The 144,179-nt window shown below is 43.5% G+C and overlaps 1 protein-coding gene and 1 long non-coding RNA gene across 5 annotated transcripts; one reads left to right on the top strand and one right to left on the bottom strand.

The window, feature by feature from the left end:
* The first annotated feature begins 1,712 nt into the window (after positions 1 to 1,712).
* Positions 1,713 to 83,897, top strand: TGFB2 (transforming growth factor beta 2). 3 transcript variants are annotated; one of them, XR_006213946.1, is made up of 8 exons: positions 1,713 to 2,060; positions 51,506 to 51,669; positions 74,320 to 74,452; positions 74,576 to 74,686; positions 76,190 to 76,367; positions 77,570 to 77,723; positions 81,081 to 81,329; positions 81,772 to 83,897. XR_006213946.1 is itself a non-coding variant. In XM_042976218.1 (7 exons), exons 1-7 carry the CDS (start codon positions 1,715 to 1,717, stop codon positions 81,237 to 81,239), a joined length of 1,245 nt encoding a protein of 414 aa, XP_042832152.1. In that variant the 5' UTR covers positions 1,713 to 1,714; the 3' UTR covers positions 81,240 to 83,897. The 3 variants fall into 3 exon arrangements, 2 of the variants coding, with proteins under 2 accessions (XP_042832152.1, XP_042832153.1); XM_042976218.1 differs by having other exon boundaries at positions 81,081 to 83,897; XM_042976219.1 differs by lacking the exon at positions 81,772 to 83,897 and having other exon boundaries at positions 76,305 to 76,367; positions 81,081 to 81,195.
* LOC122235858 lies at positions 29,228 to 40,144 on the bottom strand. 2 transcript variants are annotated; one of them, XR_006213948.1, is made up of 3 exons: positions 39,661 to 40,144; positions 38,629 to 38,904; positions 29,228 to 29,302 (listed from the first exon to the last, which is right to left on the bottom strand). It is a non-coding gene; the product is annotated as an uncharacterized LOC122235858 (long non-coding RNA). The 2 variants fall into 2 exon arrangements; XR_006213947.1 differs by lacking the exon at positions 29,228 to 29,302 and adding an exon at positions 31,363 to 31,820.
* Positions 83,898 to 144,179: the final 60,282 nt, after the last annotated feature.

Here is a 144,179-nt window from a genome sequence, read left to right on the forward strand (position 1 = left end):
GGAGGCTGTGAGTGAGCCATGCTGAGTAAAAACGGGAGGCTTGATAGCTTGTCCTTCAACAGACGCGTCCAAAATGACTATATAAAGTAAATACCATAAATCACTGTTGTCAGGGCGCACACTCCACCTCCTCCCTCCCTTCCCCACAGCCGTCCTCATTTCCACACCCCCTCAACGGTTCAGGGAGAGCTCGTGGTCTAAGTAAACGAGAGGACTTCTGACTGTAATCCTAGCACGTCACTTTGTTGAAGGCAAACACGTGGTTCAGGGAGAACTTATAAATCTCTCCTCCCAGGCAAGATCGTGATGTTATCTGCTGGCAGCAGAAGGTCCGCTCCGAGGGGAGCTCCAGAAGCTCCCGACGAGAAAGAGAGAGAGAGAGAGAGAGAGAGAGAGAGAGAGAGAGAGAGAGAGAGAGGCAGGCAGACAGGAGAGAGAAGCAGAGACCGAGAGAGAGGCAGAGAAAGGAACAGAAGAGCAGGAGCGCAAGTGACGGAGACACGGGGACAGGGATGGGGAACATAGTATAACGGTCTAGGGAGCCATTCGGGAACAAAGTGAGGAGCTGCCCGGCTGCAGAAAGGAAAAGGACAGGGTCTCTTTCAGGGTGCCAAGTGCCCACCTACCCGCAGCGAGAAAGTCCGAGTGGGAGAGAACCCAGGAGAGGGTGGGGAAGGGTGAGAGTCCAAGGGACCCCTCTCGCAGCCCCCTTAAGGAATAACGCTCCCTAGTCAGCGCGTCCCCGGGGCTGCAGGCGACGGCGGCAGCTGGTCGTCGGTGGCCGGGTTGGCGTCCGGAGCGAGCGGAGGAGGAGAAGCAGGAGAAGGAGGGCGCTGGAGGCTGGACGCGTCTGCGAGCGGCGGCACGACGTGGAGTAGCCGGGCGGGTCGGCGCGCGCCGGCCGGGGTGTCGGCCACCGCGCGCAGCTCCGGGAGCAGGATCGTCGCCGCCTCCGCCGCCGCCGCGGCCCGCGCAGGACCCGACCGAGTCCCGAGCGCCGTGCGGAGCGCACCCGCCTCCCCGCGGCGCGCCGGGCTCGCCCCCAGCGCGCGCACACGCGCGCGCGCACACACACTCGCTCACACACTCACACACTCACACACGTGTGCGCTCTCCGCTCCGGAGCCGCGGCTGCTCCTGCTCTCAGCGCCGCAGTGGAAGGCAGGGCCGAACCGCTCCTTCTTTAAATACCTAAATTACCGCCCGGCCAGCCTCGGCGGCCCCCCGCACAGCGCTCCCGGCGCCCCTCCCGCCAGCTCGCCAGCTGCCAGCCCCGGGACCTTTTCATCTCTTCCCTTTTGGCCGGAGGAGCCGAGTTCAGATCCGCCACTCCGCACCCGAAACTGACACACTGAACTCCGTTTCCTCCTCTTAAATTTATTCCTGCCTAATAGCCACTCGTCTCTTCCCCCCCCCTCCCCAACTCGTCGCTCCAAGAAAACTTTTTCTTACTCCCCAAAGTTAGGGTTCTCCCTGCCCACCGTGTGTTAATGTTTCCACTTTTGGAACGACCTGCATCTTCTTTTTAAAGGAATTCAAGCGAGATACCTTTTTCCATTGGACGTTGACTCTCGATTGTTTGCAAAAGTTTCGCATTAAAAAAAAAAATCTACCTGATCTGTACTTGAGAGTTGTCGGTTTCTTTTTTTTTTTTCCTTAGTTTTTTTTTTACCTTTTTTTTTTTTTAACTTTTTCCACCTTTAAAAAAAAAAAAATGCACTACTGTGTGCTGAGCGCTTTTCTGCTCCTGCATCTGGTCACGGCCGCGCTCAGCCTGTCTACCTGCAGCACGCTCGATATGGACCAGTTCATGCGCAAGAGGATCGAGGCGATCCGCGGGCAGATCCTGAGCAAGCTGAAGCTCACCAGCCCCCCAGAAGACTATCCCGAGCCCGAGGAAGTCCCCCCGGAGGTGATTTCCATCTACAACAGCACCCGGGACTTGCTCCAGGAGAAGGCGAGCCGGAGGGCGGCCGCCTGCGAGCGCGAGAGGAGCGACGAGGAGTACTACGCCAAGGAGGTTTACAAAATAGACATGCCGCCCTTCTTCCCCTCGGAAAGTAAGTACTGTTTTTCGCTTCCATTCCCCGAGGCTTAGCGCTGCCCGAGGCTCTCGGGGCCGCCACGACTCCAGGGATCGCCCTTCCCGCTCCGGGTCCCCGTCTGCGCTCCCCCCCCCCCCCACTCCCCGTCCTCCGTCCCACCCACCTCCTCGCCAGTCGGGTGCCTGAGAACGTTAGGCTTGCAGTCGGCGACTTTCGACTTAATTTTCTCCATTTCTCCCTTCCCCCAACGCCTCGGTCCCGTACGAGGCGCGATTCTGTCCTTCTGGCCCCCGAAAGTCTCTTCTCGGCCACCAGCCAGGAGTCAGCCCCCCTCCTCTGTCAAACGAGAGGCGCTCCCTAGGGCAGGGTCAAGCTGCGACGTCCCGGTGGGCTCGTTTTCTCGGCTTGGCGCGGAGCCCGCCGGGCCGGCGCACCAAGGGTTAAAAAAAAAAAAAGTGGCTCAGAGCTAGCCTCTCCGGAAGGCGCCCCTTTCCGGGCCGACCTATCAGCGGGTTCCCCAAGCCTTCCCTATTGTCTCTAACGCCCCGAAAAATGTCAGCATCGTCGACACAAAACCCGGTTTGGAGACCCCTCGAACACTAACTCGACACCCTCGACTCTCGCATCTGTTGCCACAGCTGGGTGTTTACACTCCCCGCAGAGCGAGCCCTCGTCACCACGTCCCCTTTTGAGTTCACCTGGAGTGGTAGGAAGGACAACGTCGCTACTGACGGGGCTTAAAAGCGTTTTACTTGGCGTTATTTTCCAGAACCCACTCAGACCTGTCTTAAGATCGCTGCTGGAGCAGATCGGTTTCCTCACGGGGTTTACCGTTTATCTTTCCTACTCCTAGAGCCTCGGCTCCCGGCCCTTGCATAGGCTTCCTTGCAGTAACTTTGGTGCATTCCTAAATCTCACGTAGAGTAGAAGACAGCCGATTTTTTTCTTTTTTTAAACTGGCTTCTCGGAGGGCAGCTGGCATATAGTAGCAGAGGGAGTAGTAAAGTGATTTATCGTGCAGTTCCTTTGGGGGGGGGGCGAGGAGAGGACAGTTAGCTGAGAATGGTATCCAAGTTCTTAAAGAAAAAAAAAAAAGAAAGAAAAAAAAAAAAGCATCATCCTCCAGTGATACCTGAGAGGGTTAAATACCAGGAAGAAGAAGAAGAAAAAAAGCTTCTACATTTGCTATTCCAAATCCCCAGTCATAAACTTTTCATTGGTTGCCCATTTCTCTCCTCCCCTTTCCATGCCCTATATACTTGCTGGCCGCCTTCACAAAGTCTCTGTGTCTTGCCTAAAGAGATAATATGGCCATCTTAGTACTTTTGTCCTAGAGGCTCTAATTGCAGGGTGGTAGGTACTTCTCCTTCTTAATATTTTTTTTTTAGTCTGACCAGTCCCAGTCCTGCGACTTTTCCCATGGCTTGTACTTGCGGGTCTCAGAACGTCAGCCCGTGTATCTAACCCCAGTCTTCCTGGCCACCTTTCTTTGGCTGCACCTTCTCGACTTCTTGTTCAAGAGCAGAGCAGATGCGGGGGGATCCTGGCCAGCGGGATGGTTTTAGTATCGTCATGAGGGCCTTCCTCAACCGCGGTGATAAATGCAGACACCCCGGTTACTCCCCTCAGGAAGTAAAGCTTTCTACCTGGGGTGGAGCCAAGGAGATATTAGGAAAGAAAGTTGACTGTAATTGGCCCACAGTGCTTGAGACCAAACAGAAAGTCGAGGGAGTCCGTGTGCTTTCTCAAGCACGTGTATCCGTTCTACGGGTATTTGGGCTGGTAGGTAGGGAGGTTATATAGAATCTGCACCGTATTTACCTGCGAAAGTTCAAATGAATTGCCAGCACTTTTATAACAGACAGGAGGTCTGATCTCTGCTCCTCATTAAGACAGGTGTGGAGAGAGCAAGTTACCTAAGAGGGTGTTGATTCCTTGCTCTTTCTGGTGCATCTCGGTCCAAATTGCTGAGATGATCCAGCCCAGAATAATGATCATCAGCAAATTGGAAAAATCCTCAGACTGTTGGGATTTCAGAGGATGTCACTGAAGATCACCCTGCGGATTCTCTTCTCTATCCTACCTCCGGCCACCAAATAGATTAAAAGCTCTGATAAGTCCGGTATAAAAAATATATGCAGATCCTATCAGTTTTCATACAAAGAATGCAGCCTTCTATGGAAGTTTAGGAGCAGAAAACCATATTAAGAGCAGATTCGATACTACTGTGCAAGGGCTGTGGATAATTTTATAGAAAGTAGGTTAACTGATTTTCCAGCACTTTCTAGTTATACTGGAATATAGTGAAGCCTTCCAAAAAAAAGGGAGAAAAGAAGAAATCACTCCACCATATTTTTAAAGAGCAAATTGAAAGTACAGCATTGGCTTATATACCAGCTTTCCCTCTTTAGGACTTTCCACCCAGCTTTTAACTCGGGCGTCACTGAAGTAACCGTGGGGAGGAGTGTGCCTGTCATTTCTTGCAGTGAATCCGGCAAGGGTCATAAGCCCCAGAGATGAAGGCATGGGAAAGATCACTGGTTCACTTTTTACCACCAACTTATTAGCGTTCAGGGAGTGACTTCAGCTCAAATATTACAAATATGCTCTAATTATACTCAATGAGCTATATATCATTACAGATTGCTGATAGCCCTTTGTGGGACATTTTATACAGTTCAGACTAAATATTTTTAGCAATGTGGAGATTTAAAAGTAAAAATATAAGAGATATTGTATATGCCCTCAGGCATATTTTGTTTTAAATATTATCCTTGGCCCAGCATACTGTATAAATATAGTAAATATGAATAGAACTGGCCAGGTGCCAATCTCCTAGGATGAATTTTAGTCAAGAAGGTATTTATGGGATATAAATAATACTGTGTCAACATTTAAAGAAGGGGTCTGATTAGGTTTGAATTTATTCATATTGATCTTTTCACATGCTGTTGGTTTAAGGCTCAAAGTGGAGTTATGCTAAGGTTTACCGATAGTTTACCCAGTGGGAATTAGTGGCCGTCTAGTCCTTTTGACAATGCACTTGATGTTCAAAGCACATTGATTTGAAAGACACTGCGCACAGCTTTAGAAATTTGGAGAGGGATTCCGTCAACTAGGGTAAGAATCCAAATGATTGACAATTGGAATCGGTAGAGGCTTGGACAATCAAGAGAAGAAAGAGAAAGTTTCACTTTCTATCTTTCCTCTTACTTTTTTCATCATCACAGATCGGGCAGTGTTGGGATCCTAACAGGTGGTGATTCCGCCCTCCCCCTCCCTTCCCGGGAACCTGTGGCAATGTCTGGAAACAGTTTCGGTTGTCGTGACTTGGTAGGGAAGGGGTGCTCCTGGCATTGACTGGGTAGAGGCCGGGTTCTGTTGCTGACCCCCCTAAAATGTACAGGACAGATTCCCCCCCTCCATTCCCACCACCACGTACATCAGACACTCGTCCAGCCCCAAATGTCAACAATGTGCATGTTGAGAAACCCTAGTAAGCCTGGTATTGATTTTGGCTTATTCAGTTCTGCTAGGAGTGCCATTTTAAAAGTAATATCCTAACCATAAAATAACTGAGTGTCCAAAAGGACATTAACCTGAGAGCATTGAATAGAAAGATAATCGGAAAGTTAGCTTAATTAAGTGGGAGTATGTACTGGACCAGTTTGGTGTGATATGTACATTCTTCTTATGCTCTTCGAGCACCTAAATTGAAGACATCCAAACTCCCCATTCATTTAGCCTAAATAATGATGTTGCCCCACCCATCAGTGACTTCGGGCAGCAGCAATGTGATGTTAGAACAGAGCAAGAAGAAGTGAGGAGCTGTCTTGGATTTTCCTTGCAGGGAAAATCAGCAGTTCGTGTTAATGAAGAGTAGACTCTGCACCCTAGGCACCGGAAGAAAGTAAATAACTGTGTCGGTTTATTCTATCCTATTGAGTTAGATAAACTGAAAGCTACAGCCCGAGACATCACCATGAGGTTTCCTTTGTAATTGTGGCACATGAGAGTTAAGCATTCAATAGCAAACAACCTCCTTTTCTATTTCCCCTGTAATTTTCCAAGTGAAATCATGGAATGTAGAATGAATACCAATAGGACTATGGTTTTGGTGACTTCGACTTAAGATTCTATTCATGGACATGTCTTTCTGTATACAGATTGCTGGACTCTTGGCCAGCTGCCCAATGAAGGCAAATGTTAGCAATTGCTGGAACAGAGTAGTATTTTTGCTTTATATTCAGGGGTTTTATTTTTTAAGATTCTGTGTGTCCAGAGGTATGAGAAAGAAAGAGAGCAAGATCAAAGACAAGCGGATTTGACCCCTTGACTTCTACCATGATGGAGTTATTAACACACAATGGACCAGACTTTAATTTCTGCATTTTTAATTGTATCATTGCTTGTCCTAACTCTAGTGCCTGACTGTGGTTCCATTGAACTTAGGTCACATTCTTTCAGGATTTCCTCTCCTTTCCTCCTTTTGCTTTTCAAAGACTGGGAGAAAGATGCTGTTTATAACCGAAGGAGTTGGGCCGCTTTTGTTGCCAGGTGAGGTGCAAGCTTCTCCTGAGGCGTCCCCATCCCGTGGAGGCTGGGCTTTGCGAAGCTAGAGGGGCAGGTGGGGACCTCCTGACCTGGCCGAGGGACCTGGAGCCCTCTGTGTCTCCACAGCGACCCCTGGGGTCTACTCACGGAGCTGCACTTTCTAAATTCTGACTTTTCCCTGGCGAGAAGACGCTGATGTAACCTAGTCGAGCATCTTTCATATAAAGATATGAAAGAATGACAGATCATTTTTCCTAGAGGAAACTGAGACGCGAAAAAAAAAAAAAAAGGGCTAATGACTCACTGCTGATCCCACATCAAATCTGGGTTAGCACCGAGGAGGTCACTGACTGTTAGGCCTTCGCCCAGAGATTACAACACACTTCGGGCTGCATTTTTAGAAGGTTAGGGAGACGGAGTGGAGGAGCCGGGCCCTCGGCGGGCGTGCTGGCGACCACCGGGTGGCTCTCGGTCCGACCCCGCCCCCCGCCCCCGCCCCCGCCCCCGCCGCCGCTCCCACTCCCACTCCCCTCCCCGCTTTCTGCTGTAAGGTGAGCAGCCTCAGGGCAGAGAGGCTGCGAGAAGGAGTTCTGAAAACAGCCCTTTCAGCTGTCTTGATGTAGCATTTCCGGTCCTGACGGATCCTGGAGAGAGGATCTGGATTTGCCAGATGTGCTCGCTCTACGCAGGCAGCCTTTCTCCTGCAGGGTGTATTCCACTTTGCAGATTCGGAACAGCTTGATGAAATGTGCTTTTGGCCCAGATAAACAAATGTTTCCATTGTCATTTTGAAACCATATGGTGCGCTTTTGTTTTTTAATATTCTTTAAACGAAGATCGTTTTAAACCTAGGAATTCAGCGTTCTCCAGGTATTTTAAATTAAATAGCTCGCTAAAGATTCTTGGATGGGTTTGCCTAGACTCAAAGCCGGCCTCTTCACTTGTTTAGGAGCAATTCGCATCCTGCTGCAACCACCGCGGGGTGGGTAGTCATTTGTTTCTCTTCTAACCTCGGAAATCCGGAAGTGGGTGTTGAACTGCACTGCCCTGTGACCACCTTGCGCCCTGGGGCCGGCTTGGTGGCCTTGGCTCTGCATAAAACTGCCCTTTGACCTCTTCCCCACAGTCTCTGCATTACCTTCTTCTTCTTCAGCTATTCTGGAATATCTGCGCGCATGGCCGTTACCTTCACTTTGCCAGGCCCCGCTTTCTTCCCTTCTAAAGATGAAGAATATACCTGTGTCCTAGGGTTGTCAGGTGGAGGATGGCCTGCGGAAAGAAGCGCCTAGCTCTGCGTGCAGCACGTAGTAGGTCTTCTTTGCAGCAATTGGTCCACTGAATCTCAAACATCATTGATTTTCGGAAGCGCCATTATTTTGTGTGGCACCAAGAAAGCAATATCACTGACCATTAACTCTACCATGCGGCTAATTGTAAGACACATTAAAAAGAGGGATTTTAGAGATATTAAAGTGGGATTAAAGGCAGGGCTCAGGGAACTACTCCCGCCAGCCTGGAATACCACTGGTACCTTCACTTCATTCTTGTCTTTGTATAACTTCCACGCAATGGATCCACTTCTCTTGCTTACTTGGATCGGGCTTTAGGTGACCTTTGTTGCGTAAGAGACTGGGGAACAAAGGCGGGAAGGGCTGGTAATCCACCGGGTCTGGTGCTGTCTGTCTTCGTATAGGAAGCCCTTGAGAATTTAGGCTTCTTAGGTAAGATTTCAGATTTCTTAGATCAAATCCAAGACCTCTCAGGGTCTGGCCCCTCCTTGCTCAGCCCCACGTCTTGCTAAATCCCTGCATGCAAACTACACTCTGGCCACAGCAGCCTGTTTGCCTTTACCCAAATGGGCCATTTATTTTTGTGCCTCCGGGCCTTTGTCTGTGCTGTGTCTTCTGCTTGGAGATCCATCTTTTAACACCTTTCAACAGCCTTTGAGCTTTAGGCAGACGTCAAAGCCTTTGATTTGTGAATTAGTTCATCCTGTGCAGCCTCACAAGACGGATAACTCATCTCTACAGCAAGCGGCCTCTTCTCTTTTGCCGTCGGGAAAATCTAGCCAAATTCCAGCTGGCTTCTTCACCGGTTTGTAAATTGCCTCAGAACGGGAGCTGACTCTCGCAGAAACTAGTGCATTGTATTTGCTCAATACCTGCCTCGTAAACGAATGAGCATTTCCCTTTAGAGAGTAAGATCGACCTAGCAGACGAAGGATTTATGGTTCCCAAGCATCAGGACCAGGAGATGTAGAGATGAAATCGACTCCCCTTCGTTATCAGGGAGAATGTGCCCCATGGATCCTATCACTGTGGGAACGGCAACACTGGGCTTCTCGTACCCATACATTTCCTGTTTCCGGTTTTACAGATAATAAAGAGCATCACGGTGAGAATGATAATGATGGCAGTCAACCTTCGCTGGGCGCTGACGATGTGTCGAGCACAGTCTTAAATATTTTACATGCAAGTCCTCATTGGATCCTCACCAGTAACCCTATAAAGTCCGTACTAGCATTTTCCCTGGGACATACGAGGACCTGGACGTAACTATTTCTATCAGGGATGTGACTTATTAAAGTAAGGCTCTTAGTTACCACAGATAATTGGGACCCTAAAATAAGAGACCAGGAAATGGAGAGCCTGACTTTCCTGGCCCTCTCGCAAAACGATGTAGCACATCCACGGAAGAGTGGGATCTCTCCTCTCCTACCGTGAATTATGTTGTTAAGCTCTGAATTCTTTCCCTACAGAAGGCAATATACCTCTGAGGCCATGGTCCTTTTCCCGTGGTCCTCTTCCCTGCCTTTAACACGTTCAACTTTTATCTTTCTATTTGGTTGATGCAAAAATGCTGATTTATCAAGTCCCTGGTTTTGGCCTAGAGCCGCAGCCGTTTCTTCACCGTTTTGATAGGTCTGATGGAAGGAGGATTCATCCTGTCTCTTTCAGAGAATTAGTGTTTTGGGGAAGGCAGGTTGGTGTGGTAATGAGCACGGGGATAGCATCAAACACAAGGCCGACGGCAGTTGTTAGAACGTGGTCTTGTTTTAGTTAGCTAGTTAGCAGCTTCGCTGGTTCGGCGCCTGTTGTCCAAACTGCCTGAGGGACGTTTAACTTGCTTCCTGCTGAATTCCCATCTTGACTCTGCCATTCGTGGCTTTGTGGCCCCTTATTTAACCTGACCTCAGTTTCTTCTCTTCTAAAGATAAAGAAAGAGACACCGGGGTGACTCAGGCAGTTAAACGTCCGACCCTTGGCTCAGGTCATGATCTTGCAGTTTGTGGGTTCGAGCCCCGCATTCAGCTCTGTGCTGACAGCACGGAACCTGCTTGGGATTCTCTCTCTCTCTCTCTCTCTCTCTCTCCTCTGCCCCTCTCCCTCTTCTCTCTCTCTCTCAAAATAAATAAATAAACTTTAAAAAAAGTAAAGATGAAGACAATAACACCCGTTCCCTAGTGTCAGAAAGGACTGATTAAGACGCGGGTAAAAAAGTACCGAGTGCAGCTGTTTCTGGCACCTACTAGGCTTGCTTTGCATTGAATCTCGAGGGCATTTTGTGGCGCAAGTTCAGCACGTTAATTTCCTGCTTTGATTTTTTTTTTTTTTTTTTTTTTGACCTCTCAAGATGTTACCAACCGTTTCAAGGGGTATATACATGTTTAGGGAACACATGTCTCAAGTATTTTAACCGATCTCTCTGACTATGCATATGGCTCACATAGCATTCACCCCTTTATCTTTCTCGGCCAGAAAGTTTGAAATGCAGTGACGCAGGGAGCGGATGTGGTTCCTAAGAGGCTGATACTAAGAGGGTGCTTCAGTGTAAGGTGCTTCTGGGCCTGGTTCAGTCCTTCTTCACAGGTTTCCTGCCCCTGCCCCGCCCCCGCTCCCGCCAAGTGCGAGTCTGCTGAGATGGAATCCAGGCCGTTTGCGCTCAAGGCTGAGCCAGGTCAGGCAGCCAAAGTGAAGCTGTGGTGGACCTCATTTCACCTCCATAACCAAGCACTGGCTGCAACAGTTCCTTAGCTGTCAGGTGACTCATTTTTAAAAAGGCCTTAGCGACAAATGACATCAGGGAGTAGAAGTCTCCACGAGGAAGATGGATGGCAGGAAGGAGAGAGGGTGGCCCAGGGTCACCATAAAGGGTCTGAGGAGGAAATGAAAACTCGGGAGGTGATAGCCGAGAGGAGAGGCCTCACCGGGCCCTGGGCGGCTGTTCCCAGTGCAAGATGTTCTCCGTGCGAGGGAGCCTCCTGCTTTCCTGGGGCAGCCGAGTGAAGCCATTTCATTGGTGTGAGAAAAACATCGCCGTCCAGGCGGACTTGCGTTTACCGGATGTAGCCTCTGCTGGATTTCTCAACAGCCGAGAAAGCCATCATTTGTGGACCAGGACCATCCCTTCGTTCCCTCGCATGAGCCCTGGGATATGTTATCACCCGACAAGTTGGAAGCGTGGGGCTTCGATACCCCTTTAACCGCGGGGACTGAGCAATTGGAGGCAAACGGAAAATGCTTTCTGGAGGTTGTGAGGCTCAAACCTTCTGAAAATAGTTCAGATGCATTTCCGAGCTCCCCCCGCAGCTGTCTGCCCTTGCTGGCACGTTCCACGCGTTCCTCAGCGAGAGCACCGCTCTCGGTCAGGCCCTCCTTGCTGCCTGCATGCTGGGACCGGGGAAGCGGGCTCTTCCTGAAGCAGAGACACTGGCTTGCTGACAATGTCTATTTCAGCATGCGACAGCTTTTTTGGGAGATGTTGTTTGTTTCAGGAAATCCTACAGCATCTTTCCAGTCTCCTGCAAGAAAAAGAAAAATGTTTGCGACTTAGACCTTGGCTCTGCTCATTTGGCTTTCCCTATCTGACCCACACCACGCTGACAAATACCACATCTGTCTTGACGAGCTGGTTCACAAATAACTACTCATTCATAACTTTAGGCTGTTGTAAGGATCCTTATTTGTTACTTCATCTTGGGAATAGGAATGCAGAGTTTGGTTTTGAGAAAGACCACAAGTCCAGCGGCCTTTGCAAATCTAGATGGAAGCACTTTTTAGTGTCTTTTAAGCGCACTTAAAACATTTATGGTTTTCACAACGTCAATGGGAATTTTCGGGAAAATAGAATTTAATTTTTGAGTCTTGGACTCATTTCAGTATTGGTAATTCAGTGCTGTTTTTAGACCAGATCGATCAGAGATTATTCTCTCTAGACCAGATTCGGCAGTCACTGTTCCACTTGGGAGTTTGGTTCCTATTTGGTCATTTATTTTTCCATCCAGTGGCTTAATCTCATTTTCACTTCTGCTTTGACATCTTAATGACAATACCACGGAAGTTGTTGCTCCCTGCTTTATGATAAAGGCTTAGAAGTAAGTTGCTGGCTGAGAAAACACCCAAAAGAGTGGATGACATATTCACAGTCTGCTTTAGAAGGACCAAAAAAAAAAAAAAAAAAAAAATCACAGACTGAGGACTTTTTTTTTTTTTTTTTCCCCAGAAGTTAGGCGATTTGGTAAAAGAGCTGCCCCCTCAGAGGTCTCTTTGGGCTTTCTGAGGGGAAATGTTCCCACATCCAAGCTCATACCTTGGCATTTGGGGCTCTGGATGTTAGTGGGAAAGAAACAGAGATGGGAGTGAGCCAGAATTCCTAGCTTTAACTGGAAGTAGCTGGGCAAGAACCAGAGCTGAGTTTTGGCCGCCTCCTCAAGTTCGGAAGGATCCGTGCTCACCTGTAGATATGTCTTTTGGGGCACCTGAGTGTCTCGCTTGGTTGAGCATCCAGCTTTGGCTCGGGTCATGATCTCGCAGTTGGTGAGTTCGAGCCCCACATCAGGCTCACTGCTGTTGGCATAGAGCCCACTTTGGATCCTCTGTCCCCCTTTCTCTGTCTCTCCCCTGCTCACACACGTGCTCTCTCTCTCTCTCTTTCTCTCATAAATAAATAAATAGTCTGTTAAAAAGTCATGTTGATTTGAATAATAATTTAGTCATTCATTTGCACCCCCTCAGAGTATAAAGCCCTAGTTAAGTATGTTAATGAAAGTGAAGTATGTTAATGGAAGTTAATGGAAGTCACTGGTTAATGGAAGTTACTGGTCAGATGTATGAACTAAACCCTGAACCGCCACTGTTTTGCCTACTCCCTAAACTTGTGCTTTTCTCCCCCATAGAATAAGGTGACTGGTGCTAATTTGTCTTGGAGAGAGACATATTTTGGGAGAATTCCACTGTCACAAAATGTCACCATCAACAATGAAACTATGTGTGGAGAGTCATGTCTAATTTCATTAATTCTTTGGCACTAGTATCCAGATTCTAGAAAGAGGGTCTCGAGCCCAGCTGACCCCGAGTCATTACACATTTGGGATCAGCAGTCTGCCCTCTCTCAGTAACATTTGCTGGGAATTCGCGAAGTAGAGACTCATTGTAGTAAGTGTTGGGAAGAAATGATAGTACCCACGTACGAAACTGCTGCAGTCATGAGAAGGATGTTTGTGGGGCAGGTTTGGAGGGATTGAGGTGGGGACTAATTCCACACCAAGTTTACTGGAGCATTTGTAATGGCATTTAACTATGGTTAAGCTGTCTTGCAGCCAGAAATGCTTTCTCTTTCATAGACACTTTCACACTACAAAAAACCACTACTTACCCAGAAAAGTAGACTTTGTGAGAGGCTGATTTTTCCCTGATCCACCTGGTTGGATGGCCTCAAGGTCAAGTGAGATTTTGTAAAAGTCCTTTTTGAACTATAAGTCACAAAAACCTATACCAAAGTTTCTCAAATTTTACCATGCAAAAGAGTTCCCTATGTCAGTAGTAGTGCTTGTTATAAATGGGGTTTCTCAAACTTTTGTCTCCTACCGTCCATCCACATTGGGATTCAGTAGTTTTATTTATTTATTTAAAAAAAATTAAATGTTGATTTATTTTTCAGAGACAGAGAGAGACAGAGCGTGAGCAAGGGAGGGGCAGAGAGAGAGGGAGACACAGAATCTGAAGCAGGCTCCAGGCTCCGAGCTGTCAGTGCAGAGCCCGACACGGGGCTCCAACTCAGGAACTGTGAGATCATGACCTGAGCTGAAGTCAGATGCTTAACCGACTGAGGCACGCAGGTGCCCCGGGATTCAGTAGTTTTAACGTGGGCTACAGAAACCTGCCCTTTGACAAGAAAGCCAGGTGATTCTTAGGCAGGAGCTCCAGAAGACGCTCCAGAAACACTCTGTTTTTGTTTTGTTCCTTAGCTTTATTCCTTAGCTGTGTCATCACAGGCAAAATGAACCTTACAACTTATACAGTTAATATCATAATCTTTTAGGCATTTTGCAAATTACCCATGCAAAATTTTAATTCAGGACCATTTCTATCTTCCGACGTAACACGAGTGATAGTCCTCCACTATCAGTCAGTGGGTGCCCAAATACTTCTAAAAAGGACTGTTTCTCTAAAACTAATTCATGTCTCGGAATTTCATAGGTGTTCACACTTTATACAGCATTTCATACATATCCAAAGGCTCATTGATCTAAAAAAGCATATTCCTACCACAGTGCCACTTTAGTCATATGGATTGTTGAGACTGATTTTTTTAAAAACTAAGAATTGCTTTCTTTAACCTAAATAATCACTATTAGCATCACTTCTGTCTCCATCCGATTTCCGGTCTTTACTTCTGCACCATGGATCAGCACCAGAGCGCCCTGTCTTTTGGCCTTGCTTAAAAACAAACAAACAAAACAAAGCAAGAAAATAAGGAAAGAAAGGATTTAATACAGCAGCTTTATAACAGAGTAAAAGTAAACCAAAGGTGCATACTTGAAGACTACTTGCTGGAAATTGCAAAGGACGGTAGATACCTTGCCTTGGTCCCACCCAGACTTCCTCTGACCTGGGTGACCTGGGGCATTTCAGAGATCGGGATTCTGTTACTAGAACTGTCCCTCTTCCGGCACCACGACATCCACTGGCCTGAAGAAGGTGCTGTTTCCCAGGAAAAGGAGTTAAATCCCCCCAAGAAATGCACAGGGCCATCGTTGGAAGAAAAAGTGTTGCTAGCCAAGCGACTTCCTCTGCATATTCTGCCTTTCTCTGGTTATAGTCTTGGAGATTTTTATTTAAGATAACTTTCAGCATCTCTTGTTAGAGGTCAGATATGAACGAGGATTTTGTTTGACTTGCTAATCTTGTGACAAACAGTTTATACCCAGTGTAGCTTCCTGTCTTGGCTGACGGGTTATCCGAGGGAATTTTCTCCCTGTGAAGGCTGTGTCGAGGCTCTAAAAATAAACAACATGGTTGCTCATTGGGGAGAACACGTGTGAGCAGATGCCGGCTGGTAGCGGCATATGGTGGCAAGATGATAGGGGCATATTGCAGAAACCTGGGTGTTGGCCTTCGTCTTCCTTGCCATCCGGGCCATCCGGAGTCCCAGAGTCTCCACGAAACAGGGCTCTGACCGGAAGGTGTAACCCACAGTCATGTGAAAGCATGGCCTTGGGGTCTTGGTAGTGGGCGGAACGTTGGAGACGGTAAGTTACAGGGCATGGAAAAAACAAAGGCTTCCTTATCCATTTTCAAAGTGAGAGATAAAATAGGCACAAATCTGGCAAAAAAAAAAAAAAAGAGAGAGAGAGAGAGAGAGAGAGAAGCATCCGCCCACAAGGCTTTTGTCTTTGGTCAAAAGCAGTTTGCAAGTCAGGTCTGAAGAGTGGCAGTGATAACCGCTTTTGGAGGACGTACCCTCGGTGAACAGAAGGTACATGGGTTTTACATCTGGGTGGGGAGCTCGGGAAGAAGTAGGTTCACACCAGCTCTGGAAGCCGGTCGGGGATTCGTCTATCAGATGAGATAACTCATACTATTACGTCCCTCGATCATCTTCAATTTGCCGGTGTCATTGTGATCTTCTAAAACCCCTCAGGGGTAGCGTTACATATGCTTCATCTTACAGAAACAGAGGTTTGGGTAAATCCAGGGATTAATGTTCTGAGTTTCACAGGAAACCAGGGACAGGGTAAAGGTTTCAGTCTACATTTTGTTTTTTTTTAATGTTTATTTATTTTTGAGAGAGAGAGACAGAGACAGAGACAGAGCGGAAACTGGGGAGGAGCACACAGAGAGGGAGGCACAGAATTCAAAGCAGGCTCCAGGCTCTGAGCTGTCAGCACAGAGCCTGACGCGGGGCTTGAACCCACAAACTGCAAGATCACCACCTGACCTGAAGTCGGACGCTTAACCGACTGAGCCACCTAGGCGCCCCTCAGTCTACATGTTCTTATGCAAAAATCCATTTGTCACTCACTCCACCCCAGACAGAACACTCAAGAGTGTTTTCTCTTCGATTAGAGGTATTTTTCGGTGTATTTTCTTTTATAAAAATATGGTGGGCGATATACGAGGTATAGTTGCTGTTACTTTAGAGACAGAAAAGTTCAAAATTTCATGATGGGATCACTGTCATGGCAGATGCGTTCAATCCATCCCACGCAGCCCTAGATTTCTAAACTGTAGCTCAGCAGCCCCGAACCAAAATCCACTCGCATTTTTGACTTCATTCGAAGAGTTTCCACACGCGGGTTAGAAATGACGATGGGGGTTTTAAGAAAACCGAAATCTAGGCCAACCAAATGAAACATTCAGTTTCATTCACAATAGGTAGGCTGTCTTTTGTCAAAGGAGGTCAAGGCCCTTCCTGTTCATCTTTAATATAAGTCACGGTATTTATTTTACCATTTCCGTGTATAAATTGTACATTGTTATTTTGACGCTAGAGCTAAGTGTTAAAGGGAAAACGGAATTCAGGAGCATGGCTGGTGGTTAAGAGATCAACAGATCTGGGACCAGAATCCAGAATCCCTCGTAACTCCTTGGTCCCTGAGTAGCGGGGACCTTACGTATGTGGGGGAATAAGTATGTTCAGAGAGGCCCCTTGGACTTTGAATCTTTGTATAGCTCTGTGCGAGGCGTCTCCTCAGTAAAATAGCTAATGACTGTGCTTTTTAAAACTCCTAGCTGTCTGCCCAGTTGTTACAACACCCTCTGGCTCAGTGGGCAGCTTGTGTTCCAGACATTCCCAGGTGCTCTGTGGGTACCTTGGTGAGTATACTTGTCTGCTTTATACCTCATTTGATGTAGTGACATCGAGTCCATCTTTCGTGTGTGTCTCCTGTGGGGAACTTGTCAGAGGCAAGATAGAATTCTGAAGTGCAGCCTTGTTGCTGAATAGTCACAAAGGCGCCCCAAAGTGTCAGTCACAGTTTACCTGAGAAAAAGCTGTGAGCAGCTTTGCGGTAACTGATGACTTAATTGTTGTATGTGAAAGAACGGATTGTGGGTATATGACGTGTGTGTCCCGGGGGTGACATAGTGATCCGAAAGACGGATCTGCGACACCACCCCCCCGCCCCCGACCCATGGAGGATGCTTTCTGAGGGGTTGAACAGCATGGCCAAAACATCAAGTGTCATTTGTTTGTTCTCTTTTTTGCATCTATGTTCTTCTGCCCGGCATACAGTAGTTGCTCAATTAACGTTTCTTGTACTCGACTGAAGGGGAAGAAGGAGCTTTTCTTCTTCATAGGGAAGCCTAGGGGAAAGTTGCCATTATCTGTGACCTTCATGGTGTCATTTCTGGGTTGCCTGAGAGTGGATTGTCATGGGTCAGGCCTTTGGCCGACTGGACGTGGGAGCTGGCCACTCAACCCTGACCCTCAGCACAAGTGCACACCCCTCAGAGCCAGTACCACGTGCGAGGCCGAGGGGCACTGAAGCCAGCGGTCTCAGTGCTTTCTGATTTGAAATGGTAATCAATTCAGCCAGCCTTTATTGAGTGCCTACTGTATGCCGAGCAGGGAGACCACAGCAAAATAGGACTCAGATGATCCTGAGGTATTCAAGAACTCAGGGGTCTGAAGTTGCCCCTGATCCATGTTCAGGAAGAAATGAAATGAATTTGCAATCCTGGCATTGGTTCACTTGCATTTTTGAGACCCCAAGAAGGTTTGGATGATATCGGTGCTAAATGTGGGCAGAGGTCCCAGATAGGGACAAAAGGAATGTTTTTATTACCCTGGTAGATACCTGATTCACTGGTATATCCTCCCCTGCAACGTACCATGCCCAACCTTGCTTCTTAGGAATCAAGGAATGAAGGATTAAAGTAGTTTATTTCCAATGGGCTAGGCCGGGTTTCCTCAAAAAGAACTGATTCTACTGAGAGTATACATTTATTTTCATGAACTGAAGTGGCTAAGAACTGCCATGTGAAAAGAGTGCAAAGTTTAATCCATGCTTTTAGATTTCCCTTTTGTGAGACAGATTATATTTTGTTTTCAATCCATAATTTGTATTTCATTTCACTGTCCAAACAAAGAAGAGTTAATTATCTGGTGTTTGTCCCACTAGCTTTTTGGAAAAGGAAAGGGAGGATGGAATGAGAGGAGGAAAACATTTGTTGACTCCCTCCTGTGTCCCTGGCACTTAAGACGCATCATCCTGACCACTTCCCCGTGTCGGTGGGTTGGGCACGGCCTGGATGACGATCCCCACGTGTCAGGAGACCGTGGCTTGGACAGGGAAAGACCCTGTCCTCGGGCACAGCACAGGCAAAGCCAGAATCTGAATTCAGGTCTGGCCTCCACGCCCTCCATCAGGCCGCGGAGCTCCCACAGTTTCCTGCCTCCTTTTTGCGTCCCCTTTGAAATCTCGTCCCCTTCATTTTTATCACTTTCTCGGTGACTACTTTGGATTCGTTTCCTTGTCCGCTTTTCTTCCCCTAGTAAAGGAGTTGAGAGCCCCACTCTGCTTCCTTGTGTGGTTTTTCCTCTCAGACACTCCTCACTTGGGGTTATTTTCGGTCATTTAATTGCTACAAGCTTCCTTCTTTCTTTGGTGAAAAAAAAAAAAACAACAACACTGGAAACCCACCCTGCTCTTCAGCGAGTCTGGGAAGATCAGGAGTGTCTCCGAGGGTGTGGAAAGGAGAGATAGGGCACCAGCCCCATGTCGATTCCCGTACAGTGGGAGGCTCTGTCACCCCACCCCCGGCCTCCAGGCCTGTGGGAAGAGCCCGCGGACCCCTTTCAGACCTTCCATAGAAGACCGCTGAGCAGTGGGGCTCCGCATTTTTTTTTTTTTTTTTTTGTCTCTGTTCTTAGAAATAGTAATTGAGTAAAAATGTAAGTGAGTGGGTGCCAGGGGGCAAGTGTCCAGGGTCAGGGTGAATTTCTCCATGCTGAGTGTGATTCTGAGCGCTCGTTAAGTGGAGGCTGGCCTGTGCCAAGCGGCTCCACGGCCATCCCTGTCACCTTGTGTGAACCGCCTCTCCCTTCCAAGGAGATGTTGGGAGCGGCCGGAGGGAGCTGGGCCTGTGGCGTCTCTTGCTGTTCTCACTCTCTAACCTGGGTGTAGTTGATAACTCTGTGTTCTGACACCCGCGACTGGACTGGCGGTGCTGGTGCTTCATCAGCTGGAAATAAAATCCTCTGGGGGACGAAATGGTCCTTGCTTCTCACAGCCCATGTGGCTGCTGAATCATTTTCCTCTTTTTAAATTCATCACACCCCCCCCCCCCAAAAAAAAAATCTTGGTTGAGATCAGGTTAGCCTGCCTGAAGCTTTTCCTAGTGAGATAGAAGAAGCCAGGAGATCAGCAACTGGAACGGGCTCCCTGTGGATAAATGGATTGAAAATTGTGAAGGCAAATTCAGGTGGTTTGGGGTTTTGTTTTGGTTTTGGTTTTGGTTTTTTTGTGTTTGTTTTGAGAGTTTACTGAATGAGAGGCTGTTTAAGTAGCCCCGTGAAGGTTTAAAGATGGTGTTTCTCAAAGCGTGGCCTGCAGTTGTATCTCCCGAGGTGTCACAGAAAGCAGATTCCCTGGCCTGGTCTCGGACCAGATCCGTGGATCTCAAGATCCGTGGAGGGGGTGGGGGGAGTGGAGGCAGCTGGACACCTAAGCAGACACCGAGGGCTGTTCTGACCTCACTGGAGCTTGTGGATGCTCCAAATGTGCAGGACCGTGTACTCATAGCCCTTCAGCATGGAAGGATTCAGACCCAGTAGGGCTTGTGTTGGATCAGCTGGTTCTGCAAGTGTGGGACCCTTAATGCACGGCACAGCAGAATCTTGGCCCCGCGCCTTCCATTCTCCCACGTGCGTGCAGATACCGAGGTAGGGCTGTTGTCAATAGTGTCACACATTTTCCTTGCTCACTCTTCACCACAGAGGGAGCGGTGAGTGCGTACGGAAATAAATTAGACACACGGGGTAATGGGTGCCTAGTTTGGAAGTTATGCTTGGGGGTGAATTTTTCCGCTCAGGTGCCTTCAACCGGGCAACTGTGAGTGGAAGGAGAATTTGGAAAACGCGTGCATTATGTGTAAGTGACATATATAACGTATAAGTCAATGTATAGTGTTTAATTTCTTGACGTTCTGTTGGATCAAAGCACTGCCGACCTCTTCATGGCCTGAATTCTGTTCTCAGACATTCCATGGGGTAAGGATCTAGCCGACAATGGAATGTAAACTCTACTCACTCTCTCAGCCAAACTCAGCTTTGAGTAACGGCAGTTTCCTCTTTCCAAATGCTGTTTTTCTCAACGAGAGGTAGTAGAGCAGGTGCACATCTGACCAGCTATTGAAAAGAAAAGTTAAGGATAAATTGCTTGGTATCTATGCAGTCCTGTACCTCCTGTTATTCTGATGTGGTTTTGGAACCGTAAGTATTTTGAATCCGGCCACACATTATGGATATTCTGTAACTACTGTAGGGTTTGGGGCTATCAAACTATTTACAGAAATGTTCGGTTCTGCATGGACTATATCACCAACCATCCCACACGATTGAAGTATGAAAAGAATGAAATGAATGAAAAGTATGCAAAGAATGAACACAGATGGTATTAATACTATTTCCCCCCAAAGCTTTTAATGAAAAGATCTCTACATTCATTACAAATACAGGTACAGTTTTGAGAGAAATGAATGTCAAATGCATGCAGAGATTGTGGGAAGGCACAGGTAGAAACGGGACACTCTTATGATATTAGTTCATTCTACGGTATTTACCGAGTGTCTGCCGTGCGTCAGGCACCGATCTGGGCGCTAGTGACCCTGATAAGTGAATAAAACAGCAAAACACCTTTGTCCTTAGAGAGGTCCACCTTTTGGAGGAAGACAAATAATTCATTTTAAAAAACGAAATAAGAATGGCAGAATTTTGAGAACGTTAGAGCGGAAAACGTGGAGCAGGGTCGTGGCTGGAGAGGGGAGTTGGAATTTCAGAGAAGCTGGGCGTGGAAGCGTTTGTGGAGAGGGTGGCATTTAAGCAGAGGCTTGAAGGAGGTCAGAGAGGAGCCTGGAGCTGTGTGGGAAAGACCACTTCTGGTAAAGGGGACAGCCAGTGCTGCTCTGGTCGTGTTCCAGGATGATCAAAAGGGTCCTAGGAGAGGAGATGAGAGAGATGTTATTGGACAGACAGGTCCTTGTAAAGCCTGTGGCTTTTCCTCTGAGCAACAGAGGGAGGACGGTGGTTTTAGTCAAGGTTGTCCTGATGGCTGTGAAGTTGAAAATAGTCCCCAGGGTGACTGACGTAGGGGCGTGAGGTGCAGTGAGGAGGTCTTCGTAATGCATCGCGACGGCCGTTTGGCAGCTGCATTTCCACGTGAAACTTCACTATATCAAGCATTTCCAGTAGTGCTGAGTTCTTTATTTAGTAATCATCTGATAGGCAGGCTACCATGGGTTCTGTATATAGAACATGGTTTGTTTTTAGTGTTTTAAATTAATATTCCTGAGTTATCGTCAACTCACCTGCCCTTTCTTTTCTGGGAAGAAGCTATCTGTGTTTTCAGATAACCTCTTGGGTCTCCCATCTGTGCTGACAAGTGTGGAATGGCAGAACTAGAGTTCATACTCGCTGTAATGCCTCTTCACAGCCATCTTTGACTCCGCGGCCAGGGACACGGGGCACTAAACTCATCGGGGACGATGTACTGGCCTGAAAGAAGGACAAACTACCTTTCCTCGTGTCAACTAGAAAGTTGGGCTTAGAAGCGTATTTGGATGTGTCCAGATGTGCCTAGTGCCTTTGCCTAAACTTTGAAATGAGGTCATAAGCCAGGGAATTTTCAAAACTGTGTCTCTTATTCGTTGAAAAGCATTTCTGTTGGACCAGAGTTGGCTTTCTAACTTTTAAGTTTTGAACCGTAAGACTGGAATGTCGATCTTACTCCTTCATCCGTCCGTAAGAGAAGTAGCTATCCAGTCTACTGTGGGCCAAGTGTCGTGCTAGGTAGGCCAACAAATGGAGGAATGTGGTGTGGATCCCATCCCCAGGGAGGCTGTCACTGAGTGAGGAAGTCAGGCAGACCAAACCAACCAAGCAAGACCAAAAAGCCACCACCAGATGGTTGATTCTATCTAAGTAAGAGGCCCGATTCTAAATAAGAAGAATTACTTAACTTGTCCTGGAGAGGTGAAGGAGGTCTTCCTGGGGGAGGTGATACCTGCCGCTTGAGGGACAACCTTTGAAATGACCGTTTGGCAGTCCTCAAGCAGCAATGGGAAGCTGTGTATGCTCTCTGGAAGGAAGAGATTTCCCTTTTTGTATTATTTCCTTCCTCTCTGAGTTTGCATAACTACCATATTAATGAATCATGAAACAGCAGAGCCCTTGGTGTGGTCTTTGAAAAAACTGATACATTCCTTAAGGAGACCCACTTGGAAATACTGAGCCTAGGGGATAGGAGTTTTATATCAAGTATTTCTTATCCAAGGCTGATACATTCAGCAGACACAATTTGCCTGTTGCCTATAAAATCCATTAGATGGTGATGTGTTGTGGTCACGTGGGACTCTGTGGAATATGGCATTATTTTACAAGCTCAAGGTCACTATCTAGAGCTTTTGTCTTCCTCTCAATGGCATACCCCCAAAATTGACCTCTCGCTCATATTATAAGGACTTTTGGGTTGGCTGTGGCTTTGCTCCATGACATCCTCATTCCGGGACCCAGGTAAAGGAGCAGCCTCTAACTTGGGCATGCTGACCTCCTGGCTGGACCAGGGGATATGGCCGTTTTCCATGCCCAGGTCCCATTGGCCACAGCTGATTTCAACAGCACAGGAAGGGAGCACAAAGGTGGATGCCAGGGGGCAATGGGCCCAGGGGAGAGGGGCAGACATTTTGAACCACTGATACCATTCACCACAGTGTAGGTGGAGGAGTTGGGGAAGGAAGAAAGATTTCATTCATGTCAAAAACTTTCTGTATCGCGTGTGTGACGTGATTGGATTCACACTCTTGCTTTGTCTGTGGAATTATGGGGACTTTTACAATGGATATTTGCTGAATAATTAGTAGGTTGATTTTATAAGACAGACATAAATGTCATTCTCCATTTTTATCTGGTGTAAATGGCGCAGTTGGCAAGTACTGGGTTTTTGAAGGAAGCCCTGATGTGTTAGGTGAAACTTACGTATGTCTGGGAAAGCCTAAAACTCAAGCTTGCCTCCCCAACATGTAGTGTAGTGACATCCCGTAGCCTCAGGGTTTCAGACTGCCACCATGGTCCTGACGCGCCCAGCAGTATCTGATAGATGCTGTCCCCAGTAAGACCCAGGCTGCGTCCCAGGAGAGTAGGTCACAAGATGCGTGTGAGTTCCGTGCCCGTTTGACAATGGAAACGTCACGTGCCGTGTGGTTGCCTAGAATCCTGTCCAACCTGAACCTTGGTCTCCTGACAGCGACCTACTAGGTAGGTTGCTTAGACTCGTGCTCCCTCCTGCTGTGTCCAGTGAGCAAATGGAGAGTGACCCTGCGGGCATGGGGCATCTCCCGTGTGACTCTCAACACAGTGACAACCGCCTGTCCGTGCTGATGGCCCCTGAGCAAGCTCGGTGGCTTGGTCTGGCACGCTCATAATCATCTCCACGGCCTGTCCCTAGTGGCCGCAGATGATGGGCTTTTCCATCCTGCCCTTGAGGTCCGTGGTGGGAAAGAGCAGAAAAAAATGAAAGCATTGTTTTGCGCACGGCTGGACATCTGTGTCTCTGAATCGGCCCGCTGTGTGCCTGGGGCAGCTGCTGGGGCTGTTTTGCTGAATGTGAACTTTGTCCGCTGACTCGAGTCACAATTGGTCTTGGATCCTCTGAAATCGAAACGGTCAGACCACGTTTTTCTAATATTCAGTTGGATCGTACCTTTGCTCTGAAGTGGAGCTGACTCGCATGCTTTGGTGCCGGCAGCGGGGGTTGCGTCTCTGTTTTCCTGGTCAGTGTGGCTTGTTTTTCCAAGGCTGCTACTTACCTTGTCCGATGCCCACACTCAGGGGAGCGGGAGGGCGGCTCCCTCTGGAACTGTGGCCACGGATGCTTCAGGGCTTGTTGCCTTGAGTGTGAGTGTTAGGGAGAGGGCGGTCTTTTCGGAGAGGGATCAGGGGAGCACCAAGGACAGCTAACCTACAGGTTCGCTGGCCCCGTGGCAGGGACTTGGCCGTGGACTTCAGATAGCACCGTGCTCAGACCCTTCATTGGAAGCATCGACGCCTCGGTCGCCGTCTGAGGGCTGTAGTGTCGAGATTCTCTGCGTCGCTGCGCACTGAGTCACCTAGGGGGCATTTGATATGCTGGGGGCCACCTCCCGAAGTTCTGACTCAGTTGGTGGGGGCAGGGGAGGAACGGGCATCTTTTGTTTTCCAAAGAACCCCAGGTGATTCTAATGTTCAGCTAGAGTGGAGAACCTCTGTTTTGGGGGTTTCCATAGCTTTCGTTGAAACTATGATTTTCTGTCCTGCTAGAGTGAATTTCTGCATGAAGAAAAGGCATATGTTTGAGTAGGGGTATTGGTAGAGGGAGAGGGCAGTTTCTGTCTTTAGTAACGTTAATTAAGGTGAAAAATAATGCTAACGCTGGCCATCGGTTATCGAATAGCTACACTAGGTGCCGTGCTAAATATTAGCCTTATAAGGTAAACACAATTATCATTCTCCGTTTGATAGGTAAGGAAACCAAGGCTTAGAGGCATCATGGAATTTCCCCAGTCACCCAGCTAATAAGTGACAGAGCCAGAACTTGAACTTGGTCTCTCTGACTCCAAAGCTCATCCTATCAGTCGGGCCCCTGAGATGATAAACTTAAATATAAAATTTTGGATGAAAGGATGAGATGTCAGAAAAGGGGCATTCACTGAGAATAATATGTGTCTATATTATTAAGAAATTATTCTTTTTTGAAAAAAGAAAAAATGATATGCTTGGATGTCTTTGTTCTTTTCCCTTAAGTACAGTATTTCGCTCCTAAAAACCTAGGAAAGTTCAAGGCACGCGCCAGAACCTGAGGGCTTGAACACGGATGTGGGAATTAGGTGGTGACTTCCGAGTTTAGCGCGTCTGTGTTCCGTGTTCCCCATTTGGGGAATGGAAATGGTTTCTTGTAATGTGAACTCCCATGAAGTGTGGTGCCTCCTTGTAGTTCTTCTGCTGTCCAGATCGCGGAATCACTGGACTGTGGGATACAAAATCCGGGCGTTTCTCGTTTTGTTCCTTGGTTAGAACAACCTTTCTGTGGTTATCGTTGTTGTTTTTCTGCAGGCTGGTAAATCTGAGTCCTTACTTCAACTGCTGCGTTTATCCTTGAATGCCTGTTAAAAGTCCAGAATGGTACCAGGCCAAGCCCCTAGAGATTCTACCACCTGTTCCTGGCAGTCCTATCTATCCCCATACATATGAAAGAATGTTGTAGATTCGGGCACCTAGTAAATATTTGTTAAATGAGGGAGTGAATGAATTTTGCAAATACGGGCCATGATTGAAACAGTGCCTTCCATGTTGCTAAGGATTTCTTGGGGAGATGAGAAAGATCTTAGTTAACGGGTAAGCTTCCAGCTTCTGCCTGGGGCCTCATAGTCTGGTAGCCAACTCCTAATTGCCTACCTGGAAGACCTTTCTGTACGCAAAGCGTAGCAATATTAACGGGCTTGAAAACATCACCAGCCTCTGCTTATCTCTCTTAGCCTTGATGAAAGGAGGCTGACTTGTTCGTCAGCTGGCAGTAGTGTCTTTCATATTATAAGTTAGAGAAAGGGCAGAGTCCCCAGGGCACGGGAGGAGCTACCTCCCAGCCCGTGTGAAAGAGGAGAAGCCCCACTCTGATGCTGGCTTGCCATGCAGAGTCCCACGGGGACACCTGGATTGCACCCTGCTCCCTCTGCGAGTTCACAGTGCTGTCACTGGAGTTATAAAGGGACGGTTAGGCCTGTGTTCTTGGGTCTTTAGCCAGACAGCACAAGTATTTTTAGGGCCCTTCTTGTCTCAATCTGATTTCTGCTTGAAACTTTAACACATGCAGGCTGCACTGGAATGACTTTTAAACTACTCTCTGGGTAGCGTAGAAGGGGGTGGATTAGCACTACAGCCTTTAAGCAGCGCTTTTTTCTTTTTTCTTTTTCTTTCTTTTTTTTTTTTTTTTTTTTTTTTTTTTTTTTTTTTTTTTATTGCTAAATATCCAACCGGCTGAACGGAGGAAATTCAAGTCTAACCCTGGAGGGACCCCTGTTTAGTCATCTGTCTAGACAGACGGGTTCATATAATGGGCCTCTCTGTTTCTTTTGCTTTGTTATAACAGACGGTGGTCCCTTCCTTTAAACTTGTGAAGATGACAGCCTTTGGTTTTTTTGATCCTGACCTATGGTTGATAAAGCCAAGAAAGTGACTCACACATGAGCCAAAGATGACTCTTGAGTGTGGCACTTAGTCTATGATATAATAGAAAGAAAATACAGGCTTTGCATAAAAGAGACCTGGATAAAATCCTAACTGTGTAATATCGGGCAAGTCAGCTACCTTCTCTGAACCTCATCTTTCTCTTCTCTAAAATGAGAATGAATTTTTAAAAATCTGCTTCTTAATGGGACTTCAAAAAAAAGAATACATGAAAATAACTTGCACAGGGTAGGGGCTAAGTAAACCATCATCATTCATTCATCCATTCATTCATTTCAGGGTGATCAGTGACATCTTCACTTTCTAGCTTTTGTAGCCCGAGAACTATAGAGAAACCATAAATTCCAGCCCATGTTTTTTAATTTCCAATTTCCATACGTTGAGAAAACCAAGCATACATTTTTTAAAAAGTCTACGAAAAGAATTTTAAGAAGTGCCAGCAACTTTGATAAGAGGAAATAATATCAGAGATACTGTTTAAAAATTGATGGAAGTAAGTAAGGCAGAATGACATTCTTTGTCTTCTCCGGAGGGCTTGAAGCTCTCAGAACTTGCCTAAAAGGACTATGTGTGTTGTTAACTCTTTCTGCAACGAAGTGGGTACATCTGCCTCCCTTGTTGTGTCTCTAATCCCTGCCTGGCTTGTCCCTGAAAACACTGATGTGGAAAATTTTTGTTTTATTCAGTTTAATTCGGTAAATATTTACTGAGCAGATAGTGCCCCAAGGGCTTGGTACCTGAACCACACAGGTGGATAAAAAGTGGGTCCCTCCTGGAAGAGGCAGTGCGCACGGCCCAGAGGAATACGCTGGGGTCACATAATCTGGGTACAGTCGAGGTGGCACTGTTTCTAGTTCCATATGCTGGGTTGGGCTTGTTTCCTGTTTAAGCCTCAGTTTCTTATCTTCCACCAAAATGGGATAATCCTGGTGGGGTACGTGATGGATGGTACGCCTTTCCAAACAAGTCATGTTCCTTTTATTGCTGTAATTTTTAAATTGCTATTGTTCTATTACATCTGCCCTCAAGTAACTTGTAAGCCTGCTTGTGGGGACAGGTCTATACACTGACAACCCTCTACGAAGCAGAATCGTAGAAAATTGCTGAATGATATTTACAACAAAGGACAATGGTAGCACAAGGGCAAGGTGGTTGGTTAACGAAACCACCTTTTAAGAGAAGCCACCTGTACTTGTCCACAGAACAGTGTGTGTACCTCAGCAGCGAATAGCCACAGCCTTACAAGGAGAAGGGAACTAGAAAAAACTCAGCCTGTTCTTCAGCTGTTGAAGGACAGAAGCAAACGAGGTCTATGTCGATAACAAAGCTTTTCACATTTCATAGTACAGTCCGTGACATTCTCCTACATTGAAATTCCATTAGAACCCAGCGCCATACGTGGCTTCGGATATGGTATGTCTGACTCATGTCTCTTTCAATACAACTGCAATCAATAAAAAACCCCAGTAAAATGTGGTTAACCACAAGGACATCCCTCCCCACCAACCCCACCCCCAAATCAGCACTGTGATTCATTCAGTTCAGTGCTCCTCCCCCTAATATACTTTATATGGAGAGAGACTTAGGCTTCTTCAAGTACAAAGAACAGAAGTCCTGTTCTGTTGCTTGGTGCCTGAGCCTTGGTGGTATAGCTTTGCCCCTGCTGACCCCCGGGAAGCCCAGTCCTCTCCTCTACCTTGTCCAGCTGTGGCCAGAGAGAAAGTCTACCCCATGTCATGGGGTTGCGAGATAGATGCCTCCAAAGGATGCAGTCTGGGGTCCCAGAGGGTCTTGTTGGATACAAATTCCTTCCGTCTCTCTAACTACTATAACTGGCTTCTAACTGTTCCTCGGTAATGTGAGCGGGGGGCCCCCTGTTTGCCACCATCTCCTTAGTTCTAATTCATTGTCTATATGGTAGTGCTTGTCTCTTCTGTTTCTTACACAGAAGGGACCTGAATGAACCGCAAGAGCTGTGGATGTACTAGGAGGGGTGGAGGGAGCCAGGGGGACGCAGGGAGGGGACGAGAAGGGTAAGAGACAAACAGGTGTAGTAAAGGCACAAAGGTAGCCTTCGCCTGCTTGCTGTTTGGGCCCATGGCCATCACCGGCTCAAGCAGCACCTTCCAGGGCCAGTGAGCCAGAGGGATGTCTGCCAGCAGGCTCGAGCTGTCCTTGAAACATGACCTTCTGTCACCCATGGGGGAAGTAAAGCCTCACTCTTACCTTTAATTGCAAAAGCAAACCAAGAGAGTGTGCGACATTGTCTTTATCCTTAGGAAAATGTTGCCCCTTTCTTTGTTCCTACCTGCGCCTCAAAGCCACCTCTCGTGTGCTTTCTCAAGGTGGCCATCTGGGACGAGGTTTTATTTAAAAATTCTGAGGTTAGGGGCACCTGGGCGGCTCAGTTGTTTAAGTGTCTGACTCTTGGTTTTGGCTTAGGTCATGATCTCATGGTTTGTGAGTTCGAGCCCCCCCATTGGGCTCTGTGCTGACAGCGCAGAGCCTGCCTGAGATTCTGTGTCTCCCTCTCCCTCTCCCTCTCCCTCCCCCTCTACCCCCCTCCCCTCCCTCTCTGTCTGTGTCTCAAAAATAAATACATAAGAAACTGAAAAATAAGAAAAAAATGGTATTTTTTTTTTCTGTTCTTATGACTGAGAAAAGTTCAGTCCTGACATCTGAATTGGTGAAGTCCAACTTTAAGTCGCTGGCTGTGATATAATCTAATTTTACCATTTTCCTCTACTTGTTGTTAGTGGAGAAAGGAAGGCCTAGTAAAGTCTAATCGCATTTAGCTTCTTTTGCTTAAGGAACAAGTTACCCTTTGCTAGGATCTTTATATTCTGTCTTTTATTTACACTTGGTATTTGGTCAATAATAACAATAATGGCAACAACAATAACATTTACTGCGTATACTTATGTAGTGCTTCTTATACTCCAGGGACTTTTCTAAGCACTTCAGAGATATTGGTTCATTTGATCCTGGCAATAATTGATAGGTATTATTATTGTCTCTATTCAACATAGGAGGAAATCAAGGCACAGAGAGAGATTAAATAACTTGCCCAAGTTCAACAGCAGTTAAGTGGTAGAGACAGGACACATACCCCCCATAGCTGTCACCTCCATGAATTAGAAGCTCCTATCAGTCACCAATCATGTGACCCAAAAGCAGTGACTTTTTTTTTTTTGAATTTTATTATTATTATTATTTTTAATTAACGTTTATTTACTTTTGAGACAGAGAGAGACAGAGCATGAACGGGGGAGGGGCAGAGAGAGAGGGAGACACAGAATCGGAAGCAGGCTCCAGGCCCTGAGGTGTCAGCCCAGAGCCCAACGCGGGGCTTGAACTCACGGACCGCGAGATCGTGACCTGAGCTGAAGTCGGACGCTTAACCGACTGAGCCACCCAGGCGCCCCAAAAGCAGTGACTTTTGTTGCGATGCTTACAGATATAGACTCTGGAATGAAAGTTGCTTAGGTCTGTTGTTTCGGGGAAAGGCAGTCCACTCTGGAAGTAGAGTCCATTTGGACTAAAATAGATAAATCATGTGTCTATGTATATTGGAAGCCTATGTGGCACACATATGCACAGTGCTCCTTGCGTTCTAAACAGAAAAGAGCAATCCGCGTGCCAAGTTCTCTTCAGATGGCTTTAAAAAAAATAGAAAGAAACGTAGCCCTTTGATTAGCAAACAGTACAAATGTTTATAGACTTGGAGGATTTTTAATATCTTTATTTGAATTGCACAAAGCAGCCAAATGTAGTTTGGCCCTGGGCTGCAGCATATACGTGTCTGGGGCCAACAAGTAACAGCACTCGGCCCGGGATGCCAAGCATTCCAGACCTGTTACCTTGTAAGTGTAATATTTACCAGATTTTTGCTTCATCTGGTGATGAGGAGCAGAGCTGAGCCGAATTGGGGGCGGGGCAGGCCGCCTGGAAGGGAGCTGGGTGTTCAGGGGAATCTCTGAATGAGTAGGTAGCGGGGAAGGTGAACAGACATTTGCCAGGGACAGCCCTTTTGCTGACGAACTTGGAGTCCGGGAAAAAATGATAGAGGCCCAACCCGCGTGCTGGGGTGCTGACCGAGCGCCAGGCTCAGGTCCCAATCCTGTTGCACCCCCATGGCTCTGCGGGAGACGCTGTGTCATCTCCATTCCGCAGATGGGGAGCGTGCAGTCTTCAAGGCTGAAGTGGGTTGCCCGGGTTGTGTTCCAAGGTCTGTCCGTATTTTGACTTTAAGTGAAACTGGTTAAGAGCAAGGGGTGAGGGCGGCCGAGCCGGGTCAGACGAGCCCCCCCCGTTGACTCTCCCTTCCTCTGGCCTTCCCAGCCACCCTCCAACTGGGTGTTAGTCACATTTTACAAATGAGGAAACTGAGGCCTAACGGAGCGAAGAGATTTGTCCCAAGGCCGGCTTTTCGGTGGCAAGGCCAGGAGTGGACTCCGGGCCGGCCGAATCACAAAACTTCAGTCTCCTTGTGCTAAAGCGAGAGTCTCCATTAGCTGCCAGCACCAAGATTACGGACAAAAGCAAACCCCAAAGCTCTGGGCAAGCGCAGCGTTGTGTGCTGTTCCGAAAAGAGAAGGGGCTTGAGGCAGACAGCCCGTCCTGAACCCCGTATGTCGATAAACAGAGCTAGTAAATGAGATACTTTATTAGGGGTGTGTGTGTGTGTGTGTGTGTGTGTACACGTGTGCACCCGTGGGGAGTTGCAGGCTGGAGCGGACGAGCGTTATTCCCAAATCAGAGGGAGCAGCCGTTGCCAGAGAAATACACGTATAATGTCCCGTGTTTTAGTTTCGTTATCACTTCATCTGATGAGTAAATGGTGCCGAGAACAAGATCCCCAAGGTCAGCGAAAGGAGATGGGGAAAGCTGGCTCCAGTTCTTTCTGCCTTTACCAGATGGGCATTTCTGCCATTAGGACCCTCAACAGAGCTGTGATTTGGCAGGGGCGGGGCGGGGGAGGGGGGTGCGCGGCGGCTGGTGCAGCGGCAGGAAATTCAGCCATGGCCAGGGAAGCAGCCCCTCACTCCCACCCTCACCTCCGCCCCGTAGTGCTCGGGGCTGTCTTCCAATGAGGCTGGAAACATCCACAGAAGAGCCAAGAAGGCCCTGAGGCCCCGTGCGAGAGCCTTTATTCCACCACCGTGCCTGTTGCTTTGGGGGATTGTGCTTGGGTTGAATCTCACTCCGAAAGGAGTGGTTTTAGCCGAAGATGGAAAAATCATAAAAGTAAAGGGGAAATGAAGCTCCCTGGTAGTGTCGTCCGTGCAGAAACAGACCTCGAGACTTCAGCAGGCACTGGTTCTTGCCGATGCCGGACTGGTCCGGGGACGGGCTGTGAGCACCCGGCTTCACTTCCAACGCAAAGGAGGTAGTCAGGTTCATTCTCTGCGGAAATTTAGCTTTTCTTCTCCCCTGGCTTCTCAGTGCCACTGGGTCCTGTGGCACATCTGGACACAGGAAACTGAGTCCATCATTTGAAACCTAAAAGCAGGAGATAGTAGGGTGACCGGTCTGCAGTGACGCAGCCAGTGCTAAGAGAGTCGGGATCAGGCAAAGGAGGACCGGAGTTACCAACCCCGGCTCCCCAAACCGTGCGAGACCATCTTCAAACGGCTACCTCTAGTCTCTGGGGGAGCTCCCAGCTTCGCGGACATTCCTTTCCAAGCACTGGGGGCGTATGGAGGTATGGCGTGCTGTCAGTCTTTTCCGTCATCCTCTCGGTGTTTGGAAAGAAGTCTTTATGGGGGTGAGGAGGTTGTGATATGACACGAACCTACTGTAAATTGCTTTCAGAGTCTTCTTGGAAAGAACTGGGTTTTAAATTCAACATTAGATGACAAAGAAGGGTTTCAGGGAAGAGTAAAACAGCAAATGGAAAGGCAACTCTCCACCAGGAGGAAAGAAAACTTGTGAAAGAGTCTTAAACTTTTGGATTCTGCCCGTGGATATTCCAGGAAAGCTGCAGAACTGGATTTATGATGTAAACAGGGGTTTAATTGGAACACTGTGAGTGCAAAAGAACCTCACGTGTAGACAGAATCTGAAATCCCTGTTTTTTCCATGTTTAATCCTCCTGGGATTTGTAAGGGATTTTTAGGAGGTTTCAGAATGCAAGGCTGGAAAGCATGTGTCTTTTAAAAAAATGTATCATCCATTGTAAATATAAACCTACACTAACAAAAATACAATAACATTCTGAACTGTAATGACAGGAGTGTTAATTTGTCCTTCGGAGGTCCCTTTCTTTTTGATGGGAAAGCTGGTAACTTGCAGGAAGGAGATTCTCAGGCTCGCAATGGCTTCAGAGGCAACTAGAAAACCCTTGCAGAAACTGCTCATCCCTTTAACTATGATGTTTGGGAGTTTTTTTACTGACGAATTTCAACAAAAGTGCATGTCAGAGGGCTCACAAAATTTGGTGATATGTTTCATGAGTCAGGTTTCAAGGAGTTAGAAATTGCAACAGAATTAACCACAGGCTTCTGAAGAACTTTCTTTGAAGGGCATTTTTAAATAAAAAAAAATATTGCCTTTGGATTTCCCCACCTAAAAAGGTAGAGAGTCAACACGTACTGACAAAAAAGTACCACATTCTGGAGCATCCCGAGAATTGTGAAATGACCTAGAATGCCTCCCCTCCACCCTTTCCTTCATTATGGCATCGGGGAGTTTTTGTCACACATGACAATTTTGTGGTGGTGTGTCAGTTCCATAGGGATGAGATCTACAGAAAGTTTATTTAAATCATATAAAGTAATTTGCGGGGCTTTCCCCCCTTCCTCTTCCAGGACCTCTTAATTCATTAAAAAAAAAAAAAAGGAGAAAGTAAGAGACAAGGAATTAAATGTCATTGGGTACTTTTCTTAGTTTTAATGACTGCACCTGGTTATTCATTGGTTTATAGGATTAAAAAGTTATAATCCTTTTCATGTAGAGAATCAACATACCTATGTGTGTGAGAATAGAATTAGAAAAACTTGACATGGAAAAGCATTGCAGGTATGTGGGAGATTTGAAACACCGAGAAAAGCAAGAATGTTAAATACTCCATTATTATGAACAGGATTGTGTGTAATACGGGCTGGTGTTACCTTTTGAAGCGATGCAGTACAACTGGTCCGTTGTAAGACCCTTCTTCGACTGCGCCATTGACTACCTGTGTGACCAGTGATACAGCACTTAATCTGTCTAAGCCTTACCTCTTCATCTGCAAATGGGAATGAAAATAGGATATACCTCATAGATTCCTTGTGAGCCTTAAAGGAGAGAATCCAGGGAAGGCTCTTAGCTGCTGGTGTTATTATTGGCCCTTTCCATGTTGGGAGGCTGACTTTCCAGGCAGTGGATTTACCATATGTTTGCTTCACCTCACTTCTTACCTCCTTTTTTTTTTCTTAAAGGATTTATTTTATTTATTTTGAGAGAGAGAGAGAGAGAGAGAGAGAGAGAGAGAGAAGGAACATGTGCAAGCGGGGGAGGGGCAGAGAGAAAGAGAGAGAGAATCTCAGGCAGGCTGCATGTTATTAGCACCGAGCCTGATATGGGGCTCTATGCCACGAACCGTGAGATCATGAACTGAGCTGAAATCAAGAGTTGGACACTGAACCAGCTGAGCCACCCAGGCACCCCTTCACCTCCTTAAGTTCAGGGGCCATGGATAGTCCATTCCCATCCCTAAGGTGTGGCCAAAAAGGAACAGAAGGCAAAACTCAAATCTGTCTCGAATGGATGGTTAGATTGACCTGGGACTGGGAAGGGGGACCTGTAAGGCCACTCAGTGAAGCTGGGAGAGCAAACAATAGTTGGCTGCAGGTGTGTTGAGGCTTCCCCGGGTGCAGGCAGAGCCCCAGGCAAGTGTCATTCATGGGACTGGTGTCACAGGGATCGCACATAACCGTCCTGAGGGTGGCTTGAGTTCTCTGCCTTGAAATCTGCACGAACCCTTCCCATGTCTGAGGTGATGTGTTGAGTGGAAAGAACACCTGTCAGGGGTCAGGACCTGGGCTTGGTAGTCGCTTGTTAGTGCTGTCCGGTCTCAAGCTCTGGGCCTCAGTTTACTTATCTGCAGAGCGAGAGATCTATCTCCAAAGTTATTTCCAGGGGACTCGATAAGGTACTGAAAGCAAATGCTTGTTATCTTGGAATGACTTCCCGGTGTGTGGACGGCCTGAACTTCTTCAGTGACACCTGAAAATAAGTTTAAGCTCTGTCACCTTACGCTTATTTGTCGCTTTACATTGGACAAAACGCTTGCATAAACATCACCCTATTTGAACCTAACTGGAGCCCTGTGAACGAGTCACAAGTTCGCCAGGCACAGAGAGGCTATGGGGTCGTCCCCCAGGCAACACCGCTTCAGAGGCAAATGGGAATTCTTACTAAGAAATGGCATAAGCCACCCATCCCCTTCCCTGTACAGTCTGGGCGTTTTTAACCGAAGCGTTTTGATAAAACCGTATGTCAAGGCGAAGGTCAAAGTCTCCCCACTGAGCTACAGCAGACAGCGTTGGGTCCGGGGCTAGCAAATCACACACACAGCGGGTCCTCCGCTGGTGAGAAGGAGCTGTGACCCAGACCTCAGAGTGGCTCCTTCAAAATCCAAAGGAGGCTTTTTACGAGTTCAGTCTCTGAACTCTTGGGGTGTCTGACCCCTCCCTCTGTCCTCTTTAGGAAAACTGAACGTTCCAACTGCTCGTACCAGGCTGGTTTGATAAACTTCAGCATAGTGTGCAGATCCTCAGGGGGGTCGCCTTTGAAAGGCCATCTGGTTCTGCCATCTCTCCTTGACTCCTGTCGTAAGACTGCTCCCAAATTACCAGCTTCCTCTGTGGATAGCTTCGACCCATGGAAGGCTTGAATGAGCTTGGGTTGTTCTGGGACTTTCCACCGCCTGGTCCTTAAAGTACTACAGAACAGACCTTTATCGGAAGGAGACGTGGGGCCATGGATAGAGAGTGGACTTGGGAACAGAGAGACTTCGGTTTGCAATTTCTGGCCCCTTCTCTGTTCTGGCTGTCTTCACAAGTGGCTTGCCTGTAAACCCCAGTCCTTTCACTTATACCCTGGGAGCCGCAACGGGTGGGATGATCTAACACAGAGCAGACGCTGTCAACAGACGGTACTTACATGAGATGTCACTAGGTTTCAAAAGATTGTGTGCAAGAAAGTGTTTTGTAAGTGGTATGCGAACGTGGGTACTTTTAATAGCAGAATCACTAGAAATCTCCTTCTACCCCTGGTGTAGATGGGAGTAAGCCGGGGGGTCAGCAAATCTGGTGAAACCGAGTGTGGTTTTCTAAGACACGTCCTATTGAATCGGGCTCCCCTGTGCCCACGGGTCTCTGATTCTCGTCGTTGTAAACTGAACAGCAGAGGCAGACCCGAGGGCTGCACTGAGGGTGTGCGTTCGATTCCGGAAAGCAGAGAAAAGGATGGCTCCCGTCCCCAGGGTTTTGGGTACAGCTGCAGTTTTGACATATGGGACCTCTTCTTTCTTCCTGGTTGGAAGAGTCTCCTTGACACTAGTCTCCTGGAGTAGATACAGCTTTCCTGCTGCTACTCTGGACGGTCATTTACAATATGACCTTACGTTTTTTTGGCTACTTGTTATGTTCCTATTCATTATTTTATCTAACCCTTCACAGCAGTTCCTAGAGGCAAGAGTTGGCATTAGCTCATTAAAAACAGAAATGAGCCTGAGTCTTTGCCCTCACGCTGCTCACATCTTATGGGGTAAAAAATGTGAAGAGCTGGCTATGATATACGATACCACCAGTGCCGTTGGGGCACAAAGAGGGGAGAAATCGATTTCGCTCTGGAAGAGCTGGAACTTCTTCTGAGGAGAGGAGGCACCAAGGTTGGACCTTCCAGCATAGAATTTGCCAAATGCCAAGGGTTTCTGGGAGAAGAAGTAATGCAGCAGGGGTGTGGGTGTGGTGGTGGGTCGGCATCTGGCCGGTTGGGAAATCACAGGTGCACTTAGGGCAGAATATACTCTGGCAGGGGCGGGAGGGAGGACAGATGGCAGAGGGCCCGTGAAGCTGGGGTCACAGGGTCACAAAGCCAGTCGTGTCGTGAGGTTGTCTCTTTGAAGTTATTGGACGTTATTGTAGAGACGTCGGTGGTTGGAGATTAAGAGGGAGGAGAGGATGGGGAAGCATGGAGGCGAGCTTGCTTGGCCCCGTGGTGCCCGACCTTCTAGAAAAGGCATGCCAAGCTGTAGCCGAGTCCGTGCTTTCTAAAGCCCAGCAACCTCAGCGGAAGGCAGGGACTCTCCCAGCCTTAGACGGAAGCGTGGAGCCCAAGCCCAGCATCCTCTTAGGTGTGGAGGAACTGAGACCGGAAGGGTTTGCTGATGCGCCACAGTGAGGGCCGTGGACAAACTGTACCGCGGTCTCTTCAGTCTCATTTCTGCAAAGCCCCTCCCTCGTTGTGCACCTTACGCCCCTTCCCAGCCTAAATGGGCACCGCTGAGACCCATTCCCACTCGACCTTTTCACTTCCTACCCTGGACTTAGGAGAAAAGCTGGTCTGATTGAAGGCTGGGAAAATAACACTGACTCCATGCTGGCCGTCTTCCTCTCTCTCTAAAGTACTTTTAGGGTTCTGGGATCCTCCTCCAAGATATTCGAGGGTGCCAAACATGCCGTGAAGTTCACGTCTCTGTTGGTCTTACCCCATCCCCTTATCACCCACCTGCTCAGTGTTATTCTTCATAGAAATGAACGCAGCCAGGGGCTTCTCAGTCAGTTAAGCATCCGACTTCGCCTCAGGTCATGTTCTCACTGTTCAAGAGTTTAGAGTTTGAGCCCCACGTCGTCAGGCTCTGTGCTGACAGCATGGAGCCTGCTTGCGATTCTCTCTCTCTCTCTCTCTCTCTCTCTCTCTCTCTTCCTCTATCTCCCTCTCCCTCTCTCTCTCTCTGCCCCTCCTTCACTCACACTTTCTCTCTCTTCCAAAATAAATAAATATGCTTAAAAGAAAAAAAAGAAATGAATGCAGCCTGGAAGGTCCACCAAGAGCAGAGCCACACATCTATGTGTTCTGCAAGATTAGAATCCATAGTTAGAGGACGCAGTGCACCCACAGAGCAGTGGGTGTGAGATGAGACATAGGGTAGAGTTACAGCATTCTAGAGAAGCCATATTTGCCTTTTTGAGCCCTCCTAGCTTCCCTCCTACAACAACAGCATAATGTGTGGTCAGCTGGTTTCAAAAAAAAAAATTAGCAAAGGGATCAGTTGGAGTTTGTAAAGGTCCATCTGTGTTTGGGCTGCCCTGATTGCCTGTCCAAGCAGAATGGCCTCTGTGAGGCCATCTTAGGGGAAGGGAGCTCACAGCTGGTGCTCCACATCCAAAGGGAAATTCTAGAGTGCTGTACGGGCGCCTGGGTGGCTCAGCCGGCTCAGCGTCCAACTCTTGATTTCAGCTCAGGTCCTGATCTCACAGTTCACGGGATTGAGCCCCACATCAGGCTCTGCAGACAACATGGAGCCTGCTTGGGATTCTCTCTCCCTGTGTCTCTCTCTCTCTCTCTGCCCCTCCCCTGCTCTTTCTCAGAATTAATACACACACACACACACACACACACACACACACACATTTATTTATATAAACTCCCAGACTCTCTCTGAACTCTGAAAAATGATTTTGTCATTGAGGCTGATGGTCAAAAGGTGCCTCAAAGTCTTTGTGACGGCCACCACAGCAGCTGCCTGTGATCAGTCTCTCCCTCCCCACCATGGAAGAGAGCAGAGGGTTCTAAAGAGGTTGCACATCTCCTGCTGAAACTGGGGGACATGAGTCTCTTCCTGCTCCTCTCTGTCTCATTCCTCCTCAGAGTCCCAGTTAACAGAGGTCATGGTATATCACGGTCCCCAAGGTGGCTGCCTGAAATGAACATCAGTCCCTTTCTGCATCTTGGCCCCTTCTCTGCACTGGCACCCCCGGGCTGCTGTGCTTTTAGAGGAAGATGTTTCTGCTCTTGGCACTAAAAATAGCTATTCGGCAATAATAACGGAGACAAGACCCAGGGAAGTCTTTCAGATATGTTGTCTAGCCTTTTAAAATGGTCTCAAGTTACAGCTGAAACTAATATGATGTTATATGTCAATTGTATCTCCATTTAAAAAGCAGCTTAATGAAATCAGTGCAAAATGACAAGAAATAGGCATCTAAAAAGGCATAACCCACTCCCCCTAACATGGCAACAGTTATTCCACTGACTTTAAGGTACATTTGGATGTACGTTATGTAGCCCTCTCCTACCTTTGTATACCCAATCTCTTTACCTTCGTGTGCTATTTTATTCTGGTTAAGCACGTGAGTAGATACCACTCCGGTTCTCTGGGACTTCTGTTTGCTTTCATTTAAGAAGCACCAGCCTTGTTCAAAGAGCTCTTCTTTAAAGGGGACTTAGTAAATGCTTTTGAGGAAGTGGAGGAGAGCCGCTGACTTGGGACTGAGGAGAAGCATCTGTCCTGTGCCGTGAGAAAACAGAGTAGATAGAGAAAGCTTCAGAAACCACCTGAGTTTTGACCCTTTGTCAGAAAGACTTCTGATGTTTTCTGGAACAAAGAAAAATTAGAGAGCTGTCAGATTAGGCTTTCCTAAAGAGGAGAACCTCTTTTCTTCTTCTTCTTCTTCTTAAGAATTCTCTCTCTCTTCTCAAAATTGCAGCCCCTTCCATTTTTGCAGGGGGTATAAAAGAAAGTGGATGGGTTGGATTAACTCTTTGGATGTCCTGGATCTTGTTGTTCCATCAGTTCTAAGTCCCTAAGAGCAGGCTAAATTTCATATATTTTATAGCCTCTGTACACCCGAATCATGGGATTGACGCTAAACCATTGGGCTTGCTCTCAGACACTTACATAAAAATAACCATACTCAAACATTTTAAACTACTCAGCTGTGGCTCTAGTTCTGCCATGGAGATTTCCTGTTGTAAAGATGGTTTCTTCTCCTCCCGCAAAATGGTGGCCCCTCCTTGAACAGAAAGTTGCTTAGCACCCAAATGAACACGATTTCTTAAAACACGCCTAACACCCGCGGCTCCATTCCAGCACGCATGCACACCACACTTAATCTGGATTCCTATAATTCCTGTATGGTCCCATATCTTAATTGCCCATAGCTGTGTTGCCAGTACAAACAGGATGGGGAAAGAGTACACACCCTTACTGAATACATCTACCAACCCAAGGAAAGCACCATCCTTTGAAACTCTAATATTTTTTCGCAAGGTACTGAGTGGCCATCTTCTGAAATACTCAGAAGAATATCTGATAACTAAAAATTCCTTCAAAGCAATTCTTACTCCCTACCATTGTTACAGTTGAGATCCAGGGCTGGCATTCAGCACGAAGAACAATTCAGAACTTCCATGCAGCTTTGGAAACTAACCCTCAGAGTGCTGATTCATAGAAGATCGGCATTCTGCGGTGAGGTGGGTTCCAGAACCTTCCTCAGCTGTGTCCCATTGGCCACTTACTTGGTGATCTGCAGTTGGACACAGCTGGCCTGCTGATCCGCCTTGAGCAAACTGTGCCACTGCGCAGACGGAAACCTCTGTGGCACTAAGTGGGTGATTGTGTGGCATCAGGGGGCCCCTTCCCATGCACTTGGCTGTCCCCACAGAGATGAGTGGCACAGTGATGATGCCTGCCACAGTGGAGACACCTCAAAGGAAGAAGTTCTAGAACAGATTCACGTCTGTATTCACCCAAGCAAAGTTTAGGAACTTTGTTCATGATCTGTGAATGTAGGGGATTTGATGAAATATATGCCAAGTGGCTTTCTGATTTTAAGATTCTGTCCTCTGCAATATCATTTAACAAATGAATGCACAGGCTTGCCAAATCAGATTTCAAATCCATCTCAGCGTACCTGAAATGAGGAATCAAGTCAAATAAGTAGGGGTATTTGAAGAAAGGTGGAATGATTGTAAAATTCGCACACACACACAAAGCCTCAGGGTGTAAGAAATAAGACAATGGCGTCTGTAAAACAGTTTGTATGGAAAAGACCCAAGACTTGTAATTTATTATGCATTAAAAACACACAGAAAATATGAGTGCAAATGTTAAAAAAAAAAAAAGAGAGAGCAAGGATAACTTATTGTTGGGATGCATTAATAAAAATGTAACTCCCACAGTAAGGGAGGTGATAGGTCTCCTCTGTTCTGCCTTGGGGATTATGTTCAGATTGAAGGATAGGAGTTTAAGATTGGAACAAAGAGGAAACATCCACGAAAGTAAAAGGCTTTCGTGAAAAATAATGAAAGGAAGTGAGGATGTTTGCTTGGAAAAGGAAAGAAATACGGGCGGGGAGACTTCAGAACTGGCTTCAAAATTTCTGAGCACAGTCAAGCAGAAAGGAAGTAAATCATCTCGTGTAGCAGAACTGGATCCTTCGGGAAGGGCTGTGAGCACGCAGATCTCAGCCCAGCATAGGGGAGAGATTTGGGGCAACTGGAGCCACCAGAGATCGTAGGAGGCCATCTGCCTGAAGTTTGGGTTCTCTGTCACTGAGGAGTTCTGGAAGCTACGGTCTGGTCTCATCTTGGAGAGAACACTGCAGTAAGAGGTATTAGGTACCAGCAACACCGAGAGAGGCCCTGACAGGCGCCAGACTTGCACTTCATGTCTAAGTGCAGTGAAGAGTTGCAGAGAGATAGAATGTTGGCCGTATTTGTTTTCCTTCTCCCAAACTGGATAATCCAGACCATCCATTCCTCTTTATATTTACTCACTCCCAAGCCATGAATTTAATACGTTCGTAATAATAGCCCATGTTACTTGGTGAAGTTGGTAACTAGCTTGCAATCCTAGCAGGGTGTGCCTCGCGGCTTATTAGCTCAGCTTCAGGGCAGAGCAGTAACAGATCAGCACAGCGCCCCAAAGTAATTAGGCAATCGCCTGACAGAGAGGTTCAGCCACAAGCAAGAAGCTTACAGCAAACACAGACAGAAGCTCGCGGAACCAGACATGCTTTGGCCATGATATGCATCCCTGCCATACTTTTAGAAAGACCAGAGAAAGGTTTTCAGCCTAGGAAAGAGCCACTGCACCCATTAACCATGTTGAAAATCCACGCTAAGCATTATAGAGCTGCAGGGGAAAGTGCGGTAGTTTCTGGAAAGGATCCGGGATGTTGAAGTTTGGGGATAAGAATGCTCTCTTTGCAGGGATGGACAAGAATGCCTAAGACTGTGCATTTTAGTCCATATTTTGTCAACGTTTGGTGTAATCCTGGAAAGATTTTACTCCTCGGTTTCTCAGTCTGTAAAAAGAGATTAAAAGCGTGCCTCTGATCCATGAAGAGATTAAGGTTGACCTACCAAATTTCCAAGTTTAATTTGTTAGTGAAGTCAGCCCATACTGCCTTTTTTTTCCCCAGTTGCCCTTGTTGGGAGCAGTTGCTGAATTCTAGAATAGCTGTATGGATAACTACGTGGTGGGGTCACTGGCTTCTCTAAGCGCCATTAAGGAACCAAAATCATGACTATTTTGCCCCGTAGATATCTAGGGAGAATAAAAAGCACACATTGAAGAGAAGAAAGCAAGAGCAGAGAGAGAAAATGGAGCAAAGGAAGGAGAGGAGGTAAGAATGGAGAGAGAGAGAGGAGGAAGGAAGGAAGGAAGGAAGGAAGGAAGGAAGGAAGGAACCCAAACCAAGAGAGCTCTATATGCTTTAAAGAATGAAGCAGTGGCAGAGAAGAGCGCCACCAACGCCCGTTGCAACCATGAGGGCAGCCTGCCATTGTGAGGTCACTCGAAAAGGAGATGCTGCATTCACGGGATGCCTGCCCACAGAGGAGTGTCCAGGAGCCCTCGCCACACTCTGTCTGTGATACTTCTCTGTCACCCACTGGCCTCTCGGCAGCGCCGCTTGGCCCGCCCCTTTCCATAGGCATGGATTTTACCGCTAACGCCCAGCAGGCCCTACACGCGTCTCCGACGTAGCCCTGACCGTGACGGTTGAGAAGCGTGGAGGGATTGAAACGGAAGAGGCGGTTCCACGTAGGCGGGGTTTTAGGAGCCTGATGGAAGCTGGGGAGCCGACGCTAGAAACCCCGTGTCTGCCACAGTTCAAGAAAACCCACCACCGTGGGCCGGCACCACTGTGATCTTACCGCTTTTGCCCTGTGCGGGAAGGGGCCCGAACACTCGGGCTGACGGTGCGCACGGTCTCAAATAGCAGTGAGGCGGAGGCCAAGTCACGTAAGCCGATGCTGACACAATTAGCCTCGCAGATGCCAACAGCATGTCGAGTGAGACACTGTCCCCATCTTGGAGACGCTCCCCCCCCCCCCCCCCCCTTAAATGGCAGATGCTTTGGTGCTGTGTTACATTTAATAGGACGGATGGCCGGGAGAGAAAATCAGAAACCACCGCTGATGTGCTGTTTATTTCTCAGTCGTTTTGTGTTAAATTGCTGTGACTTGAATGTCAGCAGCGTTTGGGATGTGGTAGTGAAATAAAATCCATAGCCGGTGTGCCAAGACAAATCTCAGAAAACCCCAGAACGCAATTGTCTTGGTTTCTTGCTGGCTGTGTCTGTGCGCACGCAAATAGAAGCTAGTTTACTGCCCTCCAACCATTCAGTGGGTCGCTTGTCTTGCCGCGCTCCGGGGGATGTCTAGTGAACCCCAAACTGCTTCCCTCAGAGCTGGGGGGTGTCAGGAATGAGGGGCTGCTATGCTCATTAAGCATGTCGGGAGTCCGGGCCAGTTCCTGCAGACCTGCAGGAAAAGTGGTCATTTCTGGAGAGGGAGGTGAGGAGTTCGTTGTGTTCACTCGAGGAGCTTGGGGTAAGGGTAGTGGGGCTGCGGCCCCCAGGCACAGCTCTACGGGGTCCGTAAGATCCTGGACAATACCGGTATTAGCAAAGAGCGTCTCATAGGGAAACATTCACACCGAGCAGGCCCCCAGGATCTCCAAATCAGGGACATTCTTTTAAGGAGTATCAGTGAAAATATTTGATCTTGCATTGAACTTTCTTGACCTTTAAGGCGAGGTCGAGCTGATCTCTAGATGGACTTTCTGCTCCAATGCCCATGTGGGTATTTCTGCCCGGGGTAGTATTCATGCCTTCCCGGCAAGGGACTCCGATGCACAAAAGGCAGGCATCATAATGAAAAGCCAGTGATATTGACTGAATGGCCAGGCTCACCTTGACCTTAGCCAAGAGCTATTTCACTCCCCTTGTTTTTAATTTCTCTACCTGTGAAATGGGGATTAAAAACACCCTCTGAGGGGCACCTGGGTGGCTCAGTCGGCTGAGCATCCGACTCTTGATTTCGGCTCAGGTCATGATCTCACAGTTGTGAGACAGAGCCCCATGTCTGGCTCCATGCCGAGCGTGGAGCCTGCTTAAGATTCTCTCTCTCTGCGCCCCAGCCCCCCCCCCCCCCCGCCACTCTGTATGCATGTGCACACGCACCCTCCTTCTAAAAAAAATCAAAGTAAAAAAAAAAAAAACAAAGCACCCTCTGAGCAGAAATGAAGTATATAAAGCTATTATAAAATGGGAAGGGTCATGAAACAGAATTCTGAGGCTATCGTGAGACCAGGCCATTCTTCTTAGGGTGTGGATGGTGATGGACATATTTTATTCATCCCTGGCTAGTTCACGACACTGAGTAACGAGAAGGGAAGGCCGGCCAACTTTTAGTGGTTGGACCATAGTCTAGGGCAGATGCTCCCAGACCTGAATGTAAAACAGAACCATCTGAAATGATGGTGGGTCTGAGGGATAGAGCCAGACAGCGATAATAATAAATCCCCCGCCAACCCAGGTAATTCCGACTCAGGCGGTGAGTGACGATCATCTAATGCAGAATTTAGGGAAGGAAAACAATTTTTGGAGGTTTCATGCATGGAGAACATGAACACGAGAATGATGTGATGGCAGGGCAGCAGGTGACCTGGGTGGCCATCTAGTTCAACCTGCCACCGGACCCAAGACACCCCGCTGCATCTTTCAGCTTGCAACCAAATGGATTCTTCCAGTGAGGTGAGAGCTCCCAACCCAGAAGGACAGTGAATTTTTTAAAACCTCTTCTAAATTATTAGAAAACTTGTATGTTGAGCCAAACTATGACCTCCCTGCCCTTTTGGAGAGTAAGAACTTCCCATGTGCAAGCCCCTGAGATACTTGGAATCTTTCTGGTGTCTCTAAGTTGAATTTTCTTCAAGCTCAGTATTATCAGTTCCTTTTTAAGGGATTGGGCTCTCGCTCCTGTCTCTGAGAATCGTCTGAGGAGCTGAGAAAAGTCACTCCGAGTCCAATTAATTAAACAGTCTTTGGGGCCGGGTCCCAGGCATTCTTCTTTTCAAAGTTCTTTAGTTTGAAATGTGTAGTCAAGGTAGACAATTAGTGCAAACTATGGGGGGATTTTATTTTTCTATAATAAGAGCCTCAAAATCTCATGTTGCTGCAATTGTGTCTTTTCTCCATCCTACTCTTTTTTTCTGTCATGCCTGACCAAAAATATAGATGCTCCAAATAAATAACTTTTCTTCTTAAGAAAGTCTAGATGTTCCTTTTTCCTTTAAAAAAAATCATTCTAAATTATTTATTGAACTACTACATTCTATGTACTTTCCTAGATACTTCCGATACTTCATTGTACGAAACAAAGATCAGTCTATGGAGTTTATATTCTCCAGGAATATAAATGGACAATTTATGGAAATGAACAATTAAAAAAAAACCAATAGACTCATTGGGGCGCCTGGGTGACTCAGTCGTTTAAGCGACCTACTTCGGCTCAGGTCATGATCTTGTGGTTCATGAGTTCGAGCCCCCCCCCCCCCCCCCCGTCAGGTTCTGTGCTGACAGCTCAGAGCCTGGAGCCGGCTTGGGATTCTGTGTCTCCCTCTCTCTCTGCCCCTCCCCGGCTCATGTTCTGTCTGTCTCTCTCAGAAATAAATAAAACATTGAAAAAATAAATAATAAATAATAGACCAATTAATTAATATTTTTAATTTTAGAAGTATGTTGGGAGATGATCAGTGCTTTCAAAAAATTTTTAAAAATCTACCTTAGGTGCTCCTTTGTCTTTCTGTGTGGATCTCTTTTCCCCTGTCCTTCATTTCAGTGGTTCTTAGACTTTAGGGAACATAAGCATCGCCCAGGGAGATTGATGAATTGTGGGTGCCACTACCCCATGCCCACGCTTTGAAAACTGAGACTCCACACCTACTAACCATCAGGGGCCTGGACTGCTCTCTAGGCCTCTTGCAGCCTTTTCTCTGAGGGGGAGACTCGCTTGTATTTAAGGTTCAGGTAATTGGCGAAGGCCTGGGGCAAGAAGACAAAACTAGTTGGAAATAAAAACAGCTGGGTGAGTGAGGCATTGCCTCCCTAAAGGCTGAGCTCTGGACATTCTTGGGGGTATTTCTTTCAGGCCCCAAATCCACATTCTTTGTCAGAGCTCATCACATGCTGGTGATGTTCGAAAACCTTCCTCGGATTTTGTTTTTTGCTCACCTTTCTTTTTTTTTAATTTTTTAGTTTTTCTTTTTTAGTACTCCTATTATGAGCATCGTGGACTAGCTTGAGGCAGAGAAGTCTGATGAGAAGAAAGATTCTCCTGTCACCTTTCTGATGTCAGGGTTCAGTAAATCAGGTGGAATACGGAAGGCTGGTGGAGGAGAGTCCGAGGGAACTCTGGATGACTCCGGTAGAGTCCTTGACCGAATGCCAGTACACTCAGCGCCTTCTGCTTCTTCCCTTCTCTTCTCGGTGTTAGTCTCCCTGCGCTTATTCAGGGAAGGCCCAATGGCCGCTTGACAGCTTTGCTGCAGAATGGGAAAGGGGACAGGAAGGGACCTTTCTGAGGTGACATCAGTGCAGGACCAGTGCTCAAATGTTCCATCTACTTACTCTCGTAATCCTGACCACACGGTTCGATGCGTGTGATCTAGGCAATTACTTAAATCGTATCGATGAAGAAACAGATTCAGAAAAGCCAAATAACGTCCTTGTTGCCATATAGCCTGCTCTGGATGACTTGGGATTAGAATTCAGATGGCCTTAAAGGTCCCTCATTGCATTAAGATGCCATATCTCTATTTCACTGTGGTGGGGCTAGCTGTAAAATGTGTGGGACACTCTTCAAAATGAAAATGTGGGGCCTCTTGTTTAGAAAGCAGGGGAGAGACACTATTGAAGGTTCTAAAATGTAAAACTTTTCCCTTTGTTCCATGCTCTCTCTCTCTCCTCTCTCCTGACCCATTGTGGTGTTTTCATGTGCTCTTTCTTTCTTCTTCTTTTTTTTTTTTTAACTTTTTTAAGGGTTTATTTATTTTTGAGAGAGAGATAGAGCACAAGCAGGGGAGGGGCAGGGAGAGAGGGAGACACAAAATCCAAAACAGGCTCCAGGCTCTGAGCTGTCAGCACAGAGCCCAATGCAGGGCGCAAACCCACAAACCATGAGATCGTGACCCGAGCCAAAGTCCGATGCGTAACAGACCGAGCCACCCAGGTGCCCCTCATGTGCTCTTTTTTTTTTTAAATGTTTATTTACTTTTGAGAGAGAGAGAGACAGAGACAGAGCACGAGCAGGGGAGGGGCAGAGAGAGAGGGAGACACAGAATCCGAAGCAGGTTCTAGGCTCTGAGCTATCAGCACAGAGCCCAACGCAGGGCTCGAACTCACAAACCGCAAGATCATGACCTGAGCCGAAGTTGGACGCTTCACCGACTGAGCCATCCAGGCACCCCTCCATGTGCTTTTTGATGTCGTGCTTCCCTTGGTATGGGGATGCTCCCAGAGTGGGAGCAGGCTCACAGGCACTGGGGGCCCTGTCCACTACCCTGGTGCTGGGCAGCTGGGTTCCCCCTGCCTCCAGCTACCAGGCTGATGCCACACTGAACCCGGCATCTCCCTTCCCATGGGACCACCACTTCGACCCACAGGATTGCAAACTCTGTGACGTGCTTGGTACCCGGATCAAGAGTGGGCCAGAGTTGCCCTCTGAATGCTCTGCAACACTGCCAGCCTCGGGTGGGGGCAGCCTGGCAGCTGCCCTGAGATAGTTTGGTTATGTGTACATGACCCTGACTCTCCCAGGTGAGGCTGGGGGCACCAGAGGGTGAGTGGTAGGAGGCCAAAGACCAATCTTAGGGAAGCCTGCAGGTCATGGGAGGTGGGATAGCATATGGGCCGAAGTTTTATGTCCCCTGCCCCTGTTTCATTATCCATCAGACTTAACTTCTAAAACTGACATTCAAAGATGAAATTATTAAGGATTTCACGATGGTGAGCATAGAGCATTAAACTTCAGTGTCAGGCTTTTCTGAGCATGGGGCCTCTGTGTAACTGTACTGGTCCCATATCCATGAAGCCAGCCTTGGGCTGTGGAGAACCAAAGAATCACAAGTAAATGTTCCTGAACTTGAAGTGGTTACTTACGGAGAAGATAATATACAACGAGCTAATAATGAATCATTTGGAACAGATAACAAGTCAATGTACAATGCTTATAAAAAGCAGCTTGTGATGAAGTGCTAGAATTAGGCTTTCTGTGCACTGTTACTTTGTAAATTAATAGCTAGTTAGATTTCCTCATTTTTTTTTCCCCTCTGTCCATTCCCCAAAATTTGTTTCGGTAAGGATGTGTGGCCAGGGTTGAGGTGAGGGGAACACCACTCGCTTGATGTCATTCTGGAATCTCCCATGCGTAAGATTTTCCCTGAGAGGCAGGCACACAGGAGAGCCCGGGAGGAGGGGCGGAATCAGCCTGGTGGTCTGATCCAAAGGGTTGCAGGAAAATCGATTTGATTGAACCAAAAAAAAAAAAAAAAAGTGGGTCAGAAATTGAGAGGGAAGAGCCAAGCAGGATGTGAGTGTGGGTAAGTTGGCAAGGGTCAAGCCCAAGTACCTGACCACCTGGCGATGGAATAGGAACTGGGATTGGAATTACAGAGGACTTTGGGGAGAACTCCCATTCCAAAGGGGGAAATGAGTTCTTGGAGAATGCAGAGGAAAAAGCTCCATCCCTCCAAGGCTAAGTGGGTGGATCAGGGCTGCACAAGCCATTAAATACCTACCCTGTCGCTCTGCGCCCTGAGCCCGGGGAGCGAGCCTGCTGCCTCCCGGCTGGGCGTAGATGGGCCACTGTCTGTTCTCCCCACACCACGCATCCAAAAGCTTTTATGAGGTAAGGGTAGGTTCACAGACGAGGCCCGAGCAATTTGCTGTGCCTTTTTTTTTTTTTTTCAATTGTAGAAACATATGCCAAGTCATTCAAGTTCCTCCGTCGGGCAGGGGGCTGGTGACCCATAGCAGATGACAGCAGGGGACAGCTGCAGGCGGCCCTTGGAAGCGGTAGTCAGTTCTTTGGTCAACAATCTTTACCGAATGATCTCGTGCTCTCATGCGCCGGAGCAGGGGGTGTGGGGGAGGCTGCTGCTTCCTCCTGGCCTGGTCCCTTCACTGTGGTGACAAGAGCAAAGCAGAGTCTTTGGTGGGGGCTGCTGAGCCGTCATGTCACCTGGTGCATTGACTCCTTCTCCTTCTCAATCAAGCACCAAAAAAACAAAACAAAACAAAACAAAACAAAACAAAAAACACTCAGATTGGTATTACCAGGGAGTTGGAACACAAATAACTGGTTTTAATAGCCAGAGGAGAGGAAGGCTGTTTGCCAACGTATAGGGAGCAGAGAACAGCTGCACTTAACTAATCAAGCTACCCCTGTAAATATTTGCAAACGCCCCTTCAAAGCTCAAAAGCCTAGGACAGGATCATTGGACGATTTGCTTAGAAGAAGAAGAAACAAAATTGACCTCATGGTCCAAAGCAGCCATAAAAAGAAAGAGTGAGTTTGGGCAGAAGACCAGAAAGGGAAGAAAGTGGTTCAAAGTTTAATAAACACAAAAGAGAATAAAAATAAATCTCAAGAGCACTTATTTACAAACTTGATGGAAGGATAAGATTGGGGCGGGTGGGTGTGAAAGATGGGCGGTTGGGGAAGGAGAGCTGGCCTGTGGGGTTCCACTGAGTGGGGGCGGGGGGGGGAGAACACCCAGGACGTTTATTCTTCCTAATGACAGGAAATGCGCTGAATTAGTTTTGCTCTTTCAGGATGCTCTTTCAAAGCATGTTTGAAGCTTCTGCTGTCTAACGGGAAGGCAGAATGCAGCCACTAGGCCTGTGGAAGGTTCTGGCCAAACTAGAGGGTGTAGAAAGCCAGAGAGCCTGGCTCCAGCCTCGCCCCAGCTTCTCTGCCTGGGCATCTGGCCGGTTTTCAGCTGAGCTGGTCAGGCCAGTACCAGCTTGTCCAGTCACCTGGGGTGGGCATGCTCCAGAGGAGAGAAAGATCGATTTCTTCCCAGCAGCTACCTTTTCAAATTGCAGTGCTAGGGGGCTCCAAAATCCTGGCTGCCTGGACGAATGTTTGTCTGCCTGAAAACCATCCACCAGCTAACTCACGGTAGTGATGCAGCGGGCCATCACTGTGTCTGCATGAATACTTCCTTTTCTCTGACACCGGGATGCTTTAGATTTTTGGGGTTTTTATTTTGTTTGTTTGTTTGTTTCTGAGGCTCCTGGCTCACGAGCTACAAAGCTTCAATTCACATAGGCGTGTGTGAAGCAGTCATCGGGCAGAACGTGGCTTGGAGTCCACTGCCTCCCCATGAACAGCTTTCTGAGAGTCACAGGACGTGGGGAAGGGCACGGGGGAAAGCCCCCTTGAGGGAAAAAAGTGCTGGGCTCTTAAGATCAGCAAATGTCGGTGTGTTCCTAGCATTTTTTTTTTTCCCAGTGTAATCGTCAGGGCACGGATTTCCCAAGAAATCACGAAAGGTATTTATTTCTATTTTAAGATTGGCAAGACGGCTCATTTATTTAATAAGAAGTTAGTCTTGCCAGTAGCCAGATGCCTGAGTCTTTCAAGACTCCCATTGATGACCAACTATACAAACAGTGGGTAGTTGGTGAATTCCATGTGTGCAGGGCCCTGCCCTAGGTATGTGGAATAGGGAAGACCTGACAAATATGGTCTCTGCCCTCAAGATTCTTAAAATTTCCTGGGGGGAAGCAAAATAAACAAACATAACACAGAAGTAATAAAAGCACTTGTAAAAAGCCATAAACAACTGTGAATTATTATGTTGTAATGAAGCTACATAGTTGAGAAGTAGGGTAGAAAGTAATGGAGCTACAAGATTTGGACGGAGCATTCCGGAATAATGAGAGAACGTTTGCAGAAGGTTATAGAAGAGGATCGTAGAGACATTTGTAACACGTGGGCTGCCCAGTGTACGTGCTCAATAAATGGGTGCTGGGTGTGAAACACGTGGAGAGAATTAGGACCTCCGTTGGGTTTGTTGGTGCGGCCCAGTGGCGCATTCAAAGGCAACGGCAGATTACTCCAAAACAGTAGTGAAAACTCTAGCAACCCATGAACTTGAAATTGTTGTGTGCCATCAGCATCTTTGTGGTTTCCATGGTTCAGAAGAGAACAAAGTGGGGCCGATTCTTTCTCTTCATTAGCCGGGATTCCCTCCCACCAATGGACGTTATGTTAAGTGAAGAATTTTAAGATTGGACCTGATACAGCCAATTTGGGGGGTTAGTTTTTGTGAATTCAGTTTTTCTCACCCTGACTTAACTAGAGGGTGCATTTGGTCATATGTGTGGGAAAACCCAAAATATTGAAGACAGAAAAGAGGCAATACATGAACCTGGATAGAGTAGAGTATTTGGATGCCAAAACTTCAAGAAAAAAAAAAATACATGGGCAAACTGCTGGCCATTAGGAGCTATTTTCTTGGCACATCTGATTACAGTGTATGCAAGCCCAACAGCTCTCTCCAGGCATCAACTGTCAAGATCTTGATCCAGTTCAGAACCATCTAGGATTTTCCACTGTGCTGTCAACTTTCAAAGGATAGGGTTAACTGCATGCCCTCAAATGGAGTTGGAAGTGGTTTGTTAATCTCTATTAATCTGCTGCCCCTGTAACCAGATGCACATGTTTATTTATTTTTTTTTTCTGGTTAAATTGTTAACGGTATTAAATTGGCCATTGGAAACTAAATGGTTCTTGTAGATATATCCCTTATGTTTTCTTGAGACTATCTCATGCTGCACAGTCTTTTTGAGAGAACAATGGATTTTCTCATTTTCAATGATCGCCCTAACTTTTTACAGATGCCATCCCGCCCACTTTCTACAGACCTTACTTCAGAATTGTCCGATTTGACGTCTCAGCGATGGAGAAGAATGCATCCAATTTGGTGAAAGCGGAGTTCAGAGTCTTTCGTTTACAGAACCCGAAGGCCAGAGTGCCCGAACAAAGGATCGAACTGTATCAGGTAACTTTTGTGGGGGTTGTTTTGGTGGAAAATCAGTTTGAAGTCTTGGTCATAGATTTTCTGAGCTGATATCAACCACTCTGTACATGCACAATCCTGACAGAGGCTCTCATTTGCTATTACTCTGCCAGTGGCAGCTCATTCCACAGTCAGTCTGGAAGGAAGAACTTTTGGAAGGAAGTGATGGAGGTCTGAGCACACTTCTTCAATGGCACAAATGGCTGGAGTACCCACCCTTGGGAGGGATGGCGTCCAGAAGTCCACCCCTCAATCTGGAAAGTCAGACAATGTAGATTCCACCCCAAGGGAAGAAGTTAGCTGGCATTCCTTTTCTTTTTTCCTTCCTTCCTTTCTTCCTTCCTTCTTTCCTTCCTTTCTTTCTTTCTTTCTTTCTTTCTTTCTCTTTCTTTCTTTCTTCCTTTCTTTCTTTCTTTCTCTCATGTTTGTTTATTTATTTATTTTGAGAGGGAGAGAGAGAGAGCACAAGAGGGGGAAGGGCAGAGAGAGAACCCCAAGCAGGCTCTGTGCTGTCAGTGCAGAGTCTGATGTGGGCTGGAGCTTATCAACCCTGAGATCATGACCTGAGAGGAAACCAAGAGTTGGATGCTCAACCCATGGAGCCACTCAGGTGCCCCCTTCTTTTTCTCATCCCATGGATATCGTTTTCTCCTTTTTTTTCCTTTTCCCTCCTTCCTATTATCGTCTCTCTTCCTGTAGTTTTTCACTTCCTTTTCTTCCTCTCTTTGCTGTCTCCTGCCTCTTCACTAACCTCATTCTGTCTCCTTTCCTTTTCTGATTCTACCCACTCTCTCCAGTGCATCCCTGTCCCCATTCTCTGTCTACCCCTCACCTGCATTATTTCAGGCCACTCTGACATCTCTCATTCCCTTAAGTACAGTTGCTGGACAGCTGTGTTAAAAGATGTTGTTGTTGATGATGATGATGATGATGATGGAGAAGTGCCAAGTCACTGACATTTCAGGTTCTTAAAAGCTTCTCAAGGGGATTGCAGGGCACTAGATCAGCATTATCTAGAAGCTGTGAGGGAAGCAGCATCTCAGGCCCCATCCCGGACTCACCAAACCAGAATGCACAAAATGTGGAGCAGAACCTACGTGTTTCACAAGGCCTTTGGGTGATCCGTACATATTAAAGCACTGGTCTAAAAGCCCGGAGTCTGGGGATGGAGGCAGACCGGTGCCTGGGGAACTTACGTGTGTCATTGTGTCGTATGAACAGTGTGTGTAGAGAGCAGAGTTGGAGAGATTTCACCAGGGAGTGGACTCTAGAGCAGGGGGCCTTGAGAAGTATCTGTTGAAACAGGATGAGGGACGATCATTCTTGACAGAGGACTGACCTGTGCAAAAACAGTCTCGAAGGGGCCTGTTGAGGGAACCGCATAGATGGTGCTCAGGAGAGGTGAGGAGAGACTCGAGGGAGGGGAAGCCAAAAAGTGTTCAGAACTGATAGGAGAACCATGACACTAAGGAGGAGGCCTGTACGACTCCATGGCTAATGAGAGGGCTTACTTGAGGAAAAGAAAGGAATCGCATCTGTATGCAGAAACCTCTAGTTGTTCTGGATTCTAAGCATTTGGAAACTTCAGTATTTGGATGAGAATCTTCTTTGTGTTTATTATGAAAATGGGGAATTACCATAGTAATAAATGTTGTGTATGAGATTGCAGAGAATATGGTTTTGTTAATTGTATTTATTTATTTTGAGAGAGAGAATGAGAGAGCACGTGAGTAGAGGATGGGCAAAGAGAGAGAGAGAGAGAGAGAGAGAGAGAGAGAGAGAATCCCAAGCAAGCTCCACACCATGCGGGGCTCAAACCCATGAACTGTGAGATCGTGACCTGAGCAGAAACCAAGAGTTAGATGCTTAACCGACTGAGCCACCCAGGCGTCCCACAGACAGTAAGTTTTAAAGTTTTGGAAAGAGTCTTCAAGTACTAGTTTACATGTGTGTTCATGAAAAATAATTCTTACTTCTTAAAATGAATCCGCAAGGACCTAGTTTTTGGAGAGCTTCAAATCTTAATGCATGTTCTGAGAGCACCGTGAGGGCAGCCATTGCTTCCTGTCCCCTAGAATAGTGTCAGAGTCAGCTTCCTGGGTCCTGGAGCTCAACATGTTACAAGTATTGCCTCCATTAATACTCACAGCTATACTGTGAAGCTGGCATGATGAGGTGTTCTTTTCTTTTCCAGAAACTATTGAAATATAATTGCAATATAACATTAAATTAGCTTAAGGTGAACAACATAATGATTTGATGGACGTACATACTGCAAAGTGTTTCCCACCGTAAGTTGAGTTAACATCCATCATCTCACAAAGTTACACATTTTTCCCCCTGTGGTGAGCGCTTTTCAGATGTACTCTCTTACCAACTTTCAAATATACGACACGGCATTGTTAGCTATAGTCACCATGCTGTACATTAAGCCCCCAGGACTTATCTATCTTATCACGAGAAGTTGGTGCCTTTTGACCCCACATTCACCCATTTAAGGTATTCTTTCTATTACTGTGCCCTTTCTCCTTTCCACAGGGAAAGACACTGAGTCACAGAGAAAGTAAGTCACTTGGCCAGGATCACACAGCCAGAAAGTGGCAGGGTGGCAATACCAATCCAGCTGTGACTCCCAGATGCTCACTTGTCACCACACACTGTGCTTTCTCTCCGTCTGTGCCTCAGTATCAGCTCGAATAGATGAACAATAAGAGAAAGTAGGCCAGCCAGAAGGTGGATTGATGTTTGGAAAGAAAACAAAGACTGGTTCTCTGAAAAAGAAGTTAGATCAAGGATAGCCAGGTAGATTGCAAGGTGATTCCAAACAACAAAAACACGAATATGATTCCTTGTTCTCTTTTTTCTTCTTTTTCAATTAAGTCGCTCACACATGTCTCTCGGTAGGGACAATAGCATCATGGATTGTTCTCCCAGGCCCTGTTTCAATTGCCTGCCTTCAGTAAGCTGAAGGCAAGATCTCTTACATTTTGTTGCCTGTAACATAAGCTGTCATTCTTTGGCCCTTGGCCCGGTGCTCTGAGGTGTGGCCTCTGAGAGTGGAATTACTGATCACTTGCCTTACTCACAGAGGCCATCTCACCTCCAGGAAGGGATGTGTCCCTTGAGGCTGGTAATTTAGAGGTCTTTAGTGATTTCTTAGAGGATGTGTACCTTCTTAGAGTTACTGCAGCACCTGCTGCCCCCATCCCATGGACCATAAGATCCACAGATTGGAGTCCTCAGGTGGAAAAGGTACAGCCAAAGATTGAAGCGTGTTTTATGAAGAGGGGGAGTGTGGGCGGGTTCACTGTCACTGAACACAGGAACCTGGAAGGAGATAATTTTAGGGGAAAAGTGAAGAAGAAAACAACTCCTTATCTATCTGGAATTCAGCGGGGCAGCAATCTAACCTCCTGAAACACAGCCAAGGTCTAGGAAGTAAGTCAGAGATTCCTGAACACCCTAACAGAAGACACAAAATACATAGACAGCTGAGTTACCAGAAAGGCAGTCTTTGGCCCTTTATTCACTTGTGACCAGATTGGTTATCTCTAGAACCACAGGAAATTAGAAGCACTGAATTAGAAGGGGAGGGCTGGAGGGAGATACTCTGACGGGAGCATATGATGCTTTAGACTCGAGATTTTTGCCCATGCACCTTGGTGATGCTAGCCCAGAAAGTCAGGTCACAGAATGAATGCAATGCTTGTTGGGGACACTTTCTCTAAATCTTACCCTGTTTAGAACTCACCCAGCCGGTCCTTATACCTGTGGCATCCCCCCTGGCCTTCTGACGTCTACTGTGGTGTCTTTATCTGGAGTCCCATTTTTGGCTTGTTCTCCGACTTTCCACTTGCCTTTAGCAGCCATTTGGAGGCCTTTGCAGCCTTCGGGAGTAAACTCCCTTTTCCAGCCCCAGTATGGAAATCGGTGCTTATGATAAGAGCCTTGAATTATGAAGGTGAGGCTAAATTATATTCAGGAAACTAAATACATGCAGTAAAATTTCAGAGAGTTTAATGTCCAGAATTTTTGACATGTTATTTTGAGGGAAAAAAGGCTTGGTGCTTACATGGGAAGATATTTAGCTATTTGGAAAGCTCAACTCTTCAGAAGAACAAAGCCTCTAAAGTTTCTAGATGCCCTTTGATTACCGTATTAATTGACACATAATTGACATTCTGCTCCCTAGATGAAGAAGGGTGGGGTGACTGAATAAGTTCTCAAGCTGTTCAGATGGTTGAATGGATAATGTATTAGGATTCCTTAGGGCATTGGTTTTGTGCAGGGGGAGAATGTGTGTGTCTATGTGTGTGCACATGCACGTTCATGTGTGTGCACAGGCACTCCCCCAACTATGAAAGTCCTGCAGCGGGGAGCTTTTGCAAGGACTCCCACAGTCCTTTTCTGGAGATTCTGATTCTCCTTGGAGAAAAAAAAAAAAGAACTGCTTCTGGACAGATGTGGTTTGAAAAGGCTCTCATAGTTATTTGGATATGATCATTCTCCACTGGGAATCACAGATTTCAGGAAGGGTTTTGGGGTCATTCTGTATCATAAAATGTGTATAGGTATTCTCTCTAGAGTCGGAATACTAGGCTAGAAGGGCCTAAGATAGCATTTCTGTGAGTTCAGAGCTTGACTTGTCCAGGGCTGTGCATCTGTTGATTCTCCTTGCCTGGGAGGGTGAGGACACCCGAGCTTCCGTGGAAGTCATATTTAGCTTGGCAAAGGATCTCGGAGTTGTCACTGCTCTCCTGTCTCTACAGAATAGTCTGCCAGAACTTTGATGAATGGTGGTAAAATAAAGCCTTACTGTCCTCCTGCTCTCTCTGACTTCTGTTGACAGACTCTAAATAGCATATACTGTTGTGATCACTGTATGACTTCAAATATACACCAATATTAGAGGGAATAAAGAGATAAAGCCCTTTGATAGATGAAGAAAAAGAAAAGGAAAAAAAAAGGATAAAAACTGAACTTTTTCCAAATGGGAATGACCCTTACCATGTTTTTAAAGCTTTATGCCAAAGGCAGCCTTTATTGGAATATGATCAGATAAAGCCCCAGTGCTCTGGGAGTCCCTTCGAACCTACAATATTTAGAATAGCTCTCAGCTCATTTGGAAATTTGAACACATCTTTCTTTGATTAGCTTGCTCCTATATTTATGATTAAAATCATGCCCAGAGTTATGAGAGAGAGAAAAGAGAGGAGAGAAATATTCTTCACATTGAGTATCACCAACATGAGCCAGGGCACCCGCCATCTTGGACTGGGGTAAAGCCCCAATTTTACAAGTGAAGAAATGAGTCCCTGAGAAATTTATAACTTATTGAAGGGCATTCATGACTTCATGGCCCCATGGGACCACCAACCAATACTTAAGATAGCTATACTGACTTCAGAGGACCTTGGAGCTTTCAGATATTTCTAGCTTGCTCTCACTGACTCACACCCTTTTCACACTACTCATTTCAAACTTGACCACCTCTGGGATAATAAGACTTGTACCTTTGTGACTGTTTTGGCAATCCATTCGCTGAATAATAAGCTGCCCCAAAATTTCATGGCCTCAAACAACAATTGGTTATTTGACACTATGTCTCAAAAGTACAGTCTTTCCACTAATAGAGATAGACCCAAGGTGCTCTTAAAACAAAAGCTGGAAGATCCAGAGAAATACCTCAGGACTCATTCCTTCCAAAAAGGGTGCTGTGAGAATTTGCGGGGGGGGGCAGCCTGATGTCTTGGGTGGTCTCCTTGGGTGGAGCCATCTATCGAAATCAAGAGATTCCTTTGAGCCCAACAATATTTATAGTAGGGAAATCTGAATAAACTGGATTGAGATCGGAGCAGGTTTGGGTAGTTGATATGCACAGCATTTTCTTTTATTCGTGTTGGAACCCCTTTTATGGTGTTTCAATGTGCGCACTAACATCGTGGGATTCGATGACCACATCTGTGCTGTCTGTTCACCCTTTGTGAGGCAACACGGTGGAGTGTCCAGTGGCATGAACATTGTGACCCAAGTTTGTGTAATAATCCTGGTTTGCTTGGTATTTATTGTAAGAGTGAAATGAAGCAACGTTTCTAACTGCCAGATGGAGAGTGGGCACGCGACATCTATTAGTTCACTCCCTTCCATGTCCTCTCTTAGATTTTGGCTTCAAAGTCTTTGATTCCTCTAAGCAGAAGAGCCGTCTACAGAATTATCAGCCAAAGACAGTTTCCAGATTATTTTTCAGACTAATTTGTTAGCTTCCGACCACTGACAAAATCACGCAGAGTAATTCTTTGGGAGACAGTGTGATGTACTAAGCTCATACCTCATAGCATCGGGAGAAAAATGTCACCTTTTCACATGGCCACCAGGTATGAGGCCACCAGGATTGGTGCCAGGTAGCTTGGTAGAATACAATCTGCTGATGGGTCCCTGTTAGTCAGTAGAAGATAAACGTGCTGAGATGAAATGAGCTCAGTGGATTTCAGAGGAACCTTAGAGTTCCTGTCCATGACCTTAGAAGAAGCAATGACACTCTTTCGTAGGGAGGTAGAACACCCAGCTTCGGTCACCTTCGTCCTGACAAGAGGAAATCCCCCCCATTTACAAAATACTCTGTTAGAACTTTGACAAAGAAGAATACAGTAAAATCCGTCCTCCTGCTTTCTCTGACCTTCTTCTTTAATACTTGGATTTTATTTTTATTTTTAAGAAATATTTATTTTGAGAGAGAGGAAGGGGCAGAGAAAGAAGAGAGAGAATCCCAAGCAAGCACTGGGTGTCAGTGCAGAGCCCGACACAGGGCCTGACGCGGGGCTCAAACCCACGAACCGTGAGATCGTAACCTAGGCGGAGATCAAGGGGAAGATGTTTAACTGACTGGGCCATGCAGGCGCTATGATATTTGGATTTTAATATGTGGTTGAGTTTGTATTTAGACAGTAACCAATTTGTCAAAGGTGATGAAATCACATTTTAGGAGATCACTTGCAAGGATATATAAAACAGTGGCTGAATCCTAAGTCATGTGTACCTGTTTACTTTTGGCTTTAAGCTATTCAGGAAATATTAAATGATTTTTCATATTTGGGGGTGAAAGGATGAATTGATGTTTGTGAAGTGAAATAAGTAAGCAAAAATTTCAGTAGGGAGGAGTGAATCACCAGCCACTTTTAATAAACATTTGATACATATAAAATCTCTGCCAAAGATTTTAAATTATGCCTACCCCTGGGGCGCCTGGGTGGCTCAGTCGGTTAAGCATCCGACTTCAGCTCAGGTCACGATCTCGCGGTCCGTGAGCTCGAGCCCCGCGTCGGGCTCTGGGCTGATGGCTCAGAGCCTGGGGCCTGCTTCTGATTCTGTGTCTCCCTCTCTATCTGCCCCTCCCCCATTCATGCTCTGTCTCTCTCTGTCTCAAAAATAAATAAAACGTTAAAAAAAAAATTTTTTTTTTAAATTATGCCTACCCCTGAGGCTTTACAATGCAAATTCAAGGTTGATGGTCAAGGCCTGCTTTTTAAGGGACTCTAATGCTTCAGAATGAAGGGTGAGGTTCCTATCATTGTGGGGAGCATAGCACTAATGGGGTGAATAAAAATCCCCCCCTTTCCCTACCCCCAAACACATGCACGTGCACGTGTGCGTGGGCACACACACACAGAGGTCGGTTTTCATTTCTCATGTAGCCCAAGGGTAAGTAAAATAAAAAGAGGTCAGCCAAAAAAACTCACTGTTCAATTAGACTTGCAAAAAGTGCTACCAAAAAAAAAAAGAAAAAAAGTTGTACTTTGCTCCTGTTGTACAGAATTTTACAGCATATGGTCCTCTTAATGCTGATCCTAACTTTGGTGCCACATTGGAGACACATACAGTAAAGTAACCCACTTAAAAAAGCCATGAGGTATGTATAATCAATACTTTGTTTGCACAAGGCTGTTAATATCTCAGGTTTTTTCAGACTGATCGAATGACATGCTTGCCTCGTCAGAAAATCGGATCGTTATCATTTACATTGTTATGAAATTACCAAATGTCTGTTAACCTTGTGAGCAGACAGGACCCCAAAAGTGATGTGAATAGTAGTCGTTCCCCACTGTATTCAAAGAAATGTTGATAATCATGCAATAGTAATTAATAATTCCATGTTTGCTTTGTGTAATAGAACTCGGTAACAGTAATGATAATCATCACTAACACAGGCTTACTGTATGCTAGGCACTTTTTTAAGTGCTTTAAATAGAGTCGTTTAATCCTTATAATAACTCTATGAGGTGGGTTCTTATCTTTGCCTTATAAATGAGGAAACTGAGGCACAGAGAAGTTAAATAACTTGCCCAGGCCATGCAGAGACCGTGTTTGAATCCAGGCAGACTGGCCCCAGAGGCCATGCTCTGGACCACTTTACCATACAAGTAGGAACACTGAGGGCTCTGGACTTGGGCCAGTGTGGGTTCACGTCAATGAGACGATTTCCCCATCAGGAAAATGTGGGTAAAAACACCTACTTGGCCGGGACTTTGGAAAGCAAAAAGAGAACGCATGGAAACCCCTAGCACAAGGCAGGTCTACTCCGTGGCTGCTATCATTATTATTCCTATCGTTTCCAAAGCACTGAGTTTGAAATTTTACAAGAAACAGTCTCTTAAATGTATGATCTGCTCAGAATCTCTTAAAAATGGAAATTCAGCCCAGGGTCAGGTTCTCAATGGCTGTCCCAGGAGTTTGCTTCAGAGCCTCCTGAAATACTATTTCCAACTCGTTCTGCTCATGGAGGTCTCATTCAGTTCCCCGATGCGCAGCTCCACACGGGAGAGAAGAGAGTCTTTGCAGCCGGTGGGCCCCGGGTTCATCTTCCACCTCTGGTTATTAGCTTTTTGCTCTTACCAATTACTCGTGTTTCTGAGCCTGTTTTCCATCATAAAATGAAGATACTGGTGCTTGTCTAATGAGTTACCACGAGGAGGATCCATGGAAAGTGCCCGGCACGTTGGATGTGTGAGGGACGCGTTATTGCGTGTCATCCAGAACATGGGTTGTATTTCCCCTAGAGATGGCTTGTGATTTTGTCAGTCATCTCTGGTTGGACGAGGTCTCCCCTGACCTATTTCCTGTTATCACTGGGGCAGTGCAGGGTTGTGGGGAGAAGGCATGGTTGCAGTGCCCCGCGTGTTTGCTGTATCGAAGCTCTAAGGGCACCAATGGCGGGCTGGGGCCATGATGTGTCTTGCTTTTCTTCTGAAGAAAGCTTTTTCGAAGAATGATTATGGAGTGGCTGACCCCGGGGCGGGCGTCTTTATTACCTCTTCCTGCTTCACCGCCATACGAACAGGCATGATATATACTTCCTGGATTGATTTTAATAAGGCTCCAGTTTTTAAAAATATTGTTAATGTATGCCAACTTTTCTACAACCTCCACTGGAGTGAAGACTGTCCCAAAGGAGGACAGATGTTTATTTCTTGATAGCAAGTTTTCAGAATTGGTTTTGGAACTGCTGTTCTAGGGCTGTGCTCAGAGCCTACAGCTACATAACTGGGAATTCCTTCAATGGAAACAAATCCAAACTTCCGAGAAAGGTAGTGTTAATTTTTGAAAACTGCCAAAGTTCTGCTAAAGAGGAGGAGAGAAAGCAATGAATTTTCCTACATGATAACACTTTTCAAAAGGTAGATCTGAAATCCAGCTGCTTCTCAGACCATGCCTGCTGCTACTTAGCCTGTCTAAGCAGTTTTCGTCTCTTAACTTCTATAATGGCCTTCTGGCTGGTCTGGCCGTTCCCCACTCCCCACGACTCCCACCCCCGGCCCCCTTAGAGCTTGTGTTTAGCACAGCAGTTATGAGTGATTCCTGTTAGGATGTTGGTCAGATCTAAATCCCGTGTTCAAAGTCCTGCAATGGCTTCTCACCTCACTTGGCCTAGGAGCCAAAGTCCCTTCTGTGTCTGGACCTGTCCCAGCCTGACTTCCCTCACTCAGGCGCCGCCCCCATACTGGCCTCCTTGCTGTGCCTCAAACACCTGAGCCACTCCCTCCTAAAGCCTATGGCCGCTGTGCTCTCCTCCCACACACTTCTTCCTGCTCTCTTATTCACTTAGGTGCTTCCTTGGATGTCACCCACTTAGAGAGGCCTTCGTGGTCACCCGAGCATCTCAGGGCCCCTCTTCCCAATACTTCCTACTTCCGCCCTCCGCTGCACCCTGCTCCCTCCCTTCTCATTTAGCTGTGCTTGATCTTCTGCTCTGTCTGTATCTCGTTTCTGGTCTCATCTCCACCCTGAGGGACAAATTCCCGAACACAGTGCCTGGTGCGTAGTGGGTGCTCAACAAACATTTTCCAATGAATTTAAGAAACATTTCAAACTAAGATTCAAGTACGAGGAAATGTTGTGAGATAAGTGTGTCGTATCCCAAGGGGACTCTTTTGAGAAACATTTTATTTGGATTTGGAAATTCTGCTACATTTGTTTGAAAGGTATCTAACTATTGATAAAGAAAGAAGCACTTATCTACTCATTTTTTGCTATATATTCAGAGCTAATGCTGGTTAAGTGGATAATAACCATGGAGGTAAAAAAAAAATTACATAAGAGATTAATTAGACTGATATTCTTAGGTAACCCATAAACTCTCCCTGTTTGCAGAAAAACCAGGCTCATTACTTTATTTTTTTGACTCATTGCTCTATAATCACACCCCCTAAATTAAAGTTCTCAGCTGAATATAAGAAGGGACTTAAATTATAATGTAGGCCAGATGTGTTATTGGTAGCCAGGAAGTAGGAAAGGGTGTTGGAAGTGTGGTTTTCAAGTATGTGTATGTTGGTATTAAGTCAGAGTGGAATTGGAAAGGGAGATCAGTCAAGAAAATCAGAAGATGTGGCCCCAGAGAGCTTGCAGTCTTCTTGGGGACACTCCTTCCCCTCACAGCAGGAAACAACTGGAATTATCAAACTCCATAGCACTAGGCTGTGTGGTCCAGCCACAAGGGCTGACATGACTCCATGTCTTGACATAGTTTCCTTTCAAATGCTTTCACTGAAGGTTGTCCTGCCCATATCTCTTTCCTTGCCTATACTGATGTGACTTGTGTGCAGTTGAATGTGTTTCTCTGCTGTGTGATTTATATATGACGGTCTTATGAATGCTATTGAGCTGTGACATCTGAGAGACTTTCTGTTCACACAAAGGACTCCTTCATCCCTCAGACCTGTGGAAATGAATTTACTTGTTTATGCATATGTGCAGTCAGTACAAAGGCCCATCTGTAGAGCAATTTAAAAAAGTGAAGGAAACAATAGAGAATTATAAGGTGTTTTCATCATAGAGGAAAGGCTTTCCTCTGTGTGTGTGTGTGTGTGTGTGTGTGTGTGTGTAGCTTGAAGACATATCTGGTGACCTTTCCATAAAGACCACTAATGATCTATATGTGCCACTCTTTATCATAATTGCACATGAGCATACGTAATACAGGAACTCTGCACTATAAGGAGAAAGACTTAAGGTAGTGACATAATAATGAAGATATCTGAGCTCCAGAGAGACTGTATTTTTATGTGTGTCTTTCTTTTGAAGCCGATACGTACTCCCTGGGAGTCTACTGTGCAGACTCTCTCGAAGCTCTTGTGAGGTATACAGCCTTAGAGGGATGCAATTTCAAAGGAGCCATGGCAACTACAAGACAGGGCCGTGGCAACAGCAAGATAAGTATCGGGTCTGCTCAGCCACTCCTGAAGGATAAGCAGCAGTCAGTTTCTCAAGCACCCCCAGAGCGACCCAGCATTGTTACGGGGGGCTACGGTGTGGCAGGAACAGAGAGCTACATTTGTGTCTGCGGAAGAAAAGCCATTGCACCCACCTCTGATTCTTTTGTAAGGCCCTGCTTTCTCTTCCTTGCAGATGCTCTTTCTTGCCTTTTCTCCCTTATATTCATTCCACGAAGAGATGTATTAAATAGAAGGGTAAAAATGCAGTATAAAATTGCTTACAGTGATGATTCTTTCTGTCCTTGAGATGTACATACACACACACACACACACATACATAATCTTTGTGATGTGTGTACATAACATTCCAAGAAGTAGTTTATTTTTTTAATGTTTTTATCTTATTTTTGAGAGAGAGAGAGAGAGAGAGAGAGAGAGAGAGACAGCGGAAGAGGGACCGAGAGAGACAGGGAGACAGAGGATCTGAAGAGGGCTTTGCCTTGACAGCAATGAGCCCCATGTGGGGCTTGAACTCACAGATGAAGTCGGATGCTCACCTGGCACCCCCAAATTCCAAGAAGTCGTTTCTATCACTCTCAAAGACTGATTGTCCAAGGGCTTATTTGTCACTTGATTGTGTGCGTCTTTCTAATGAGTCGATCGGAATTTACCAAGAAGGGACTGTGCAAATTCAGTGGAAAAGACTCCGCGGAATACGAGCCAGAATGTCCTTTGCTCTGAAGGACTTCATACAGCGTTTAGAACATACGCAACCCAGGATAACCTGTGAACACCTACTGTTTGAGTTATGTCCCCTCAACAAAGATATGTTGAAGTCCTAACCCCCCAGGACCCCAGAATGTGACCTCATTTGGAAATAGAGTCATTGTAGATGCAATCAGTTAAGTCAAAATGAGGCCCTACTGCAGTAGGGGGTAAACCCCTAATTCTGTGTGATCAGCGTCCTTATAAGAGATGACTGTGTAAAGACAGACACGCAGGGACAATGCCATGTGAAGACAAAGGCGGAGGTTGAAGTTAGGTAGCTTCAAAGCAATGAATGCCAACGATTGCTGGCAAGACACCAGATGCTGGGAGAGGTAAGGAAGGCTTCCTGGAGGCTTCCCAGGAAGCATGGCCCAGTCAATATCTTGATTTCTGGCTTCTTGCTCCCAGAACCGTGGTAGAGTGAATTTCTGCTTGTTCAAGCCTCTCTGTTAAGGCAGCCCTGGCAGTCTAACATGCCTACCGAGCAAACTCTCCCTAAGTTCAAGCTTATAGTGCTTAGGATGGATGAAGGAGTCCTGCAGAGAAAGGAAAACACATTTATTTATTCTCTTTTGTAATGAGCCAGCACATCTCTGTGGCCTGGACTGCGTTCTCACAGTGCCCAGGATTCTTGCCAGCCTTTCAGATGTTAGTAGTTAACCTTTTTACCTCGTTGATAGCTATCTCCTTGCTCCAGGAAGTGCCCTGCTTCGGTGACCTCACTCTGCCCCATGAACACATCGCTTTAAATTTTTCTCGAGAGGTCTGCATTCCCTTACTAGCATGTGGACTGTTAAGAACAGGGACCATCTTATTGTCCTGGACAGAAGGGCGATGCCTTGCTCACAGCAAGTGCTTAATATCTGTTGAACTAAACTGGAGGGAGTGAGCTCTAAAATAAATGGGAACAAATGAATAAATGAGGACTCGGGCACATATAAGATGGCCCAGCAATTTTTCAACAAATGGATGAATAACTAAACAAATTAACTGATTGTATTAAATATTTTAGAATATGTAGGTTGGTTTGGCTTTTGGCTTTTGTCATGTGGGCAAAAGGTTCCTCCACAGTCAATGTAAATGGTATGTTGGAGAATCTGTTGTTCCTCCTGTGGATAAGCCAAGAAACACTTTCATCAGTGTGCTGAGTGTCTCTTTGCATGAGAGTAAATGCTGGTATTAGCAAGATTTTGATCCAGAGAGTCGAATCTCCAAAATTAAATCAGTGAACATGTATTCTTTTTTTTTTAATTTTTTAAATGTTTATTTTTGAGAGAGAGACAGACAGAGAGAAAGAAACATGAGTGGGGGAGAGGCAGAGAGAGGGAAACACAGAATCTGAAGCAGACTCCAAGCTCTGAGCTGTCAGCAGAGAGCCCGACATGAGGCTCGAACTCACGAACCGTGAAATCACGACCTGAGCTGAAGTTGGATTCTTAACCAACTGAACCACCCAGGCGTCCCAGTGAATATTATTCTTGAAGCCTCCAGTGTCAACCAACTGGAATGCAAGGATTATGGAGATATAAATAAGTGCATGCTTCCCTCTCTCTTTTAGTAGCTTACTACCCCGTTGAAAAAAATGGATACTTACACTCATGCAGCATTACCCTCGAGGCCACTGTGGGCAAAGGGCTGACTATTCAGCACCCCCAGTAATTGCTGGGGGCCTAGGATAAGAAAACTGACTTCAGAGTGAAAGTAACCATTTCATTGAAAAGCTAGGCTGAAGAATAGGAAGGTTTTCATTATTGTTTTGTTTGTTTTTGTTTTTAAGTAAAAATGGGAGGAGTGGGGAAGGTGTCCTGAGGGATACCGGTCTAAATGCAGAGTTGAGATGTGGAATATATATTTTAGGGATACTGTTTAGATTTGGTTTCTAGGGATGAGAGGTGAGTCTAGGATGACGGATTGGTGACAAGTTGTGTCTGAAATACTGACCTATGGAATCTGAAGCTTATTCATTAGATAGTAGAAGCCTCTGGAAGATTTTGACCAGATAAGGAACATAATTATCATGATAATTCCCATTTACTGAATACCAGCAATGTGATAGGTGCTTTCTCTGCTTGTGTGTTATTTAATTCTCTTAACAAACATAGAAGGTGGTGTCTTATTAACCCATTTCATAAATAAGAAAATCACAGATCCAGTAAGTGATAGTTTATGTTTGCCTGACTTCAAAGCCTATGAAACTTTTCACTGCATTAATGATTTCCAAAGGCACTTGGCAAACCCCGTGGGTTCTTCAAAGAAACTTAAGGGACCACAGGACTGGTTATTAGTTGGCAAAGATGGGCAAGACTCCTGGCCTAAATTGGGCCTCACACCTTACACGAGTGAAGTTCTCCTTTTTTTTGCTGCCACATTGCAACATAACCACAGGATGTTGATCAAAGAAACAGGGCCCACCAGGAAAGAAGGACCCAAGGACCCAGCAACAGGGTATGGTTTTGGCTCTAGGTAACTTAACATTGTTCTCATCACCTTGATGAAGTACACAGTTGCTGATGCTATGTGGCCACAAAGAATAGCATATACGTTGAGTAACAAACAAAATTCAGAGAGATCCCAAAAGGCCAGAATCCAATAAGTTCCAAATTAACAGAGATAATGTGTAATTTGCACTTAACCAACTGCCAGAATGAACTGCATAAGCATAGACTTGGGCAGTGGTTCTCAGAGTGGACCAGCAGCCTGGGCATCACCTAGGAATATGTTAGAAAGGCAAATTCCTATTAGATCAGAACCTGGGGGGTGGGGCTCCACAATCTGTGTTTGAATAAGCCCTCCAGGTGTTTCCAATGCAGGCTGAAGTTAGAGAACCATGGGCCTAGATAAACCAACTTTCCTTTCCCTCTTTGCCTTCCTTCATTTCTTTCTCTTTATTCCATGTCATTCCAGAAAGGATTTGGGGTAGAAAATCTGACCTAACAGTTTGTGTCAGGACAAAAGTTTTATTTTATACAACGTTTACTCTGACTCAATGGTGTGGTGTGGTTGCTGACAAAGGTAAATAGTTTGCCTCAAAAATAGCGACCAGAAACAAGGAGGGGAAGAGCCCCTCTCTTTCACACGGGGCACATTCTGTAATATTCTCCACATTCTGCTAGATTGCACCTGAGTGTGTTGAGGAAATTATTATAGAGTATTGAAAAGGGGCTTGACAAAGATGGTGAGGGACCTCAAACCTTGTCCTGAAGGAAGCAGTGGAGAGAAGCCACCTCTTATGGCTGGTGCCTGACATGGAAAAAGCATTTTACATCTGTTCCGGAGAGCAAAATCCAACATGGGGGAGCCCTTTCCGCTGGAATTCAGAGGGCAAGATGTCAGTCCAGACTTACCCTACAGGGCGTTGGTAACCCAAGTAAGTACTTCAGCCTCTTTCCATTAGCTGAAGACTGTAGATAATAAAGACTGTAGATAATCACGTCCACCTCACAGGGTTCTTTGGAAGACTAAAAAACATGAAAACGTGCAAATGTTTGAATAAATGCAAGTGATCGTATGAATGTGGAGCGGTGGTACTGTCATTAGGGAAGGCTAGTTGATGGAGATTTTATTTTAGTCAGCACAGAGCCCGACGCGGGGCTCGAATTCATGGACCTTGAGATCATGACCTGAGCCAAAGTCAGAGGCTTAACCGACTGAGCCACCCAGGCGCCCCAAGGAGATTTTATTTTAAAAAAATGTTTTAATGTTTATTTATTTTTGAGAGAGAGAGAGGGAGGGGCAAAGAGAGGGCAACAGAGGATCCAAAGAGGGCTCTGCGCTGACAGCAGAGAGCCCGACGTGGGACTCGAACTCACTAACGGGATTATCATCTGAGCCGAAGTCGGACACTCAGCCAACTGAGCCCCCTAGGCGCTCCGATATTGAAAATCCCAGATAAGGAAAATTACAGCATACAAATTGCTCAGAAGCAAGATGGCCTTTCTCAAGAAGTAGTGAGGCTACTTTCATGAGTAGTCTTCAGACAGAGACCAAAATGTTAGAGAATGAATCGTATGGGTTGGAACACATGGCCCCCAAGTGCCTTTCTAACACGGACGCTTCATGCCAGTAAAGTTAGAGAATGTGAGGTCAGGCAGATCTGAGAGAATGTGGCCAATGGAGTAAACGCTTAATTCAGCATCTGCTAATCACTTTGTGCAAGTAACCGCAAACATTTAAATACACTTAAATGTTAAGTACAATAAAAACATTAAATGCCTTTAAAAACAACAACTGGTTAACCAGGATCCCGTTTTTCTCTACAGCCCTATTGTTACATTTCTCTTTCCATTAGAAGTGTGGTTGAATTGGCCCCCTGGTTTTCCTGTGGGTCCGTTGATGTTTGCATATGCAAAGTAAAATAAAATACCTAATGCTTTCTATACCTCTTTGCAGCCTCTCCTAGGAGAGGAATGGGTATCGCCCTTGGTGTCTAAGCCAAATCCTGAGTTGATTTACAACATTATACCTTTAAGACTAAGCTTTCCTCTGGCTGTAATTTGTATCTAGTCCTTTCTTTCTTTCTTTCTTTCTTTCTTTCTTTCTTTCTTTCTTTCTTTCTTCTTTCTTTTCCCCCCAAAAGATTGGGTAACATCAGTGACTTTTGCCTCCATCCACTCTTGATTGGCTGCTTTCCAGTGGCAGAGAGATGAATGGATCCTTTTGTGTAGGGAGTCTTGTAATTCACTGCCTTGCCAAAGGCAGTATGTGGGTATTTTGCACGTATTATAGATAATGTGTGTATATCCATAATGTAATGAAGGTAACATTCATACCGCTGTGGGTGGTAGCTAAGTGAGAGACAGCTAAATCTCATTGTCAGTGTATTAGAAGCTGTCTTTTCTAATTCGGTCAGAAACAGTTGTTGGTCTGTTACTTGAAAAAAGTCAAAGGGGCGGGCGGATTATAGAAACAGGAGTGAGTGAGTGTGGGGGATGAGTATTTTAACTTAAACCATATATATGTGTTTTTTATAAAAGGCCAAGGGCTTTTCTTGGACTCTGACTCTGCCTATTGCCAACCCATGTTGTATTTTTTTCGTGAACAACATCCATTAGGCATCATTTACAATTTGGGGTTTTTCGTTTCTTTGAATAAGAAAGAAGTTTCAGGCCAATTTGCTGAGCGACGGGTGTGCAGGATCCTTCTAGGTTTTTATCAGATTATTCCTATTGTTATTTCTTCAATAGCTGTCTCTCTGACATCTAAAATCAGAAGAAAAATTTGTTGTGGTAAAATATACATAAAATTTACCTTGTAACCATTTTTTAAGTACCTGATTCAGTGGCATTGAGTGCATTCACAGCGTCATACAGCCATTACTACTGAATATTTCCAGAAATTTTCCATTATCCCAAACAGAAACTCTGTACCCATTAAATGATAACTCCCTGTTTACCTACCCTCCATTTCTGGTAACTTCTATTCCACTTTCTATATCTATGAATTTGCCTATTCTAGCTGCCTTATGTAAATGAAATCATGTAATATTTGTCCTTTTGTGTCTGGCTTATTTCACTTAGCATAATGGTTTTTTGTTTGTTTGTTTTTTGTTTTTTTATGTTTATTTTGAAAGACAGAGAGCATGTGTGAGGGAGAGAGAAAATCCCAAGCAGGCTCCACGCTGCCAGCGCAGAGCCAGTCATGGGGCTCGATCTCATGAACCGTGAGATCATGACCTGAGCCAAAATCAAGGTCAGACGCTTAACCGACTGAGCCTCCCAGGCTTCCTTAGCATGATGTTTTCAAGATTCATCCATGTTGTAATATGTGTCAGAATTTCATTCATTTTTATGGCTGAATAATATTCTGTTATGTGTATATACTACATTTTATTTAGATTGTTTGTATATCTATTGATGAACACTTTGGGTTGTTTTCATCTTTCAGCTATTATGAGTAACATTGCTATGAACATTGGGGTACAAGTATCTGTTTGAGTCCCTGCTTTCAGTTCTTTGGGGTATATACTAGGAGTGGAATCACTGAATCAAATGATAATTCTATGTTTACCTTTTTGAGGAACCACCAAACTGTTAAAAAAAAACTTTTTTTTTTTTAACGTTTATTTATTTTTGAGACAGGGAGAGACAGAGCATGAACAGGGGAGGGTCAGAGAGAGGGAGACACAGAATCCGAAGCAGGCTCCAGGCTCTGAGCTGTCAGCACAGAGCCCGACATGGGGCTAGAACTCACGGACTGCGAGATCATGACCTGAGCCAAAGTCAGCCACCCAGCCGACTGAGCCACCCAGGCACCCCCCAAAAAACTATTTTAAAGCAACTTGTATGTATGAAGACTTTCCAAAGCATTCAACTTGGTTTTCACAGAAGCAACAGCTCTCTTCACTTTTGGTCCTGTATTTCATCATTTCTAGGCCATTTAATTCACCTGTAAAATTATAATATCAAGTCCAGCTATCATAAACAAGTTTAGAAACATGTACAATTGATACTTGCTAAGCATACGACTCAAGGGGTAAGATCAGAAGTGCTTGGAACATAGTAGAGAGTAGCTTTCCAGCAAATGAACCCCAACATAAGCTAATATATATTACAGAACAAATGGAGAATCCTGGTTAATCTGGCCAGCTAAGTGGAGGACAGCTAAGAAAGCTTCTACTGTTCAACTAAACTATCTTGGTCATGATACAATATCTATAAAGGAATTTAGAAGCGACTTTGGCTCTAGAAAAAACAACAGCTGCATACCCATGACTGTTCACATTCAATACACTTGTCAGGAGATAGGAGAGAGACAGACAGCAAAAGCTAAAATAGAGTGGGGAGTTGACCGATCTAGTCATTTTTGTATGAACTCTTGAATTTAAGGAAGTACTAATCGATCAAAGCAGTGGGCTGATTTTCTTCCCTTCCAGTTGAATTTTGTGTGGGTGATAAGTGGAAGATAAACAGGGAATAGGGAGGCTGTGCCTATTCTTAGAAAGAAGATACCTTTCAAGTTAAGATTTGAGACTCTGAGATGTGATTAGAAGGTTTTCTAGCCAGTTTTGAAACAGCACCATGAAGCTGTAGGAGGAGTATTTTTATATAGCATCATTCATCCTAGTTAGTGACCCACCTGATTAAAGGTTTGGGAAATTGCCCCTCTAAATATGGGCTAAAGGAACAGGGTTTATTTAGCTTAGAGAGAGAGAGCAGGCATGCTGAGGGGGACTTAATAATAGTCTCCAAGAATATGAGGGATAGTCTATGAGTGATGGAGAGCAGCTGTTTCCTGTTTCCACTGAGGACTGGGTAAGAAAGAATGGAGTTACACTGCAACAAGTCGGTTTAAGACCTCCTTGGCCATAAAGTTTGAGACAGCAAACCCACAAGACCAAAGCCACCTCTCTGTTTCCGAAGTGGGCAGCTAACTAGCTGTCATTCTTGGGTGGTTTAAATGGGCTTGTTCTTGAGCTGGTGAGAAGACATAGAGAACCTCTCAGTCCTATGAGAATATGAAGTTGTCTGCTGTCAGAACTTCGTGGCGTTTTGTGGCCGAGGGAGCACTTACTAGAAAACGAGATTTAAGAAAGAAAACAAGTTTCAGAATCTTCTCGCTCCGTTTTGGTCTGCCTTTAAAGCAAGATCATCTAAATTTACCTCTTCTTTCTAGGTGAAGAATTTTCATGGACTTGCCAGTCTGTGTTTTCCCTGCTGAGTTGGTCAATGTGGTGGTTAAAACAAATTCTGTGTCTTCAGTGGGACTCTCTATATATTTATATCAGAGCTAGATATCATAGACATTTGATATATTTTATATATGCAAAATATGTAATTAATACAACAACGAAAGCAATGTGCTGATTAGGAGCAAAGCCAATAAAAGCATTGTGAAATAATTCATCATTATAGGAGGTTGACGAGGGGAAGAAATTTAACATCAGAAAAATGAGTTCTGGATTTGCTACTGATTTTTTCAAATCTTTTTTTAATGTTTACTTTTGAGAGAGAGAGCACGCGTGCAAGCGGGGGAGACACTGGGCCCCATGTTGACAGCAGAGAATCCGATGCGGATCTAGATCCCACACACCATGAGATCATGCATGACCTGAGCCGAAGTGAGACACCCCACTGACCGAGCCACCCAAGGGCCCCTGGATTTCCTACTAATCTTTAAGCAGTGAGGCAGATGGAAATGCTGAAAACTTCTCAACCATTGTTATATCATTGTTATCCTAGGTTAGATTAATCATACCATTAATCATGAATTGGACGTGTAGTGTCTTATTTGCCCAACTGGGAGTGTTTTCAAAACATGGTTTGATTTACAGAGAAGTGGACTGCTCTTAAGCTGTACCTTTAAAGTTATAGGTTTATGACTGCATTAACTGTGTGTACATTCCACACGTTATGTTTCCGTCTTGTACCAACATTTATTATAATCTTATTAAAAAATCTCTGCTTCTATCACTGAATGTTTTTTGTTACCTGGAAAGGGGTAAGCATGAATCATGATTCAAAACTGACCCCCATAACTCTTTGGCCTTCAAAATCCAGCACTGAAACAGGAAAATTAGGGGATTGTTTTGAATCCTCTCTCAATACGTGTTCACCATGAGGCACTGCATGAGTTACTTAACCTCCCCATGTCTCTGTTTCCTCAATCTACTTTACAGGAATGTTTTGAGGATTAAATGAAATGAAATCATGTGTGCCAAGCCCAGAACCCAGTGAGCACAGCCCTCAAGCCATGTTTACTTGCTTCCTTTAATTCACAAAGAACATCTCTTGCCTGTGGTAGAATCATGATTGCCTCTAGATTGTCTTCAGTTAGTGGGGGTTTGTTGAACCTCAGGGGCAAGACCGTAGAGTAGGTTTTGTCTAAAATTCACTGAAGGCCCCCCAAAATTCAATTGTGTGAATGTCTCTCCTTTTCTAAATGTACTTAATCCAGAAAAAAGTCGACCATAACGCCAAATATCTTAGGAAGCGTTTGTTGTAAAAGTACCTGAAACAAATCATGTATACACAGGGAAGAAAAGTTCATTTTGAAATCAGCAAGAAGAGTATGCATTTTTGTTTTGCAAGGTTTAAAGGAGAGTAAATAAGTCTTCTGGGTATTCAGAGAGTCATGTAATATATAGTGATTAAATTGAGTGCAGTGCTTTGAAATGGCATCAAATCAAAGATGTGATCATGGCCATGGGGAAGCTTATGAACTTGATGGAGAGACTAAACCTACATGTATGAAATGAGCACAGAGTAGTTAGACTTAATATCAGGAGGGGCAGGTATCACATAATAGGGCTTGAGACCCCAGGTACTAAGGAAAGGCCAGATACAGGTTTGGGTAGGGATTTAATAAAGCTCTAGGAGACCTGGGATCTTGGTGTGACTGGTTCATAAAACACTATCATTTAAAGACAGACAGAATTTTTAAAAACCACATAAAACATTCACTTCCTATAGAAACCCTATAGTTGCTTTTTACATATTTGAAATAAATGAATCCTTCTGAAGTCTCAGTGTTCAGGCTGATTTGCTTTCAGGCTCTTAATACACACTGCCAGACTGCTCCTGCCCAAATTCATTCTTGGTCTGTGGGATATGGAATATCTTTATAAATCATAACAAGTCACATTGAGAGTAAAAATCCCAGCTAGAGATTTACCTCAAAAGCTGAGGCATGCCACATATATTAATGTTGGTGGATTTAGAAACCAGGGTGAGACCTTTTTGTCTTTATTAGAAGGAGATTTCTAATTCAGAGCCTTCCAGAGTGTGGGCATGGATCCTCTGAACTGGCCCGCTCCTCCTGTCCCTCCCCACCTTCCAGCTCCCCAAATTTAAAAAAAAATGGAGAAGCAGAACAACAAAGCCATTAACTTATTGGAATAGAATTTAAGGCTGAAATCTTGCAAAGCTTATATCAGCAAAGTAAAAATAATTACTGTCACTTTCTTTTAGACACTTGGCTTTAAGGTTCCTGTCACCTTTATCCTAACACACAGGTGACTTAGTAGCTCTCTTTTTCATGGCAAATGGCCTGGTGTTATGTTTTTATGCTCACGGCTATGCTATTAAATGACAATACATGGGGATGATACCAGAGTGGAGCTACGTTTAGATAATGAATTGGAATAGCGTTAATGGTTTTGGGTTAGGCATGCTGTCCATATGCCAGCTGAGCTTTTTCCTTTCTCTCTCCTTTCCTTCCCCAGATTCTCAAATCCAAAGACTTAACGTCTCCAACCCAGCGCTACATTGACAGCAAAGTCGTGAAGACAAGGGCAGAAGGCGAATGGCTTTCCTTCGATGTAACTGACGCCGTTCATGAATGGCTCCACCATAAAGGTTTACAACCACCCTCTGTGTTCATCCCTAGCTGTTCAGTGACCTTAAGTTATTGTAAGTTGATTGCAGATTTAAGGGTATTGTCACATATCCAAATGACCTCCTTGACTTCATGTTTTCCAGACAGAAACCTGGGATTTAAAATAAGCTTACACTGTCCCTGCTGCACCTTTGTACCATCTAATAATTACATCATTCCCAATAAAAGTGAAGAGCTAGAAGCAAGATTTGCAGGTAACTGAAACTTGGTCATTTGAGGTGGGGGAGGGAAGGGCCTATATTGACAGTCTCATGGGGGACGAAATCAGTTTGCAGGTGAAATCGGGATTGTTTGGTGAGGCCTGGGGAGTTTTAGTTGTGTGGGTAAAAAAATGGTTGGATAAAGATATATAAAGGCAGAAAGGATTGGGACAAAGGAATTGGTTCCCTGTTTACGTTGCTCAGTGCCCGGTGATGACCGGGCAGTAGTAATTGGCTGATTCATCAACTTCCCAAACTACTAGTCCGTTAACCCCTTTGGTCTTCATTTAAGCGAACCAACTTTCCACCCGTGCTGGTATTATAGACGACGATAGCGGACATTCAAGGAAATCCATTGATAATGCCCCAGACCCAATGTCGGGAGCTCACAACTGTATTTCACAGAAGGGAATCTCTTCACACCACAGCCTCTTTAACTAACCTTATACGGATCAGAACACTCCACCTTTCCTAGCAAACGGCTTCCTTATCAGACTTTTATAATCATTTAAAAAACACATAACTATAAGTCTTTAGTTTTCCCCTATTTTGCTTCCCTCTTAGTGATTAGCCAAAGTTCAAGGAGAGTGAAGAGATACCAAGGGTTTGAGGCAACTTCTCTTATTAGATAACCAGTTTGGAGATGAGCGTTAAGAAGGAAGTGTGCTGCGGGCTAGTGCTATATGGACTCCATACCACCGCATCTGGGAGCTGAGTTCCCTTCCCAACCACCACCACCTGAGACCTTCATCCTCATGCAGAAGGCTGCAGTGGCCCTTACTCATGGAAAAACACTCCCAGAAGTCTAGAGATTTATTTCAGTCTCTAACCTAGCCATGATTCTCTAGAGTGTGGAGATTAAATGCTTAAACTGGCAGTCTCTTGAGCATGCTTTGGGGAGCTCGAGTTTCTAAATCTCAGATGGAATCAGGAAAGTGTTGAGGATGCCATAAAATAAATGAAAAAGCCCTTTCTTCGCCGCTTCCCAAAATAGCATTAGGTAAGGGTGACTTCTGTTTCACTTGAACCTAATTCACTGCAATTTAATGTAAGTCTCGGGTTATGTTCATTAGAGAAATCTTCTGAGTTTAGTAGTCTTAGGAAGAGAGTGGACTGGTGGGTGACAAGGCATGTTCTTTTCAGTCGCTGAGGGACTGAACGTGGCCTCAACTGAGGGTTGACTAAAATAAACGACCTAGGTTGCCCTTGGACTATGGTCAAAGGCCTCTTCTGTAGTGATCCTCATAACCAACAAGCCCTGACTTGGACACCGAGCTGCCTCCTGACGAGAGCAGCTGCAGTTAGATGTGTTCCTTGTCACCTCCAATTGTCTTCTTATGTCCTATTTACGTGGGGAATGACTGTAGCCAGGTGATGATGCTGTTGTGGTCATCACTGCTATTTGTGACAGTATACAGAGGAAAAAAAAAAAAAAAGGCTGGTTATATTTGATGAAGGTAAAGCTAAATGTTTGTTACCCAAATGCATTTTTTCAAGGTATTGATGGCACCTCCACATATACCAGTGGTGATCAGAAAACTATAAAGTCCACTAGGAAAAAAAACAGTGGAAAGACCCCACACCTCCTGCTAATGTTGTTGCCCTCCTACAGACTTGAGTCACAACAGTCCAACCGGCGGAAGAAGCGTGCTTTGGATGCAGCCTATTGTTTTAGGTAAAGGAAATAAAAATAAGACGAAGTAATTATGTCTGTTAACTCTTGTACTGCCTTTGCCCTTTCTTACCAATTGACCTAAAAACTGCACTTATTGCTTGAGGCCAGGTACATACAGTACAGTATAGCCATCATATCTCCCAAGGTCATTCTTCCCAGAGGCTTAAAACAGTTTTTCTGTGTTGTAGTCATCGGCTCTTTGCAATGAACCAAGGGTGAAGTCAGAAAATTAGCTCCTGAAGTTGTTTCCCAGATCTCTCGGAAGCACCTGGGGGCTGAAGAAGAAATTGAGCTCTTTGCTCCCCAAAGCAAATATAAGTTTACTTGAGGGGTATGGTGATGGGTCCTTAATTGGAAAGACTCACTATCTGTATTGGAAAACGCTCCCCTCCCCCACCCCCAACAGTAGAGTGCCCATGGTCATACCTTTTGTCATAGTAACAGATATGAGAGAAATAGAAGCAGAATGCTATTTATTGTGTCGTTAGCTACAGAATATGAGGGACTAAAGACAACTCAAATCTATTTCCCATTCTTATAAGAGTTCATGGTGGAGAGAGTGCTAGTGTTCTCCTGTGGTTTCTTATCAAGCCTCATAAGAGGAAGTTTCTCTTTTTATTTTGCGAGCTGGGGCGGGGGGGGGGGTGGGCAGTGAGGGGTTCTCACTGATGAGAACTGCTCCAAGAGTTCATGAGTAAAATGGCTTTTTTTGCTCGCTACAGTCGATGGTTGCACTAAGCAAGGCTCCACGTTTTTTGATCTCTGTTTCCTTCCTGGATCAAGAGACATGAGACAAAATGAAGGATTCATTCTCAAAGGAAAATGTCTTAGGTGGTTCTTTGAAAATAGCTGTCATACTTGATTCATTTTATATTTGAAAGGACAATCAAGGCTGGTTGGCAAAACTGATCTCTTCCAGCCACCTCTCTGCGTATATATAGTCATTCTAGGGAAAGGTTTGACATTGAAGGGTATGGCCAAAAGACTCAGGGTGTAGAATTCACAAGGGAAAGTAGTCCAGCAAATCATCGTAACACTCCATCGTGGAAGTCGTTCGAGATTACTATAAAACCATTCAAACCTGGCCCATGAAATGTGCCCATTGGATGCCATTTGAATGAGTGAATGAGTCATTTTTCTGACTTGGAATGAGGGGTGGGGGAAATCAGCTTTAAAATCTCCACCGCTCTTTCTCCTAACAGAAATGTGCAGGATAATTGCTGCCTACGTCCACTTTATATTGATTTCAAGAGGGATCTTGGGTGGAAATGGATTCATGAACCTAAAGGGTACAATGCCAACTTCTGTGCTGGAGCTTGCCCGTATTTATGGAGTTCAGACACTCAGCACAGTAGGGTAAGTATTTGTCTTGTGTCTCTTCTGTTCTTGGGTTGCTAATGTGTACCTGCTGAGAGTATGTCCAGTGAATTCTAATTAGCCTGGTGCCCACTCCTCAACACACTTGAATGGGTGCTGGAGAAATCCTTTTGAGTGATGGGGAAGAATGTCGGCTGCAGGTGAAATCAGAAGTAACAATGACCAGTTTGAAGAGTAGGTTTTGCCTCCCCGATGAGATTATAGGCAACCCGAAGACAGTGTTGTTTAATTGCTTTCTTTTTATCTTATATTCTCAACAGCTGTAAGTGATTGGTAGCTATAAAAAATCAATATGTCACTTAGTGTCACATATACAGCTAGGATGTGAAGGGACCCAGGTCCCCATCTAAAAAAGGACCTGTTATCACCTACATCAGGGACTGTCATAGTAAAGAAAACTTTGAGGACCTCAGCTGATGGCATGGCATCATGACTCACCAGCGTATGGCAATTAAAAAGTCATTTATATAGCCAAATTATGGAAAGAGCCCAAATGTCCATCAACTGATGAATGAATAAAGAAGATGTGGTGTGTGTGTGTGTGTGTGTGTGTGTGTACACACACACAATGGATGGAATAAAACTTGGCAATGAAAAAGAATGAAATCTTGCCATTTGCAGCAACAACGTGGATGGAACTGGAGGGTATTATGCTAAGTGAAATAAGTCAGTCAGAGAAAGACAGATAGCGTATGTTTTCACTCATATGTGGAACTTGAGAAACTTAACAGAAGACCATGAAGAAGGGAAGGGACAAAAATAGTTACAAACAGAGAGGGAGGCAAACCATAAGAGGCTCTTAAATACGGAGAACAAACTGAGGGTTGATGGAGGGCAGCAAGGGCAAAGGGAAAATGGGTGATGGGCATTGAGGAGGGCACTTGTTGGGATGAACACTGGGTATTGTATATAAGCGATGAATCATGGGAATCTACTCCCGAAGCCAAGAGCACACTGTATTCACTATATGTTAGCTAACTTGACAATAAATTATATTAAAAAAAAATAAAGATTAAAAAGTGATTTAACTTCTCTAAGCCTCAATTTCTTATCAGTAACAAGGAATGTTTATGTTAAAAATGATCTTTAAAATAACAATGCCAAACTCAAGAATAGATGTAAAGAGCAAGATGATGAAATAAGTGAAAATGATTTGAAAATTAGGATCTCCAAGTCTTTATAACCCAAAGTGAACAAGAATCTAAATATTCTGTCAAGTTACTTCAGTGAGGGTAGAAGGCTAATTCAGAGAGCAAGTCCTAGATTGGATGTCATGGGTTAGTAGCCCAGATCAGCAAAGACTTTTTCTGTGTAGTGATGCCTGTCCAAGCCAAGTGTTTTTTCCTGGTACCTCATAATGTAGGGTTTTAGAGATGGAAAGTTATCTTGTCCAAACATCTCATTTTTCTAAAGAAATCCAGGTCCAGATTGTGTAGATTACTTGCCCCGGATCAAACAGTTGGTGACAAACCAAAACTTGGAAGGCATTTGGAAGGCAGGCTTCCTGGCTTTATAACCAGGCCTCCGTTTGCTCTGTCTTACTGAGTTTAATTCCTGAAATGTGGCTACACATTGGGGTTATGCCTCTGTAAATCTCCTTATTAAAGAGGCATTAGAAAAATTGCCTTCACTGCAGGGTAGGAAAATGAATCTGCTGCCAGAAGGATCACATAATGCGTTCAGCTGAATTCAAGAGTTTTGGGGTTATCAATTATTTTAGACCATCTGCATTATAAAATTTCTCTTTAATGCATATGAAAAATCATGTGCTAGCAGAACATGAAGTCTATTTATTTATAAATGCCTACATATGCTCGACTTTAAATTGACAAATAGGACTCTCCTTCCTTCAGCTGTTTTCCCAACTCCCCTGTAGATTTTGGCACTCCAGGCTGACCATGTGCTTGGCCATGTGAGGAAAGCTTGCTCATGTCTGTCCCTTTGTCTGAGCTCTCTGGCCAGCCTGCTTCAACTGGGCTGTGGCCACAGTAGCTGTAATGTGGGCAAGGCCCAATTGCCAAGTAGAAACATAATTCCCCTCCCTGATACACAGAGGGAGTGTGTGAAGGCTGAGACCATGCTTGTTTTTCAAGGAGAGAGGAAGAATAACTGTCATGGTCACAAATATGTGGTTTGGACAGTTACCCAGGGAGCCAGAGGTAGTTTAATAAAGTAGTCAGTGTTGCTGCACTGAACAGACCTTCTGTCTTAGGCTGAAAAAATGGCCGTGAATGTCGAGGAAAAGGTCACTTGCTGTTTGCCTAACACATTAATGGAATCCTTGGAAATGTCTCTTTATCATCACTGGGGAACCTACATACTTCCACTGGTAAAAGTCACATACTCCTTTGATATAAAATGGAGTTAGGGGCATAGAACCAACTCTAGAACTTTCTCTTCATTCCATTTTAAGGCTGGCTATCCGCCCTCCAACTTAGGCACTACCATTTGCCACGTGAAATCTAAATGGAGGGTTGATTATCATTGTTGTTCGAAGCAAAATGTAAGAAAGTGAATGCGTAAAAATACAGATTTCTTTTAATATCATTCTTGATTAACTCTTAACTGCTGAACTCTCGATCGTATTTATGAAGCAATGATAAGTGAAAAGACTTGCATCTTTTTCTCTTTTAAATGAAAATGTAGGTGATACTAAATTGGCCTGAGAAGACACAGCACAGAGAGGTTTCACACTGCAGACAGGTGTCTTTTTCTATGGCTAAGGGTAGACGAGAGCTTTGGTGGTAGTTTTAATGAAAGCTGTGATCCTTCTACTTCTCCGTATATTCACTTCTTCACCGAGTGCAGGAGTCTCCTTTCATCCAGAGAAGACTTACTAGGGCCATCAGGTCAAAACAAAGTCCAGAGAATCTCTGACCACAAGGGAACTCTAATCTAGGTGGGAATTGGAAATATACACTAGGTTACAAAGAAGTGTGGACGCAAGAACAGATACTGAGAGGATCAGCTTTTTCGACGGCCAGGTAAGTATGTGCAGCAAAGTAGAGATCGAAGTGAAGGATTATTGGGGAAACTGTAAAATCTGTTGAATGAATGATTTTGTGCAATCTGAGCTTCTACAAAATCATCTGTTTACGATGTATGAGAAAAGGATTCTGTAGGAAAATGATGAATTCAGTGATTACTAGGAACACATATCAAGTTGACCATAATTGGGGGTTAAGAGAAGGAAATTGACCAAAAATAATTTAAATTGTCTACTGAGTACTGTGACTGATAAGATAACAGTATGGAATGGTACTTTTTAAAGTAACTGCCACCCCATTTTTTTTTGGTCTTTTCCTACGTTTTCTTCCTTCTCCTGTGTCCTTTCAGGTTCTCAGCTTATATAACACCATAAACCCAGAAGCATCTGCTTCTCCTTGCTGTGTGTCCCAGGATTTAGAACCGCTAACCATTCTCTACTATATCGGCAAAACACCCAAGATTGAACAGCTTTCAAATATGATTGTAAAGTCTTGCAAATGCAGCTAAGATTCTTGGAGAAGTGGCAGGACGATAATCACATGGTGGTGATGATGATGAGGACGACAAGAACAATGACAATGTTTGTAACAAGAAAACGTAAGAGAGCCTTGCTTCAACAGTGTTAAAAACATTTTGAAAAAAGCGGTACTAGTTCAAACACGTTGGAAGTTTGTGGTTGTGTTTGTTAAAAATGGCATCTGAAACAAAACAAAACAAAAAATTGAAGGCTTTATTCTACATTTCATCTACTCTGTAAGCGAGAGAGACAAGAAGCAAAACCTTTTTTTTTTTTAAGACAAAAATAAACACTGGAAGAATTTGTTAGTGTTAATTATGTGAAAGGAACAACCAAACAAACAGGAAAATCCCATTAAGTGGAATTGCTGTACATACTTTTCCTATCCCATGCCTCACTTGATTTTTCTGTATTGCTATGCAATAGGGACCCTTCCCGTTCTTACCTTTAGAGTTAACGGTGAGTTATTTATTGTGTGTTACTATATAATGAACATTTCATTGCCCTTGGAAAATAAAACAGGTGTATAAAGTGGAGACCAAATACTTTGCCAGAAACTCATGGATGGCTTAAGGAACTTGAACTCAAACGAGCCAGAAAAAAAGGGGTCATATTCACGGGATGAAAACCCAAGCGAGTTATTATATGACCAAGCCAGCCTGCATTAAGATAAAGACCCTGAAAACACATGCTATGTACCAACTGCCTAAGGAAGCTTCTTGTAAGGTTCAAAACTGAAAAGCCTGTTAATAAAGGAACTTTCAGTCAGAATAAGTCTGGAAGATTTTTTTTTTCTTTTTAATTGTAAATGGTTCTTTGTCAGTTTAGTTAAACCAGTGAAATGTTGAAATGTTTTTGATACGTACTGGTCAAACTTCAGACCTGAAAGTATTGCCGTATAGCTATGCCATTGGTTTTTTCCTTCGTTTCAGATATATGTAACCGTACCTATATTATTATAATAGATGGGTATAGAAGCCAGTATAATTGGAAACACATCTGCAGATCTCCTTTGCAAACTATTAAATCAAAACGTTAACTACTTTACATGCAATGTGTAAATTTTTACCATATTTTTAATGTTCTGTAATAATGTCAACTATGATTTAGATTGGACTTAAATTGGGGCTCTATTTTTAATGATCGCTCAGAACTGTGTGTTTCCTTTAGCTGGCCAGTACTTTCGAGTAAAGCCCCTATAGTTTGACTTGCACTACAAATATGTGTTTTATAGTGTTTCCTCCACTGTGCTTTGTGCATTGTCCATTATTATGACATAAGCTACCTGAGTCCACTTGTCCTGTAGATTTTCTTTTATAAAAAGGACAGATTCAAGTTCAGTAGTCTTCCTCCATCTTCTAAGCATCCTTACTAATCAGTTCAGATGTTAACAATCTTCTATTTTAGGAAAATTGGGGAATATTATAGATGTATACATAATTGAGCTGAAATATTTTAGTTTTAGCAGAGGCCTAAGGATCTGACTGTAACCCGGAATCTTTGTGGCTGAGTTAAGAAAGGTTTCTGCAACTTGGCTTAAACAGTATGCTCACCGAATTCTATTGTTAGTAGAGATCAGACAGTTCATAGGAAACATCTTTTCCTTTAATCAGGTTTTTAGTGTTCAGGGGGGAAATGGAAAGATTTACATATTTCTTGATTTCTTTTTTAAGGGAGAAAAAAAAAAAAAACGCCCTGGTCAGCCTAAGTCACTCAGTTTATTTCACGGAAGTTAAGGTTTTCATGTGTGTTCTTTGAGGGTTGTAAAGGTACAAGCCATGATCAAAAAGTGATTTTTTTCTCTGATTGAGACTTCTCTAGATCTGAGGCGAGAATTTACCTTGCTTTAATAAATGAATGATTTGCCACATCGTTGCAGGAAAGGTACCCTTCCGCCAGGGTTTGTAGGAGATGACAGTTTGCCAATTGTCCCTTATTCAACTGTAAGATAAAAGTTAACAGGTAAAACAATGGAATATTTGCAGCGTCACCTAAAGGGCAGGATGGCGAGGTGCGAATCCAAGTGAAATTGTCTGATAACCTGTACTTCTAGATGTTTGACTTTTCCTGGCCGTTAATTAAATGACAAATTGGATTCGCAAATTTGAAAACTGGAAAAGCAAGAGGGGGGACGCCCTACTGGTGAACAGTCTTTGTGTTGGGTGTAACCCAATCCCAGAAATGAGTGTGTTGATTTTTTTTTCCTTCCATTTTCGATGAATTCTATGTAAATCACTTTTATTTCTGCAGGTGTTTTCCTCTCAGATAGAATGACGTTTGTTTTGTATTATTTTGTCTTTCCTCATGAATGCACTGATAATATTTTAAATGCTCTATTTTAAGATCTCTTGAATCTTTTTTTTTTTTTAAGTTTGGGGGTTCTGTAAGGTCTTTACTTCCCATAAGTAAATATTGCCACGGGCAGGGAGGGATGCGGGAGGGAAGGGGAAGATGTTAGTATACGGGTGGGGTGGGGCTGCAGTTTTTATATGTTAAGCAGCAGTACAGTTTTCTGGTTGGCATGGTTTAAAAAGAAATGGACTATAAGATTAGCTGTTTTGTATTTTGATGACTGATTATGCTGTATTTTAACATGATGTATGTCTGTTTTGTGGTGCTCTAGTGGTAAATAAATTATTTCAATTCTATGTTGATGTGTTTTTCCTATCATGGTGTTATCATTGAGACTAGAGAACACCTCTCCTGCAATGAGAATCATCTCAAGCTGGGAAAGTCATACATCTTTAAGACTGTGCTCTTATTCTCAAGGATATTCACTTCAGAAATGTCATGGTTTATAGCCCATGAGCCAGGGCATATGTACCAAGGACTAAAGAAAGCCCTGTGCAGTCTTTTTATTCTCTTGTTTATTGCTATTTGGTCATTGTTTGAGATTTAGTTTCCATCCAGCTTGACTGTCTACCAGAAAAAATGCAGAGAGATGTTTGAGCCATGCCTCGGCTTTCTGGTTCCATGTTCTGCCAACCCCAGGGCCAAAAGAACCGGTCTAGACAGTATCCCCTGTAGCCCCATAACTTGGATAGTTGCGGAGCCAGCCAGATACAACAAGAGCCACGTGCTCTTTGGGATGGGTGTTGGGAGCAACTACTCCTCTGTTTCACCCAGACCACTGCACCAAAAAACCCTGGTTCCCGCAAAGTGCTTTGGCTGTTGCCTATAAGACCAGACTTTGCAAGTGAGTTGCCAGTCTCTTAATAAATGGAACAAATAGAAAAGCAGTCGGGGCTCAATCTGGTTGTCTTGCTTTATCTCATGAAAAAACCAGTTTGTGCCCATTGTCTAAAGCTCACATGAAAACAAACCATCAATGCAAGTGTTTAGGTAGAATAGAGAATAGTCCCTTTTCTGTGATCCTCTGTGTTTCATCTTTCATACTCAACTCCTTGATAAAGGAAGTGTTTCACTTGAGCACAATTATTTCACACTTCTCTGCAGAGTGGCCAGTACCAGGCCTATCCCCCCCCAGCCCACATCACCTTCATGTGATGAGTAAGAAAAAGAGGGTGTCGAGGTAAAGAAGAGAATCACTTAATGGCCATATCAACTTCGCCAAGCTTGTCAACCACTCTGAGCCTTGTTTCTTTAATCTTAAAATGAGGATGAGACTGCCTGCTTTACAGGTTTTGCAGTTTGTTTTTGCTTCCTTGTTGTTAAGTGAATCTACGCATGAAAAGAATTTCCTTTGGTGTTTGGCCTGTAGTTGCTGATCAGTAAATGGTAGTCTTGATAATATTTCTCAAGTTGTTCTGTCTTTGGCTTCTTAGCAATTCCACTGTAATGAGCTTTTTATATTCAGACTGTAACCTGGGCCTATATTTCCCCACCTTGAGAGTGAATGTGTAAGCCCTCTAGACTCTAATCTCATAAATGGATCAAACCATCAGTTATTTCTGAGAATATTCTGTGATTCTATTTGTTAAACTTTTGGTTACATGTCTGACCAGAAATTGTTAAAAATAGCGGGGGAAATGTTCGTGTAAGTCTTTGCTTATGTCTACCAACTAAAATTCAAAGTGAAAGAGACAAAATGGCTAGTTGAATGACCCATTTCCTAAGATGATGATGCCAGAATTGCAGTTTGCTGAGCACCTACCAGGTACTGTTCTCTGTTAACCTGTTTAACCTCACATATTACCTTATGATGTAGGTTTTTTTAAATATATATAACTCCATTTTACAGGGAAGTGAGCAGATGCAGAATGGTTAAATCATGTGTCCAGGATCCCCCAGTTTGTAAGGGAAGGGTCTAGAATTTCAGTACACTAGCTACTAGGCATATGTGGCTTTTGAGCAGTTGAAATATGTCTAATCTGAACTGAGATATAACAAAGTGTAAATACACACATCATATTTCGAAGACAGTACAAAAAAAGAATGTAAAATGTTTCATTAATTTTTGATACTGATTACATGTCTAAATAATACTATTTTGGCTATATGGGATTAAATAAAGTATATTATTAAAATTAATTTCACCCGTTTCTTTCTACTTTTTTAATACAATTACCATAAAACTTAAAATTACATATGTGGCTGACATTTGTACCCTGTGTTCTATTTCTCTAGCATTCCCTTTTGTTAGGATTTCCCTCTCTCCGCTTACATTGTCCATCTATCCATCTCTCTGTTCTTGCATGTCTACTTTATTCTTTAGAGCCCTTAACACATTAGTCGAAATTGTTTTAAATTCCCAATTTGATAATTGCGACATCCTTGCCATGTCTCATTCTGATGCTTTCTCTGGCTCTTCAAATTATGTTTTTGCCTTTTAGTATGCCTTGTAATTTTTTCTTGCTAGCTATACACGACATTGGGGAAAAGAAACTGCTATAAACAGGTCTTACTAGCTTAGTGTTGAGTCAGCAGGGGAAGCATTCTGTAGTCTATTGGTGAGGTTTCAGTCTTTTATGGAACCTCTGCCTCTGGACTGTGAACTTCACAAGAGTTTCCCAGTTTTTTTCTCCACCACCATTAGGTGGCACATGATGGCTAGAGTGGGCTTGAGCTGCTTTTTCCCTTTTCTAGGTCCATTAAGTTCTGATACTCCGGCTAGTTAACCTTTGGTTAATTAGTTGCCCTCAAGGGTGGGCCATGTCAAGAACAGAGTGCTTGGGTATATTTCAAAGTAGCTACTTTTCTGCTCTCCATGCTGGATGTACTATGGAATTGTTCTCCTGTGGTAGAGCTCCTGGAGGTAAATCTTACAATATTGTGGGGTCCCCCGTGTGACTGTGTCCCTCCAGAGTTTTTATCTCTCAGAGTTGTTTGCACTGAATCTTCTGCAATTCATGCATTATGGTTCAGTTTTTCCTACCCTGGCAATGTTTCCTGCACTGGTTCCTGCTTGTGAATCTCTGGTCTTTTTATTTTATTTTATTTATTTTATTTTATTTTTATTTTTATTTTTAATGTTTTATTTTTGAGAGAGAGAGAGAAAGAGAGCAGGGGAGGGGCAGAGAGAGAGAGAGAGTGAGAGGGAGGCACAAAATCCAAAGGAGGCCCCAGGCTCTGAAATGTCAGCACACAGCCCAACGCAGGCCTTGAACCCGTGAACTGCAAGATCATGACCTGAGCCAAAGTTGGACACTTAACCTAGTGAGCCACCCAGACACTCCGTGAGTCTCTAGCCCTGTAAGCAGTGATGCCTGTATCTGCCTCTCTGTTTCTCCAATTCTAGAGGCAGCAGTTTTCTCCTCTTTTATGGATCCAAAAAGACTTCCTGATTTTTCAGACTGTTCATGTTTGTACCAGTTGTTAAGATGAAGTGGCCACTTCCAAGTTCTTTACATGCAGAACCAGAAACTGGAAGTTCTATTTCTTTTTTTTTTTTTTAATTTTTTTTTTTTTTTAACGTTTATTTATTTTTGAGACAGAGAGAGACAGAGCATGAACGGGGGAGGGGCAGAGAGAGAGGGAGACACAGAACTGGAAGCAGGCTCCAGGCTCTGAGCCATCAGCCCGGAGCCTGACGCGGGGCTCGAACTCATGGTCCGTGAGATCGTGACCTGAGCCGAAGTCGGACGCTCAACCGACTGAGCCACCCAGGCGCCCCTGGAAGTTCTATTTCTATTAGACAGCTCTAGTGTAGAATTTGGAAGCAACTCTCTTTAGAAACAAAGACTAAACTACTCCCATAAGCTATATTGCCAGCTTTTGCTTTTGTAATTAACATATGGTTGAACACCATTAAGCCAAACCCTATGAAACTAGTTTTGCAGGTCATGATTTGTTGTATATTAGCAATTCTTTAGGGTTCAACCTAACACTTGGCACCGATTGACTAATGTGGTAATGAAAATACAAATATCATACAAGCCCCACTGACAAGACTCTTATAAAATGGATGGTTACATAGCAGCAAAGCTACTAAGAGGGACAGTATAACCTACTTCTAGAGTCATTGAAATATTGCATTGTTTTCAGTCCATAGAAATCTTCATCTGTATACCTGTGAGAACTTTTACTGCTGTGTCTAAGGGGGGAAAAAAGTCAAAACACCCATTGTGCTCATTTGAGTTACTGGTCTTGAGAAGACATGGCTTTTCTATCTGTAAATAAGGTGTATTGGAGCTTCCTTGGCTTATAGGCCTTAGATGGGTGCATCTAGGCTTTATATTCCGGAAACTTACATAAGGGAGGAGTTGTGTTTTTTGTCATTTTTTTAAGGAATAGAAATTACAAATACAAAATTTGATTCAGAGCCTTAGAAAGGGCCTATAAAAATGAAAAACCGGGACATTGTGAATTTTAAGAGCTTTACTGCAAACCTGCCTCTGGGCTTTAAGCTGACACATGCTTTTGTTTCTATCAAAGACTATTACCTTGTAATTCTAGCTAAAACTGGGTTTCATCTCTTTATTGTTAATCTGCTAAAAATCGGTTTTAAATCATTTTAAATCAGTTGCTCTATTTTCTGCCCTCCCCGTGACTCTGCAACCACGTTTTTTGTGCTGAACAAAGGAAAATAAGATCCTGGTTTATAATATTCCAGGTCAGAGATAATGAAGGAAATGTTATTTTTAGATCTCTTTTGAAATATCCAACGAGATCCCATGAGATTGCAGAAATTGTTAATATACATATTTGATAATTATATCAATAGATATGAATAACTTATTAAAGTTATTACCTGAAATTATAAAAAGAATGCCTTTTTAATGACATTTTTAAAAAAATGAAGGAATTGCTTCAGGTTTTTTCCCGATTGTGTCTTAATTTCCCTGAAATACTTTGAGTTGATTTCTTGATTTCAACCAGTAATGGCTGTTTGGAGAAGAGAGGAGCATGTTCCTGTAATTGGTCAGAGACCTAGTGAAAGGAACAGAACGTACTGAGGGAGGCTCTGTACTGTGTGATCAAAACTAGGGAAATCAGCCTGTGAGAACAGACATAATTAAAGAGCAAGGCAAGAAATTAGTGGTAAAGAAAAAGGCCCAATATAATCTCTCCGGCTTTTCCCCCAAAGTAGGATTTTCTCTCCTACACATGCCAACCCAACTGAAAGAACACAGATGTGTTACTCAGGTGACATCATGAAGGTCTGGCCAGCCCCAGCGATGGAAACCCTCTCAGGCCCACATCTCCATTCTGAACCATATAGAAAATCCCAAATCTCAGGATGTTGGGAGCAAACAAGCTAAAAAGTTATGTAATCCAATACTGCTCTAAAGGCGATGTGAAGTCATGCAGTTTGGCTAGCCCTCAAATATGGGTGTAACGCTAATTTCTTCATTTGAAACAAAATTAAATTAAACAGTACAGAAAACTGAGAACTTTCAATCAAGTGGTGGTGGTTCATTTTGCGAAATATCGAATTTCACATCGCCATGTGTGTGCGGGCATCTTCCCCCTGCTCATATCCTGGTGTTCTGAGAAACCACTGGCTGCATTCAGAGCCCGACAGAGGTGAACTCAATAGAAGCTGCTGTGGCAGGTGTCATGGAGCCCCAGGGAGGTCTGGCCATCCCCTGAGTATGCCTACTTGTTACAGCCTCTGATAGTCAACAATGAGGAATTACTCCTGTAGGATTTTCCGTGTGTGTGTGTGTGTGTGTGTGTGTGTTTCAATTTTGTTGTGGTGTGGCACAAGGACCAGTGCTAACTCAGAGGTGCTAGGATCGATTCTTATTTATTTACTCTTCATCAGGGATCTGGAATAGTGAGATCCGTGAACACTTAAGGGCACAGTGGAAGCGAAAGGAAGGAGGGGACACAGGGAAAGGGACAAGAAGGGAAATGCATGTGTGGTTTGGGGGGGGGGGAATAGTGAGCACCTATGCAGGGAGCTCACATTTAGCCAAAGGGTTTGATGTCTGTATGTGATACCAAAGCAACCAAACAAGTGTAGTGAGAAATACACAGCAAAGTGGTCAACTGGGCTTCACTTCATGGGGAAGATTCAAAGGAGGAATCCCATGGTGCTCTTATCTTTTACTAGGAGTCTTTAAAAGCCAACCTGCTGCTTGCATGTGACCAGAAGAAGTGGCTCTTTGTTCTCTGTCTCTGTCCTGCTGCAGGGGGGTTTTGGGAATGGTCACATCCCATCCCCAGGCATCTCTCTCAGAATAGAGCCGTCCCAATCCTTTGTTTCCTACTTTGGACCAGCCCTTATTTATCTTGGGTTCCTAGCACCTAGTGCACAATTTAGTTCATGGAAGTCTAATAAATGTTTGTTCAATTGAGGAAAGGCCTGGGATAGTGTTACAGCCCCAACTCTGCAACTGAGGCACTGTCTGAGAGTGTTCTCAGTATTTCTTTCTTCGATAAGACAAAAGTATTGGATTAGGTGATCTATGAAAGTGCTTAACAATTTTTTTTTTTCTGATTCATAGGTTGCCCTACTGTGTTTTTCTATGATGGGACCAGTGAGTAGGAATTATCATTCATTCAACAAATAATTACTGAGCTTATCCTATATACCAGATTTTGTTTTAGGTTTTGGGTCACAAACGTGAACAAAACAGGCTGAATCAGTAACCTCTGCCCTCAGTAAATTCTGTTTGGGCAGGGATTTCACTCGGTGAAAACCTGAAAGATGCTAAAATCTGCTGTCACACTGTGCCTTCCCTGTGGCCAGCACTGAGACGTGGTTTCTGTCACTGATAGAGGCAGACTCCGCAGTCACCTCTTTGACTTGATTTGATAGATACAGGAGAAGGAAGAGCCTCTACTTCCCAAAATGCTTTCTCCATCAGAGCTTGTCAGTGGGCAAAGCCTTTCATTTGCCAAACAGAGATAAGGCTGGAATATAAACCCTGTGTGAGATAACCCAACTCTGCAAATTCACGCAAGAGAATTGATAAACTGCTTTTCATAAAGAAGGAAGACTGGAACAATGTTTTCTATGCAAATGGAGGACCAGCAAATAGGGCTTCTGATGTTCATTCCACTACTATAATCCTTGAAAGTCAAGAGTAACTGGTTGTGCACCCCAGAAGCTCACAGCTTACAGTGAAAGAAACAATGAACCAAGTTATCATCACTATTATTCGTTTTTTTGTCAGGCATGCCATCATCTACAAAATCATGAGTGCAGCTTACAGGTGTGTGTATCTTGATTTATATCCCATGGGTGACTCCATCTAAACCGGGGACTCTGAGGTGGGAGCACTTTTGCTCCCTTGCCTCTGGAATATTTGACAAGATCTGGAGACACTTTGGGTTGTTACAATTCAGGAAGGGCTACTGGCGTCTGGTGGTTAAAGGCCAAGGACGCAACTAAACATCCTATGATGTACAGGATAGCCTCCCTCAATAAAGAATTATATGGCCCCCAAATGTCAATATTTCTGTCATTGAGAAACTCTGATGTAGACAAGAACTTCCTCACCATTTGTCAGTTACCAAGTGTTTCATGAGACAGTGAAAAATTATTAAACAGTGTGAATAACTGCGACGAGTTTCTGAAATGACCCTCTAGTTGCATGGTAGCAAGAGGGAGAATTCCAACATTTATTTCAACCAGAGGGTCTCGAAGCAAATTTTTCATCAATTTGTGTGTATTCAAAAGGCTCCATTTGCAATGTGATATCATTGCCCATGCTCAGAAGTCTGGGAAAGTAGGCTCTAATGTTTTTTATTTTCTGGATTTGTGTTTATGGTATTTTCCTCAGAGTCTTTAAGGAAATTTGTTTTGGGATCTGTACTTGCTAATGAAGGAAAAGGAATTGTATTGTCATCTTTATCAATAGGGACACTTACTGGAGGGTATATAAAATTGTCCTCTTTGACCGGATGGTTCAAATCCCTAAAAAAGGTCACTTCTGGACCCCTCAATTTATGCTGTTATAAAAAGACAAACAGGTCTGTCTGTCTCTTATCTTGCCCCTTCTAAAACATTCTTCACAGTTCAGCAAGAGGATCTTTCTCAAGCAATGATCAAATATGTCAGCCTCTGCTTAGAAGCCTTCAGAGCATTGCCGTTGCGTAGAGGGCAAATTTAAAATCCTTAACATGGCAGATTTTGTTTTAAGACTGTGTATTCAGATGTGAAGAAAGGAATTGTAGGTTTTTATCCTGAATCCCCTTAACTTATAAGCCTCTCATTTCATTTAGGTAGCGGAACAATAAAGCCTGCCAAGTAAAAATAACTATCACCTCAGCTTACAAGCTGTTTCTTTTGGCTAATTACTCAGTATGGGATTTGTTCTGCCCACTCATCTTTTTTTTCTGTTCCCTAAGTAACACGTGGTTCCCGGTGGAGGCATATGGGGCCTATGGAAGGCACGTATTTGGTCTGTGGTACTCTTTTCTCTTCACTGATCCCTGGGGTATATCAGAACCCATCAGATCATGTCCAAGAACTGATCTATATCAGACAGGGCCAAAACAGGAAAATGAAAAACACTGGTGTTGAAATAGAAATCTAGTGTGCAGAACTGGTTACCCAGGTGATGAAAGAGCTGAGAAACCACACAGGGGACTTTTAGCTCCACTCAAAGGTGAGCAACAGCGGGAAGCTGCCACCACCCCTAAGCCAGAGGGACAAGAGAGGAAACAGTGTCACCAGAGCTCAGGGACTGCATCAGAGTAGCCTCCCTGTTGGGAGATGAAGGCTTGACGTACACCCAACCTTTGCTGGAAATGTTGTTTGAGCAAAATAAGACAGGAGAGGTTTCCTAGATTCCTCCTTCCCCTCGCCCCATGTCCTGCCGGTATCTCCCCTAGTTAAACTCAGTGGGAAGCCACGTGAGATGGGAATCACAGAAATGCAGTCTGTAAGGGGTAGCTTCCCCATATTGGCGGATAGAGTAGGGGGCAATGAGGAATGGATCTCATGGCAGACAAGCCCAGGCCCATCACCATACCTTCTGTGTTTGCTTTATGTGACCCTGATATCAGAGGACTTGCTGTGGCCTCCTCGTTGTCAGGAAGATATGCTTTACATTGTCCACATCCCATTCCCCTGTTTCTAGTGGTTGGCTGACCTTCCCACACTTCTGTGCCTTTTTCAGAGGGGTTGGAAACTCTTGCCTGTTTTTTTGTTTTTGTTTTTGATTCATGCCGAATTCGTAAAACTCTCCAATGCTTCCTTAGTTTCATCCTTTCAAACACCTCCTTCAGTCATTGTTTTCCACAGTTCAGGTCCCATGTTTGGCTACCCGATGAGGCTGGCTGTCTGGGAAAATGGGGACTTGGATGCTCCTCAAGCCTGATGAAGGCTATGGGGTCATGGTCCTCTTGTCTTCTTTTACATTCTAATCAAGTTGCCTCCTATCTTCTTCCTACTTAGTTTTATAAACCTCTCATCTCCTTTGAGGAAAGAAAACACTCTTCCCATCTTACATTGGACACTTAGTTTATAGGTCTTTAGATCAAGAGAAACAGTACTCAGGGTGATGTACCTAAGGATTTTCACCTTGGCTTTATCCATATTTGGATCTTATTTAAATGACAAAATCCTAGACTTGAAGTTTATGGCATGAGACATGGAAGTTTTGAAGGAGGGGTTGGGTGCCACAATAGATCCCATCCCACATGACCATCTTACATTATGATATGGACAATCTTCTCATTCCTTGTGGGGGTCATGTCTTGTCCCCTTGGATCTGACTGGACTTGGGCCTGTAATGGAGGTGATACTACATGACATACAAGGCTTGCTCATAAAAGGGGGTGTAACTTTTATCTGGTTCTCTTCAGGCACTTGTTCTTGGAAACTGCTCACCATGCCGTGGGGAAATTGAAACCACATGGACAGACCATGTTTAAGTGTTCTAGCCAAAAGCCTCAGCTGAGATCCTAGCTGACAGTCAACATCAACTGTCATACACATGAGTAAAGAAGGCTTCAGACAGTTCCAGGAACAGCCATTGACTTTTTCTGCACAAAGAACCTCAGGCAAGTATTACTCAGCTGAGCTGAGTCAGTGCTCAGGACCAGGAAAGGTAAGAAAAATAATTATTGCCATTTTAAGCCATCAGTTTAAGGTGATTGGTTACACAGCAATGATAACAGGAACAATTACTCTTTTTGTCTTTGAAATTAAGAACTTAGCTGCATGACTTTTAAGTTATTGATATAACTAGGAGTCTGTAAGTAAAAAAATTTACTAGGTGCTTTGCATGGATCCTTTTTTTCCTTCAAAAATTATATTTTTTACCGAGTTCATTCATTCAACAACTTATGTTACCAGGAACTGTGTGAGTTGCTGGAGATTCAGAGATGCTAAATTCATAACCTCTGGCCACAAGGCTCTCACAGTCTCCTGTAAGAGCAGGATCTACAAATAACTAAAATACAATCTTACTCCTGTAAGAGCAAGATCTACAAATAACTAAAATACAATCTGAAAGTCAAAAACAACCAAACCATGAAACATTTATTGAATACCTGTAATGCAATAAGCACTCTACAGGTACTGGGAATATAATGGTGTTGGAAAAACAGACACCTGGAAATTGTATTAGTGGGTTATAATAATGCATGTGTGAAATGCATTGGAAGTGTATTGAGGTTCTTAGCAACAAATAGTAGAAAATTACTCTGGCAAAGTTACGAGGTTGAACCATATGAAACTGGGTTTTTTTGCAAGTCATAACAAAGATTGACAATTGATAATTTCATATGATGTTCAGAAAAACAAGATTCAAGCAGATCAGACTTGGGGATTAGTGGTGACCAAGGAAGGTCTGGAAGGACTGGAGGCAGGAAAGAGAAACCACCTTCCTGCTACAGGAACAGCCAGCTGAGATGCTGCTGAGGCCGCCACCAGTACTGCAGAGGCTGCTGAGCCCCCTCAGGCCCCCTCCATCTGTGCTTCCCTCCCTCAAGATGGAAAGTTCCAGAAGAGAGCATCCAATTTGCTGAGCTTAAGGCATTGGCCAGTTCCTTTGCTAGAATATGGGGATTTAGAAGAAAAATCTGGTTGCCTTGGCTTCTACAGTGGGGTAGCAAAAGAGAGTTACCTTCCCAGCAAGACTACTTATACTAGGAAAACATAATTACACAGCAGAAATGTTACATTTATTAAGAAGGAAGACAGAGGCTGGGCCACCAAATATTGACTGATGTTTATGTGCTCGCTTCCTAGGGCTGCTGTACCAAAACACCACAAACGGGGTGGCCCAACAACATAAATTTATTTCCTCACAGCTCTGGAGGCTGGAAGTTCAAAATCAGAAAGTGTTAGCAGGACTGGTTCCTTCTGAGGGCTGTTAGGGAAGGATCTATTCTAGGCCTCTCTCCTTGGTTTACAGACAGCCATCTTTTTCCCGTCTCTTCATATCATCTTTCCTCTACCCGTGTCTATGTCCAAATTTCCTCTCTTAACAAAGATACCAGTCATATTGGATTAAGGCCCGCCCTAATGGCCTCATTTTAATTTAATTAGTTCTGTGAAGACCCTGTCTCCAAATAAGGTCACATTCTGAGGTACTGGGAATTAGGATTCCCACATACATTTTTGGGAGAAACATGATTCAACCTATAGCAATCTAACTCAGAAGCACAGAGGAGAATGACTACTTTATTCCTGAGAAGGTTCAAAGAATAATAAACTGTATACAAAACAGGCTTTATCAATCTAAAATGGTTGGATATTTCTGCTAATAATAAAGATTTGGACCAATCAGACCAAATTCTGTTGCCAGGTCCTCTTTGAAGACGGTTTGAAAAATCTGGGGAGCCTGGGTGGCTCAGTCGGTTAAGCATCCAACTCTTGATTTCGGCTCAAGTCATGATCTCACGGTTCGTGAGTTCAAGCCCTGCATTGGGCTCCATCCTGACAGTTCAGAGTCTGCTTGGGATTCTCCCTCTGCCTCTCTCTCTGCCCCTCCCCTGCTTGCTCTCTTTAAGATAAATAAATAAACTTAAAAAAAAAAAGCAAAAGAAAAATCTACCACTTGGGTAGAGCAAAACTCTACACTCCCATGTGGACAAGCACTCCACCTGCCCTAAGGTCCCAAGCCAGGGTACACAGCAGGGGAGAACTTTTAAAACTGAAGATTCCTAGGTGCATCCATGACCTACTGAATCAGATCATTTTGGAGAACGGGAAGGGGATTTTACAGTGTTTTAAAAAAATGTTCCAGATAAATCTGATGCAGCATCTAACACCAGCATTTGTCAATTACGGTCTAGCCAAGGAGATTCAGTTTATGAAACAGTGTTCATAAAAACAAGACCCTTTCAGGAAGCGATAGTTTCCAGACGCTGCAAGCATTGGACAGACCATCAGTCTGAAGATAGTATCAATAATGTCATGTCTCCAGGGATCTTGATGGTCTCGGTCCCATTCTCTGCTGGGAGATGCTTGCCTATCTGCCTGGCCCTTCAAAAACAGCGTTGTTCTTCTCTAACAAAAGAAGCATAATTTTTTAAGTTTATTCACTTATTTTGAGACAGAGAGAGAAAGAGAGAGAGATGGATGAAGAGCACACGTTTGAGTGAGGGGAAGGGTCAGAGAGAGGGGGAGAGAGGGAATCCCAAGTAGGCTCTGTGCTTTCAGTGCAGAGCCCTACATGGGGCTCAATCACACAAACCATGATATGATGACCTGAGATGAAATCAAGAGTTGTCCACTTAACTGACTGAGTCACCCAGGCGCCCCTAGAAAAAGAAGCATCTTTGTCTCCATTCCATTGCACGGTGAGAATAGGGACAGGTCTCTTGGGAAAATGTCACATATCAAACATGAAATGTTTAGAAACCACAGTTTGTCATTTCCCAAGAAAAGATGTATCCCAGGACAGAAAGGAGAATTGTTTCTTCACGTGATGGTGGCTGCAAGAGGTTGAAATGGAAGTTTGGCAAGTGGGGTGGTCTGTGATCCATCATCTCAACTAGACATTTCCTGTGGGTCTGAGTTTTTCTATGGGAATGTTCTGGAGAGTTTCTCTTGTAGAGAGTCCTTCCCTGGTGGCAGCTCTTGATTATCTCTCTCCAACGGATACAGAGTTCTGGCTTCGCTACTAGTCGCCACCCAACTCAATCTTTCGTGACAAAAAGAGCAAGTCAATTTTGCTAATTTCTCAAAAACTTAAGTCACTCACCTAGTTGATAAGTTTTACGGAGCCAAAATAACTGGGGTTTTTATTTTCAACAATGCTTTGGTGTCTGCCGTGTGCCTTTACTGAGGTGTATTTCTGAGGCAAGAGGAATAATTCTGGGCTTATGACATGAGGAATGAATGTTTTCCAAACTATTTGGTAGTATTTGGTTCAGGTACCTGTTTTTTCCACCCAGCACCTGTCTGCCAGGTGCAGAGGGAAGTACAGTGAATAAGCAAAGAACCGATGTGTCTACGCGCCCCGATATTTACCACCTAATTGGTTCACAGGAACCAGATTGCCGCAGTTATTTCTAAAGAAAACAGGTGCTGCCAAAGAATGTGAGTGCTTGACCTTCAGAGTCCTCAGATAATATTGGTAAAAATGCCAACTCACAGTGGCACCTATGAGACGCTGCATAGATTCTGGTGTTCTCTCTTCATCTCTCTAATCATGTTATATCCTCAGCTCATGGCCCTTTTCTTAGTGGCAGATCTCCTCCTAAAGACGGCTTCCATGCTTTCTTCAAACTTGTTCCAACGAGGTTTGCTTGGCAGCTATTACCTGCCCATCAGGCAACACTTGTGTAAGGCACTCGTCAATTAGGAGGCTCACCCCAAAGCAAATCTGCGTCCATGGATGCCTCGTCTGTCTTCACAGCTCTCCAATTACCCACTTCTTTTGGAAAGCTTCCCTGGCTACGACGGTGCTGGGGTACCCCAGAGTGCGATTGGCCATTGTTTGATGTCCTGGGAGGAAAAGGAAATCTGCTTTTTTTAGGGGCCAGGAGAGGTAGCAGCGTCCTGACGCGTGTCGAGACTCCGGCTTCCTGGCGATTCACTCAGCTGGTCCGGTAAAGGTTGTCTGCCCCCTTACCATGGCAGAGCACAATTGCTTTTAAGGAATGTTTGGATAAAACATTTTCCAGGCCACATTTATTCCTCTGCAGGACTATGTTATATGTGACAGCATTCCAATTTTGAGGCATGACTTGTGCCAATCCACACAGGCAATTAGAGCTGACACATTCCAGGGGCTATTGGTCAAGTCCTCGACAGACCAGAAAGAAAACCCACAAAGAAAAACTTTACCAATAAAGGGAACCAATTGGAATCCTGCACGGAGCCTTAGAGCAGAAATTTCTTCCTCAGCTTGTATGCTGGGCTCTTTTACTACATCACCATTTCTCTTGCCTAAATCCCAGCCGCACCCCAGGCTGGGTGTGTGGGGTGCTATGTAATGTGGCTGATACTTGGACATGGCCATCTGATGCTCAATCTGCAAAGCTCAGGGACCATACCTGAAGAGTTGAGTAGTTTAGAACCTTAAGTCACCTCCAATACCATTACGGTGAGCCCCAAAGCAGGCCTCACATCACAGGAGTACACTGTAGGTGGTATGAAAAGGCTCCCCCTCTTCCCACCTCCATGAGCGGCCAATCACTATCAGAAACACCAGTCGGTGCACAAATTACAAAATAAATCCACACACACACACCCCTTGAAAATTTGTGATGGAATTTCCTAACTACAGATCTTGTTAACTCTTACTCACAAGTCTTATATACAAAGAAAATGCTATCTTGAGCTTTCTGTGATCTTTTGCAACACAAACCAGCTGTTCAAAAAGGAAGCCTGTTCCATGGATGGTTTTGGAACTTTCTATAGTTCTAGGGGCCTGGTTCTGATCACTGAGCTATTTTTATCTTGTCAGTATCTATATAGCTTTAATTATAGAGATGCATTAATTGAGCCATTTGAATTAATCGAAAGTCTACTTGTGAGATGTCACTTAAAAATGCAACATTGATATTTTCAAGTATTCAAAGTTTCAGTCCCACTTCAAAGTGCTGGGAGAAAGAAAATGTTACAGAATAGAGGTTTTGGGAGGCTTAATAAAAGGACAATACAGATAAAACACAGAAGAGCTATTTTTAGTTGTTGTCAGTATTTGGTATGTAAACAACTTATGAAGAGCTTTAAATTATTCCCAAGCATGTTTAATAAGCTCAGTGCAATCTTGGTTCTAATTCATTTTTCCAAGCTTTGTAAAAAAATATTGTTTTTGATGCCATAATCAACATACTAGTTAGGCTCTATTTTTTAACTCATGGTCTCTTCTCAAGGGGAGTGAACTTCATGCATTATCTCAGGCTGAGCCCAAGATGGAATCCCTTATGCTAAGCCCCATATCAGCAAACCAAAGCTTACCCACATTCCTATGCTTGACTTTCCCAGAAAAGAAAGGCTTAGGTCAACCAATCAGTGCTTGCCTGCACAAGTTACCTGACAGGGCTCCCTTTGCTTCATATAAGAAAAGTAATCTTATAACAGTAACCAGTTTGTTTTGCCCAAAATAACTTCCTTGTTCCTGCTCACTTTGCTCTATAAAACCTTCTCAAATCGTACAACTCTTTGGAGCTCTGCTCTGTCCGCTGTCCAGTGAGGTGCTGTCGGATTCATGAATCACTGAATGAAGCCAATAAGGGCTTTCAATTTTACTCAGCTGAATGTTGTTCTTTAATATTTCTATTAAGAAACTGTAAGTAGGAATTAAACATAGCAGTAAAAGAGGGGCACCTGGGTGGCTTAGTCGTTTAAGTATCCGACTTTGGCTCAGGTCATGGCCTCGCGGTCCATGGGTTCGAGCCCCGTGTCAGGCTCTGTGCTGACAGCTCAGGGCCTGGAGTCTGCTTCGGATTCTGTGTCTCCCTCTCTCTCTGTCCCTCCCCTGCTCACACTCTGTCTCTCAAAAATGAATAAATGTTAAAAATTTTTTTTAAATATAGCATTAAAATAAAATACTATGTTAAACCACATAGACTTATGATAAACCAAGTAAAAGCTGCTAAATCAAGGATGATCTGTTGTATGTGAGGTGATTTAAGTTTGTTTTTACAGGTATTATTTAATTTTAAAAGCAAGTAATTATGTACTTGGAGAGCATGAAGGGAAGATGAAAGACGATTTCCGGAAACATCTATATTTTGATAAATATTTAAAATATAATCCTGACTGTGTTCTTTTTGGTCACACATATAAAAGAGCATACAAATATTCCTCTTACAGTCAGCTGCTAATAGAATACAAGTCTTTCCTGATATAACAGGAAGTTTTCTTTAATGAGATTATAAGAGAACATGATGCATCAGTGATCTATTTTTATTTTGTCTGCCAGTGAACTCAGAGCTAAATTTTATAATCAATCCCAGGAGTTAGTTTGCACAGGTTGCCAGGAATAATTTTCCCCTCCTTCCCCTCTGCTCTTGATTACTGAACCCCTATCTATTAATTTTTTTTAATGTTTATTTATTTTTGACAGACAGAGACAGGGCATGAACAGGGTAGAGGCAGAGAGAGACACACACAGAATCTGAAGCAGGCTCCAGGCTCCGAGCTGTCAGCACAGAGCCTGACGTGGGGCTTGAACTCATGAACCGTGAGACCGTGACCTGAGCGGAAGTTGGATGCTTAACCGACTAAGCCACCCAGGTGCCCCAGAACCCCTGTCTGTTATGTCTCTTTTTGCTGTAGCACACAGTTTCTGAAGATAAGTCTTTATGATGACCTTATGGTTGATTCTGTTATAGCCCTCATTTCTCAGATGAGGCATGTGGGACGATGAGAGGTCAAATAGGTTGGCCAAAGTCACCTAGGACTCAAGTGGAGGCTCTAATATAAAAGCAGGTGACTGTCTCCAAGTCTATGCTCTTAAGCCCTGTGCAATTCAGCAGAGAAATGTACCCAAATGCTCCTCACTCTTATGTCCCAGGAGTGGGATAATAGTTCTTATCTCTCTGTGTTGGTTTTTCACCTTATAATCTTCACGTAGTAAACGTATATTAATATTACACTGACAAATCATTCTCATTCAAAAGGCAGAACCATTAAACAACACCAAAAACCTCGGGCTCATAAGCACGGCCTATCTTGCACAGCACAGTTAAGGATTTGATGCAACGCGCAAGGCCCTCACTTTGGAAGGTAATGTAACAGTTTTGCTAGGACTGTTGTCCAGTGCAGGCCATGATTTTTTTCGCTGGCTTTCTGAGAAGCCACGAGGTGGAGAGTCGGACGAGGTCTGAAAGGAAAGCGAGTGGAGCTTACTTAGGCAGTTGGCCAAAATGGCGGCTTGGCCAGCACTGCGGCAGTGATAACAGAGGGAAGTGGATCTAGGATGTTTGGGGATAGGGTCCAGTCTCTCTACATCCCTTGTGTTGAGCCATCGGTCTAGTTCCCTTTTGTCTGCCGCCCATCATCTGAAAAGGATCTTGTTCCAAAAACCTTTTATTCGTTAAAATCAGCCCCTGCCTTCCCTTACTGAAAGTGGCTTCTGAACTCTTTCCCCCTCTTCTCCTGAGAGCCCCCTGGGAGAGACAGGAGTGAATGCAGTTTGTGATACGGTGGCTGCAAAGGTGACCTTGTCTGCACGCCGCCCAGGCCTTTCCTCGCCACTGAAATGGGATTTCCAAGCAGATCCAGTGAAAGCCAGCTGAGGAGCTCCACAGAATCAGAGCCGGGTGTTCAGCTTCATACATAGTTTTGAGATGACTCACTACCAAATGCTTCCTAAAAGAGACTCATTAAGTTACGGTAACATTTTAGAATGGTATTTATAGTGCCAATAGAAAATAGGAGGGGCCAGTTATTTGCACATTGCCTCTTTCTGTGCCCAACCACCCAGCCATTTCTCTCTTTGTCAGTTTTCAAACCTTCTTTGTCTCCTGACCAAAGGCAGAGCCTCCAAGAGACCGACTTCTGAAGCCCCGGGGGGCTTTGCAACTGACCCCTCAGAGCCTCTCAAGTACTCAAGTGTCCCCATTGTATCTGGCCTCCCAAACCCTCGCCCCAGCCCCTCAAGCCGGACCCTCCAATCTACTAACGTTCCTTCCAACAGTTCTGTTCTCTGTTTATTAACAATTCAGACGTACTGTCCTGAAATGAGTGGAAATGCCAGAGGTTATTTGTTCTGGTTTCCTTCCACTGTGTATGCTCCGTTTCCGTGGCTGTCTGTTGGTTACCTAGGATATGGGCAGGGGAGGCAATGGATTGGCTGGGAGCTTGGATGGATTCCCCGGGAGACTGTGGAGCAGGGCTTAGTGGTCAGTAGGATGCCCTAACTGAGTGCCTGATTAACCACTCAGTGACCCCTTGTGGGCTGAGCTCACGGTGTCTTCTCGAGGGCTCCAGGAGTTCCTCACACATACCCTTATTTTGACTTTCCCCCAGCTGGTTGTATAAATGTACGTACCTGCCTACTACTAGGCTATGGAATCCTCTAAATCTATGATCCTATGTTATTCTGTGTTGTGTCCAGCGCAGTTCGAATCACACAAAACAGGCTTAATACATGTAGGTCAAGTACATGCTCAAAGGAACACGTGTTCTGTTTCTTTGGAGCTTGAGCTAAGGGCAGCATTTTATCTTCCATTAATGGTTTTGTTGAAAGATGAAACTGACATTTATTAATCACCTATTGTGTCAGGACCCTTTTCAATATCTTAACTTCAAGCTTCACAGCGATTCTATGATACTGCAGGCATTACTGTCTACAATTCAGATGTGAAATTACCGAATTCAGGTAATTTTGCCTGAAATCTCTCTCTTAGTGAGTAGTGAAACCAGGATTTGAGCTTCTGGGTGTCTTATTGTTTGCTTGGCTTCATAATGCTCCAGACTAGGTTGCTAGCTGTAGGTATGTTTGGGCCATGTAAATTAAACTGGGAAAATGTGCTTTTTTGAATGAGTCACTCAAAGAGTTGATGTTGAAAATAAATGAGTGGCTACATAAAATCTTAAAAAGCTTTTTATTATGGAGAATTTCAAACATACACAAAAGTAGCATGAATAGCACAACAAACCCTCAGGTACACGGGCCTTGTCTACATTTTCAGTCACTCTCTTCTTCCCCTCACTGGACTATTCTGGAACAAATCCCAGGTACTGTATCAGTTGACTAAGATGATAAAAATCATCAGCATAAAGATTTTTTTTTCCTTCCCTAGAACATAAACAGACTCAGACAATTTGGGCAAAGCCAACTAGAAAAGTCGATTCCCTCCAGGTGCCAGAACCGTACAGCTGCTGTTCTTTCCAAAAGAATCAGGCAAACAGTTCACGTTATCCTCAGATCCCATTAGTCCTGCAGGGGATGACGTGTGTCCTAGATTAGAGGAAGACAGAAGATCCTTTGAAGGGTGCTCTGTGTTTTAGACAGATCCACAGTTTGGGAATAAGCATGGGATTCTGCGTGTTCACTGTGAAACCTCCAAGGAGTGCTGTAGATCAGCACAAATGAGTTAAACTTTCAAGTGTTAGTACTTTTTTTTTCCATCGTGGATGTTATATGCCATATCACGTAAGGGAGCTTTCTCCATTCTTCTGAGCGGTTCCTCTGTTCATTTCTCAGAGACCGGTTTTTTGGTAGGAACTGCCGGAAGGAGAGCATCCACAGCATTTCCCATTACACCCTCACGCGTTCAAGACTGGTTCGTGGAAATAACTAACATTTAAATGCTGATAGAAAAACTCACAGCCACCCCAGCATTTTTAAGAAAGGTTTCGGGAGGAAGGCTTAGTAAGAATGGCCTTTTATGTGCAGGAAATGACAGTTCAATATTTCTACTCCTCATCACGGTTTGGGTTATGGTCAAAACTAGAGACTGTGGCAGTGGGGTTTTAAGAAGAGGGCTGAGGTGTGTGCATGTGTGTGTGTGTGTGTGCACGCGTGCGTGTGTTTGCAAATGTACAGACAGTACGCCAGATCAAGGGGAGAACGGTCTGTGAAGGTGACAGGAGGGCATGTCCGTGAGGATGAGAACCATTTTGGTATCTGTGGTCTTATACACTTTGGAATCTCAGGTCTAAAAATAACCCCCGTTTGGAACCCGTGTTGTTTATCTGTATCCTGGGTTTTCCCATTCTTAAAAATACCCTGACATGCATATAAAGACTGTGTTCCAAAGGTTAATGCTCTCTAATCCTGAAGGGAGTGGTGAGTAAATTCCTTATATATCAATCTAAGAATAGGTCTTGGAGTTATTCTAGTGTATGTCATAATGTGAGTGGTTTCTTCTTCTTTTTTTAAAGGAAGCAAATAGTCATGGACGGGGAAGGAGAGGATTAAAAAGAAGAGATGCATTTCTTGGGACAAAGTAAAAATTACCCTGAACCTTTATCCAGAGCTTCAAAGAATCATTGCAGAGAAATGATTTTATCTGGGAGAGGAGAGGCACAAGACATTGTGTGAGAACACTTCCCCCACTGTGGCATTTCCCATGGAAGCCAATCCAGACATTGGAAATCAGAAGAAAGTGAGCACTTCAAAAAAAAAAAAAAAAAAAAAGAAAATTAAGGCTGCTTTCCAGGCTGAGTTTTTTTGACTCTAGAGATTCTGATTGTTCCCTCTGCAGGCGAGGAGAACAGGCCTTACCATGTCCCGCTTGCCTTCTCAACACAGAATCCTTTCCGTCTTTCTGTTTCTGACAGAAAGTCTGGCAACCAGACTCTCTGAATCAGCCTTGTTTCTGCCCCGCTGCTCCCGAGGTGCTAGCATCCAGGCAAAGAGTGAAATCAAAAGAATGGAAGCTGACTTAACCCGGCTGTTAAGTCTGGTTTCAGAGAGATCCCGCTCTCCTCTCTCATTTGATTGCCCTTCTCTGTGCCTCTTTAGGCTCCCGGCCGCCACATTCTGTGTCAACGGATCACCTCGGACCAACACGGTACCTGGTTTTGGGTGAGTTACAGACACGCAGAAAGCGCAAAACGGTTTTGAACATCTGCACAAGTTGGAAAGGTCAACTAGATTTTTGTTTTTTTAAAGGATGTATTCCGCACCACTCGCTGTGCCTTCTCACTTCCTGCTAGCATGATTACAAAATGAATCTGGGACACAGTGAACCCGAGGAAGACTTCCCGGCATAGGATCAGGGGCCCCTTTGCCGGCGGGCCTTTCCTGGGTTCCCTTCTAGGCCCACCAGCAAAGTCACAAATTGTGCAGAGGTAACAAGTTTGTTTTTTTTTTTTTTTTCCTCCAAGCTGGCTTGTTACATTAGGCATTTCGGGAAAACTAGTGGCTGCTGATGACTGAGACTTTTGCTCACATGTAGCCCCGATGGAAAGAAACTACCCTGGAAAGGGATTATATAATGGATTGTAGTGACATTGCTTGTGGTGATTGTTCTTTTGAAATGTGTCCTGGAATAATAATATATTTCCGCACTCAGTTTAGATTTCATATTCTCAAGCAAAATCATGTATAGTCAGGAATGAGCCCTCTGCCCCTAAAAAAAGAAAAAAACCTCTTGTTCTGATGTCATACCTATAATCCTATCTGTTCCTATAGGTTACTTAAATGTCTCCTGAAATAATTAGTTGCATGTAGCCAACCTTGCTTTTTATTTGAGGTTTTTTTTTTATAAAAGATGAATCACATATCAAAAAAAAAAAAAAAAAAAGAAGCACCAATTCAGAATAAAGGCAGGATCATTGTAAACATTTTTGAAACATCAGCTTAAGCTTAAAAAATAAATTTCATAACTAGAGTTATGCACTACGCTATCTCCAGTCCCAGGCCCACATCGCTTAGATTCTTCCCGCCATCCCTGCCTCCCTGATGTTACTGTTCACATCCTTGTGTTGCCCGCTCTAACTCCAGGTCTGTAGCGTTAACCTGTCTGCGAGGCACTGGTCACCCATCTCTAAGGGTCAGGTGAATAACTCACTTAGGTGAGTGGCCACCTTAACCCCTGTTCTCAACAGAGGTGATGTTGCCCCCCCAGGGGATATTTGACAATGTGTGGAGATTTTGTGGCCGTCATACCTGGATGCCACCAGCCAGTTGGACTGAGGCCAGGGACGGTGCTATACAGCCTACAACGCATAGCACAGGTCCCCACCCAACGTCAATGGCACCTAGACTGAGAAACCCTGCCTTAACTTGAGGCCAATGTACAGTTTCCCTCCTCATTTCCACTTCTTCCGTGGAACTTTCTCTGCAGGACCCTATGTTCTGCTTTCTCTGAATTCCACTACACATTTGGCACCAAGCCATGTACTGCACTGTTCTTTAGAATTCATGTGCAGAGAGCTCATCTTCCTAATTGGATCTGAGGTTTCCTGACAGAAGGGCTCATCTCCTCTGCCTTTTATGACTTTAACTGTACCCAACCTAGTCCTCTGCGCTTAGCATTTGCTCAATACATTCCAGATAAACGAACATACCTTTAGTGGATGATTGAATCCTGAAGTTTGAAGTTGATACATTGGGATGATGGCAAGGATTCTCCAAGAAACTTAGAGATGGGGTAAAAAAAAAAAAAAAAAAAAAAAAAAAGACGTTCTTAGAGATTTAGAGACATTAAATAAGCCTATAATGGAAGTAGATAGCATACTTTCTGGTGTCCACAGGAATAGCCATTTGATAATTGGTTAATAATAACCTTAACACTCTTCTTATTTATTTATTTTTTTAAGCTTATTTATTTATTGAGAAGGAGAGAGAGAGGGGGAGGGAGGAGCAGAGAAAGGGAGAGACAGAATCTCAAGCAGGCTCCATGCCGTCAACACAAAGCCCGATGTGGGGCTCAAACTCACGAACCCTGAGATCATGACCTGAGCCAAAGCTGAACGTTTAACTGACCGAGCCACCACCCCAATCTTAACACTTTTAAATAAAGACATGCAACACAAAAAGAAAGGAAAAACAGAATTAATGATTTATGTTAAGTCTTAGCTGAAGGATTGAAATGACTGAATTTGGGACACATATCTGTATAGTGTTTCCGAGATGATGGGAATTTCATTAAACCTTATCTTTGCTTAGATGACATGATCCTCAAGACATTCCCCCACCCATTTGTTTCAGTTCCAAGCCAACCAAGCAACATTCAGATTAATAACCAGCCTTCTAGCTACTCAGTCCATAGAAAGGGGTGTCTTAGACGGGAGGGGCAAGCATTTAGGACACTGGACATAGATATTCCTCATAATAAATTAGTAAGTTGACCTTTGGTTTAAACATTAATCTCCCGTGAACTGAATGTGTGAGTCTCTCCCCAGGATTCTGACGACGTCTGGGATTATTGATAAGGTCCAGTTGCTGACTGAAAAGGCAGGGACCAGACTCTGTTCTATGACTCATTCACCAAAGCAATGCCATGTTGGAAACTGCCTGACCAATAGCTAGCTGGCTTTTCCCTTGTGACATCCCCATGTTGCCTCAAGTCTTTCTTTCCAGCTCCAACATATCTTAGCATTGTAAACTTTTGAGTCCCATTCTCGATTCTGGAATTATAACCTCCCCCTCGCCTCCCCCCGCCCCCCACCCCGGGCCAAAGCCCCTTGAAAATTCCATTTATACTTTATTTAGACATATTCTGATTGGAAAAAAAAAAAAAGAAAATAAAACAAAACAAAAAACCCCACACGCGGCTTCTTTTTAATAAAGGAAACTAAGTGGGAAGGTCAAATTGCTCTTAGAACTTTTTATAGGCCTGGCAACACTGGAACATTTCATCATTAAAGAACGTGTGACAAGTCACTGGGACCATTTACTGAGGGTTTCTCAGGGACAGACCAAGAATAGCAAAAGGGATCTTTGCTAAAAGACTCCATGATTTGACTTGGTTTTCCTGAGAACAGCTAGGACTAATTAGAAATAACTTACAGCTTGTATTCGTTCTATTTGAGTATTTGTTAACAAGCTCTTGTATGCAAAACAAAGATTGATTTCAAGTTAATTCACCCCTTCGTCCTCTTTCCCTGCCTGCCTCCATCTTTTCATTGAAATGCAACCATTTCTTGTTTAACGTCATTAATTAACAGAGGAAGTTGGGATGAAAATATCTTGACTGCTCCACCTAATTATCATCCCAGTCATGAATGCTGGAGAAAATGTGGCGTCTTAATAAAAAGAAAACAGTCTAGAACAATATTATGCAGTTTATAAATTCCACTGAACCACTGTACAAATAAACAATGCTACTGAATCACACAACAAATCATCTCACAATTAGGCCACACAAGACCAGCTGCTCTACAAAGGAGCCCCTGAGCCAAAGAGGAAAACTTTGAAGATAAATATTGCCATATGTGAAAAGAAAAAAAAAAAATTCCCAACCAACCTTAATTGCACGGAGCATCATTTTCCCTTTTCCAATGCTATTTGCCATGGGAATAAAGGACTTCGTGTTGTGACCCATGACAGTGGTAAGTGTCTTCTTCAGTGCGGGGTGTACAGAATTTTGGATCAGATTGATGGCAGTGTGGGCCTGGGTACCTGTGAAATGTGTCTCCTTCTGGCTTCACCTCTTCTCTTCTCTTTCTTTACCTCGCTGGCATTTCTTATCACTCCACATACAAAATCAGTTCTCCATTAATCTATGTGCAGTGTCCATTTTCTACGTCAGCTGAAGAAAGCTGTTAAATACAGGCCGGCCTCCCAGAACTCCGAGCTGGTGGATCTCCCCAGGGCATAGACTCATTTTAGTATTTGTTCGAGTTTAACAAGAAGGCTTCCTAAATTTGATGATCCATTCCAAAGCCAAGCATTAATACTCTTTGGCTTAACTGCAATTCTTAGATTCTGCTTGCCTTCGACCGTCATTGCAGTTCTTGGGTTATCCTTGTCACCACTTACCCCCTCCCCCCCCCTTTTTTTTAAGCCTTGACAGCGATTGCATTTTCAACCTCTTTTCTCAACTTATGTCCGATAGTAGCCAGGGTGGGACAATCACCACAGGAGAAACTAGAAAAATTCCCAGGGTGCCAAAAGCTTAGGCAGGAATGCCCACATTTTCAGGCCTCAGCCACCATTGTGGAGCCCAGAGAGTAAAAGTCACCCAAAGGCTAGAAAGAAAAATTCTTGCTCAAATTTCTGGGGATTTTTCACTCTACTTCTAATTGTAATCGTTGGAAATGCAATACTCGGCGAGCTCTTTGGAAGAAAATCATACCTTTATTATTATTTGTAAAATGTTCATAAACCAACATTTTTTTCTGCACAGGTTCAACTTACATGGAGTCTTCCTTTGGTCCATGATGGGTGAAATAGTAATACTGACATCAAAACTATACTTTTACAATATTCTACTTGCACTCTGTTTCCTAAGATAAGATATTTCCCCCATCGTGCTTCACAAAAGAAGTGTTTCTCTTTCCTCTTACCTTCTCCCTCTTTGTGGAGGAAAGGAATCAAATGTGCCTGAATCAAATTAGAACCTCCCAAAGGGACAACCAAGCTTATAGTTAGTTATAGTGTATGACATTTGCAAAATGTGGATGCAAAATGCTTTAAGGTTGATGACGGAATAATGTTACAGATTTGTGAGCAGTTATCATAGTTTGTATAATATTTTATTTTAGAAAACCTGAGGAGAAAATTAGAGTTTACAGGAAGCTGAACGGGGTGCCTGGGTGGCTCCGTGGGTTGAGCGTCTGACTCTTGATTTCAGCTCAGGTCATGATCCCAGGGTTGTGGGATTGAGCCCCGTGTCGGGTTCCACACTGAGCATGGAGCCTGCTTGAAATTCTCTCTCTGTCTCTCTGTCTCTCTGTCTCTCTGTCTCTCTGTCTCTCTCCCTCTCTCCCTCTCCCTCTCTCCCTCTCCCTCTGTCTCCCTCTGTCCCTCTCCCTCTCTTGCAACCTCTCACTCTCTAAAATAAAATTTGAAAATAAATATATGATGGGGCGCCTGGGTAGCTCAGTTGGTAAAGCGTCTGACTTCGGCTCAGGTCATGGTCTCATGGTTTGTGAGTTCAAACCCCGCAACAGACTCTGTGCCGACAGCTCGGAGCCTGGAGCTTGCTTCGGATTCTGTGTCTCCCTCTCTCTCTCTGCCCCTCCCCCACTCGTGCTCTGTCCTTCTCTCTCTCTCCTTCAAAACTAAACATTACAAAAATTTTTAAAAATATATGAAATTAAAAAAAAATTATAGGAGGCTGAATACTTTCTCCTTTGCAATGGAAATACATCCTTAACAGCAACAATAAAAAATTGGAAGTACCTATTTACTTAAAAAGATATTTAGAACTTAAATTGTATATAATTTGGGAGATCTTTTCTCCTGTATAGTTACTGGTTACAGGTCATCATCTCCAAGAATGTAAAGCGAGCATCCTCCAGTATCATTTTCTCCAGGGTTGCTTGGGCTACAACTCTTTCATTAAGTCTGCTCTATATTTGAAATCAGCAGTGTTAACACAAATAGTGTCTGCAGTGAAGTTGGAAAGAACGATGGTTCCCTGATGTCTCCTTCTGGGTCAAATACAACACTCCTGTTTGTTATGAACTCCAACAACAATAGAACACAATAGTTAAGATCATGGCTTATGGAGGCACATGCATTTGGGTCAGTAAAGTTGTGTGTGCATAGAAGTGCTCATTTACTAAGTGGAAGTGGTATAGATGAGATCAGGTTAAAGCAGTTCCTGAAGGCAAAAGTAAGTTGCATGTGCAAAAACAGAGATACTCATAGGGCATCCCGTTGCTACATTGCTTCTTCTGTCTCAGCATGGGCATATGGCCTCATGGAGGTTCCCTATTATCAATTGACTGAGGAGAGGTTCATTTATACCTTGTTTATGGATCGTTCTGGATGGCATACTGGAACTAACCCAAAGAAAATAGTTACAGATTTATAGCTCCACTCTGCGGTGGCCCTAAAGACAGTAGCAAGGAAAAGTCTATTAGTGTGCAAAACTTTAAGCAGTGTAATTAGTTGTTCATTTTGCTTAGAAGGAGAGAGTAAGAGATGGAGATGTACAATGGTTCATGGGCTGCGGCTATTGGCTTTTCTAGATGGTCAGAGAATTGGAAGGCACTCAAGTGGAAAATTAGTGACTGGAAAATTAGTGACAAATCCTTGCTAACAGGAGAGACCAGCACTGAGCCCCTAACATGGCACTACTCCCTGGTGGGTTTAACCAGAATGCCTGGTGGCAGGTTGATTACATTGGGTCAATTCCTAGTAAGAGACAACACCAGCATTTTGTTCTCATTGGGATAGAATTTACTCTAGAAGTAGATTTCGCCTTACCTTCCCGCTAACACTTCTGCTAACACTACTATTTGTGGATTTCCAGAATACCGTGACCACCATAGAACATTGCTTTTGACAAAGGGCTTTATTCTACAGGAAATTAAATACTGCAGTGGGCTCATACTCATGTAATTCAGTGGTCTTACTGGGTCCCTATCACTCTGAAGCATTTGGCTTGATAGAATGGTAATGTCGCTTTTTGGAGAATTGTTACAGAGTCAACTGGATGTCAACAGCACGGATGACCACAGTAATAGCTTCCAAGATGCTTTATCTGCCCTAAACTTGTGAGCAACAGATGGTCCTTTTTCTCTTTTAGATAGGATTGATCTATCTCACAGAGATAGAAATGTGGATGGTTTTTCTTATTCTCACCCCTAGTGATAAACGAGTGGAATTTTTTCTTCATGTCCATTCTCTGTTGGTCTAGAGGTCTTAGTTCTCAAGACAATGGAAACAGTAATGGTTTCATTAAACTGGAAGTTGAGAACCTGGAGAGGGTCCCATGCAGTACCGTCCCTTTTGACGTCAGGTCCAACAGTACTTAAACTGTTTAGCCAGTTCCTAGGCTTGTGTATGGCCAAATATATATCGTTCCTGGTGATTTTGCTTCTTGGATTGAACTCTAATTAACTGATTAAATTGGATTCCAATATCTGCCTCTAGCTATAAATGTGGTCATAGGCAAACCTCTCTATGTGGCTTTTCTCATTTATAAAATGGGGATAATACCAACTATCATATAGGATTGCTGTGAGGATTATATGAGCTAAGAGCTGAGCACTCTGCAAGACATAGGAAGCACTCAATAAATGGTTACTACTACCTACAAAACGTGACTTTAACTCCAGATGATTTTACACAGTATCAGGGAGTTTGGAGGCCGGAAAACCTTTTGAGATGTCATCTGAACCAGTAGCTTGCCTTTAAAAGATCAAACTTTCCAATCTTTTTTTTTGGGGGGGGGGAGAAAAACTTACCCTTGCCGGTTTAATGTCACTATACCCAGTGTTATTTATAAGCTATATTGCAGACAGAATTCCTTCAATGTTTGTTATTGCTGAGCAAGGGGTTTCAAAACTAAATATTAGATTTTACAATCCAAAGGAATGCTATTCTGCAAAGTAATCTTTCTGAGTCTTTTTTTCCTTTTTCTTTTGTAAATGATGGAAATTGGAAAAATTATCTTCAAAGTCCTTTCTAATTCTAGAATGTTATAAAGATTATATTCATATAATCATATAAAGGCTATTCATTTATCCAGGGAAGATTTCTTTGCTTTTTGGGGGCAGAAGTAGGGATTTCTGCTTGGACATTGTCTTCACAATTAGTTTTTTCAGGTCAATCCAGAGAGAAAGTCTCATCACATTGTAGCTAACCCTTGTTTGTTTCTCAAACTAAGCTTGTGTTATGAAACTTGGCATCAAAGAATTCAGGGCTCTTTCCAAAAGTCAAATCATTGTCTAAGGAAGAAAATGTGCTGTCATTGAAGATATTCTGATAGACAGTACAAAAATGGGCTTACAAGAATTTTGGGGGTAACATTAATATCATCTCGGAGTATTACTAGCATTTAATTTGGCTGTTTTTATGTTGGCAAATGAGAGGAAGCAAAGACTTCCTCTATCTGCCCTAAATTGGAATGTGTGAAGAGTTAGGAAGTTCAAGGTTAAGCCTCGGGCCCGGCATTTATTAGCTTTCCCCTCAGGATTTGTGGAAGTTTTAGGAACTTCATCTATAATATGGGTATGATGTATCTATCTAGACTTCTCATAGAATTGTTGTGAAGCACAAATAAGATAATAGGTATGAGAACCTCTACTCACGTGAAAGCACCAAGAGTACAAAGCAGAATTTGGCAGACGGTGGCCGCTTAGGTCAATTAGTCCATTGTCTGTTTTTGCACAGCCCGTGAGCCAAGAGCGATACCAGTGAACATTCACCTCACCTTACTGATAGGGAACATCAACTCTAAACCCCAACTATTAAACATGTTACCACCCCCCCCAATAATTTCTATCTTCTTATTAGTAGATCCATACTATACAAAATTACAGTCAATTTTATTATTGTATTTTGAATTTTATTAATAAAAATTGTGACAATTTGTCTTCTCTTTTATTATCTAAATACCTAGACAATATCCTCCATTCTGGTTCCACAAAGCCTAAAATACTTACTATCTGATTTTCCAGAAAAAGCTTGTCAGTCCCTGCTATATTGGGCAAAGGGCTTTGTATTATTAATAATAAGCAGAGCTCTTGCTCACATGCAAAGTTTGTTATAAACTATTTGTTCGCTTTTTCCTAGTTATAGTACATTTCTTTGTTTATACTTTAATTTGTATAACACCACATTCTAACAAATAGCAAAGAGAGAAAGAAATCTGTTACCTAGCTGAATTGTAATCTTTTTCTCTTAAAGTCTATTTATTTTTAGGAGAGACAGAGACAGCATGAACGGAAGAGGGGCAGAGAGAGGGAGAGAGAGAATCGCAGAGAGAGGGAGAGAGACAATCGCAGAGAGGCTCCACACTGGGGGCACAGAGCCCAATACAGGGCTTGAACTCACAAAACCAGGAGGTCATGACCTGAGCTGAAACCAAGAGTCAGATGCTTAACCGACTGAGCCACCCAGGTGCCCCTTGATGGATTATAATCTTCATTTTAACAACCGAATTGCAAAATTGCCAACTTCCAGATTTGTGAAAATGTAAAGAAAAAAAGAGAAAGGTAACCAAAAAGAATCTGAAGAACCAAACTAAGAGGGGAGCTCCTGGCTTGTGTCTTATGTTCCCCAAAGCCTTTGGGGGGCTTCTGTGATTGGTGGACTCAGGGGGGCCCTCAGAAGAAGAGCTGGGTTTTGAGAAGATGCACCAGGGAGCCTCCTGCAGGCAGGCAGGCACACAGGCAGGAGCTTCCTTACCTGCCTCAGATGGAAAGTCTGGCAGCTCTTGTTATGACAGTAACCACATCTTTATAGGCAGACAAGTCTTTAAAAATGAATCGAAGTTAGTTGGGTCTGAGAATGATTTCAAATGTGGGTGTATTTAAACGAAGTACAAAAGACCAGAGTCATCTTCACGGGCCATGGCTTTCCTTGGGTGTTTTCATGACACATGTTGTTATCTTCATTCCAGGAAAAAAAAAAAAAAAAAAAAGGAGAGAACATGGAGAGAAAGGAAAGGCGAACGATTTTCAAATGTATACTACCCATTATTGTTTCAAGTGCTTGTCTCACACAATGCCTGGAGTGTCTTTGTTAGACATTAATTAGGCAAATTTGATTTTCTAAATGAGGTGAACCCGAATGGCAAAGGTGGGGTTTCTGTCCTGTGAGGGGAAGTCAGGGGGAGATGAAAGAGAGAGTAACCTTTACCTCATAATTTCCCTTCCCCTCCTCTCTGCACAAGCCACATTAGTCTCTCAGTGAAGGTACTTGGAGAAACTTGCTAAAATTTTCCCTCATGCTTGAAATTTACTTACCCTGGGTAACAGGAAATGTGGAGTCTTGTGATGTAGATTGTTATACCAGATGGTAATCTTAGCACATGCTATTTATGTAGATCAGCCGTGTGTATGAGTCATCCATTTGGGGCTGACCTCAGCCACTGGGAAATTGGGTTCCATACCACTCTTGTTAATAAATAATAATAATAATAATGGCACTGATTATGTGTCATTCGGATGCACATTTATGAGGCCATTACCTTCACATGACATTAAATATGGAATTTTTTTTTTTTTTTCCTAAGTAGTACTTTGTCACCAACTGGTTCTTTTGCCAGATTGTTGTTTCTTATCAGCAAGGGCAAACACAAAATTTAACTCCGTTAAATAGGTGATTAAAATATCTGCCACTTGAATTGTACTGATCATTGCCTGCCTTGACTACGTCGCTCTTCTCTCCAGCAAGTTTCTCTTCTTATTCAGAGTGCTCTCTTCTAGGCTCTGTGATTTGAGTTATCCTTTTAAGGCTGATTTTGGGTGAATTAAGGCTGAATGAGGGATCCACATTATTTCACCTTCCCTCCCCTTTAACCTTAACTGACTATGTGAGCTGTGGAAAACATTTTCGTCTTTATTATAATTTTGAGGATCTGGTGGTTACAAGTAAGCCAGGCAGGAAAGGTTATGTGGAGATAAACTCTTCAAGGTCAGGAAGTATGTCTTCTTTGCTTCCAACCGTCTGTCCATTCAGGCTTTCCGCCTCCTTTCCCCTACCTTGCTTCCCTCCTGACTCCTTTACTGGCACTTTTCCCTTAACAGGGCCTAGAACTGTGTTTTGCCCATAAAGGCCAACGTCGCTTTGGCTGGGGAGCCATCTGCCGGCATTTTCCCATGTGGCACTTGTCTGTCCCTGGCTTTCAGGGCTCCCCACTGACGCTCTGTTCTCTCATTGACATCGGATGCCACTTTCCTGCATATCCGACTCCCCCTCACGTTTCACAGCACCTGGACAAATGTGCCTCTTCTTGCTTTTCTTCCTCTTCCTTCCCAGCTGTTGTTTACTTCTAAATTTGGTCAGATATTGGACCTAGGGGAAGTGCAAAACCGAGATTCACCCCCTTTGACATTTCTTTCACCCAGCTCTTGTTTTTCTTGGGCTCCTTCAGTTATGCCATGTTCCTGCTCCAGCTTCCTTCTGGCAGGAGGTGGTCATTGCCCTCCTTCTTCTTTCGCCGCCTCCTTTTCTCAGGATGCCTTCAGAACTTGATCTGGTACTGGCACTGTTTACACAGGCAATGATGTGGGGTCATCCAACATTTCTGATCATTTCCTGCTTGTCTCTTGGAGATGGATGCCATCATCTCTCTTTTGCTTGGTTTCTTTTACTCCTAGATAACATTTCTGACTCAACATTGTTAGGATAACAACTCTGAGGTTTAATGGTAATGAGTTTATATGCATTTTTTTTTCTTGGCCTCTGATTATGACCAGAGTCCTTCACTTTTTAGGGGCTAAATTTGGATCAGAAGACAGAGATAGCAAGTTCATAAGGGGTTTTAATTTGCACAGAACTCCTCTGGAGCACCATAATGATGAAGGGTACAAAAGAGGCATCTTTCTTTCTTTCTTTCTTTCTTTCTTTCTTTCTTTCTTTCTTTCTTTCTTCTTTCTTTCTTTCTTTCTTTCTTTCTTTCTTTCTCTTTCTCTTTCTCTCTTTCTCTCTTCTCAAGTTAGTTAACATAGAGTGTAGTCTTGGCTTCAGGAGTAGAACCCAGTGATTCATCTCTTATATTTGACACCCAGTGCTCATCCTGAAGAGTGTCCTCCTTACTAAGAGGCAAGTTTCAGGCACCTGGGTGGCTCAGTCGGTTAAGCCTCTGACTTTGGCTCAGGTCATGATCTCACAGTTTGTGAGTTCAAGCCCCGCATTGGGCTCTGTGCTGACAGCTTAGAGCCTGGAGCCTGCTCCAGATTCTGTGTCTCCCTCTCTCTCTGATCCTCCCCCACTCATCTTCTCTTTCTCTCTCCCTCAAAAAATAAATAAACATTAAAAATAATTTTAAAAAAATAAGAGGCAAGTTTCAATGGGAAATAGGAGGCATTGTTTTACCTCTTTCTGGTGGCAGTTAAAGAGTTAACTGTCAGTGACATTCAGCTGCCAATATTACTGAGCCCTAATTTTAGGTAATTTTTGATTTTGTTTTTGATTGTTTGTTTTGTTTGTTTGTTTTAGGTACCTTCCCGAGTGAGGCACGGAACTACAAGGTCTCTAGGATCTTTGGAGTGAGGTCCTTTATTATCAAGGACTTTCTGGGCACAGCCTCCCCCAAGGGTACAAGTTGTGTCTTGGCAATTCACCTGCCCTTTCTCCTGCTCTCAGGAGCACCCCTCATACCTCAGAGGAAACAACTCTTCACGGCCTATGAAGGTCTCGGGGAGACTCATCTGAGACCGTCTTGGCTCCCAGCTGGGAAGGGCAGTCTGGCCTCAGTACGACCGCAGGCTTCAGATAGCAGATCAATGGAATCATTACATTGTAAGGTGGAGCTCCAATCCCAGTGACTGTAACGTCCAACAAGTAGCAAAAGCTCTCTTTGTTTTAAATTCCTCATGTATGAAATGGGAATATTATAGCACCCACCTCATAAAGTGGCTATGAGGATAAACAGAGAATCGTGTAAAGTACCTGGCACCAGTAGAGGCAGCTATTTTTATCTATGAGCCAGTAGGTAGAACATTTCTGTGCTCTCCCCATCCTGAAATGGAGATGCCTTTACATCATCCTTCATGGCTATTTTAACGACTTTTGTCATTTGACTTCTAAGTGCCCATCATAAGCTTTCAGTCGAGCCAAATGCCTGTAAAACAATATGAATAACCATTATATAAACAGTCTCTGCAGAGCCCTTGGGATCCTGAAATTTGGTCAGAATTCTTAGATCAGCATTTTATGAAGGCCACTGAAAAGCAGAGCATTTTGAGTCCGGGATTATCATGAAACTAACCACGACGTCCCCCTGCCATAAAATGTTAACACCTTACAATCATACAAGATACTAAATAGTAACATACGGGTAGAATGTAAGAGGTCAAGACTAGAGTTAGGAGATATAGATTTCGGGATTGGCTCTTCCAGCTCTAAAATCCTATGATCCATGATGGTGATCTCTTAGATTATAAACTTTTTGAAGGCTTTATTGATTTCTGGAAGGAGGTAGATGGGTGTTAGAATTTACAGTGATCTGAAACAGAATGAGTTCCTATATTGCCTTCTGGGCTTATCTGAAAATTCTACTTCTCTCTGAAAATTAACTAGTCTTTCCAAATAATGAGCCTTACTGTAATCTGTCCAAACAGTGAGCATCATTCTGCATTTCACAGATTTCTTATGCAAAGCTCACCCTTCACATAAGGGACTTGCATGCTGATTTCAAAGTGATATAATAATCTAGTTAAGGAGATAAACAGTTTAACCTTGAAACATGAAGAGCATCATATGATTATAAAGCAATTTATCAACATAGACTGTACTTGTTCTCTTTGGTTTTCCTTAACACACAGGGTACATACTCAAAGCTGAGTATTTTGTTCTTTTCTGAAGCTTTTTTCCCCATTCACTTGTTAAACTGCTAAACATCATATCTATAAGATGCTGTAGGAAATAAGAATTAGAAAATTCTTGAATATGATCAATAAAAGTGCCTTTTATAAAGGATAATGAACACTAGTTTAAGATTCTGACTACAGATATCAACAGGATGGCTGATCAACATGATGGTTCTATTAGAAAATGCCAAGAATCCAAAGACACTTGTGTGATGAGTCACTGCCATTTCGCTTCTTCCACAAATGGTCTTAACCTAAGCAGGACTCTTAAATCAACAAATGGTAGTTTCTAGAAAGGCATTTTTCAAATTAGCAATGAAGCATTAATTGCTTTTCAGTTTTTATTGGTAGTCTTTTTAGCCTATAGCATGAAATTTGGAGTCTGAAAGATGTAGAGATTGGGCCCAATCCTCATCCAATGTGTAAATTCATCCTACATTTTCTGTGAATGTCCAGTCCCTTAAGACACCAGTACTATCCACTAAAGACAGAACCTGAACCAAAAATAAAGCCACGTATGTAATTAAAAAATTTCTAATGATCGCATTTAAAAGTAAAAAAGAAACAGGGGCGCCTGGGTGACTCAGTTGGTTGAGCGTCCTACTTTGGCTCAGGTCATGATCTCAGAGTTAGTGGGTTCGGGCCCCATGTCGGGCTCTGTGTTGACAGCTCAAAGCCTGGAGCCTGCTTCAGATTCTGTGTCTCCCTCTGTCTATGCCCCTCCCCTCCTTACACTCTGTCTCTCTCTGTCTCTCAAAAATAAATAAAAATGTTAAAAAAAATTTATAAAAAAAAAGTAAAAAGAAACAGGTGAAATTAACTTTAATACTACATTTTATTTAGCTTAATATTCCCCAAATATTATCAGTTCAGCATGTAATCATACAAACATTGCTGAGGTATTTCACATTCAAGTTTTTTATACCAAGTCTTCAAAATCCAGTGTATTTGACATTTAAAGCACATCTTAACTTGGACGAGGTACACTTTAAGTGCTCAATACTCACATGCACTTAGTGGCTACTGTATCAGACAGCATAGACCTATATAGTCACAAAGGAAAAAAATCACTCCAATAAGCTCTGACCCTCCTCCAGAAAGCCATCATATTTTCAACAGTGTAGGTATAAGAAATTTCTTGTTTTGCACTGAAATCTGCATGCTTTCAATTTCTACACTTAGTCTGTGTTCTACCTTCACAATAATACTTTAAAAAATTTTTTTTTAACATTTATTCATTTTTTGATGGAGAGAGACAGAGCATGAGTGGGGGAGGGGCAGAAAGAGAGAAGGAGACACAGAATCCAAAGCAGGCTCCAGGCTCTGAACTGACAGCACAGAGCCCAACGCAGGGCTCGAACTCACGGACTGTGAGATCGTGACCTGAGCTGAAGTCAGATGCTTAACCGACTGAGGCACCCAGGCGCCCCACAATCATACTTTTAATACTACTGAAATGTCACATTGGCTTTCAGTAGCATATCATGATGTATTCTGGTCCTTTTCAAGTTTTCTTCTCTTAAACCATGTGTCTCTATTTTTTACTTTTGGAATTGGATTTTTTAGATCAGCTACAGAATTTTCTATTTAAATTTATTACATTTCTCCTTGCTAGTTGGCTGATTGTTCATGACTGACAAAATCTCTTTTGGAGCAGAATCCTCTCAACTAATTAATCAGGTATCTCTTTCTGGTTCATGTTGTCTATATAGGTCATCAGCACATCAGCAGTGTCCTCATTGAACTCAGGGAGAAATACGTTTAGGGCATCCATGGCTTGTTGTGAGAATATTCTTTCCAGGTTAGGTGCCCTCTATGGCTACCTCACTTAGGTTACAGTCATTTAGACAGTTATAAAGTCACCAACCAACTAATCATTTTGGTACACATTTCTTCATTTTCCCCATTGGGACATCATGACTCACCTTGTCAAATGTCCTCCCCAGACGGTCAAAGTTCTCAGCTGTCAGAACAGGAAATAAGTTAATACTTCTTGCTTAATTCAGTGAACCCAGAGTGAGCTTGGTCCAGAACCACATTTTTCTCTCCCCAGGCTTCTGTCACTTTTCCTGTTCTTCAGAGTTCTTCAAAATAATTGACCATGGCTCATGGTTCTCATCCTTTGGTTTTCTTATTGCAGGAATCTTATATAAAATAAGTAGTTATCTTTCTTCATTCTTTTTTCGTCATTCATTCTTCCCTAAATTTTCAAACATTCTGGCATAAGTTACATGACTATAAGTTTTTAACATTAACTTATTGAATGAAATAAGCGGGAGAGAGAGATAGACAGAGACAGAGAGACAGAAAGAGAGACAGAGAGGGAATTGCCCATCAGGGCAATTTCTGAAATCAGAAGGGTCTTATAACTAGGGTAATTACAAGACATTTGCTTCTTGGATCACAGAAGAGGGAGAACAAGTTTTTGCCATAGAAAGCATGATTCCAAGTGTCTACTGATATCATTTTACTCTCCCTTTATCTTTCTCCCCAACTGATTCACTTTTTTTGGTGGTAGTGTTTGTTCTGCTATTCTCTTTGTATTATTCCAACTTGCTGCTTCTCTTTAAATTAAAGGAGTAGGCTTATTGTCTTTTCCAGGAATATAAATGATAGATCTGAAGGTTTTGTTTTGTTTGTTTTGTTTTGTTTTGTTTTGTTTTGTTTTGTAAGCACAGAAAAGCCACCAATCACAAGTCTGGTAGAAGAATATTTATTTCCTTCAGCTCCTTATAAAGTAATGTTCTATGTATGGCCCCAAATTGGGTCATGTTGTCAACTCATCATTGACTACATTGTATTTTACTTTTCTTTTTGCAAGTCTGGCTTATTTAGTATTCCATGAATTGCTGGATGTTAGGGGCTCTATGTTACTAGTCTCTGCATTATCAGCCCTTATGTTCAATAGTCACTCCATAAATGCCATGCCATAAATGAATAAATGAATGAATGAATCCCTTATATGCCACTTAAATAAAACTTTTACCTGAGTGCTTCCTGTTCTGAAATACTAATTTACTAGTTAACCTATTACTATGTTGGATAGCTTCCATGATAAAAAGCTTTTCTTTTGTATGAAGCTAAAGCCTACCCTCAAAACTACCATTTTCCCATAGAAAACATCTTTCCCATGTACTTACTCTACATATTAAACTGAAGGCTTCAGGCCTGGTGAAGACAGCAATTTTGTTTTCAACAGGAAGTACTGTGCTTATGCCTTTGCTTGTTCAACCATCTTCATTCCAGTGGCATTCCAGCGGCAAGCTTCTGGCATGCCAACCACACAGGTCATTTAGGGAGAAATCCAAATTCCATTTAGACACATTTTGAACTCCTCTAAATATTGTACTTTCTCAGGCTTCCAGGGAGCCAGTGTTTATCACTGGATGAGTACAGTTACAGAGAGATCAAGGACTTAGTTTATTCTGGGTCACATCCATTATAATGGCCTAGTTTAGGCCAAAGAGTCCTCTTGTTCCCAACCCCTTTCCTTTCGTCTTAGACTGAAATTTTCAGCAATGTTGTCCTCCTTCCCAGGATGAACCCACCCTGGAGCCCAGGCTGTGACTGTTCTTTCTTTACTCCAGATCAGCAGTGCTTACTTACTCTCATAGTTCTTACTCTCTCCTAGACCCATTGCCAGACAATACAGTACGAAGAACCCAGTATCGAACACTCATATTTGGCTCAGGGCTGGTTTGTGAATCACATGTCAGAACAGAACTTTAAATCTCATGTCCAACACAAAGAGAGATGACGCCAGGGCTTTGAAATGTCTTTAAACACGAAATATGTCAATTCGGTGACCACCCTCCCCTACTTCCCCCGCGAGCTCTGCTCCCTTCTTTCTTCTGCGTTGTTTTGAGATGTTTAGAGGTTGTGTCATCTCTGTTTGTGAAACACAATTTTAGGATAAAGGTATGTCAATGTTGTGAACCTGCACTAAATACTGCAAGAAACATGAGACCATGATCATAATGGCTTTGATCACATCGATTACACTAATTAAGAATTCCACTGAAGAGAGTGCTGTGGAATCACGTAAACCCTGTGAATTACCTAATAATGATAGAAATATTCAAAGCATTAGTGATTAATGAACAGATGTGAAGAGGCAATGCAAACTTATGGGAAACCATTTCTAATGGTGATGTCAGCAAGGAACGATTTGCAGACATAATTACTAAAAAATTATCAGAGATTTCCTTGTCAAGTATTTTGTATGTTTATAAAGCTGTTGGTGACTCATTTTAGAAGTCTGGGAGACTTATTTGATTTGGAATCAGGATTTTATTATAGCTTAGCTGTTATGTAATAGTTTACTCAGACTGATGGGGAGATATTCTTCCATGTCAACATAACTTGTATGTGTGCAGTGCGATTTCCTTGTAGTTATTTCAGCAATTCATATCTGAATGCTTTCCCATATTTTCATGCCTAAGTATATTCTCAGTTGGTAAAACAGAGTTCTTGAGTGGTGATGAGATTAATTAGTCAATAGATTACCGCTGACTCTGATGGGTTAGGGCATTGGAACAAAGTTGCTTTGGATTTTAAAGCTGGTATTGTCATGTGAAGTGACTGTTTCGGGAATACCATTGAGTCAGTGTATGAGATTTTTGTCATATATATGTCATGTTACTTAGCACTGTAAACCAAAGTCTTCTATGGCTTTACTAAGGGCGGTATGACATTAATCAAGCTTTATCCACATGCCCTGAAAATCCCAATGTTTGAGTGCAAAGTCATCTGGGTACATCCAGTTTTTAGGTTGGCTGGGAAACTATTGTTTGATCAACACCTCTAGTTGCTAACTAGAAAGAAGCATTTCATTTGGAGTTTCCAAAATACTAATAGCAACCAGATAGACATTATGTCTGTCCTTTGCCTCAAATTTTAATGATGTTGTTGTCTCCAGAACAACTCCAAAAGAAACATAGCCTGAAAAATGTGGTGCTTTCCAAGAAAGGTTGGGTGTTATCTTTGCTCTAAAGGGGACAGTGTGGAGAAATAATGAAATAGAATGAGCAGAGAGGGCTCCTGTATTCTGTTCCTGGTTCTTCAACTGCCTAACTGCTACTGTACCATTGATAATTTTTCTGGTTTCTTTTTGTATAAGTTTCTTTATCTGTTGACTCAGGGAAGCAGAATTTGACCATGCAGCTATATAATTCTTCTGAATACGTGCCTACATGGGCTTATATGTAGATATGGGATCTTATTTAAACACTTGTAAATGGGATTATTTTATTACTTGATATCCTACGTGATAGTCCTTTCTGCCTTTGTAATATATATTAGCATGGAGAGGAACAAGGAGGGAAGGAGAGCATAATGAAAAAGGAGGATTTGAAACAATAGGTGAAAAGTAATAGACTTGTCCCTTTGGGTAAATGAAGGTCAATAATGTATTTTGGATGACAGCTACGTAAGTCTTCAATGCAAACAACAGAAATGCCTCTGTTTTGTGGTAATGAATAATGAAGAACATTTTATGATCCAGAAAAGTCAGAAAGTCACTGTATAAAGGCATCACTTCCTTTTGGCCAGTTTTTCATTTACAATAAACAAAGCTTCTATTTTAATTCCTGAAGCACACATTGTCACGCAAGATGGTCCCAAGAGGAAGGAATTGTGCTTCCTTTTGGCATGTTTTGGAAGTTTTCTAAAGCAGCAGTGTGCTCTACCCTTTCATGGTGAATGTCCATGCATCCGTGTAATACCTCGTGGGATAAGGCTGAATAAGAACAGGGACATGCGAGTACTTCCTTCTCTGGTCCAGTCTGTTTTCAAGTCTCGTCTTCAGCTTCTTCCATATTCTAATGTCCAGTCAGCCTGTGGCACTGGAAAAGCCATGCCCCCTGAAGTCTACCTAGTTGTTGATGCTCTTCTCTCTACCTCTGTCTGTCAGACTCCTGCCCATTGTCTAATCTTCACTTCACATTTCATCCTCTTGAATCATACTCACCTGCCAACTTTCTTAATCCCAATAACGTGCCACGTTTCCTCCCTCCGCCGAATTCTAACTGCTTCATGCTCGGCTTTATCTCTCTACTCTATTCCCAAGGGACCCGGAGCAGAAAGTGTCTGGCATTGTTACTGTCGGGCTTGAACAATTGTAAAGGAATGAATGACTGGTATGTACCTTGCATGTCCTTCTTGTGATTCCTGGGGACAAAGTCTATGATAGATTCCTCTATGTCTCCTATAGTGTCCAGCCAGGTCCATGTATATGCAGGTGCTTGGTTATCAGCTGAACTGAACTGTGCCTCCTGGATTTCCTTGAGTATGAGAAACTATGAGCTTGTTGTCATTTAAAATAAAACTACAATGACAGGTTTTTGGATCATTATCTAATGTTGCTACATTGATGCTGTATAGGGCTTCTGAAATATTAGGATATAACCATACTAATGTTAAAGACTACCTAAAACCATGTTACAACAGAACTGCATAAGTTGTTTGTAGTCTCTGGATATGACCATTTAATTTGTTGGACAAGAAAACAGGGAGGTGTCTACTATCCTCAGTTATTGCTGTTAGATCAGACGCTGGGTGGCAAGTCTTCGTGCTCTGAGTCCAGGGCTCATTTCCTACAACTTGCTGCCTTGGCTTTCCCAGAACATGAAGATCAGATTAAAAATAATAAGTCTCTGAGCAGATTTAAGTACTTGTTTGCCACTGGCTTGAGAAAATTGGGTGCAGTGTTCAGCAAAAGTAGTTTCCTTTTTATTTAGTTGCAACTCTTTAAGAGCTCTTAATTTTAAGTCACTTGCCTTAAAGTGGATATTTGCATCTGAAAGCATGTCTCTGATTCTTCAAGGTACTTCAGAGGTCAAATTTCACTACGAAACTACACTTCCTTCAAAATATACTTTTAGGTGCCAGAGATTCCTTCTAGCTGAGTAATGAACATTTCTTTAGTATTAAACAATCACAGTCATTGGAGGTTAGAAAGATCTTAAGACTATCAACTCCACCGATCTTATTTTATATTCAAGGAGACTGAAGGTTAGAGGGGTTCTAACTCTATAAACCCTCCTGCTCCTCCAGCAGCCAAGACCAGGAATAGAAATCTTTCCAAGATAACATATAGCTATCGTCATCTGTGTTTAAAGGCTGAAGAATATTAAGGAATCCTGGGTCTTGCCCTCAGGAGGGTTATATGATAATGCTACAGCTATTGGGAAATTCATTTGCTAATGATCATTGAAGAGATATTTCCAAGGGTAAACAAGCAGGATTCAGACCGTGACTTGACCTGGATGATTCAAGGATGAATGTTAGAGACATCAAGGAGGGTGGTGATGGAGGAAGGAGCTGTTGTTAAAATAACCCCAGGCTTTGTCATGGCCACAGCCTCTAGCCAGTGAGTTCACAGAAGTCTGGCACCTTCTTTCACTGAGTGTCTCCAGCTTTGAGGACACTGGTCTACCTCATATTAGTGAATGTGTGTTAAATGAATAAATGACCTGATAAGAGAGTGGTGGCTAGATCTTTATTTAAAAAGACAGAAAGGTGGGTCGCCTGGGTGCCTCAGTCGGTTGAGAGTTTGACTCTTGATTTGGACTCAGGTTCATGATCCCAGTCTCCTGGGATCTAGTCCTGCATTGGGCTCCATACTTAGTGTGGAACCGGATTAAGATTGTTTCTTTCACCCCCTCTGCCTCTATCCCCAATTTGCATGCAATCTCTCTCTCTCTAAGAAATAAAAAAAGAAAGGAAAAAAAGAAAGAAGAGGAACCAAATAAAAAATGAATAGCACACTAAACAATACCCCAAATATATCTCTAGTACTGGGTTATAAATATTTAAGTTATCATTAAAGGCTTTGTTAACTAAATCTGGATTGAGAAATTGGACTTGAGTTACTTAGGTATGAAAAACAAAGCAGACATAAATAAATCACGCAATAGAAATCACAAAAACAGTGTGCAAGAGATCAGACATGATGCAAAGTTGGGCTCTCAGTGTTTGCTTATTCATTTATCCATTCATCCATCAAACACCTGCCTAAGTGCCATTTGGTGGGATACAAAAACGTCAAGGTGATTGCCTTTGCGGAGCTCAGGAATCTACTCCAACTGTCCCCCTTCTTACACCAAATTCATATGTTCTATAGTATAAAAGAAAATGAGAAAATGTTGAATGGAAAATATCTTAAAGGAAGTTTGGCATTATTCATCATGTATTCTTAATAGGAGTTTGATGGTGTTACTTAATTTTTAATTTTGTCTCCATACCTGGGAATTTGAAAATGATTCTGGCATTTCCTCCAAACAAGATACCTTTCCTTCAAAGGCATTTGTGCATCTCAGGAATGCAGTGAGTTGAGGCTGCCCTTCCAGCACGTCTAATGTCATAAACCCTGCAGAAATCCTTGCTGTGGTTGGGCACATTCAGAGCTTTCAGTAAGTCCACACACACTTGCTCTGTGCCTGCATCACCCACAGTTTAGTTAAGAAAACCCACCAGCAAAATGTTTTGGGAATGAGATTATCATCATACTTGGAGTACCCTAATATTTCTAAAAATGCCCATATCAAGCAACTCTGAATGACTACCCAAAATGTAGACAGAGTAAGAGAGGAGTGTGCTTTATCTAAAATCGACTAATCATTAGAAAATTACTGACCTATGCTTAGTGTTCTAAATCTAACATCCATATATTTTTTTTATTTCATTTTTGGTGACCTCTACAGAAAAGCAAAAATTCTTAGGAGATTTTGATTATGTATAAAATGACTATGTATGAAAATGATGATTATAATGAAAGCTCCTGAGCAGGGATGATCATCAAAATGTCTAACTACTAGACTTACATCAAACAATCAGAATCGTGACCACAAACAACCGGTATGTTTGCACTGGTGAAGGTTGGTTAGATATCAGCCCCGCTTCTGTGTTGCATTCACTGAGCTGTTACATGGAAATGACACCTGAACTATACCTGTGTACCTTGGAGATGGACTGATGTCCATTACATGGACATTACATTACATGAGATGGAGATCAGCATTACATGAAACAATTAAAGAATACTAATGTTTGTTAAATAGATGGATACCAATTTCAAATGCAAGTGGATTTATTGTTTGTCTCCTTTTGTCGATTTTTCCTTCTCCAATGGATTATTTCTATTAGTATGAAAACATATTGTATTTTATCTTCTTACTTAAAAATCCAAACACACTTTCTTTATGTTGTACCATCCTGTGTCTACCTTGTTGTATTTCTTTTCCTGATAGCAAAATTCCTGGAAGGAGTTTTTCCACAATCAGGAAACGTCTTCCTTCTCTTCCTTCACTTGCTTTTACATCCCCTTCAATCAAGCATTCTTCTCTCCTCTGGAAACACTACTGTCAAAGTCACCAAGAACATGCTCATTGCCACAACTGATGGACACCTCTCAGACCTGTTCCAGGTGAATGGAAGTAGCATTTGGTTCACTTGACTTCACTCTCCTTATGGAAATGCTTCCTTCCTCAGTTTCTTTTTTCTTTTAAGTTTGTTTGTTTTGTTTGTTTGTTTGTTTGTTTATTTAGAGAGTGAGAACAAGTGGGGCAGGGGAGAGAGAAAGAGACAGAGAGAGAGAATCCCAAGTAGGCTCTGTGCTGTCAGAGCCTGATGTAGGGCTTGTACTCACCAACAGTGAGATCATGACCTGAACTGAAATTACGATTCAGAAGCTTAACCGACTGAGCCACCCAGGGGGCTCTCCTTACCTGGATTCTTGATATCACTGTCTCGAGTTCCTCCTACTCCACTGGCTGTCCCTTCTCAGTATTTGCTGGATCCCTCACTTCTTAGCTTTCAAATGTTGGAGGACTGTAGTGCTTGGTCCTCAGACCTATTCTCTTTTCAAGCTGTACATATTCTCTATGTGATCTCAGCCAGACTTTACACAAATCTCCCCATCCGGAAGACTTTCCTTGAACACAATCTCAGCAGCAGCTGCCAAAGTCAGTCTTAGATCCTTGTCCTACTTTGTTTCTCTTCATTACACTTATTGTCACACGATATTCTATAAATATCCAGCATATCTTTATTGATTATTGTCTTGTTTCTTCCACTAAGAACACTCCAGGAAAGTAGAGACTATCTGTCTCACTAATGTCTCTTTAAGGCCAAAAAGTGCCTAGCCCAGAGTATTCACGCAATATATTTTGGTTGGATAAACAAATGAATATGTACAAATTGAAACTAAAAAGACCAATAAGTGAAATCTGTTTCATACTGTGTAATTTATGAAATGTGATCCTTTTTTTTTATTTGCAGTGACAGCTTATGTCAAGGGTTGGTCAGGCCTGCCATGGGTCAAATCCGGCCATGCTCATTTGTTTACATATTGTCTGTGGCTGCCTTCACATTGCAACAGTGAAACGATAGAGTCATGGTGTATAACCGGCAAAGTTGAAAACATTTGCTATCTGGGCCTTTCTAGAACATATTTGCTGACCCTGGTTTATGTATGTCAGGGGGACAGTTTAATGTAAAGGGTAAGAGTGCAGATCTGGGTCCAGATGTCTTGGGTTCAAATCTTAATTCCCCTCCTGACCATCTATGGCCTTGGTTAAGTCAGCTATCCTCTCTGTGCCTTGGTTTTATCAAATGTGAAATGGGAATTAATACCAGTACTAACCACATTCGGGTAGTTGTGAAGATAAAATGAGTTCATATATGTCAAGTCCTTAAAATCGTCCGGAAACACACTTCTTAACATTATTGTGTGGTAAGAAAGCAATTGAAACTGGTTCGAAGACAAACATCTAAGTATAAGGATGTGTGCTTAATTTATCCCTGGAGACAGTACAAATGTCTAAATACATCTGCCTTCTCTGCTGGTTCATTCTCTTGAGTCCTGGGTTAAGTTGGTAGGAACAGATCCATTTTCCTTCCGCTGCAGATGGAAAAATTTACATGCAGACTGCCTTTGCTAAACGAATCTTTGTGGAATACATACACAAAACAAATAAATTGGTGTGTGTCATCTCCTCTCTGTTTTGATGGAATTCAGGGGAAAAACTCAGTTGAAATCAGTCACACAGGCATTCACGTGGGTGTTTATGCGAAGATTTGTCTGACGCTCCTTTTTTCATTTGCTTTTACGCTGTCAGATAGGTCATGTCTGAGGCATCTTAGGATGTCTCCTCAAGCATGCTTACAAATTTCCTCCCCTCGTCTTCGTACTTGAAAATTCTATGTAATTTGTCCTGCTTTTCAGTGCTTTCAAGTTCTTCCTCTTCCGGGATGGCTTCCTGGTTCTCCCAACTTCCCAAGTGCAGAGAGCTCTCTATCTTTCGAATGTCTGTCACCCATTCTCTTGGTCCCTAGAAGAAGATACTTGTTAACTTCTTTTTTTTTTTTCATCATGTACGAAAAATATTCTATTTTCACAAACTAGAGTTCTATTTGGAGCAGGGGATTGAGTCTTACCTTCTTGGTGGGCTCAGCTGGTAGAAGAGTGTCCTACACAAAGTGTCTGTTCAGCAATGGTAACTCTTACTGTGGTTACTAAGGGCCTGCAGGATGCCACAACACCTCTGGTGCCTTCTCGTTTTCTGTGCTCCAGCTACCACAGTCTTCTTTCAAATCCCTCCACCCTGCCATGCTCTGTTCTACGTCATGCTATTTATTCCCTGTGTCCAGATTGCTCTTTTTCCATATTTGCCTGGTTGGCTACTACCCAGCTTTCAGGTTTTGGTTCAATGGTCACTGCTGCAAGGAAGCTTCTGGAACAGGTCTTCTCATCCTTGACCAGGACCAAGTCAGGCCTCTTTTTTCATTGTTCTACCTTTTCCTTCATGGTAAATATTGTCCTTTGTACTTATACATGGCATTTTTATGTGGCTGTCTGGCTAACGTCAATCTTTTCTACTACAGCGAGGTCTCCATAAAGAGAAATGATGTCTGCTTGGATCACGTCTTATCCCCAGCAACTAGTGGAGTGACTGATTCACCATTTTTGAATAAATGAGTAGAGAATAACTGACAAAAATTAAAAAGACAAAGGGATGATTACACACCTGTTTAGTTTGCAAACGTATCCAATAAATTTTGCTGAATGTCCTGTGTGTGTCAGCACCGTGCTAAGTACTGGGAGATAGCAGAGAACAAAGCAGGTGTGGAAAGAGGTGAAATTCAAATGGGCAACTTTCTACCCACTATCTACACAGTCTGATGGATCACTAGGGGTTCTCTCTCAGGGAACCTGGTCAGGCTTTCCAGATGAAGGGCAAGTGACTGTGAATTTCCCAATATGGTATCCCAGTATGGTTACTACTGAGAAAATAATGACTCCACAAAACTGAGGGGCCACACTCAGTACCCCTCAAAGTTACTGCAACCAATTAGTAACATTTTAATCAAGATTTTCTGTTGAGTTTTCCAATTGGTTTAGATCACTCTTCCCCCTACTTTGCCAGTAAGTCCAGTATGAAATGCTAGCCATCTTGCCACCATTTTCCCATTGTCCACATTTTGCTAATCCTTTGCCTTCATACACTATTAGTTATAAGTTTTATTTGTTTAATGCTCTCTGTTTAATTTTGTGTATGCAGTCTTAATTTTGTCCTCTCAGACTACCATTTTGTAAAAGCATGAACAATTCAGACTAACAGCTATTAATTACTGACAGTTAATTTGATTTCCTTTTTTTCTGTTTTTGTTTTATTGCATTGACTCTTGTTACAGATGAAGGAGAGACACCTCAGAGAATCTGGACCCACGATCTGTTCATCCAAGTGTGATGTCCAGTACAGCTCTATTGCAGAAGGGTGCCAGTATCTGACAAGAAAGTCTCATAAGGCACAGAATCTCACAATGGCAGGAGTCTTGGGGTCAATCAGGTCTAATTGTCACATTTTGAAGTGGAGAAAATAGATCTGTTGAGATTACATGACATGTCTTCTGAGGCTGGGACAAAATTCCTGATTCCCATTTCATGTGCTCTTTCTGCTTTTTCCGTGCTATCACACTAATTTTCATAATCTTTATGAAGCAACAGATTTTCCCCTTTCTAGTAAGAGTAGACTTTTAACCAAAAAAAAAAAAAAAAAGTCCTGTGAAACCTTCTTCTGTGCTTTCGTGCAAGGAGGCTCTTTTCATATCGTTTAGAGAAAGGAGGTCACATTCAGGTTGCTCTTTTGTGACAAGGATTTAGGAATCCTTCCTCGGTGAGAACCAGGCCCTCAGTGGAGCCATTGGTAGTCTGCTACACTGTGGCTGATGGATATCAGTTTCCATTTACATATCTCTGCTCTCTGGTATCATCCATTTGGAGATATGCCTCCATGAAGTTGGCTGAGGGAGGGAAAGACATTCCTCAGCCCAGCTCACTGACTAGCCATTATATTCTCCAGACCAAGATGTTCTTGTTTCTCTGAGCTTTTTCTCAGGTTGCTACCCTCACCCGGTCTGGAGGCACTGACTGCCCATTGGCTTTGCCCCTTGAGCATGACCCGTAGCAAGTTTAGACTTTTGTTAGCGGCCTACTGACTTCCTGGCACAGAGAAAATGAAATCTTCCTGAATGGTGAGTAAGGAAAGCTCGGCACCTGCTCTGCCTTGCTATTCTCCTCTCCAGCACCCTGGGGATAACTGCCCTGCAGAACAGGAGCCTGTTTGTGCTTGATGCCAACTGGAGAACCCTGATTAGAATAACGCCCAGTGGGTTTCTGCTTTCTCTCCTCCTTTCCCTAGCCTTTCCCACCCTTACACAAACCAGGGGATGGCTGTTGCTAAGGGCCTAAATAACTAGACGTGAGTGCTTTTAATTGTTATTTTTACAATTAAATTAACGGCTTTTAATTGTTATTTCAAAGACCGGGAGCCAGCATCCATGGGAAAGGAAATTCAAGACACTGAGAAGGCTATTATAGCCTACTGAACTTAATGGGCAAGAAGGATTTTATTCAAAGGATGAATGAACAAAGGATGAATGAAAAGTATGGACAAATTTATATTCAAGATGAAACATTCTCTATTTAGTTAATATTAGCCAATCAGGTGACGGGTGAATGTGCTCAGGAACCCAGGCAAAGTGAAGGGGTTAGAAGGCAGGTGGAGACCGTTTTAGATAGGGTTTAAAGTTGGGACTAGGCAGGGCTTCAATTCTTTTGCTATCTTTAATTTTGCTTCTTAACACAGACAGAAGAACTGCTTCACCTCTTGTCTACCTCTCCCTTTTCTTTCCCTTCCATTCCTCTTCCATTCTCTTCTTTCTTCTGAAGCTTAAGTGGACCCTGAACTGAAGGATGAAAAACGACCATTTCAGTTCTCATGTTTAGCTCAATGATGGTAGTTCCTGAACAAAACCTCTACTCACTGATGAGAAAAGATCCACATCAATTTGGATACACAACACATGTCGGCTGGAATTGGTTTTTACCCCCGAATTCCAATGACAAAGACTTTATGAATCCTAACCAAAGAGGTAAAAGCATATTAGATGGAATGTTATGTTGTTCTGTCTATAGTTTCTGTTTCTCCATTTTTGTTGTTGTGTTGTTGTTGTGGAAAAGGAAAAACTCTATCCCTTAGAATACAATTTGATGGGGTCTGGTTAGAATAGAATGGAATGGAGAAATGCAAGATTTATGATGTTTGGAGATATTGCAAGACCCAGGGGCTTTAAAAGCAATCTAAGTTTCCCTATCCTTATGAGGAAGAGAGGGAAAGGGAGAGAGAGAGAGAGAGGGAGAGAGGGAGAGAGGGAAAGAGGGAAAGAGAATCTCATTGATCCTTTGAAGGACTACTACTCAATAAGGGAGAAGTCCTGCTCAGTGTGGACCTGTTCAAGTCAACATAAGTGATGATTTATGCTGTGAACATGTAGGAGAGGCTGGAATCCCACACAGTCCTGTTGGTGGACTTGGGAGGTTTGTGCCCACAGTGACTGTGGAGGTAGTTACAAGCTGAGGCTGTGGGAGGAGTAATGGTGATGACACGTATAAGTCACTAAACTTCATCTTCTGCAATGAGCCTGGAGTGTTGCAGTACAGGAAGCTGTGAATTAGTAAGTGGATTTTCCCTCCTGGGATCTTTGGAGAAGAGGAAAACATTGGTATGTGTCCTCAGTAGATCCTCCAACTTGTGGAGCACTGATATTTGATTCAAGAGAGAGAAAAAAATGTGTATATATATGCACATACATACAACACTGATGTGTGTGTAGTACATATATATACGTGTGTGTGTATGTATATATACATATGTATATACACATACATCCATATGTCTTCTTGTGTGTATAAATATATTTGGTAAAATTTATTAATAAAATTGATGCAGTCATCCTTTGTCCCACTCCCCCCATCCATATGTACAATTAATAAGGGCACAATTTTCTGGTTTGTAAAACAATTGCTTTCCTTTACAAAATGATTCTTTATAAGGTTGTAAATGAATAAACTAGTGAGTTGCCATAGTTTCCTTAAAATAAGATTTGCTATAGTATTAATAATAATAATAATTTATAAGCTTGTCTCTTGGATAAGGTGCTGAGCTAAGAGTGCTATATGAAATATCTCATTTAAATCTTCCCATCACCCTAAAAGGTAAGGTACTGTCACTACCTCCTGCTTTTCAGATACTGAGGTTTAGAAAATGAACAGCTTGCCCAGTGATAAGAGGGGCCACTGGGATTGGATGCTAGATAGTCTAACCCTAGAGTCCATAGTCACCTCCTCCCAGTGGCATATTTTGGAGTACCATAGCTCTTATGTAAAGCAACACATCTACACAAATAGTTTGGGAACAAGCAATGCACACAACTAAGGTGTGACCAGAGATAAAAGTATTGACTCTTGGTTTGGATCCAGATGTCGTTCATTTTGGCCAATGTTTTCCTTTCCATCATTAAGGATTTTTCTTTTTAATCTGGAAAATCTGATATCAAATAAATTCGCTGAATTTTTGCTGTGCAACCATGTGGCAAATGCTACTTCTGGGCATGGAAAGGCAGACAAAGTATTAAAAGATAGAATGTAGAGAAACTGCCAATCTAGATTGTTCTCTGTATCAGAAAGTACGGTTCCTTTGATACAGAATGGACTACACAGGGGCCAAAGCATTTGACTATTGGGCAAGAAGCTGTGTTGATTTTGAGGCAATGAATCACTCTTCATGCACAGATTTTATGCAAATAAAGGCAATTCTGGCATTTCATGATGTTGCACAGAGGTAATCCAATTGCACCCAAGTGCTTGGAAAATCCATTGGATCCCTGTCCCCTCTCACATACTCATATAGAAACAGCCATACATGAGTGATGGAGTTGGAGAAATGACCTATAGTTATTCAGTTAATAAAATACAGAATTGCTTTCCTAGAAACACCAGTGAGACAAAGGAGGATGGAGAGAGAAATCCTGGTCTTACCAGAGGGATGAATGGGTGTGAGAAAATGCAAGGGAGATTTCTTGTATAAACATAACTTCGGTTAAAGATCACTGCAGCCTAGCCAGGCTAAAACATGGACAAGATGAACGTGCCAGGCTGGACAAGCAGGGTGCTATCTATCAGGGGAAGTGAGGAGTGGGTAGGAGAGGGGTCGATGGCCTGTGTTTATCTACGAGCCGAAGTTTTGATCTCAAGGCTGGGAAAGCCATGGCCAGAAATAAATGTTTAGGGCATGACATTCTTTCCATGTTAGGACATTGCATTCTTGCTATTTGGTGGCAAATGACTGAACAGTGAGCTTGGTCCCATTTATGATCTAATTCCATAGAAATGAAACCCTGGGCATTTGATCCAGAGCATTCCAGGAAAGAGTTAAGGCTGAATATCGCTGCCTCACTTTTTTCTTCCTTTTTGGTGAATGACAGGCTGGGGCACTGGACTGGCTACCTCCCAGAGGCGCTTTCTCTCTCTTTCTGTGGGTTTTGTTTTCTGTCTTCTTTGGCAGAGAACAGCTCTCCTGCCCTTCCTCTTCCCCTTGGCATGAAAGCACTCCTATTGAATATATATGTATATATATATATATACCTTCTATCTGAGGACCACATATAGAGGGTAAAAGAAATGGAAAATCATTCCCACCTTGAAAAAGCTGACAGTGAGTGAGTGTGGGGTGTGTGTGGGTGTGCATGTTCCGAGTAGGAGTGTCTGAGAGGGGTCCGCCCAGGAGAACTTGCTGCAATAACTCTAACCGACTGAACAAAGCTTCCAATAATACATGGTGACATTTACACAAATATTTGTGGTTATGCTTTCCATTTCTTCTTATAGGAAACAAGTAAGATTTTTAAATGCTTTGGTGATGTGATCAGTAGACAGTAGTGGGAAAGAATTTCCCTGAAATTTGACTTGCAATCAAAATAAGGAAGGAAGATCTGAAAGAACTGAGAATATTTCAGCTAATCAGGATATGGCACTTTCCGACATCTGGATGTCCAAACAAGTGTTTTGAATTCAACACTATTAACATGTGTCACTTTAATGAATATTTTCCTTTGGAGTCGATTGGGTGGTTACATTTTTGGCAATGATCTCGTGGTCTGTTGCCTACATTACCTGACCCACAGTCCGTTTTCCTTGTGTTGGCTGTGGGAAAGAAAAAAAAGTGGAAAATATCTCAGAACCTGGAAAACAGTACTGAGAATGTGACTCATCTTTTAATTGAACCACTTCAAATAGAAGCTCTCTAAGGATTGTCTTCTCAATGTCTGTGACATCATGTGTAACAAAAGAAGTAAGTTCTCTTTGTATCAAAAAAAAAAAAATAGGAAAAATTCCGCAGAATGGGATGGGACTTTTTTTTTTTTAAGCTTGAAATAGAGGATTAGGTCTCTGTGCACTCATCTTTTTGACTTCTAACAAAACCGACTAGAGATAAGCAACTTCTTTGGATCAAAAAGTATTTTTAAGGGGTGCTTAGGTGGCTTAGCTGGGTGAGGGTCTGACTCTTGATTTCAGCTCAGGTCATGGTCTCATGGTTCATGGGACCGTGCCCCACACTGGGCTCTGTGCTGACAGCGTGGAGCCTGCCTGGGATTCTTTCTCCCCTTCTCTCTCTCTCTTCTCCTCCCTTGCTCTTTCCCTCTCTCTCAAATAAATAAATAAACATTAAAAAAAGTGTTTTTAAGAGGTCAATATGAGATATCCTAATTGATCATTTAAAAAGTCCCACACAGGAATAGAATCTCATGCCCTGAAAAGTCTTTTTAAGACTCTGCTCTTTGCAGACTTTTTAAACACATGGCATTTTCTGTAAGGGAGAGTTCTTGACTAACTCAGAGGGACTTTATGAGGAGCAGAAGGTGAAGGAGAAGGGCAGCCCTAGGCTGGATGCTGTGTGTGTGTGTGTGTGTGTGTGTGTGTGTGTGTGTGAGAGAGAGAGATATGCATATGTGTGTGCATGTGTATGTGTGAGTGTGTTTCCCATTAGGCACTAGGCTCTTTGAGACGGTTATCAGAATGCTTAAACGCATAGGCTTTGGAATCACAGACCGAGGGTTCTATCCAGATGCCATAATTCTCTAGCTATACAACCTCCAGCAGGTTGCTCGACCCTCGGGGCCTGAGCTCCTTCATCTGTGAATGGAGACACCAGTAGCACCCATCTCACAGGGCTGCTGTGAGGTAGGCGTGGAAAGTGATTTGCACAGTGCCTGCTGCAAAAAGGTCTCAACAGAAAACTCAGACACCATTTACTGGATATCTCTCCCCTTCCTAGCTCCTGGAGGAATTTTGTTTTTTGTTTTTACATAAAGTGGGTGTTCCATCTGGGTTGTGGATGCTCTGACTCATAGCAGCGTGTGGGTTCTTGTTTCAGAGAAGCCGTCCACTCGGTCTGTCGGGAGAGGCAAGGCCACCCACCCCTGTCCTCTGTGCACCAGTTCCCCTCTGAAGGTCCCACGTGTACATGGCACACAGCTCTGCGACTCTGATGCCGGAGTCGTAGGCGGGGAGAGGGGGATTCCACCTCCCTGCACACTATCCAGTCCAGGGCGCACAGAGTCTTTCTCCATGGATGGGAAGGAAGGAAGCCGAGCCTACAGAAAGCAATGGACTGCAGTCCAGCGGATGGTTTTGTTTCAAACTGATTTTGAATTCCATTGAGTAGCCGTATAAGTTCCCACATGTTGCACTGCAAATAAGAGAGAGACCGAGAAGGGACATTGCCTTTCCATTTGAGAAGCCATTACCATACTGGTTTGGCGAACTACATTCTGGTGGGATATTCCCCCTGGTGCTCATGACAGTCACTTTCCAACTTACCTCCCCTCTTTCCACATTCTGTATTTCCTAAACTCTCTGTGTAGGGAAATATCGTACTGGAAAGCTGATTCATTAGTTACGGTTTCAGAGTTGTTTACTTATGCATTCAACAAATACTCACTGAGTATCCTCTAGGTGGTAGGCACTGTGCTAGATATTGGGAAAAGGAAGTCATTTAAAACACACTGTCCCTAATTTCGAAATGTTCACAGTACAGTTGAAGAGAAAGACAAGTAAGACGTTGATCCCAGTGTGATGTGGTAAGTGCGGTGATGGATGTGGTGGCACAGGACTTGTGGGATGGCAGGCAGCAAGAGGAGAGATTAAATAATGTCCAGGGTCACAAAGTTTGTAAAGGGGAGAGAAAGGATCCAAGCCCAATTTCTATGACCATGACACCTTTGTGCTTACTTACCTACTAAGATGTGTCTCTTCATTTGGTTGCCCATGTTATAGATGTTACTAGATAACTAAAGAATGGTATTATACTTTAAGAGATGGCAACAATTCCACAGTCCTATTAATGAAGGCTATGTCAGTGAAAAGTTTTAAATTGTACATTATTTTTAAGAACCAAAATTTTATGGGTAACAATAGTGATATGAACCAGGCTGATAGACTGGTAAAGGCTAAATCACAGATAGAAAACATAACATGGACAAGAAGAATCATTTATGGGGTGTCTGAGTGTCTATATCAAATTGCATGTTCATGGGGCCGGCAGAAGCTTCTTCGGTCAGTTAGGGGTGCATTAGACTGCACAGAACCAGACTACAGTGGCTTCCACAAGGTCCGACGTGGTAGTTCAAGGTTGGTGTAGCCACCCAGAGAAACCATTGGGAGCAATGGCTTTTTCTAGCTTCCTATCCCACCAATTTCCCCCTGTACTTTTCATCCTCAGGGGTGCAAGACAACTCTTTCCACCTCTAGGCATTGCATCTACCCTCAAAAGAGAAAAAGCAAGAAGGGGTGAGGGCAAAAGATGCCTGCCAACTGAGTTAGACCCTTTTCATTAGAGCAATAACCCTATGACTTTACACTTCACCCTTATTATCCTGTGCTGGGTAGTATAACCACGTTGAGCTGCAAAGATTCTGGAAAGGTGCATGCTTCTATTAGGGTAAGCTTCTGCCCTACACAAAGTCTGGGCTCTGTCAGTAATGAGGGATGAAAGAACGCATACCAAGGAGGCAGCCAGCACCGTCGGCCTCATTCTCTGGAGTAGGTTAACTATTTGCTTAAACTTGTTTAAGCTGTTCATTGTCTCACAAAACTCATGAAAATATATACAGGGCAAGACTATGATTCAATTTAAGCTTGTGTGGATCATCACACAGTCTAATCTGAGTCCAAGTTATAGAATTTGTTCAAGGGTAACAGGTACCTTTTCACCTTCCTTGTGTTGCTGTAGCCCCCAGAGCTTCTTTTGGAGAGAAAGAGCCAGTTTCCCAGCTCTGTTATGCTTTCAAATGAAATATTGCTAGGCTTGTTATATTATCTGGTTTTCTTTTATTCCTCATTTGTGCCATTAGTTATTTTCATTGGGTTGTAATAAAAGTTTTCATAAAATAGGCCTTGGATTTAGAATAAAAATTAACAGAAGAAGAACTGAATAAGAGTGTGAATACAGATTCAATAATGAATCACTCAACACATATTTATTGAGTGTTTTCCATGGCCAAGGTAATTACTTTATAACACAAACCTTTATTATTTCCCTCGGCACCTGTACCGTGTGTGATGGTCAATAAACGTTGCTGACTGACAAAACTGTGTCTACCCGCAGGTTGAAACGGTCAGAGAATAGTGTCATTTCGCTGATCCTCATCATCAACATCATTACCATTATAGTCCTGACTGGTGGAGAATGGCCGAATGTTAGTTTTAAAGTGCAGTGGTCACGAGCTGGGAGAGCAGGAGACAGAAAGAAGACTGGGACGGTCAGGAGTCCTGGAAAAGGGGAGTCGAAATGAGACTCTCACCACAAGGGCCCCAAGGAGAATCTTCTAGAACTTTCAAAGCTGCCACTTTTATTGCTGACTGCCTTGATGGGTTCCCTTGTAAAGTGGCAGGGCCTAGCTTCTGACAAAATGATGCACAGACCAGTTAATGTTTTGCATGCAGACCCACACAAAAGGGCAGCTCTCTTTGTGATGGCCCCTTGGGGAACCACCCCTTGGCAGACGGAGGCACCTCACTGCAGACTCTGTGAAATCCAGCCCAAATGGAGAGGCGTGCTTGGACTCAGTCAAGGAGAACGGAAATGTCAACACATTTTGAAAGAAGACATTGTAAGACAAATGTCAATTGATCCATTCATTCGTTTATTCATCCAACAAATATTTATTGAAGACCTGCCACTTGCCTGGTGTTGTGTTATATGCTGTGAATACAGCAGTGAACAAAAACCAAGTCCTTGCTCTCATAGAACTTCAACTCTGGTGAGAGGAGCCAGACCATTAGCAATAGATAAGTAGGCGCACACACACACACACACACACTCACACATGTTAGATAGTGCTAAGTGCTCAAAAATAAGGTCAATCAGGTAGCAGGACAGAGTGCTGAGGTAGTGGGGTACTGAGGTAGAGGGGGTGGGGTACTGTCTCAGGATAGTCAGCGATGGTCTGTCTCTGATAAGGGATTTGAGCAGAGACCTGAAGAACTTGGAAAGAAGGGGAATGTGTGTCTCTCTGGGGAAAGCCAGTTCTGTAGAGGAAGATAAAATGACAGGAGCTGCTTGGCTTTTTGCAAAGCAGTGAGTGGAGAAGTTCCGGCAGAAGACGAGGTGAAGCGGCCCCAAAAGGCTGCTGCCATAATCCAGCTGACGATGCGTAGGAAAACTTGGGAGAACCAAAAGAAATGTCACGCAATAAGCTGAGCAAAGTTCTTATGGAACCATTTTATAAATGCCGGAACACAAAGAACAAGATTCAGTGTGTTAGGAGGCAGAAGGTGGCAATGCACCGTAAGGCCTTGTGCCCCTCTCGGGGATTTTATTGAGATACAATTGGCCTACATCACTGTGTATGGGTAAGTGTACAGTGTGATTGTTTGACTTACGCGTATTGTGACATGATTACTGCGATAAGTTTAGTTAGCATCTATCATCTCATGTAAATGTATCATCTCAATAAAAAAACACATTTTTCCTAACAATGAGAACTCTTAGGATTTACTCTCTTAACAACTCTTCTGTATCTCCTACAGCAGTGTTGGCTATTGTTATCATGCTCTATGTCACAGCCCTGGTATTTATCTCACAACTGGAAGTTTGTAGATTTTGATCCCCTTCCTCCAATCAATTCCCTCCCTCCCATCCTCTGCCTTTTGCCACCACAAATATAATTTTTGTTCATATATTAGATTCTACCTTTAAGTGAGATAATATGGTATCTGTCTTTCTCTGTCTAAATTATTTCACTTAACATATGCCCTCAAGTCCATCCAATTTGTTGCAAATGAAGGATTTCCTTCCTTTTTTATGGCTGAGTAATTTTCCATTATATATATATATATATATATATATATATATATATCTCACAACTTTTTATCCATTCATCTATTGATTGATACTTAGGTTGTTTCCAGGAGGCCCTATTAGGGGTTTTGGTCTTTAACCTAAGAGCAATGGGAAACCACTGAAATGTTTTAACCCAGAAGGTGACTCCATCAAATCTGTGTTTCAAAGATTCACTTTTAAAACAAAGGTCATAACAGAAAGATATGCCTGATGAAAAATCACCTAGAGAACTAAGAAATACACACTCATAAACACAAATAGTCCCCCATGTAGGGCAATATAAGTATATTTTTATCAGAAAAATGAGTTGTGTGGGTCTCTCAAGATAATCGTTGAGAGCGAGAGTGATCAAAACATAAAAATGTTCACTAAAGAACTGACCACAGACCAAATTAATCCATTCTCAGTTCTTTCAAAATAACCCTGGGCTTCCACCTGTCATTTCTATTCCATGCCCGACCATCTCATGTTGTCTGTCTCCCTCGGCCTGTCCGTTGTTTACAATGCCACGTACATACATAGTGACTTTGCGAATTTTGTGAAACCATGAAGGGTTTCAGACATTCAACGACTGTGATGTTGGAGAACTGCTCTGACGAGCATGATGGACACTGATGGTGAACATCTGCCAGACTTTGACCAGCCCGGTGATCACTGTGGCTGACTAACCAACTTTTTCCACTACAAATGATTAGTCTAAACCTATCACAGTAATCTATTCCTCTTACTACTTATTTACTTAAGAATGACTTGAGTTAAGTAAGATTTCAAGGATGGATACATGAGGGAGTATCTTTCTGAGATTTTTAAGTTTTGAAAATTTTGCTTCAATGCTTACAGGCAAAAAAAAAATAGTGATATTAATTTAGACCCAGGACAGGTCAACTTATCCTTAGTTCAGTTAAAAATTGTAACATTAGTGGGTATGAATTACCCTAGATGTTTGCAATACTTTGATAACTATAGGTAACTATAGGTAACCATAAGTAAGCCATTCCTGATGTATCCATACAGTTAGGCACTTGCTAATTTTTAGGGAGTACACAGCATGAAAGAGCACAGAAACTAAGGAAAATACTATTGGAGTGTCAATTACAAGTTAAAGGTCAGAGATGAGAAGGCAAGGAAACGTCACTTGAAAGACAGGGAAAAGTCTTACAGATACACTGGGATATCACTTGGCAATCCTAAATCCAATGGAAACGGAAGGAAGGAAGAGAATAATGCAGAAAATCAGATTTCAGTATTAATAAGACACTTAGTTGAACATCATCATTGAGGATCTACCTCTGCCTTTGACTCTCACTCACTGATCTCCCATTTCTTTGAGCCATAATCTGTTCCATGATTCTTTTCTTTTAAATTTTTTTAATGTTTATTTTTGAGAGAGTGAGAGAGAGACAGAGCACGAGCGGGGGAGGGGTAGAGAGAGAGGGAGACACAGAATTCAAAGCACACTCTAGGCTCCGTGCTGTCAGAACAGAGCCTGACGTGGGGCTCAAACCCACAGACTGTGAGATCATGACCTGAGCCAAAGTCGGATGCTTAACAGACCGAGCCACCCAGGTGCCCCCCAACCTGGTACCCCTCCCTCCTTGATTCTTACAAGCCACGAAGCAGTTGTCCACAATGTCCACGTTGGCTTGTCTGTTCTGTCCATAGACTCTTAGAAGTGTACCTGCTAATGCAGCTTGAAGGATCCCTGTAAGTTTGTAACTCCCACTTTTTATCTTTTGCCCTAAACTCCCATCTTTCCTTCTCACCACACTTAAGCTATTTTGAAAATTCTTGTAACCAGCTAACTAAATATGTCGAATCAGAGACTCCTAATCTTAGCCAAGGTACTGCTCCTTTATCCTTGTCCCTAGAACTGATATTTTAGGCTAGTGGATTTTAACTCTGGCTGCACAGTGGCAATATTGGAAGAGCTTTTAAGAAGGTCTCAATGTCTTGTCAGCTTGGAGAGATTAGAATTTAATTGGTTGGAGTTGGACATTTGATGGTTCTCTTAACGCAGCCAGGGTTGAGGAAATGTAACCATGCCCTGGGTGTTGGCAACTTTTCCACTGAGTCTTTTCCCTTCATTTCTGTGCCGTTTCTTCCATTTTGTTGACCTTGTGTCTAACTCACAACCACACAGCAAGAAGGGAGCCCTCTCACTCTCAGCACTATTAGGAAGTGGGGAGTAGTCTTGAGCCATAATTTCTGACATGGTATTATTCTTCCCAGAAGTCTGTATTGATTTCTGAATGTAGACTTTAAAGAAACAGAGTTAGGTTTCTAGACAAGGGATCTCAAGGTCCCCCTACTCACTGGTCTTCCCAGGGCCTTTCCCAGCCTCCCTGACAAAGGGATCTACGTTTTTATTCTCAAAAAAATCAGTGCTTTTTATCTTGTTTATTTCTTTTCCCCCTCTTGCCTCCGACCATCATCGATTCTATTTTCCTTTCCTTAAAGTTAAATCTGTACCCTCTGTTCATTTTCCATACTTGAGCTGCATTTTCCTTTGCTAACAGTATCTGGTTCGAGTCACTCTTTGGATAACTCTTCTCAGTAAAGACAGTTCAGTCTGTATTTACATGATTCTGCCTTTGTGCTTTTCAATTCTTTATTTGTTTGTTTTTTGGGGTTTTTTTGGCATTTCTATGACATTTTTTAACTTCTCAAAAGTTTAACCACCTCTTATATCCAATGTGTTCTGTATACAGAAGGCACTCTATGAATGCCTAATTGACAGTCACTTCTCTGCTGACCTCGTGTGACACCTCAATCCTTTCTGGCTGGGCCAAATCCAAAATGTAACTCTCTGATCTACCACACTGATCGGTGTGCCTAGTCCTCTGCCCAGACCCTGCGATTGGAATCCTTTAATGTGGAGATCACTATCTGTGGGCACAAGTATGGCTTGATGCATGAGCAAAAGTACTTCCCACGCTGAGCACGCAAGCCTTTGGTTTCCAGCCAGAGGCAATTATGTGTAGAATCTGGAACTGTTTGTGATTCTGTTTCGTGTCCTTTATGCTTTTCTCCAAGAGCCACCCCATTTCCAAGGGATTAGCATCAGGCCAGCCGTTGGCTGCTACAGTTGTTTAGCAATCCACAGATCTTTTGCATTGTTTGAAGTGGTGTTTGAGTATGCATTTTCCTTGCTCACCTGAATTATAATTGGCTGATCTCTGCTAACCATATGTAACAGCCACATGGTTCTCTCTAGGACTATGAACTACACACTGGAGCGTGATATTGCGCACTAACTCAAATTGTTCAGTATTTGCTCCATGTCTGTATGTAACTCTGAGGGTGGAGAAAATTCTTTTATAGTTCTATCAAGTCTGGGACAGCTGGGGATCACTCAATCTTTGTGGCTTAGCTGATCGACTGGACCAATGGGAGATGGAATTATCAAGGTACAGGAGGGAGGCTCAGAGGTCCTCAAACTTAAATGTGCCTTAGAATCACCTTTATTTTGTTAAAGCACAGATTGCCCTTCTCCATCCTTAGTTTTTGACTCAGTAATTCTGGTACTGGCTGGAGAATTTGCATTTCTAACAAGTTCCCAGGGGCTGTTGCTGCTTCTGCTCTGAGGC

This window comes from Panthera tigris, chromosome F3, assembly GCF_018350195.1.
Source record: "Panthera tigris isolate Pti1 chromosome F3, P.tigris_Pti1_mat1.1, whole genome shotgun sequence".
NCBI lineage: Eukaryota > Metazoa > Chordata > Mammalia > Carnivora > Felidae > Panthera > Panthera tigris.

Coding starts and splice junctions, on each gene's coding strand:
- TGFB2 (XM_042976218.1), top strand. CDS start 1,715: ATGCACTACTGTGTGCTGAGCGCTTTTCTGCTCCTGCATCTGGTCACG. Junction 51,670..74,319: donor AAAGGATCGAACTGTATCAG/GTAACTTTTGTG, acceptor TTCCTTCCCCAG/ATTCTCAAATCCAAAGACTT. Junction 76,368..77,569: donor GATGCAGCCTATTGTTTTAG/GTAAAGGAAATA, acceptor TTCTCCTAACAG/AAATGTGCAGGATAATTGCT.